At 39.3% G+C, this 144,179-nt stretch overlaps 1 protein-coding gene and 1 pseudogene across 1 annotated transcript; both read right to left on the reverse strand.

Annotated features, from left to right (window-relative positions):
- Positions 1 to 9,066: 9,066 nt before the first annotated feature.
- LOC100341884 (SERTA domain-containing protein 1-like) lies at positions 9,067 to 86,900 on the reverse strand. Its single transcript, XM_089301776.1, has 3 exons — positions 86,813 to 86,900; positions 69,364 to 69,650; positions 9,067 to 9,709 (listed from the first exon to the last, which is right to left on the reverse strand). The coding sequence occupies exons 1-3, from the start codon at positions 86,898 to 86,900 to the stop codon at positions 9,101 to 9,103; spliced, it is 984 nt and encodes a 327-aa protein (XP_089157902.1). The 3' UTR covers positions 9,067 to 9,100.
- Positions 86,901 to 100,188: 13,288 nt separating this feature from the next.
- Positions 100,189 to 144,179, reverse strand: part of LOC138843310 (programmed cell death protein 5 pseudogene) — a 68,915-nt pseudogene continuing 24,924 nt past the window's right edge.

The following is a 144,179-nucleotide window of genomic DNA, read 5'->3' on the forward strand; positions in this document are numbered from 1 at the left end:
CAGGAACAGTGATATAGTTTGCATAGGATATGGATCCCAAACTCACATGGACATTAAATCCCCCAATTATTGTGTTGAGAACGTGGTACTACAAGGAGGTTGTTGGGTCATTTGAGGTGTGCCCTCCTCAGAAAGTTCCCTCAAGAAGGTTGGTTATAAAAACCTAAGTTAGGTGCAACCTTTTGCTCTGCTTGACTTCACACACATACTCCTGCATTGCCATCCTCTGGACTCACCATTGGTAAAACCAATGGGGTTTGCCTGATAGTGGGCTGGGAACCTTCAAAATCACAGCCAAAATAATCTTTCCTTTATACATATTTCTTTCAGGTATTTTGTTACGATAATGAAAAGGTGACTAATACCAAAGTATAAAAATAAGTCCTATAAAGTGTACTAAAGGGACTGGGACTATAGTGCATAAAGTGTGGGCATGAAACAGAGTTGCTGATTCTATCAGAATAAGAGAAGAAACATGAGGGTCACAGAAAAGTATCAGAGAGCAGACAGTACGTCAATAGAATCTTAAAATTAAGTTAAATGTCAGCTAGCTGAATGAGGGGATACCTACAATGAAAAGGTACCATTTAACATCAAATCGCCCACTGAGTTAGGGGAGATGAAAGTACCAGGTAGATTTGGAACATAATGTGTACATGGTAGAAGATATGTGGCAAAAGATGAGACCAGAAACCACAAGTTTTCACATTGCTTGAATCCTAATACCTGTTATAGTATCATTTTGCTTTCTTTTTCACCGTTTTCTGAGATCTGTCTCCTTATACCTGGCAATGTTTTGAAAGTCTTTAAATTTTAGTTGTAAAAATTGGTGAAATTCTTTTATAATATTGCATACATTTCAAGGATATTCCAACTCATTTGAGTTTCAAGAATATCATTCTTCATTTTTCTTTTTAATGTTGGAGTTAATTGGTAATGTATGATAAAGAATGAATCAGATTGTTAATATCCTTAAAGCATATGGCTACTTAAATGTTTTAATACATGAACTTTTAGTTGGTAAACATACGTATGTAAAGATAAATATAGTTAATATAACTATACTGTGAAAATGACCTATTCCTTTCCATTAATCTTTTTTTTAAAAGATTTATTTATTTACTTGAAAGAGTTACACAGAGAGAGAAGGAGAGGCAGAGAGAGAGAGAGAGCGAGAGGTCTTCCATCCACTGGTTCACTCCCCAGCTGGCTGCAATGGCCAGAGCTGTGCTGATCTGAAGCCAGGAGTCAGGAGCTTCCTCTGAGTCTCCCACGTGGGTGCAGGAGCCCAGGGACTTGGGCTCTCCTCTATTTCTCTCTCAGACCATAGCAGACAGCTGGATTGGAAGTGGAGCAGCCAGGACTGGAACCAATGCCCATATAGGATTCTGGTACCGCAGGTGACAGCTTTACCTCTATGCCACAGCGCTGACTCCTCCATTAAATTTTATAACATTCAACCTTTCTGTTTTCCTACTGTTATGATGAAGGATTTTGGTAGATGAATCATTTATAGTCATAGATTTTCATTCATGAAGTAAGGTTTAAATTCACTACTGCAGATGTTTTGAGTTATCAGTATAGTGTTATGAGCAATCTTTTCTTTTTTATATTCACATATTTATTTTTTATGTTTCTTTTTTTTTAAACCTAGAAACCTTTTATTTAAAGCACACAAAATTCATGCATTTCATATATATAAATTTGGGAACATAGTGATTCTTCACACCCTACTCCCATCCTGTCCACATTCCCACATTCTTTATCCTCCCTTTCCTATTCCCATTCTTATTTTTTTTTACAAATATCTATTTCAATTAACTTTATACACATAAAATTAACCCTACATTAAGTAGAGGTCAACAAATAGTATGAAAAAAAAAACTGTTCCTCAAATGTCAAGACAAGGGCTGTTCAAAATCATTCCATTTCAAAGTGTCAATTTCATTCCTACAGATTACTTTTTAGGTACACTATTAGTTACCACAAATCAGGGATAATATAGGGTATTTGTCTTTTTGGGACTGGCTTATTTCACCAAGTATGGTATTTTCCAGTTGGATCTATTTTGTTGCAAATAACAGGATTTTTTTTAACTTTTATTTAATGAATATAAATTTCCAAAGTACGACTTATGGATTACAATGGCTTCCCCCACATACCGTCCCTCCCACCCACGACCCTCCCCTTTCCCACTCCCTCTCCCCTTCCATTCACATCAAGATTCATTTTCGATTATCTTAATATACAGAAGATCAGCTTAGTATACATTAAGTAAGGATTTCAACAGTTTGCTCTCACACAAAAACATAAAGTGAAAAATAATAGATGATTTTTTTAAAATGATGATGAAATCAGATCAGACCTATTGTCATGTTTAATCCCAGTGAGAGTCAAGTTGGGAGTTGACAATTTCTTTTCTTTTTTTTCTTTTTTTTTTTTTTTTACAGAGGATCAGTTTAGTATACATTAGGTAAAGATTTCAACAGTTTGCACCCCCATAAAAACACAAAGTGAAATATATTGTTTGAGTACTCGTTATAGTATTAAATCTCAATGTACAGCACATTAAGGATAGAGATCCTACATGAGGAGTAAGTGCACAGTGACTCCTGTTGTTGACTTTACCGATTGACACTCCTGTCTATGGCATCAGTAATCTCCCTATGCTCCGGTCATGAGTTTCCAAGGCTATGGAAGCCCTCTGAGTTCTCCGACTTTTATCTTGTTTAGACAAGCTCATAGTCAAAGTGGAGGTTCTCTCCTCCCTTCAGAGAAAGGTACCTCCTTCTTTGAAGACCTGTTCTTTCCACTGGATCTCACTTACAGAGATCTTTTGCCAGAGTGTCTTGGCTTTCCATGCCTGAAATACTCTCATGGGCTTTTCAGCCAGATCCGAATGCCTTTAGGACTGATTCTGAGGCCAGAGTGCTATTTAGGACATCTGCCATTCTATGAGTCTGCTGAGTATCTCACTTCCCATGTTGGATCACTCTCCCCTTTATTTATTCCATCGGTTAGTGTTAGCAGGTACTAGACTTGTTTATGTGCTCCCTTTGACTCTTAGTCCTTTCATTATGATCAATTGTGAACTGAAATTGATCACTTGGAATAGTGAGATGGCATTGGTACATGCCACCTTGATGGGATTGAATTGGAATCCCCTGGTATGTTTCTAACTCTACCATTTGGGGCAAGTCAGCTTGAGCATGTCCCAAATTATACATCTCTTCCCTCTCTTATTCCCACTCTTATGTTTAACAGGGATCACATTTCAGTTAATTTTCAACACTTAAGAATAACTGTGTATTAATTACAGAATTAAACCAGTCATATTAAGTAGAACAGACAAAACAGACAGGCAAATTGGACAGTGAGAGAGAGAGACAGAGAGAAAGGTCTTCCTTTGCTGTTGGTTCACCCTCCAATGGCCGGCGCGGCCGGCACACCACGCTGATCCGATGGCAGGAGCCATGTGCTTCTCCTGGTCTCCCATGGGGTGCAGGGCCCAAGCACTTGGGTCACCCTCCACTGCACTCCCTGGCCACAGCAGAGGACTGGCCTGGAAGAGGGTCAACTAGGACAGAATCTGGCGCCCCGACTGGGACTAGAACCCGGTGTGCCAGTGCCACAAGGCAGAGGATTAGCCTAGTGAGCCACAGCGCCGGCCCTCTTTTTTTTTTTAAGAGCTGTGTAATATTCCATGGTGTACATAAGCTATAATTTCTTTATCCAGTTTTCAGGTGATCGATATCTGGATTGATTACATATCTTGGCTATTATTATTATGACTTAAGTGCAATAAACATTGGGGTACAGAAAACAGTTTCATATGCTGATTTCACTTCTCTTGGTTCAATTCCCAAGAATAGGATGGCTGCTTCATATGGTAGGTCTATATTCAGATTTCTGAAGTATTTCCATACTGTCATCTACAGTGGCTGCCTCAGTTTATATTCCTACCGACAGTGGATTAGGGTACCTTTTCCACCAAATCCTTGCCAGAACTTGTTGCTTTTTGACTTCTGTATGAAAGCCCTTCTAACTAGGGTGAGATGAAACCTCATTGTGGTTTTGGTTTGCATTTCCCTGATGGCTAGTGATCCTGAGCATTTTCTCAAGTGTCTGTTGGCCATTTGAATTTCTTCTCTTGAAAAATTCCTGTTGAAGTCCTTTACCCATTTCTTGAGTTCTTTATAGATTCTGGATATTTATCAGTTGTATAGTCTGTGAATATTTTCTCCCAAGCTATCTATTGCCTTTTCACTTTTCTGACTGTCAGTTTTGCAATGCAGAAGCTTCTCAGTTTGATGGAATCCCATTTATCAATTTTGGCTTTGATTGCTTCTGGGGTATTTTCCAAGAACTCTTTGCCTATGTCAGTGTTTTGCATGGTTTTCCAAATGTCTCTAATAATTTGATAGTATTGATACATAAATTTAGGTCTTTGATCAACTTTGAATGCATTTTAGTATCAGGTATAATGTAGGGGGTCTTGTTTCATACTTCTGCATGCAGAAATCCAGTTTTCCCAGCACTATTTGTTGAAGAGACTGTCCTTATTCCAGGGATTGATTTTAGCTCCTTTGTAAAAAATAAGTTGGTTGTAGATGTGTGGATTAATTTCTGAAGTTTCCATTGTGTTGCATTTGTCTATCCATTTTTTTTTTTTTGCCAGTGCCGTACTGTTTTGATTATAACTACCCTGTGGTATATTTTAAAATCTGGTATTGTGATGCCTCCAGCTTTGTTTTTGTTGTATAAGATAGTTTTAGCTATTTGGGGGTCTCTTATATTTAAATATAAATTTCAGCATCATTTTTTATAGATCTGAAAAGAATATCATTGATATTTTGATTGAAATCACATTGAATCTATAAATTGCTTTTGGTGGTATGGGCATTTGGATGATATTGATTCTTCAATCCATGAACATCATATTTTTGTGTCTTCTTCTGTTTATTTCTTTACTGTTTTGTTATTTTCATTGTAGACATCTTTGACAACCTTGGTTAAATTTATTCCAAGGTATTTAACTTTTTGTAGCTATTGTGAATGAGACTGATCTTTGATCTTCTTTCTCAGCCACATCATTGTATGTGTATAAACAGGCTATTGATTTTTGTGTATTCATTTTATATCCTGCCACTTTCTCAAACTTGTTTATGAGTTCTAATGGTTTCTTAATGGAGTCTCTTGCATCCTCTATATGTAGACTCATGTCATTTGTAAACAGGGATAGTTGAATTTCTCCTTCCAAATTTGTATTCTGTTGATTTCTTGTTCTTGCCTAATGGCTCTGGTTAAAACTTCCAGAACTATATTGAATAGTAATGATTTGCAAATGTGAGAAAATCTTTAGTAAGGTAGAATTGAATTTCTCTTTGAAAATGGACAGCTTTTCAGAGTCATTCTATGTCTACAGAGCTCTACAATTTCTCTGAATAACAAACTTAAGTTCTGTCAAAGAAAGATATTTGGTAATGGATATATTACTCTCCCACAGATCCATAGGGAATGGATACATTGACCCTATCCACCACTGGAATTAATTTGGTTGGTGTGCTTTAAGGTATTCAGCTGGAGCAGTTTTGATGCCCCTTTCATATCCACACCTCTAATGTGACTTGTGAGCAGTAGGAAAAAAGGTTAAAGGATGCCTAGAATTTATTTCATATCATGAGGAGACTATCATTTTTTTCTGCCTACTGTGACTGAACTGCCTAGGATTTTTTTTTTCTGAGACTGTTTCTTCAACTTTTGCCTCAATCCTGCATCCTTATCATAAAACCACTTATTTCTTTATGTAGTTAGAGTTGTTTTCTGTGATTTATAGCTAGGGAATTCATTTTTTTTATTGTTATGCATTATCTGGTGTATATTATACTATTTGGTATATATTATGCATTGTCTGGTGGATAGCAATTACTTTGTAAGAAATAGCTGTGATGATTCTTGAGACATAGCAACATTTATGAGGCTTCTTGTAGTTCTCTAGGACGACATATTCCATGCATTAACATCTTCTGGTGGTAACTCCAGGATGCAGAGTCTGTGTCTCACTAATGCAGGATCTGTAAGCTTCTCTCTCTCCTCATCCATGCCAGGAAAGAAAGATTTTATTTCTGGTTTGCGGGACAGGGCAATCATTATAACTACCTCTTCCACGAAATTTTTTTTCTAAATACTTAAATGACATTTCCTTTTTCATCTCTTCTGTGCTATACTAAGTTATCCAGAGTGCTTAGGTTTTGTGGAATATAAGCCAAGGATGGCTTACATGTTGCCTTTAGCCTCTGCCCTACCAAATTAGGCAATGATTCAAGGTTTTCTCAAGTGCTTAAGTAGAAAAGGACAAAATATAAATAAAAGTGGGAAGAAAATAGCAAATATAGGTTAACACCAAATATTATGAATCAGTTATTGATTAATGGGTTAATACTTGTGATGATGAGGTATAGGTAATTTGAGACGCGATTCTTGTGCAAAATAAAGGGGTCTAGTTCAAACAAAATAAAAATTCTGAAGAAACAAAGAGACAGTCAAAGGAAAACTTAATGGAACTGTGTGTAAATTACTTCGAGAAGGGAATTCTTTACAGTTTAATGGAAATGTTGTTCTTTTATTTCCTTGTTTGAAATGAGTTAATATCTGATGTTACACTTAGTTCAGTGTTCAGAATTTAAAATTAGAGTTTAGCTGTTGCTACTGTATCATTTTCTTAAAGCAGACAAGAAGCCCTAGATCAATTTTCACACTTATGAATATGTAAGGACTTCTAGGTTGCAGGATCTTAGTAAAATAATTTTTTGGTAGTTTGATATAAGAAATATCAGTAGAATTAAAAAAATAGTCTTTTAAAAATACAGAGTTTGGAAAGGGAAAAGATGAAATACACATTATAAAATTATAGAATTCATTTTATTTACTAATTTTAGTTTATGCTATGAAAATAAAGACTAACTCTTTTGAGAAGAAATAATAACATGCATAATTTTTGCCAGGTTTTATTTTACTAAACACTAAGCTGTGCCAGTTTCCTGAACATTAAAGGAACAGAGGCTTAGCATGAGCCTTAGATATCGGGCATGGCACACAGCAGATGCTCATTGTCTGTTGAACCAATGATTGAATGAGCAAACACCACTCTAGTGAGCAGGCATTGAAGTAAAAGTTTGCTTATTTAGAATGGGATCATCATTCCTAATAGCTTCCTTTATAAACTTTTGCAGGAAAGTTGTGCGTCATCATCATTCTATTTTATTGATCTGCAAAGTGATAAAAAACATCAAGGAAAGGAAATAAATAGGAGATTATTTTCCAGCCATCTCTCATAAAAGGCAAAGCAGTGAGACAAAATCTTTCTCCTCTGTAGCACCATAAAGCAATGATGACTGGCTTATGTACTCTACAAAGGAAATGTTTATTTGAGTAACCCCTTAGCTATGCCTTTAATGTTCAGAAGGGCAAATAATACAGTCCATTACTGAAGAACCTCAATATTACATCATGAGGCACATCAAGGGAACTAGGGAGTAGTGCAAGACAGTTCTTTTTCTTTCGTGCCATTGTAGGCCATCCTCCTGTTCAACTGCAGACAGTTGCTGCTCTGTCTTCCCTGCATGTACCATCAGGATAGCTGGGTGTTTTTATCCATCCTGCCCTGCCCCTGCATATACACGCTTCCATGGTGCTACCTCCTGATCTTAGGCTTTGGTTTGAGCCATCAGTTAAATTCATTTTGGCCTTTCCCTAGAAGCACTTGGAATGATGGTGCTTCAGATCTGACAGGTAGGGGAAGAGAACAACAAAAGAATAATTTTTTAGTCCAATATCTGGGTGACAGTGGAAGCAAGCTATTCCCTGGCTGAGAATGAGCACCTTTTAGAGCACAGCCCTGGTGTCTTATTATGTTGAAAGGATCTTTGTCTTCTTTTTTGATTTGCCAATGTCTACTAAAATTGCTCTATTTTTTGCATAATACATTAGTGTATTTAAAATCCTATCAGCATTAGATCCCTGAGACATTCTGTTCAAAAGAAGGTGTTGCTTTTGTCTCACACTTGTTTGTTCTAGCAAGACAGATTTTTGTGGAAGAGAGGGTGCATAGGTACTAGTGTGGTACGATTTGAGATGTAGCAAAAGTCCATCTAGTATAGTGGTTTCTATTCTTTTTATTATTTTGTTAGTCTTTTATCTTAATGTTTTAAAGAAGATATGCATTTTAGGCTATCTAGAAATGATTTACATGATTACTCCACTAACAGGATGATTTTCTAGACAGGAGACACAGGTTTCTTTGAATAGAGGAGGATAAAAAATAGGGAAGAAAAGTACAAGAACCCTAGGGCAGGGCCCAGAGAAGCCAAGTCCAGGTGGGTACCAAAGTTGTTTCTGTGGCAACCAAGGGACTACACATGAGGCACTGGCAGAGGGCAGCCCAAATGGCATGGAGGGCCATTTGGAGAGATTGACAGATTCTAGGAGACTGATAATTCCTTGTGATCAAAGTACTTTTTAAAAGTGAAAATTAACTAATATTTTTACCTTTTCATTACTGTTTATTTCTCTTAAAGTTTTTTTAATTTAATAAATATAAATTTACAAAGTACAACTTTTGCATTGTTGTGGCTTTTCCCCCCATAAGCTCCCTCCCACCCACAACCATCCCATCTCCCACTCCGTCTCCCACCCCATTCTTCATCAAGATTCATTTTCAATTATCTTTATATACAGAAGATCAACTTAGTATTTACTAAGTAAAGATTTCAAAATACTGCTGGTTTTAATGTCAAAAACCGATCAAAGTCTCTCCCCGCATCAGGCAAGGAGCAGCCCAGGCTGTGGCCCTGGAGGGTTCAGTCCAGCACGGGCCTGGCCGGGTCTCATTCCGGCCAGCAGACCCGGCCGCTCCATGGCTAGGGGCCCCTACCAGGCTCCCCCACCGGCCCTGAGACAAGCAGACCGCAGTCCACCTCTCCAAAGTGGCCCAAGCCCCCCTCTCCGGGTTCCAGGAAAGCCAGCTGTGTCTCTCCAGGGAGCGTTGGTCCAGCCACCAGGTTCAGATCAGACTCCAGCCAAGCAGCACAGCCCCGGGGGGTCAGCGCCCCAGCCCTGGCGGCAGCTCTAGGGCCTGCGTGCCCACCAGCACGTCCATGAGGTAGTCCAGCTCGGCCTCATCCAGCTCCGGAGCGGCTTCCTTGCCCGGTCCCCCCTCAAGAGCAGCTTTGAGGTCCTCCGGGGCCAGTGCCCAAAGTTCACTGTCATACATGGAGGTGTCGATGTCCTCGAACAGGCCCTTGAGCCCATCGTCCAGCAGACAGCCCGTGGCGGGGCCCAGCAGGTCCAAGGCACCCAGGCTGGGTGTGGTTCCCGCCAGAGGGCGGCCTGGTGGCCCCTCGTCCGCGTGGGGCTGCGGGGCCTGGCTCAAGCCCTCGATGTGGCTGAGGTCCTCCAGGAGGCTGGCCATGGAGGATGAGAGGGCGGTGTCCGAGCTGGCCAGCAGGCTGTCGGCCACGCTGGGGGCCACGGGTGGGCTGGGCACGGGTGGCAGGGCAGCTGCGGGTGCCATGGACGCCTGGATCCACCACAGCGTGTTCACCACCAGCACCAGGTGCCGCAGGTCCGGTTCGCTCTGCCGCAAGCTGTGGTGGAGCTTGAGCACGGAGAGGTCAAACAGCGAGCTGGAGGCCACACAAGATACAGAGTACTGTTTGAGTAGTAGTTTTACCGTTAATCCTCATAGTACAACACATTAAGGACAGAGATCCTACATGGCGAGCAAGTTCCCAGTGACTGTTGTTGATTTAACAATTGACACTCTTATTTATGATGTCAGTAATCTCCCAAGGCTTTTGTCATGAGCTGCCAAGGCTATGGAAGTCTCTTGAGTTCACAAATTCTGATCTTATTTAGAAAAGCCATATCTAAATGGAGATTCCTTCCTCCCTTCAGAGAAAGGTACCTCCTTCTTTGATGGCCTGTTCTTTCCGCTGCGGTCTCATTCACTGAGATCTTTTGTTCAGGTCGTTTTTGCCACAGTGTCTTGGCTTTCCATGCTTGCAAGACTCTCATGGGCCTTTTAGCCAGATCTGAATGCCTTAAGGATTGATTCTGAGGCTGGACTTTGCCATTCTATGAGTCTGCTGTGTATCGTGCTTCCCCTGTAGGATCATTCTCTCCCTTTTAATTCTATCCATCATTATTTACAGTCACTAGTCTTATTTGTGAAATCTCTTTGTCACTTCACCTATCTTTTTGATCAATTATGTACTTAAACTGATCCCTTTAACAAGTGAGATGGCATTGGTACATACCACCTTGATGGGATTGAATTAGAATCCCCTAGCACGTTTCTAGCTCTACCATTAGGGGTAAGTCTGAGTGAGCATGTGCCGAACTGTACATCTCCTCCCTCTCTTATTCCCACTCTTATATTTAACCGGGGTTACTTTTCAGTTAAATTTAAATGCCTAAGAATAATTGTGTGTTAATTAAAGAGTTCAACCAATGGTATTAAGTAGAACCGAAAAAATACTAAAAGGAATAAAATAGTAAGTTGTTCCTCAACAGTCAAGACAAGGGCTTATCTGGTCATTGTTTCTCATAGTGTCCATTTCACTTCAACAGGTTCCCCTTTTAGGTGCTCTGTTAGTTGTCATGATATTTGTCCCTTTGGGACTGGCTTATTTCACTCAGCATGATTTCCAGATTCCTCCATTTTGTTGCAAATGACTGGATTTCATTTTTTTTTACTACTGTATAGTATTCTATAGAGTACATATCTCATTTTCTTTATCCAGTCATCTGTTGATGGACATTTAGGTTGATTCCATGTCTTAGCTATTGTGAATTGAGCTGCAACAAATATTGAGATGCAAATGGCTCTTTTTTTCTCCCCTTTAATTCCATTTGGGTAAATTCCAAGGGGTGGGATGGCTGGGTCATTTGCTAGGGCTATATTCAGGTTTCTGAGGACTCTCCAAACTATCTTCCATAGTGGCTTTACCAGTTTGCATTCCCACCAACAGTGGATTAGTGTCCCTTTTTCCCCACATCCTCGCCAGTATCTGTTGTTAGTTGATTTCTGTACGTAAGCCATTCTAACCAGGGTGAGGTGAAACCTCATTGTGGTTTTGACCTGCATTTCCCTGATGGCTAGAGATCCTGAGCAGATTTTTATGTGTCTTTTGGCCGTTTGGATTTCCTCTCTTGAAAAATGTCTGTTAAGGTCCTTGGCACATCTTTTTTTATTGGGTTGCTTGTTTTGTTGCTTTGGCATTTCTTGATCTTTTTGTAGATTCTGGTGATTAAACCTTTAGCAGTTGTGTAGTTTGCAAATATTTTTTTCCTATTCTGTCAGTTGCCTCTTCACTTTCCTGACTGTTTCTTTTGCTTAAAGAAACTTCTGAATTTGAGGTAATCCCATTTGTTTATTTTAGCTTTGACCACCCGTGCCTCTGGGATCTTCTCCAGGAATTCTTTTCCTGTTCCAATGTCTTGAAGAGTTTCCCCTATGCTCTCAATTAATTTCATGGTGTGGTGGCATAGATTTAGATTTAGATTTAGATTTAGATTTAGATTTATATCTTTGATCCATGTTGAGTTGATTTTTGTATATGGTATAAGATAGGGGTCTTGTTTCATACCTAGACATGTGGGCATCCAGTTCTCCCAGCACCATTTGTTGAAGAGGATGTCTCTGTTCCAGGGGTAGGTCTAGCTCCTTTGTTGAATATGAGTTGGTTATAGATGTTTGGATTGATCTCCAGTGTTTCTATTCTGTTCCATTGGTCTATCCATCTGTTTTTGTACCAGTACCAGACTTTTTGATTATAACTGCCCTGTAGTATGTCTTGAGGTCTGGAATTGTGATACCTCTGCCTTTGTTTTTATTGTAAAGTATTGCTTTAGCTATTCACGGTCTCCTGTTTCTCCATATGAATTTCAGCATCATTTTTTTCTAGGTCTGTGAGGAATGTCTTTGGTATTTTTATTGGCATTGCATTGAACTTGTAAATTGCTTTTGGGAGAATGCACATTTTGGTGATATTGATTCTTCCATCCATGAACATGGCCGTTTTTTTTGTGTGTGTCTTCTTCTATTTCTTTCTTTTAATGTTTTGTAATTCTCATCGTAGAAATCTTTGACATGCTTGTTTAAGTTAATTCTAAGGTATTTGATTGTTTTTTGTAGCTATTGTGAGTGGGATTGATCTTAGCAGTTCTTTCTCAGCCATGGCATTGCCTGTGTATACAAAGGCTGTTGATTTCTGAGCATTGACTTTCTATCCTGCTACTTTTCCAAACTCTTCTATGAGTTCCAATAGTCTCTTAGAGGAGTTTTTTGGATCTCCTATATATAGGATCATGTCATCTGCAAATAGGGATAGTTTGACTTCCTCCTTTACCATTTGTATCCCTTTAATTTCTTTTTCTTGCCTTATGGCTCTGGCTAAAACTTCTAGGACTGTATTGAATAGCAATGGTGAGAGTGGGCATCCTTGTCTGGTGCCCGTTTTCAATGAAAATGCCTCCAACTTTTCCCCATTCACTATGATGCTGGCCATAGGTTTATCAAAAATTGCTTTGATTGTGTTGAGGAATGTTCCTTCTAACCTCAATTTGCTTAGAGTTTTCATCATGAAGGGGTGTTGTATTTTGTCAAATGCTTTCTCTGCATCTACTGAGATAATCATATGACTTTTGTTTCTTAATTTGTTGATGTGATATATCACATTGATTGATTTTTGAATATTGAACCATCCCTGCATACCAGGGAAAAATCCCACTTGGTCTTGGTGAATGATCTTTGATTTGTATTTGGATTCAGTTTGCCAGGATTTTGTTGAGTATTTTTGCATCTATGTTCATCAGAGAGATAGGTCTGTAATTTTCTTTCTCTGTTGTGTCTTTTCTTGGCTTAGGACTTAAGGTGATATTGGCTACATAGAAAGAATTTGGGAGGATTCCCTCCCTTTAAATTGTTTTGAATAATTTGAGAAGAACTAGGGTTAGTTGTTCTTAAATGTCTGGTAAAATTCAGTGGTGAAGCCATCTGGTCTTGTGCTCTTCTTTTTCGGTAGTGCATTTATTACTGATTCAATTTCTTTCATGGTTATGGGTCTGTTTAGATTTTCTATATCTTCACAGCTCAGTTTAGGAAGGTTGTATGTGTCCAGGAATCTATCTATTTCTTCCAGATTCCCCAGTTTCTTAGCATACATCTCTTTATAGTGGTTTCTGATGATTCTTTTTATTTCTGTTGTTGCATTTTCATTACCATCTTTAATTTTACAGATTTGGGTCTTCTCTCTCCTTTTTTTGATTAGTTGGGCCAATGGTGTGTCTATTTTGTTTATTTTTTCAAAGAACCAGCTCTTGGTTTTGTTGATCTTTTTTATTGTTTATTTTTTTTTGGTTTCAATTCTATTTATTCTCTAATCTTTAGTATTTCTTTTCTTCTGCTGGGTTTGGGTTTGGTTTGTTGCTGTTTTTCTAAATCTCCCTCCCTGTCACTGTGGCCCCTGTGCGACGAGTGGGGAGTCACTCCAAACCGCTATGGTCCCCACCACTGAAGTTACTGCATTCGGAAAGCAAAAGCAGAGCCCGCCCTCTTTCATGCCCAAATGTAAACAAGCTTGTTGCTCTCTGCCTGCTGAAACTCTGATTGGGGGTGGAGACACCGAGGGATCCTGGCATGTTCAGTCTCTCAGTTCGTCCCCCTGGATCATGCCCTCTTCCCGTGGGTGCTATTTACTTTGTTTTGATTTCCTTCCCCACTCAACCGCGTGTGTCTCACCTGTCCTTCCCAGGGTGGGTTGGAGGCAGCGCCAGCGGTGGTAGTGGTGGTGGTGGTAGAAGCCACAGCAGTCATCCTCCCACTGGTTCTTTTTTTCCATGCAGCATTGTCTTTCTGGGCACCTCTACCTGCCCTGGGGTGGACCCCTACACTCTGGCATGCTCCTGTGTCACTCTAGCCAACCTTTTGTGGTTCCATCGCCTGACTGTCCCCTCTATTCATCAGTTTCTCTTTGTATAACTCGGCGCACCTTGCTGCTATACCGCCATCTTTCAGGTGGTTTAAAGTTTTCATTTATTTATTTATTTGAAGGGAATAAGGGGATTCCAACAGAGGGACACATAGACACACACACACACACATACACACACAGAGAAAGAAAGAAAGAAAGAGAGAGAAGGATTACCATTTACTGGTTACTCTGTAAATGGCTGGAACAGCCTGGGTTGGGCCAGGCTAAAGCCAGAAGCTAGGAACTCCATCATTCCATATAGGTCTGCCTTGTGAATAGCAGTGGCCCAAGTACTTGGGTCATCATCCACTGTTTTCCCAGGTGCATTAGTAGGGAGCTGGATGGGAAGCAGAGCAGCCAGGGCTCAAACCAGCATTCTGTTAAAGGATCTTGGCATCACAGGTGCTGCCTTAACTCCTTGTGCCACAATACCAGCCCTTTTACCTTTTTATTTGGAAACAATTTCAAGCTTACAAAAGTTGGTGTCATTTTAAGAAATAATTTATTTTGGAAAAATAAGTGAAAATCTCAGAGAGGAGGAGATTGTGGATACATAAATAGGAATTTCTGTTTCTTACATGGTAGTCAGGGGCTCCAACACTGATAAGACTGGGATGAGGCCCTGGTGATTATGGGGAATGAGCTGCTTACCCTCAAGCATCTCCCTCTCTCCCTCTTTATCTGTCTCTCTCACCCTCCCTCGATCACCCTCCTCTCTCCCCAGTATTTCTTTTTACTTCCTGTAATCATCTCCCTTTCATTTCTGCCCTCCTTCATCTTCTCTCCATCTTTCCCTTCTGTCTTCACATTCTTTTTTCTACACCTCGCTTCCATTTTCATATCCTAGTTGAATTTTGCTTAACTATGTGAGCCTCAGTTTTCTAAACTATACTATGAGACAAAAAAATCTTCCCTTTGTGGCACATTAAAAGTAGCATACACAAGGACCAAGTGGGATTTATCCACTGGATGTGAAGATATTTCAATATATGTTAATAAAGTAGCATGATGCATCACATTAACAGAATGAAAGATAAAAACTACATAATCATTTCAGTAAATGTGCAAAAATTTTGATAATTCAACATCTTCTCAAGTTGAAAACTCTCAACAAATTACTTGCAGAAAGAATGTATCTCAACACAATTTAGGCCATATATGAAAAATTTCCACTCAATATCATTCTAAACAATGAAAAATTGAAAGCTTTTCCTGTAAGCCCGTGAACAAGACAAGGTTGCTTAGCCTTCCTACTTCTATTTCTCACAGTACTTCAAGTCCTAGCCTGTGCAATTAGGGAATAAAAAAATAGAAAGCCTCCAACTTGGTAAGAAGAAATAAAGTTATCTATTGAGATAATGCAGAGACAACTGCATTGTATCATATTTTTCAAAAATTTGTTAAGAGTGTAGAAGTGATATTAAGTTTTCCTAGCCAGAGATAGTGGTCTTGCATAACTGAAATTATATACCATTGAAGATAACTTACCTGTTACCCCTTACCCATGCCTCTAGCAATCACCTTTCTCCTTTGCTTACCACTTGTTTGATTATTCAATATTACTTTTATAATTAGTATCATTCAGCATTTGCTTGTGAATGACTATCTCATTTCACTTAACATAATGTCCTATGGTTTATCTGAGTTATCACATATTTCAGGATTTCTTTCTTTTTAAAGGCTGACTTACATCTCCCTCCCCCCCCCCGTTTGTGTGTGTGTGTGTGTGTGTGTGTGTGAGACCATTAACTAGAAGTCTGCTGAACAACATTGTGTGTGAAGTTAACAATGCAGGAGGCCCTTGTATCTAAGTGTTCTGAATCCAAAGACTCAACCAGTCGCAAACTGAAAGTATTTGAAAAACAACTGCTTCTGTACTGAACATAGACAGACCTTTCCCCCTATCATTTTCTTATAAATAACACAGTGTAACAACTGCTTACAAATATTTACATTGTATGAAGTTTTTTGTAAAGATTCATTGTATTTATTTGAAACTCAGAGAGAGGGAGAGGTATTGAGATTGATCTTCCATCTTCTAGTTCACTCCCCAAATGGCCACAACAACTGGGGCTAGATCAGGCTGAAGTCAGGAGGCTGGGTCTCCATCTAGGTCTGCACATGGTTGTCAGGGACCCAAGCACTTGGGCCATCTTTCATTGCCTTCCCAGGTGCATTAGCAGGGAGCTAATTTGAAATTGGAGCAACTGGGACTCAAACCTGCTCTCATGTGGGATGTCAGCATATCAGGTGGCAGCTTGTTGCACCACAATACTGGCCCCTATATGAGGTATTAAGAGTAATCTAGAAATTATTTAAGATATTCAGGAGAATGTATAGATTATATGCCAATATAAGATTTTATGTAAGGGACTTAAACTTTCAAATTTTGGATTGGTGTTTCTGGGTGTTCTGAAACATAATCCCTATGGATATTGAGAGACAATTGCATTGTATTATGTACTTCAAAATCTGTTAGGAGGGTCAATTTCATGTTAATTGTTCTTAGAGCATGCACACACACACATACACAATTTCCTTTCACATTGTTTAAGGAAGGTTTATTTATGTGAAGTGAGACAGTGTCTAGAGTTTCTAGTTGAACATGTAACACAGAATATATATATATATAGTTGATTAATAATTATTTCTTTGTATTGTAATGATATGCCTAATTGAAAAATATAATAAAAATAAAAATATAGCATGATAACAGCAATGAGCAGTTAGACATGCAAAGGAAGATGGATATCATTTATAATATGAACAAAAGTAAATAAGAGACCTATGAATAAATTTTATAGAAAATATGCTAGACTTCTATTGAAAAATTGTTTTTATTACTGATCTTCTGTATATAAAGAGAATTGAAAATGAATCCTGATTGAGTGGAAGGGGAGAGGGAGTGGGAAAGGGGAGGGTTGCGGGTGGGAGGGACGTTATGGGGGGGGAAGCCATTGTAATCCTTAAGCTGTACTTTGGAAATTCATATTCATTAAATAAAAGTTAAAAAAAGAAAAATTGTTTTTATTGAAAGATAGAAGAAGACTCAAACAAATAGATATATCACATGTATAATTAAGATTCTTTTATGATTTCAAGATTTTAAATAATATTTTAAGTATTATATAATTGAATATTATATATTGTTTTAAATTACATTTTAAAAACTTTTTTTCCAAAGAAACCTTCTATTTAATGAGTACAAATTTCATAAATACAACTTTAGGAAGATAGTGATTCTTCCCACCATACCTGCCCTCCCACCCACACTCCCACCCAAGTTCCTCCTCCCTTTTTTATTCCCAGTTCCATTTCCCATTGAGATTGATTTTCAATTAACTTTATATACAGAAGACTGACTCACTACTAAGTAAAGATTTCAACAATTTGCATGTGCACACACCCACACCCCCACAGAAAACTGGGAACAAGTTTTACAGCTAATTCTCATAATAAAACTCACTGAGGAAAGAAGTCCTACAGGGGGAGTGCACAGTAACTTATAATGTTAATTTAACAATTAACACTCTTATATATGTCTTCAGTGATCACCCGAGGCTCTTGACATGCCAAGGCTATGGAAACCTTTTAAATACACAGTCTCTATCGGTATTTAGACAAGGTCATAAGCAAAGTGGAAGTTCTCTCCCTTCAGAGAAAAAAAGTACATTTTTCTTTGATGGCCACTTCTTTCCACTGGGGTCTCTCTTACAGAGATTTTTCATGTAGGACATTTTTTTTTTTTTGCCACAGTGTCTTGGGTTTCTATGCCTGAAATGCTCTCATGGGCTTCTTAGCCAGACTAGAATTCCTTAAGGGCTGATTCTCAGGTTAGAGTGCTATTTAAAGTGATTGCCATTCTATAGGTCTACTGTGTGCATTGCTTCCACACTTGATCTTAGCCAAAAGGCCAAGAAGCGATGTGTATTGCTTCCTATGTTGGAACATTCTCTCCTTTTTAATTCTATTATTATTACCAGACTCTTGATCTTATTTATATGATCCCTTTAACACTTAATCCTATCTATATGATCACTTTAACACTTGATATGGTCACTTTAACACTTAAGTTGGCATTTTTACCACCTAGCTTAATGGGGTTTGATAACCCATGGTAAGTTTTTATTGAAAGGCATAATAAACAAAGACAGTTTGTGCAATGGGAAATATATTTGCAACAGATAAAACCACCCAAAGGTACTTGGAATACTATATTGAAAAAGAAAGCTTTGCAAGAAGCATGTGTTGACATATCATAGAGGAAGAAACATAAGTGAACAGTAGTCATATGAAAAGGTGTTTTGTTTCACTAATATAAGGGGCTATGCAAAATAACAAAACTTGCTATATTGTTTCATTCTTATCAAATTGGCCAAAGAGCATAAAAATTTCAAGTGTTGATAGTGGTTAGAAGCTACAGAAACATATGCTGTGGTGACACTGTAAACTTTGACTTAAAAAATTAGCATTACCTAATAGAGTAGAGCATATTTATGTTCTGTTACCCAGTTATGCTACTTCTAGGCACATACTCTATATGAGTAAAATGTACCAGAAGACATAAGCAAGAGAGTGCTTAGAAGCATCATACATAACAGTGAAAAACTGGAAAGAACCTATAACCCACACACACATCAACAGAATGGGAAAATAAATTATGCCTTATCAGAATGCAATAGCACAGAGTAGTAAAAATGAGTGAATTACAGATATGACAATGTGACCAAAGCTCACAGATGATGTTGAGTGTGGAAGACAAAATATTATATGATATTTTATTGATTATCATATATACATATGGTATTTACAGAAAAATAAGCATACCCAACAATATTTCTTAGGTTTCTAATTTCCTCTTCTTTTCTTTGGTTTGACTGTATACTTTCCTGTGCTCTGTCTTCTAAGTCCAATATTCTCTCTTCTGCCTCACTGATTCTGTTTTTAAGCCTCTCAAATGTATTTATTATTTGTTCTATTGAATTCTTCATTTCATTTTGGTTTCTCTTTAATATCTCAATTTTATGTTCTACTAAATTCCTCATTTCATTTTGATTCCTCCTTAAGATTTCATTTTCATGAGAGAGACTTTCTGTCCTGTCCAGTATAGATTTCTGTAGTTCATGCATTTGTTTTTGACAACTTCTAAATATTCTTATCATAAATTTTTTGAAATCCGTATCTTGCATTTCTTCTATTTCATCATCTTCATAATCTTGTATTGGGGTGTCATGTTCATTTGGGAGCATCATGATGTCTTCCTTGTTCTTGTTTCCTTGGTTTCTGCATTTGTTTGGCATTGTGAAGATATTCTTTGGTTTCTTCTCCTTCATTTTGTTTCTTTTTTTTTTTTTTTTGCTGTGGTGGCCATCAATACGAAAGAAGGTAAAGGAAGAAAATCTCTCAGTAAAATATCACAGGGAGTTGAAAGCATATATTAGAAATATCTTTGGAAAAATGGCAGGATATAGACACTACTTATCAATAGTCACATTGAATGTAAATGGCCTCAACATTCCAGTTAAAAGACACAGTCTGGCTGAATGGATTAAAAACCAAAACCCATCTATTTGCTGCTTACAAGAAAAACATCTTTCCAACAAAGATACATGCCGACTGAAAGTGAAAGGTTGGAAAACGATATTCCATGCCAACAGAAACAAAAAAGAGCTGGCATAGCCATATTAATATCAGACAAAATAAACTTTAACACAAAAACTGTTAGGAGAGACAAAGAGAAGCACTATATAATGATTAAGGGATCAATTCAACAGGAAGATATAATGATTATCAATGTATATGCACCTAATAACACCAGTTTATTTAAAAGATTTGTTATGGGACTTAAAGGGAGACTTAGACCCCAATACAATAGTACTGGGGTACTTCAGTACTCCACTCTCAGAAATAGACAGATCAACCAGACAGATGATCAACAAGGATACAGTAGATTTAAATGACACTATAGCCCAAATGGATATAACAGATATGTACAGAATTTTTCATCCTGCATCTAAAGCATTTACATTCTTCTCAGCAGTCCATGGTACCTACTCTAGGACCGACCACATACTAGGCCATAAAGCAAGTCTCAGCAAATTCAAAAGCATCTTCTCAGACCACCATGGAATGAAGCTGGAAATTAGCAATTCAGGAATCCCTAGAGCATATGCAAACAAATGGAGACTGAATAACATGCTCCTGAATGAACACTGGGTCATATAAGAAATCAAAAGAGAAATCCAAAATTTTTTGGAAGTAAATGAGGATAACAGCACAACATATCAAAACTTATGGGATACAGCAAAAGCAGTGTTAAGAGGAAAGTTTATAGGAATAGGTTACTACATCAAGAAATTGGAAAGCACCACACAAATGAGCTATCAATGCATCTCAAGGATCTAGAAAAACTGCAGCAAACCAGACCCAATAGTAGCAGGAGAAGAGAAATAATTAAAATCAGAGAAGAAATCAATAAAATTGAATCCAAAAAAAACATTACAGAAATCAGCCAAACGAAAAGCTGGTTTTTTGAAAAAATAAACAAAATTGAGACTCCATTGGCCCAACTAACTAAAAAAAGAAGAGACAAGACCCAAATCATAAAAACAGAGATTAAAAGGAGAATGTAACAACAGACACCACAGAAATAAAAAGAGTCATCAGAATTACTACAAAGAGTTGTTTGCCAGCAAACAGGGAAACCTATCAGAAATGGATAGATTCCTGGACACATGCAATATACCTAAATTGAATCATGAAGAAATAGAAAACCTAAACAGACCCATAACTGAGACAGAAATTGATACAGTAATAAAGGCCCTCCCAACAAAGAAAAGCCCAGGACTGGATGGATTCACTGCTGAATTCTACCAGACGTTTAAAGAAGAACTAACTCCAATTTTTCTCAAACTATTCAGAACAATCGAAAAGAGGGAATCCTCCCAAATTCTTTCTATGAAGCCAGCATCACCTTAATTCCTAAGCCGGAAAAAGATGCAGCATTGAAAGAGAATTACAGACCAATTTCCCTGATGAACATAGATGCAACAATCCTCAATAAAATCCTGGCCAATAGAATGCAACAACACATCAGAAAGATCATCCACCCAGACCAAGTGGGATTTATCCCTGGTATACAGGGATGGTTCAACATTCGCAAATCAATTAATGTGATATACCACATTAACAAACTGCAGAAGAAAAACCATATGATTATCCCAATAGATGCAGAGAAAGCATTTGATAAAATACAACACCCTTTCATGGTGAAATCTCTAAAAAAATTGGGTATATAAGGAACATTCCTCAATACAATCAAAGCAATTTATGAAAAACCCACGGCCAACATCCTATTGAATGGGGAAAAGTTAGAAGCATTTCCATTGAGATCTGGTACTAGACAGGGATGCCCACTCTCACTCTGGAAGTTTTAGCCAGAGCTATTAGATGAGAAAAAGAAATTAAAGGGATACAAATTGGGAAGGAGGAAGTCAAACTATTCCTCTTTGAAGATGATGATTCTATATTTAGGGGGTCCAAAGAACTCTACTAAGAGACTATTGGAACTCATAGAAGAGTTTGGAAAAGTAGCAGGATAGAAAGTCAATGCTCAGAAATCAACAGCCTTTGTATACACAGGCAATGCCATGGCTGAGAAAGAACTGCTAAGATCAATCCCATTCACAATAGCTACAAAACCATCAAATACCTTGGAATTAACTGAACCAAGGATGTCAAACATCTCTACGATGAGAATTACAAAATCTTAAAAAATAAATAGAAGAGGATACCAAAAAAAGGAAAGATCTTCCATGTTCATGGATGGAAGAATCAATATCACCAAAATGTGCATTCTCCCAAAAGCAATTTATAGATTCAAGGCGACACTAATCAAAATACCAAAGACATTCTTCTCAGACCTGGAAAAAGTGATGCTGAAATTCATATGGAGGCACAGGGACCTCGAATAGCTAAAGCAATCTCGTAGAGCAAAAACAAAGCCAGAGGCATCACAATACCAGATTTCAGGACATACTACAGGGCAGTTATAATCAAAACAACGTGGTACTGGTACAGAAACAGATGGATAGACCAATGGAACAGAATAGAAACACCAGAAATCAATCCAAACATCTACAGCCAACTTATATTTGATCAAGGATCTAAAACCAACTCCTAGAGCAAGGACAGTCTATTCAACAATGGTGCTCAGAAAACTGGATTTCCACATGCAGAAGCATGAAGCAAGACCCCTACCTTACACCACCTTACACAAAAATCCACTCAACATGGATTAAAGATCTAAATCTATGACCTGACACCGTCATATTATTAGTGAACATTGGAGAAACCCTGAAAGATATAGGCACCAGCAAAAACTTCTTGGAAAAGACCCCAGAGGCACAAGCAGTCAAAGCCAAAATTAACAATTGGGATTACATCAACTTGAGAAATTTCTGTACTTCAAAAGAAAGAATCAGGAAAGTGAGGAGGCAACCGACATAATGGGAAAAATATTTGCAAACTATGCTACAGATAAAGGATTAATAACCACAGTCTACAAAGAGATCAAGAAACTCCACAAGATCAAAACAAACAACCCACTTAAGAGATGGGCCAAGGACCTCAATAGACATTTTTCAAAAGAGGAAATCCAAATGGCCAGCAGACACATGAAACTATGTTCAGGATCACTAGCCATCAGGGAAATGCATATCACAACCACAATGAGGTTTTACCTCACCTTGGTTAGAATGGCTTACGTATAGAAATCAGCTAACAAAAGATGCTGGCGAGGATGTGGGGAAAAAGGGACACTAATCCACTGTTGGTGGGAATGCAAACTGGTAAAGCCATTATGGAAGACAGTTTGGATATTCTTCAGAAACCTGAATATAGCCCTAGCACATGACCCAGCCATCCCACTCCTTGGAATTTACTCAAGCGAAATTAAATTGGAGAGTAAAAGGACTTTCTGCACCTTCATGTTTATTGCAGTTCACTTCACAATAGCTAAGACATGGAATCAACCTAAATGCCCATCAACAGAAGACTGGATAAAGAAATTATGGGATTTGTACTCTGTAGAATACTACACAGCAGTAAAAAATAATGAAATCCGGTCATTTGCAACAAAATGGAGGAACCTGGAAAACATCATGCTGAGTGAAATAAGCCAGTCCCATAGGGATAGGTATCATATGTTCTCCCTGATTTGTGACAACTAACTGAGCACTTAAAAGGAAACCTGTTGAAGTGAAATGGACACTCTGAGAAACAATGACTTGATGAGCCCTTGGTCTGACTGTTGAGGAACAGCTTACTATTTTATTCCCTTTAGTGTTTTTTTTTTCTTAATACCATTGGTTGAACTCTTTAGTTAACACACAGTTATTCTTAGGCATTTAAATTTAACTGAAAAGTCATCCCTGTTAAATATAGGAGTGGGAATAAGAGAGGGAGTAGATGTGCAGTTCTGTACATGCTCTTTCAGACTTACCCCTAATGGTAGAGCTAGGGGATTCCAATTCAGTCCCATCAAGGTGGTTATGTACCAATGCCATTTACTAATCAAAGTGATCAGTTTCAGTTCATAATTGTTCATAATGATAGGATTAAGTGTCAAAGGGATCACAAAAGCAAGACTAGTGTCTGCTAATAATAAGTGATCACTTTTCAGTTAAATTTAAACACCTAAGAATAATTGTGTGGTAATTAAATAGTTTAACCAATGGTATTAAATATAACAAAAAATATTAAAAAGTATAAAAGGAAACCTATAGAAGTGAAATGGATGCTATGAGAAACAATGACTTGATCAGCCCTTGTCCTGACTGTTGAGGAACAACATACTATTTTATTCCATCTAAACAGTTTAAAAGTTTTATTTTTATAAACAATTATATCTAGAATTGATCACTATATTTTTCAAGTAGGGAATATAGCTTTATCATTTTCCATATGGATGACCAGTCATCTCAGCAGCATGTATTGAAAAAGCCATAGTCTTACAACCGTCTGTAATACCAACTCTATCAGAGTGTGAGTTTCCATATATGTGTTGAGCTGTTTATGGATTTTCTTTCTTTCTTTTGTTCTAAGAAACCTTTTATTTGAGGAATACAAACTTCGTACATTTTGTAAGTACAACTTTAGGAATTTAGTGGTTCTTCCCACTGTACCTATCCTCCTACCCACACCCCATACCTCTTCCTCATCTCTCTCCCATTCTCAGTCCTATTTTCCACTAAAATCTACTTTCAATGAAGTTTATACACAGAAGACCAACTCTATACTGAGTAAAGAGTTCAACAATTTGTATGGGGGAAAATGTTCTTCAACAGTCGAGACAAAGGCTATTCAAAGTCATTGCATCTTGAAGTTAATTTCCCACTTTTTTTTGAGAAACTTAATTAACTTTAAAGGAGCACCCAAGAATGATAAATCTTTTGCAAGCACTTAGACATAACTATAACTTAGGAGACCTAAGAATATCCTGCACTTAATACATTAAAAGAAAGTAAGTCCTTGAAAACAAGTTTTATCATTAATTAAGGAAGCACTTATGAAAATAAGCAATGAGTTGGACAACTAGGCATAACTAAAACTTATGAGACATAAGAATATCCTCCACTTGGGGTCAGTGCTGTGGTGTAGTGTGTAAAGCCACTGCCTGCAGTGCCGGCATCCCATATGGGTGCCGGTTCAAGTCTCATCTGCTCCACTTTCAATCCAGCTCTCTGCTATGGCCTTGAAAAGCAGTAGAGGAGCTTTTTCCAGGTCTCCCACATGGGTGCAGGGGCCCAAGGACTTGGGCCACCTTCTACTGCTTTCCCAGGCCATAGCAGAGAGCTGGATTGGAAGTGGAGCAGCCAAGACTTGAACCGGTGCCCATATGGGATGCCAGCACTGCAGGTGGCGGTTTTACCCGCTATGCCACAGTGCTGGCTCCACTTAATGATCTTATAGTTAACTCTACACTAAGTAAAAGGTTTCAACAAACAGTATGAAAAGAAATTGTTCTTCAGTGGAAGAGACAAGGGCTGTTAACAATTATTGAATCTCAAAATGTCTATTTTATTCTAATACATTACATTTGACGTACTCTATTATTTACCACAGATCAGGGAAAAATGCAATATCTGTTTTTTGGGGATTGGCTTATTTCACTAAGTATAATGGTTTCCAGTTGTGTACACATTGTTGCAAGACAGGATTTCATTTTATTTACAGCTCAGTAGTAATCCATTATGTTTATATACACCATAATTTCTTTATGTAGTCAACATTTGATGGACATCTGGGTTGATTCTAAATCTTAGCTATTGTGAGTTGTGCTGCATGAACATGGGAGTACAGGTAACTCTTTCACATGCTGATTTATTTTGTTTGGGTAAATTCCCAGTAGTGGCATTGCTGGATCATGGGGTAGGCCTGTATTCAGATTTCTGAGGTATCTCCATACTGTCTTCCACAGTGCTGCATGAGTTTACATTCTCAGCAACAATAGACTAGGGTACCTTTTCCCCCACATCCTTACCAGCACTTGTTTTTTTCTGATTTCTGTATGAAAGCCAATTTGGGGAAATTTTCTGTAATTATTTTACTAAATAGACCTTTTAGTGAATTCTCTGTTTCTACATCTTCATGAACTCCTAAGACCCACATGTTGATAGTATCCTATAAATCTCCAATACTGTTTTTAAGTTTTTTAATTTTCTTCTTGTAGGTTTTTTTTGGTCTGACTGTAAGATTTCCAAAGATTTGTCTTCTAGTTTGAATATTTTTCTTCTGCATTGCCAAGTTTCCATTAAGGCTTTCCATCTCATTTTTAATTTGAGCTATTGAATTCTTCATTTCTGCTATTTCATTTTGATTTATCATTAAAATCTAAATTTCATGGGAAAAATTTTCATTTATATCAAGTATGGTTTCCTTTCGTTTGTATACTTTTGGTTGTTTTAAGTTATCTTTGATTAATCTTTTGAATACCATTTTCGACAGTTGATTTCCTTAGTCTCTTCATCTTCACATTCTAATATTGAAATTTTATTGTGTTCCTTTGGTAGGGTGTCAGTGTGTCTTTCTTTTTCTTGTTTCTTGAATTTCTGCATTTGCTTTTAGGCATTTGTGGAGCTGATTTTTTTTTTCCTCTGATGGCTTATGTCTTTTAGGTATGCCTCTGTGCCTTAGAAGAATGTTTGCACTTTCAGTGAATTTCAAGTGGTGTGTGGTGGTTGTGGCCAGTGCTCCAGTGTCAGGCTAGTAACCAAGATAACACCCAAGTTGGGTGTGGTAAATCTCAGTGCCCCAGGTGTTAGCCCCCAGTGTGTTTCATGCCACTGTATGAACCACACAAATGATCTGTACTGTCCTCACTGTGAGCATAATCCCCTCTGCAATGACCTGCTGTAGGCAACCAAGGAGCTCTGAGCATGTGGAGCTGCACCCACTGACTGCCCAGAGACCCAGCTACACTTTCCACCTTCTCATACAACCATCGAGTCCCAACAGTCTCAGCACATAACACTCCTACAGGTGCAGAGGTTTCTCTTTGCCCTGCCAATCTGTCCAGTTAACAGAGAGGCAGATGTTCCCCAAGACAGCTCTGTTGAAGCATCTTGATCCTGGAAAACTGTGGGCACATCACCATCATATATGGTTGCCCAGCCACCTCCTAGCCAGGCTCATAGTCGGTGGAGACTATAGACTTTCCCTTCTCTAGAATCTCTGAATGACATGCGTACACAAGAGCCACTGGCCAAATTTTGCTCTCTCGCCACCACTGCTGCTAGTACTGCCATGAAGATGGCATCCTGTCTCAGCCTGTTGCTTGTGTGCTCATGCAAAGTCTTCTGCAACTCCCAATCAAACCCAAAATGGCACCTGTCCTTTCTCAGCTGGGCAGTGGGTGCTGTTGGGGGGTAGTTGTGGAAGATAAATGTGCTCCCTCTACTACTACTGGGTCCATGGGCAACTGCTAGCCTCAGGGCTCCAGTCTGGACTCGCACCACACTCTGTCTCCGGCTATATCACTGCAGTCTGGTCTCACCTCCATCTCCAAGCTCTCATCTCCAGCTGTTCATGCTGCATGTCTACACCCTCCGCACAGATTCATGGTATTCCTCTTCCTTTTGTAGGATTCACAGTGTGGTTTTCTCTACAATTCTCTCCTTAATGCACACTGTCCATACCCTTTTCTCCACTGTTTATCCCTAGCCTAGTACAATATGTTGTTCCCTAATCCTCTATCTTGGAATCTGCCACGTAAAATCTAAGGACACATTTTAATGTGTCATCATGAAGTGTGAAGTTCCTAATAAGTTTTTGTTAAATATATTTTTAAATTGAGAAAATTTTCTTTGGCCAGGAGCTGTTTTGTGAGGAATATAATGTTGGATTTTATTTAATGTTTTTTGTGTCTGTAAAAATGATTTTATGATTTGTCTCCTTAAGTTTGCTAATTGATGATTTTCCAGTGTTAAGCTTTTAATGCAATCCTAGGATATTATGACATTATTGTATTTTATTTATTGGATTTTCTTTTTTTTTAAGATTTATTTATTTATTTTGAGAGGCAAAGTTACAGAAAGAGAGAGCGAGAGAGTGATTTTCCATCCACTGGTTTGCTCCCCGATTAGCCGGGCCAAAGCTGTAAACTTGGAACTTCATGTGGGCAGCCCATATGGGTGCAGGGTCCCAAACACCTGGGCCATTTTTGACTCCTTTCCAGTCAAATTATCTGGGAGCTGGATCAAAACGGAGTACCTGGGACTCAAGCCAGCAGACATATTGAATGCAACCATCACATGGAGTGGCTTCAGCCACTATGACATATCTCCAGCCCCTGATTTTCTATTATTTTTATCAGGATTTTTATATCTATGCTCATTAATTTGATATTTTAATTCTTCTATTGTTTTTGACTTGTTTTCAGTAAGAAATTTGTACCAACCTGATAGGAAACCTGTGGGAGTAAAATGGACACTTTGAGAAACAGTGACTTGATCAGCCCTTGCCCTGACTGTTGATGAACAACTTAATATGTTATCCCTTTTAGTATTTTTTTGTTCTACTTAATACTATTGGTTGAACTCTGTAATTAATACACAATTTATTCTTAAGTGTTGAAATTTAACTGAAAAGTGATCCCTGTTAAATATTAGAGTGGGAATAAGAGAGGGAGGAGATGTACAATTTGGGACATGCTCAATCGGACGTGCCCCAAATGGTGGAGTTAGAAACGTGCCAGGGGAGTGCAATACAATCCCATCAAGGTGGCATGTACCAATGCCATCTCACTAGTCCCAGTGATCAATTTCTGTTCACAGTTGATCATAATGATAGGACTAAGAGTCAAAGGGATCACATAAACAAGACTAGTGTCTGGGCCGGCGCCGCGGCTCACTAGGCTAATCCTCCGCCTAGCGGCGCCGGCACACCGGGTTCTAGTCCTGGTCGGGGCGCCGGATTCTGTCCCGGTTGCCCCTCTTCCAGGCCAGCCCTCTGCTGTGGCCAGGGAGTGCAGTGGAGGATGGCCCAGGTGCTTGGGCCCTGCACCCCATGGGAGACCAGGAAAAGCACCTGGCTCCTGGCTCCTGCCATCGGATCAGCGTGGTGCACCGGCTGCAGCGCGCCGGCCGCGGCGGCCATTGGAGGGTGAACCAACGGCAAAGGAGGACCTTTCTCTCTGTCTCTCTCTCTCACTGTCCACTCTGCCTGTCAAAAATAAATAAAAAAAAAGACTAGTGTCTGCTAATACTAACTGATAGAATAAAAAAGGGAGAGAATGATCCAACATGGGAAGCAGGATACGCAGCAGACCCATAGAATGGCAGATGTCCTAAACAGCGCTCTGGCCTCAGAATCAGCCCTTAAGGCATTTGGATCTGGCTGAAGAGCCCATGAGAGTCTCACAGGCATGGAAAGCCAAGACACTGTGGCAAACAAAACAAAACAAAACACCTATATGAAAGATCTCGGTGAGTGAGATCCCAGTGGAAAAAACAGGTCATCAAAGAAGGAGGTACCTTTCTCTGAAGGGAGGAGAGAACTTCCACTTTGACTATCACCTTGTCCAAATAATATCAGAGTCGGCGAACTCAAAAGACCTCCATAGCCTTGGCAACTCAAGACAAGAGCCTGGGAGATTACTGACACTGTAAACAAGAGTGTCAATTTGTTAAGTCAACAACAGGAGTCACTGTGCACTTACTCCTCATGTAGGATCTCTGTCCTAAATGTGCTGTACATTGTGATTTAATGTTATAACTAGTAATCAAACAGTATTTTTCACTTTGTGTTTCTGTGTGGGTGCAAACTGTTGAAATCTTTACTTAGTATATACTAAATTGATCTTCTGTATATAAAGAGAATTGAAAATGAATCTTGATATGAATGGATTCGGAGAGGGAGCGGGAGATGGGAGGGTTGTGGGTGGGAGGGAAGTTATGGGGGGGAAGTCATTGTAATGCAAAAGCTGTATTTTGGAAATTAATATTCATTAAATAAAAGTTAAAAATCAATCAATATATAAAATTAGAATGATCTGTTAATTAACTGTGTATAAATTTCAGGACCTATTATTTTCACTGAGGAAAGATTTTACTGATTCAATTTCTTTGTGGCTCCAGGTTTATTCATATGTTTTATTTTACAAGTCAGTTATGATAGCTTATAATTTTCTAGGAATTTCGAGTTTTGGGTCTGGTGTTATGGCCTAGCAGGTAAAGCAACTGCCTGGCATGCCAGCATTTTATCCTGGTGTTGTCTTGAGTTCTGGTTGCTTCACTTCCAATCACTGCTAATGTGCTTGGTGACGCAGTGGAGGATGGCCCGAGCCCTTGGGCCTCTGTACCCATCCCATGTGAGAGACCCGAAAGAAGCTCCTTGCTTTGTCCAGGCCTGGCCTTGGTAATGCAGCCATCTGGAGAGTGAACTAGTGGATGGAAGACTCTCTCTTTCTTTGCCTTTCAAATAAATAAAATATATCTTTTAAAAAAGAATTTCATTTTATCTGAGTTTCCAAATTTATTTATGACATTTCACTAGGTTTCTTATTAAGAAGGAAAACACTGAGTTGGATAGGTGGTGTTTATATTAAAGAGATTATAAATTTCTGTAAGACCACACTTTAAAGTGTAATACCTTACTAAAATGAAGTTAAGTAAAATATATATCCATATATATATATATAATGTTTTAAAATTTTTTGTTTACATTTGGATGCTTGTCAAATTGTTTCTCAAGCAAAGTAATGTTGAGTCATAGATTTTACCAGAGTTGAAAATTTTTCTCATTTATTTTCTTTTATGCTGTAATTTATTAAGCCTCATGAAATATGTTACCAATTTAGCTCATTTAAAATTACTTAAACAGTTTCTAGCTAGTGGCAGATATTGTGTTATACTAAGAAGTATATTTAATCATGATAATGTGTTTTTTCTTTTTCATGCATTATGTCATTTGATTCTTTAAAACTTTATTTTGTTCTGTTTAAAATTCACAGAGGTTAGTTGTGAAACCTAAAGGCACTTGTGAAAGGACTTTGGAGAACCCTGTAGCAATAGTTTACTTGAAGTACATGAGTTCATCAAGCTTTTATGTCCCTGTCTGACCTTTAATGTGTAATTCTTTAGACTTTGGAATGGCCTATGCCAAGGCCTCTGGTTCTGCACTCTATCAGAAGTCCAGAGTCATTCAAGGAGGGAGGCAGAAGAAAAAACATTTGTGTTCCTTGCTCAAATTATATCTTTGTGATCTTGAGAAAATAGCTCTACGTTTCTTTTTTTCTTCTTCTATATAATGAAGGGATTAAACATTACTGGTTATAAAACTTTCTTCCATGTGGTTTTCAGAATGTATGGTGCTCTCTCTCTTTTTGTTTTTAAAGACATTGTTACAGAGAGAGGTAGAGACACAGAGAGAGGTCTTCTATCCACTGGTTCACTCCCCAGATGGCTGCAACAGCTGGAGCTGAGCCGACCCAAAGCCAGGAGCCAGGAGCTTCTTCCTGGTCTTCCATGTGGGAGCAGGGGCCCAAGGACTTGGGCCATCTTCTATTGCTTTCCCAGGCCATAGCAGAGAGCTGGATCGGAAGAGGAGCAGCTGGGACTAGAACCAGTGCCCATACAGGATGCTAATGCTTCAGGCCAGGGCTTTAACCCACTGTGCCACAGTGCTGGCCCCTGTGTGGTAGTCTCTAATTCTATATTCCTAGGTGGACATGTGGAAACACCTTTTGTTAACCTTATGCCCACAATGGAATTATTATCCAATCATACTGACTTTTCCATTTATTTTTTCCTAAATAGACTTTACTTTTCACAGAAGTTCATAGTCACAAAAAGTGTGAGTTTCTGTATACTCTCTGTCTCTACACATCAGATTGGTAGGTTTGTAATAACCAAGGCATTGACGCAATGCTACCTAAAGTCTATATTTTTTTATTAGGGTTCATACTTGGTATTGTACATTCTATGAGTTTGGATAAATTTATAATGACATTTATTCGACATTATAGTATCAAATAAGGTAGTCTCACTGTCCTAACATTCACCTGTGCCCCATCTGTTCATTCTCTTTGCCCTAATCCATTTGTTTAAGAAAATATTACGTGTTAGGCATTGTGAAAAGTGTTGGAAAAATAGTGGTAGATAGATAATCATTGCCTCAGTTATGGTCTTATATGGAAGACTGAAAAATAAATCAAGATAAGGATGATTCCAGATGATTAGTTCTCTAAATCCATATTCATTGGTTAGTATGGTAGGTCAGCTGGATAGATATACAGTCATACTACAGGGAATGGGCATCTTTGTGAACGTGTGATAATACCAAAGTTAACTGAAGGAATAGTGGAAATTTACTACAAAAACAGTGGTTGAAGACACTCAAGGCAAATAAAATAGAGGTAAATAAAATTAAAAAAAAAGATTGGGAAGTTTAAGATCATAAGATTGTACTTTTGATGAAAATAAGCTTCATATGTTGAGGAAGGAGATGAAGATGGAGACCTAAATGTTATATCATGAAAGTCCTATATGATTACTGATGCCATAAACAAGAGTGTCAATTGTTAAGTCAACAACAGGAGTCACTGTGCACTTACTCCCCATGTAGGATCTCTGTCCTTAATGTGTTATACAACGTGAATTAATGCTGTAACTAGTACTCAAACAGTATTTTATACTTTGTTTCTGTGTAGGTGTGAACTGTTGAAATCTTTACTTAATATATACTAAATTGCTCTTCTGTATATAAAGATAATTGAAAATGAATCTTGATGTGAATGGAATGGGAGAGGGAGCGGGAGATGGGAGGGTTGTGGGTGGGAGGGAAGTTATGGGGGGGAACCACTGTAATCCAAAAGCTGTACTTTGGAAATGTATATTTATTAAAATAAAAAAGGAAGAAAGTCCTAGAAACCATGTTAAAAATTTCCTATGTTGAGTAATTTAGAATTCCCATAAGATTTTATGTAGGGGGAATGACTATATCAGGGTTTAATTGTAAAGATCATTCTGGCTTAGTAGAAGCATGAGAAAGTTGTTATGAAGCATATATGCATTGGGCTTGATCAGGTGACATTTCAACTCCTTTCCATTGTGTCCTTTTGTATGGCAGAGACTTGAAAAATAAAAACATCTAGATTTCCTAAATTCCATTTCATTGAGGGTGTTGTCTTGATTTAAGACCCATTTCAAGTATAGCTGTACTCACACAAAACTTATATATAACCATGAGGTCCAATTTTGTTACAATAGAAGAGATACAATGATGATGTAATTTTGGAACAGGACCCATTATCCTAGGGACAACCCTCATACCAACCTACTGATTCAGCCACACATCTGAGGGTTAAAGGAAGAGTGGAGGTAGAAATTCCTTGAGTGGCCCAGTTTTATGTCATGTTATTGAAATAATTATTCTGTCTTCTCAGCTCTTCTAACCATTCTGTGAACTATTCATATCACTTGGTAATTTCTTTCTGCTTTAGTCAGATAAAGAAGATCTTTAGTCTATAACTACGAATCCAGACCAAACTGATGAGAAGGTTAATTTAAATTATAGGATTAGCAGTGCAATTTGATAGGTAGATAATGATATTTTACCATGAAGTGATTTCTGATTCACATGGAAAAATTTTAGATAATTACATGCCAGTTATGTGTCTATTTATGCTAAATCAAATTGTCAAAGGAAGATGACTACTACTGAGTCTTTGCCTTGGCCTAGAAATACAGATACATACAGAGAGAGTGAGCTTTCTTTAGATTCTATTTCCTCAACACAAAATCATAATGAATTTCAGAGTCTACATAAATGTAACCATTTGTATAGCTCAAAGATGCCAACAAACCGAAAAGAAAAACAATAAAGTGACTATTAGCCATTTGACAGTATAAAAAGACAGGATGATAAATAGTAAATAAGCTTTACAACAAAATTCACACAAATAAACAAAACCATGATGCTGTTATAAAACGCTATCACCTGTAAGACTGATGCAGTATAAAGACATTGAATAAGATTTATTGGACTATTGTTGCTGGCACATACCACAAAGAACATGTAATATTGTTTGTGTGATTCAATTAAGACTCAACAATACTAATGATCTCCTAATCTGAAGATGAATGTAAATAACGTTCAGTGAAATTTAGTTTATTAAAAACTCCCTAACACCTGAGAGATGGTTATTTATCACTATAATAAATAATGCTTATAATACTTGTTCTTCTGAGATATGTAGGAAGAAGTATATAATAATGAGTATACCCTATACACTAAAATTTGAAAGGAAATTTCCTTTTTTTTCTTCCCAAAGAAACATTTTGTCTAATGAGTACAAAATTCATAAGTACAATTTTAGTAATATAGTGATTCTTTCCACCATATCTGCCCTTCACCCATACTCCCATCTCTTCTCTTCTCTCTCCCCTTCCCCGTCCCATTCTCCATTAAGATTCAATTAACTTTGAATACAGAAGATGAACTTTATACTAACTAAAAATTTCAGCAATTTGCATGCACACACACTCACTGAGAACAAGTTTTACAGTTAACTCTCATAAAACAACTCATTGAGGACAGAGGTCATGCATGGGCAGTTAGTACACAGTGACTCCTGTTGTTAATTTAACAATTAAAACTCCTATGTATGATGTCCGTGATCACCTGAGGCCAAGGTTATGGAAAATTTTGGAATCCAAATCTCTGTCAGTATTTAGACAAGGCCATAAGGAAAGTGGAAGTTCTCTCCTTTCAGAGAAAAGTACATCCTTCATTGATGGCCACTTCTTTCCACTGGGGTCTCTCTCACAGAGAGAATTCATGTAGGACATTTATTTTGCCACAGTGTCTTGGGTTTCTATGCCTGAAATGCTCTCATGGGCTTTTCAGCCAGACCAGAATTCCTTAAGGGCTGATTCTGAGGTTAGAGTGCTATTTAAAGTGATTGCCATTCTATAGGTCTACTGTGTGCATTGCTTCCCATGTTGGAACATTCTCTCCCTTTTAATTCTATTATTATTACCAGATACTTGATCTTATTTATGTCATCTGTTTACACTTGATATGGTCTCTTTAACACTTAATATGCCAGTTTTTACCCCCCAGCTTAATGGGATTTCGGATCCCATGGCAAGTTTTTTTTTTTTTAACTTTTATTTATTGAATATAAATTTCCAAAGTACAGCTTATGGATTACAATGGCTTCTCCCCCATAACGTCCCTCCCACCCGCAACCCTCCCCTTTCCCACTCCCTCTCCCCTTCCATTCACATCAAGATTCATTTTCAATTCTCTTTATATACAGAAGATCAGTTTAGCATACATTAAGTAAAGATTTCAACAGTTTGCTCCCACACAGAAACACAAAGTGAAAAATACTGTTTGAGTACTAGTTATAGCATTAAATCTCAATGTACAACACACTAAGGACAAAGATCCTACATGAGGAGTAAGTGCACAGTGACTCCTGTTGTTGACTTAACAAATTGACACTCTTGTTTATGGCATCAGTAATTACCCTAGGCTCTTGTCATGAGCTGCCAAGGCTATGGAAGCCCCCTGAGTTCACCGACTCTGATCATATTTAGACAAGGCCATGGTCAAAGTGGAAGTTCTCTCCTCCCTTCAGAGAAAGGTACCTCCTTCTTTGATGACCTGTTCTTTCCACTGGGATCTCACTCGTGGAGATCTTTCATTTAGTTTTTTTTTTTTCCAGAGTGTCTTGGCTTTCCATGCCTGAAATACTCTCATGGGCTTTTAAGCCGGATCCGAATGCCTTAAGGGCTGATTCTGAGGCCAGAGTGCTGTTTAGGACATCTGCCATTCTATGCAAGTTTTTAAACTGTATCCTTACAAGTAAGTCCATAGGAATGTATACAGAACTATACAGCTTCACAGTTGCAACCTTACTCCTCCCTCTTCTTCCCACTCTTACTTTTTACTGAGATCTATTTTCAATTGACTTTATACACATATGATTAACTATGTTAAGTAAAGAGTTCCCAAACTAGTATTTTTTATTTATTTATTTATTTTTTATTTTAAGGTCTTCCTTCCATTGGTTCACCCCCCAAATGGCCACTACGGCCAGTGCTACACTGATCCAAAGCCAGGAGCCAGGTGTTTCTTCCTGGCCTCCCGTGCAGGTACAGGGGCCCAAGCACTTGGGCCATCCTGCACTGCCTTCCCGGGCCACAGCAGAGAGCTGGACTGGAGGAAGAGCAACCGGGACTAGAACCTGGTGCCCATATGGGACGTGGGCACTGCAGGCGGAGGATTAACCAAGCGAGCCACGACGCTGGCCCCAAAACTAGTATTAAGAGGAGAAAAAATAATTATTCCTCAATAGTCAAGACAAGGGCTCTACAAGTCATTGCTTCTCAGAGTGTCAATTTCACTTATTCAGATTTCCTTTTAGGTTCTTTATTAATTATCACAGGTCAGGGAGAATATATGGTATTTGTCCCTTTGGAACTGGCTTATTTCACAAACTATGATGTTTTCAATTCATTTATCCATTTTGATGCAAATGAATGGATTTAATTTTTTTGACCAGTGTGTGGTATTCCATGGAGTACATATCCCATAATTTCTTTATCCAGTCTTCAGTTGATGGGCATTTAGTTTGATTAAATATCTTAGCTATTGTGAATTGAGTGGCAATAAACATAGGGGTGCAGATAACTCTTTTATTTACTGTTTTCATTTCCCTTGGGTAAATTTCTAGGAGTTAGATGTCTGGGTTATATGTTAGGTCTATGTTCAGATTTCAGAGGTATCTCCAAATATCTTCCATAGTGGTTTTATGAGTTTACATTCCCACCAACAGTGGATTAGTGTAATGTTTCCCCCACATCCTTGCCAGCAATTGTTGTTTGTTGATTTCTGTTTAAAAGCCATTCTTGAGACCTTGTTTGGAGGTTCTAGCAGGGGAGTGCAGCTACTTGTATACCCTTGACCGAAGACCGGTCCTCCTCTAGTGGGGAAGGTCATCCTTTTCAACCAAGCATGCAGCTTCGGGAGGGACACACATGGAGCAGTGAGGGAGGAAGGGGACACCCGCCTAGCCAGCCAAATCAGCCGAATCAATGGGGTGACAGATGTCGCAGCCAGATCGCCCTCACATCCTGTATGAAAGCCATTCTAACTGGGTGAATTGAAACCTCATGTGGTTTTGATTTGCATTTCCCTGATGCCTAGTGATCCTGAGTTTTTTTGATGTGCCTGTTATCCATTTGGATTTCCTCTTTTTAAAAATGTCTGTTGTAGTCTTTTGCCCATTACTTCACTGGGTTTTTTTGTTTTGCTGTTGTTGAGTTTCTTGTTCTCTTTATATATTCTGGTTATTAATCCTTTATGAGTTGCATAGTTTGCAAATAATTTTTCCTATTTTGTCCGTTGCCTCTTCACTTTACTGAGTGCTTCTTTTTCAGTACAGAAGCTTCTCAGTTTAATGTAATCCCATTTGTTGGTTTTGGTTTTGATTTCTTGTGCATCTGGGGTCTTTTCCAAGAACTCTTGGCTTGTGCTAATATATTGCAGTGTTTCCCCAATATTATCTAATCATTTGATGGTATCAGGTCATAGATTTAGGTCTTTAATGCATTTATAATGGATTTCTGTGTAATATAGGGTCCTGTTTCAAACTTCTGCATGTGGAAATCCAGTTTTTCCAGCATCATTTGTTGAAGAGACTGTCCTTGCTTCATGAATTGATTTTATCTCCTTTGTCAAATATAAGTTGGTTGTAGATTCTTGGATTGATTTCTGGCATTTCTATTCTATTCCGTTCATCTATCCAACTGTTTTAGTATAGTATCAGGCTGTTTTGATTGTAACTGCCTTGTAGTATGGCTTGAAGTCTGGTATTGTGATGCCTCCAGCTTTGTTTTTGTTGTATAAGATTGCTTTAGCTATTCAAGGCCTCGTGTGTTTCCATATGAACTTCAGCATCATTTTTATCTAGTTCTGAGAAGAATGTCTTTGGTATTTTGATTGGTATCCCATTGAATCTGTAAATTACCTTTCGAAGAATGGACATTTTGAAGATATTGATTCTTCCAATCCATGAACATGGAAGATTTTTCCATTTTTTGTATCTTCTTCTATTTCGTTCTTTAATGTTTTGTAATGGCCCTTGCTCAAACTTCTAGGACTATATTAAATAGCAGTGGTGAGAGTGGGCATCCTTGTCTGGTCCCAGATCTCAGTGGAAAGACTTCCGACTTTTTTCTATTCAAAAGGATGCTGACTGTGTACTTGTCATAAATTACCTTGATTATGTTGAGGAATATTCCTTCTAAACATAATTTGCTTAAAGTTTTCATCATGACAGGGTGTTGTATTTTATCAAATGCTTTCTCTGTATCTATTGAGATAATCATGTTTTTTTTTCTTCAGTTTGTAATGTGATGTATCTCATTGATTGATTTGCACGTGTTGAGCCATTCCTGCATACCAGGGATGCAGGACTGATGTATTGGATTCGATTTGCTACAATTTTTTTGAGGATTTTTGCATCTGTGTTCATCAGGGAAATTGGTCTGTAGTTTTCTTTCAACTGTTGTGTATTTTACAGATTCAGGAATTAAGGTGATGTTGGCTTCATAGAAGGAATTTGGGAGGATTTCCTCCTTTTCAATTGTTTTGTCAAACTTGAGAAGTATTGGAGTTATATCTTCTTTAAATGTCTGGTAGAACTCAGCAGTGAAGCCATCTGGTTCTGGGCTTTTCTTTGCTGGGACTGTCATTATTACTGATTCAATTTGTGTCTTGGTAAAGGGTCTGTTTAAGTTCTGTCTCTTCGTGGCTCAATTTAGCTAGGTTGTATGTGTCTAGGACTCTATCCATTTCTTCAAGTTTCCTAGTTTGTTGGCATACAGCTTCTTGTAGTAAATTCTGATGATCTTTTTTATTTCTGTGTTGTCTATTGTTACATTTCCTTTTTCACTTCTAAATTTTGTTTATTAGGGTCTTCTCTCTCCTTTGTTGGTTTGTTGGGGCAAACAATGGTTTGTCAATTTTGTTTATTTTTTCAAAAAACCAGCTCTTCGTTTTGCTGATCTTTTCTATATTTTTGCTTTCAATTTTGTTGATTTCTTCTCTAATTTTAATTTTTTCTTTTCTCCTACTAATTTTGGGTTTGGTTTGATGTTGTTTTCCTAGATCCTTGAGATGCATTGATAGCTCATTTATTTGGTGCCTTTCCAATTTCTTGATGTAGGCACCAATTGCTATAAACTTTTCTCTTAACACTACTTTTGTTGTATCCCATAAGTTTTGATATCTGTGTTGTCATTTTCATTTGATTCCAGAAACTTTTTGATTTCTCTTTTTCTTCTATGACCCGCTGTGCATTCAGGGGCATTTTTTTAGTCTCCATGTGTTTGCATATGTTCTAGAGATTCCTGAGTTGCTAATTTCCAGCTTCTTCCCATTGTGGTCTGAGAAGATGCATGGTATGGTTTCAATTTTTTTGAATTTGCTGAGACTTACTTTATGGCCTAGCATCCTAGGCAGAGTTCCATGGACTGCTGAGAAGAATGTGCATTCCATAACTGAAGAATGAAAAGTTCTGTAGATATCTGTAGATCCATTTGGTCTATAGTGTCGATTAACTCTGCTGTTTCCTTCCTTATTTTCTGTCTGATTGGTCTGTCCATTGCTGAAAGTGGGATATTGAAATCCCCCATTACTGTCTATGTCTACCTTCAGATCCCTTAACATTTCTTTTAAATAGCCAGGTGTCCTGTAATTAGGTGCATATACATTTATTATTGTTACGTCTTCCTAATGAAGTGATCCCTTAATCATTACATAGTGCCCTCCTTGTCTATTTTAACAGTTTTTGTTTTAAAATTTATTTTGTTTAATATTAGCAATGCTGTACCAGCTTTTGTTAGATTTCTATTAGCATGGAATATTTTTCCCCATCCTTGCACTTTCAATCTGCATACATCTTTGTTGGTGAGTTATATTTCTTCTGGCAGGAAATAGATGGGTTCTGTTTTCTAATCTATTCAGCCAATCTTTGTCTTTTAACTGAAGAGTTGGGGCCATTTACATTCAATGTGACTATTGTTAAGTAACGGTTTTGCTCTGCCATTTTACCACAAATATTCTCATTTTTTACTTTGGATTTCCTTTGTATTTTTACGGGGAGATTTCCTTCCTTTACCTTCTTTCGTATTGATGACCAATCTCTTCTTAACAGTCTAGTATTGAAGTGTTGTTTTTTGAGTGTGTCACATTGTGTTCCTTTTTCTTGTTTCTTGCATTTGTTATTTGGCTTTTGTGGAGATACTCATTGGTCTCTTTTTCACTTTGTGGCTTTTATCTCTGGATTATGTCTGAGTGGATTAGTGGAGTGTCTGATTTCAGGGAATACCTAGAGGCCTGTAGTGGATGTTGCCAAGGAGCTCTCTTCAGTGCTCCAGGGTAAATGGCATGTCTGAGGTGACACACCCAGGTTTGGCATGGAAAATCTCCTTTTGTTATCAGAGGGGAGGTTTATTCTTGTCTGTTGGCTCCTCTCCTCTCAAAGGAGAGCAGTTCCTGGCCACTAGCCCCAGTGGGTACATTACTAGCCTGCTCTGCCATAAGTTCCACACAAAGGATTTGTGCCATGCTCAGTATAAGCTCAGATTCTCCACCAGTGTCCCTCATGAGGTAACTAGGGAGCCCTGAGCATGTGGAGCCTCCCACAATGACTGCCCAAAGAGCCAGCCATACCCTGAGTCCTCTCACGCAACCTCAGTGTTTTTACAGCACTGGCACACAAGCCTCCCATGGTCACAAGCATCCAGCCCCATCTGTTCTCCCCATCAGACTCAGGAGTCTCCACTTGGCTGGTTGCTGGGCACATACATGAGGTCACACAGCTGTTAAATATGTCCAAAAAGGTGCCTACTTTCTATCAGCTTGTTAGAGAATGCTGTTGAAAGGTAATCAGGTAAGAGAATGCATGCCCTCCTATTGTTTTTCCCCCTTTAGTTTGGCAGGTACACTATCCCCCACAGTGCTCCAAGCTGGATTCCCTCTAGGCTCTTCCAGCAGCTTCGTCACTAATGGTTTGGGCTGATGCAGTCTGGCCTCACCTCACTCTCCAACACTGGTGCAGAAGCTCTCAGCTGCAGGGGTCCTGAGTTGTGCGTGTCTTCACCCTCCACATAGGTCCACTGTGTCTCTCCAATTTTTGTAGAGCTTCCTCTGTTGTTTTCTCCCTAACTCTTCCCTGAGACTGCACTAATTCCACTTTTTAAAAAAACTATCTTCTCCTAAACTAGAGCAGTAAGCTCCTTCCCTCCTCTGCCATCTTACACACAGTTTCTATTGCCAGGATATTTTATTTCTTATCATGGTAGATCTCTGTTTTACAGGAAGAAATTAAAACAATTCATTGTATGTATCTTACTCATAATTACTAATGGTCAAAGAGGACCTGCTGTCATTAGATTAAACACACTGTAAATCTATTAGCATGAGTTATGATGGACTGACTGGAGTATTGCTCAAACCATGCTCTGCTACTGGAGGATTCAGGTACAGTAGCTCACCATTACCCAAGACTGACTTGGGTACTCCTATTGGGCCCTCAGACCAGATGAAAGTCACATCACATATACCTTGAATGAATGAATTTTATACAGCTTGTCTCTCCTCCTGTGAGTCTCACCTGCCCAGCTGATGGGAAGGATCCTTAGTCACTTGCTGAGTATTCAGTGTTTAAGAAAGGTATTTGATGGCTTTTACTTTGGAAGATGAGGCTTTTATGATAGGACATTCCCATATACTGCAGGGCTGTCCATGGTTGTTATATAGCCTCAGAGTAAGAAAAATATCCACTATATTCTATTTTCTGACAGAAGCAGTCAGTTACAAGCAAGAGAATGTAATTCTCTGGATTTCCAGCCTGTTGCATTGGTCCTCTCCTATCTAAATTACTTAAAAATTCATTATTGTTTATTTATTTGAGAGGGAGAAGGAGAAGGGAAGGAGGAGGGGGAGGAGGAGAGGTAAAGGGAGAGGGAGTGGGAGTTATCAACTTTTATTTTGATCTCATCTGCTGTTTCTTTCAGCAAATGCCCACAGTTGTTGTTTGGGCTGGCAAAAGCCAGGATCTGCGAACTCAATTCAGGTCTCCCCTGAGGGTGGCAGGAGCCCAATTTCTTGAGCCATCACCATGGCTTCCCATTGTCTACAGTAGCAGGATGCTAGTGGCAAGAGTCAAAACTGGCAATCAACCCAGGCACTCAAATGTGGGATGCAGGTGATAAAACTTTCATCTTAACCACTAGCCCAAATACCATCTCTTATACACTTGCATAAGTAGACCTGGAGTTCAAACTAATGCAGTAGTGCTCATGGCCAACCCTTGGATATTATATCAATTGATTTCACTTTCAAGATTATACATTTTTTCATTTTTTTCAACTTTTATTTAATAAATATATATTTCCAAAGTACAACTTTTGGATTATAGTGGCTTTTCCCCTATAACCTCCCTCCCACCCACAACCATCCCATCTCCTACTCCCTCTCCCATCTCATTCTTCATCAAGATTCATTTTCAATTATCTTTATATACAGAAGATCAACTTAGTATTTACTAAGTAAAGATTTCAAAAGACTACACCCACACAGGCACACAAAGTATAGTTTACTGTTTGAGTAGTAGTTTTACCATTAATTCTCATAGTACAACACATTAAGGACAGAGATTCTACATGGGGAGTAGGTGCACAGTGACTCCCATTGTTGATTTAACAATTGACACTCTTATTTAGGTTGACTTCTTCTGTTTAATGGATTTTGTATAGAGTACAAGGGACCTCAAAGGTTAGGGGTCAGCAAAAAGACCCAGTGCATGTGGAATTTGTTTGCAACTAATGGAAACCAATTATGCCAAAAAAGTGGTGAATGATGAGAATGATTGGATTTACTTCCTTCAGTGAAATAGTTTCAAGGAGAGGTGATGTTCGTTTTCTTCAGGTTTCATCCAGAGAGAAGAAATCAGAAGATAGTGGGAGGTGAACAGGGTTCCTTGTTGCAAACAACAGAGACAAAATTTGGATAGCTTCAGGAGAAAAGTTTTTTTGTTGGAGCTTGTTGGGTAACTTACAGATGAATCAGGCTTGGAAATCAGTCAAGAGCCAAGGAAGTCTGGTAGCTGAAAACATGACCAAATTCACATCTCATCCAGTAAAATACCTTTGGTAGTATTCTGGATGACTTTTGCTGCCATTCCATGAACACTCAAGTCTGCAATCTACTTATGAATAATTGGGTGCCCCAGGACTTTTTTTTATCCTCTCAAGTCTTTTTTTGACAGGCAGAGTTAGAAAGTGAGAGAGAGAGAGAGAGAGAGAGAAAGGTCTTCCTTCCGTTGGTTCACACCCAAATGGCCAACACAGCCGGTGCGCTGCATCGATCCAAAGTGAGGAGTCAGGTACTTCCCCCTGGTCTCCCATGTGGGTGCAGGGCTCGAGCACTTGGGGCATCCTCCATTGCCCTCCTGGGCCACAGCAGAGAGCTGGACTAGAAGAGGAGCAACCGGGACAGAACCGGCGCCCCAACCGGGACTAGAACCTGGGGTGCTGGTGCCACAGGTGGAGGATTAGCCTAGTGAGCCATAGCGCTGGCCATCCTTTCAAGTCTTATGTGGGAAGCCTCAGTGGTAGAGTTGAGGCCATATGCTCTGAAAACAGCTGCTAGGGACCTTTTTGGCTTCCATTTTGGGAAATCTTATACTAAGAATCTTTCCTTCAGATATAAAGAGTAATCAGATATAATTTGGTTAAAAACAGTGACATCAACCTTCATAATTGTGTGCCTCATAATTATTCAACTTCCCTCTGTTGTGGGAGAAATAATGGGAATTTAGGTTGCCACAGTCTTAGATTCAGCTTGGCCTGTGGTGAAGAGACATCTGTATCAGAACCTACCTACTGGTGAAATGGATTCTGTCATGAGAAATGTGGATAGCCAGAGGGCTTGGATGAGTCAATTGGAATTGCAGCTGTCAGCAAAGTGCTTGAGAGAAGTATAAGAGGTGGGTGACAATAGGGCAAGAGCAGCAAATGATGTTGTTGGCAACCATGGGCTCCCTGGTGATTAGCTATGGAGCCTCTCTGTGATGCCCTCAGCCATTAAAAGCAGTACATGTCATAAACAGAAAGGAACAGTGAGGATGCAGGGATTTCAGAATGATGCCATCTGTGGGTTTTATTACCAATGTTGAATCACATGACCTCCTCATTTATTGCAGGGCTAGTGATCAGGCATATTATCCAGAAAGCTTTATTTATCTGTCAAAAATGGCTCTATGATTTTTATATAAGTAATATATGCATTATTAAAAATTCAGACAACATTGGAAAGTTCATGACAAAAATAACCTATCATCCTAATTATATTATCCTAATTTTACCTTCTAGAAAAAATCATTATCATTTGGTGAATATTTTGTGAATCTTACCTAGACATCTCTTTATGCATATATACTGCAAAAATAACCACATAAAATAGTTATAGAAAAATAGGATTATAGGAAATATATGATTTAAAATTAAAAATATTACTTAATTGAACAAAAAAGAGTTAATAATTGTAAGAATTAATGGACTGCAGGTATTTTTTGTTATTCCTAAATTGGAGCCAGAGTTGTGGCACAGCCATATGGGTGCCTGTTTGAGTCCCAGCTGTTCCACTTCTGATCCAACTCTCTGCTAATGTGCTTGGGAAACACGGAAGGTAGCCAAATGCTTGAGAACTTGCCAACTGTGTGGGACACTTGGAAGAAATTCCTGGCTCCTGGCTTCAGCCTAACCCAGTTCTGGTCATTGTAGCTATTTTGGGAGTGAACCAGCAGGTAGAATATTTCTCTCTCTGTCTCCCCCTTTCTCTGTAAATCTGCCTTTCCAATAAATCTTTCAAAAATTTATTTTGGGTGATTTTTTTCTGTGATACAGTAAAGCTTTACAAATTTTTATAAGCAGAATTGTTGTTGATAACATATTCATTTTATACATGAATACACCCATATAGTTGTAATCCAGATTGGAATTTAGAACATCTGCAGCCTCTGTTTTCATGTTGTGACCACAGACTGAAGCATTATTCTGACTTCTGTCAACAAAGATTAGTTTTGCTTATTTTTGAACTTTATATAATAGTGAAATTAGGTGGTGCATTTTGCATACTATCAATTATGCGGTGCTTATTTTGCATACTGTCAATGTCTCAGATTCATTCAAGTTATTGAATGTAGTCATAATAAAATCTTTTATATTACTGAACAAGTTCCATAGAATACCATACCATGATAGATTTATTCATTGTACTGTTGATGAACATTGAAGTTGTCAAATAACTAGGTTCCTGCCAAACTTGTGGGAGATCTGGTTGGGTTTCCCAACTTCTGGCCTCACCTCATCCTCAACTATGGCTCACATTTGGTGTTTGAACCAATGCTTGGGAGATACATTTTTCTCTGATTCTCTGCCTTTCAAATAAATGAAATGTGTGTAAAATATCTTCAAAACAACTTCCATAAACATTATTTTATATCATTTTGTGCATATATTCATTTTCTTTGTTGAGTATATACCAAAAAAGTGGAATTTCTGGCTTGTAGGCATTGCATATTTATGACTATTTTTTGGTACATATGTATACTTCCTCTGGGAAGATACCTGAAAGTGGAATTGCCAAGTTTTAGGGCATGCATATGTTCAGTTATAGCAGACTGCCAGCTGTATGAAGTGTACAGACACTGTACCTTTCTAGTAGAAGTTTATGGGAATCCAATTGTTCCATACCTTTGCAGACACTTGGTAATTTAGAAAATGTCATACTGGTGTGTTATGATGTTATAATATTTTGGTTTCAATTTGCATTTCCTATGACCAAAGTTGTTGAATATCTTTTCTATGCTTATTGCTATTTAGATATCATTTTTTTTAAAAAAAGGTAGCTTTTGCGGGCAGGTAAAATGGTAGAATAATGACAGGTAGCTCTGCTCTAGGCTATGCAAACTTAGCAGAAAAAAAAGTGGAAGAGTTACACTCTCAGGGAAAAGTTGCAGGGAAAACTGCAGTGGGAGATCTTGTGAAATCAATGGAAATGGCCTGAACCTATGGGGAAGACACAGACGTACAACAATGAGCATGGAACACAAACACTACAACGGAACCAGCAGCCTGCCTTGGATGACAAGGTGAGGTCAAATTGTACTGGACCATGCTGTACCATTGTTGATATAGCCAGAGGGAGAGTCTAGTAGACTGCACCATATATGAGTCCGGCCTGGAATATCCCAGGGGAACTGGGCGATTGCTCATTGGGGTTGGGGGGTGGGAGCACATGCCTCCCTCTCCATTTTTTCCCCTGCCACACCAGCACCCAGCAGCTAATTAGCTTGGAGAAGGCTGGTACCATTTCAAACATAAATAGGAACAGTGGCTCCAGCTTCTTCATGTGTGCTCTGCAGCTATTGGGGACTGTTGGGACAACCACAGCAGTTTGAATCAACTCATGGGGTCTGTCCCCAACTTGTCATCAGGGCAACAGCAGTGGCTCCTCTGTGCCTACCTGGAAAGGGGTGGGGAAGGGGAGTCATCCCCACCAAAGGGAAGTGCTGCCTTCAGGACTCTCATAAGTGCCCAGCACAACTGTGAAGTGAATAGGGCTGTGGCTGGTGGGTACTGAGTGCTCCTGTGACCCAGAGATCTTACCAGCGAAAAAAATATGCATACTCCACTGACATTGAATCTGATTGGGAGAATAGGATTCAATTCAGCGGGCTGGAACATACACAGACAGTGGCCCTGGGATCATCTTGGTCCCCTGCAGTCAGGACAGGCTAGTAGGGTGGAGTGGCCCCACTTGCACTCTTCAACCATGAGAGCCCTGGGAGCTGAGACTGAGAAAACACTGACTTTGTGAGAGAAGGCAGGGTGTACCTGGTTTCTGGGCAGTCACAGAGTGTTACAGCACACTCTCAGAGCTCTTGGTTGCTTAGAGCTGCTCACAGCAGAGGGAACAGAGCCCACAGAACCAGCTTCACAGATCATATATGTGGTTCATATCGCAGTGTGGATGTGGATGAATGTTGAACACACCAGGGGCTAACACCTGGGCACTCCTCAGTTTGGAGGAGGAGTGGTCACACCAACAGAAGTGATCACTCCTCTCCATCCAGTTAAACAGAGGAAAGCTACCACACCCAACTTGGGTGTTACACCAATACTTGCCCCATCCTGGAGCACTGACCAGAACTCCCTAGCAACACCTGCCACACAACTCTTGGTATTCACTGAAAGTGTAGACACTCCACTAAACTACAGAGGAAAAACTCAAGGATAAAAAGCCGTCAACATAAAAGAAAAATATTCTACAAATGCCTAAAAATAAATGCAAAAATTCAACAAACAAGAATAAGGAAGACACTATGAAATTCACAAAGGAGGCCAGCGCCACGGCTCACTAGGCTAATCCTCCGCCTAGCAGCGCCGGCACACCGGGTTCTAGTCCCAGTCGGGGCGCCGGATTCTGTCCCGGTTGCCCCTCTTCCAGGCCAGCCCTCTGCTGTGGCCAGGGAGTGCAGTGGAGGATGGCCCAGGTGCTTGGGCCCTGCACCCCATGGGAGACCAGGAAAAGCACCTGGCTCCTGGCTCCTGCCATCGGATCAGTGCAGTGCGCCGGCCGCAGCGCGCTGGCCGTGGCGGCCATTGGAGGGTGAACCAACGGCAAAGGAAGACCTTTCTCTCTGTCTCTCTCTCTCACTGTCCACTCTGCCTGTCAAAAAAAAAAAAAAAGAAATTCACAAAGGAGTACAACAACCTTTTAATACTAGAATGTGATGATGAAGAGATTGAAGAAACCAGAAATGGAATTAATTAATCGTAGGATTACTCAAAAGAAATCAGAAACAAATCCATGAGCTAAAAAAGCTATATATGACATAAATGAAGAATTTTCCCATGAAATTGAGATTTTAAAGAGAAATAAAATAAAATACTAGAAAGGAAGAATTCAGTAGATCAAATAAAAATGCAGTGAAATCCTTAACAACAGAGTTGGTGAGACAGAAGAAAGAATATCTGAGCTAGAAAACAATCCAAGTACAGGAAGCACACAGATCTCCTACCAGATATGACCAGAAAATATCTCCACCCATGACATAATGTATTCAAACTTTCCACAGTAAAGCATAAAGAAAAAATTCTAAAGTGTGCATGGGATGAGAGTATTTCAGGCATGGAAAGCCAGGACACTCTGGAAAAAAAAAATGACCTAAATGGAAGATCTCCATGAGTGAGATCCCAGTGGAAAGAACAGGTCATCAAAGAAGGAGGTACCTTTCTCTGAAGGGAGGAGAGAACTTCCACTTTGACTATGACCTTGTCCAAATATGATCAGAGTCAGTGAACTCAAAAGGCTTCCATAGCCTTGGCAACTCATGACAAGAGCCTAGGGTGATTACTGAGGCCATAAACAAGAGTGTCAATTGGTAAAGTCAACAACAGGAGTCACTGTGCACTTACTCCTCATGTAGGATCTCTATCCTTAATGTGCTGTACATTATGATTTAATGCTATAACTAGTACTGAAACAGTATTGTTCACTTTGTGTTTCTATGTGGCTGCAAACTGTTGAAATCTTTACTTAATGTATGCTAAACTGATCTTCTGTATATAAAGAGAATTGAAAATGAATCTTGATGTGAATGGAAGGAGAGAGGGAGTGGGAAAGGGGAGGGTGGCGGGTGGGAGGGAAGTTATGGGGGGGTGAATGTGCATGGGAAAAACACTAGATTACCTTCAGAGGATCTTCAATTAGACTAACAGCTGACTTCTCATCAGAAACCCTAGGCTAAAAGACAATGGCAAGATATATTCCAATTTTTTTTTAGGGGAAAAGGTTTATTGAGGGAAACCTGACAGACCAGATGGAAGGGGCAAAGAAGGAAAAAGAGGGAGAAAGCAAGTGTAAGGGAGAGATGAAGAAAGAGAGAGCGAGTGAGAGATCAAGAGACAGAGAGGGAAAGAAATCAAGAGAGCCACGTGTTCAGGAACAGGTTCTGTTAAACCTTTGCTGAGGGATGGGAAGGGAAGTAGGAGCAGCGAATCCCACTAGAATGGAGGTGGAGCTGACACTGGTGGTTGGGCCTTGGGGTCACCTGGCTTCCAGCCATGGTGACAGGCGCTAAAGCCTAGGTTGGTGTCTGGGTTGTAGATCATGTCATAGATAAGACTGAGCCAATTTATTAATGTTACCCCTTTTTGTTTTTTATAAAATAAGAGTTTTATGGGATTACATTAGTCCCAAAAGTCCAGGAGGGGTAGAGGGATGATGATCTGTCTTTAGAGCTTCTTCCTGCTGACATGGGGCAATGAGTTTCTCTCTGCTGTTATTCCAAATCTTAAGAGAAAAAATTGTGAACACAGAATACTACCCTGCAAAGCTCTCATTTATGTATTAAGGTGAAATAAAGACCCTCCATAAAAACAGAAATGGAAAGAATTTGTCACCATGCATTCAGCCTTACAAAAGTTTTTAAAGGATATGCTACATACAGAAACATACAGAGAAACCCACCATCATGAAAGAATGTGAAGACAGGAAATCTTCCAGTAAAAATACAGAAGAAATCCAAAATAGTCAATAGGAATATTTATGGAAAAATGGCAGGGCCAAGTTGTTATTTATCAATAGTTACCTTGAATGTAAATGGCCTCAACTCTCCAATTAAAAGATAGACTGAGTAGATTAAAAAACAAGACCCATCTATTTGCTGCCTACAAGAAACACACCTCACCAACAAAGATACACGTAGACTGAAAGTGAAAGGATGGAAAAGGATGTGCTATGCAGAAGGAAAAAAAAGGGGGGCAAATGTGGCCATCCTAATATCAGACAAAATAGACTTTAACACAAAAAGTATTAAAAGAGACAAAGAAAAACACTATGTAGTGATTAAGGGATTAATATAACAGAAAGATGTGACAATAATAAATGTATATGCACCCAAATACAGAGTGCCTGGCTATTTAAAAGATTTGTTAATCTATCTAATGGGAGACATAGACTTCAATACAATAGTAGCAGGGGACTTCAACACCACAGTTATATCAATGAATAGATCAACTGTACAGATATTAAACCAAGAAACAACAGGGCTAATTGATACTATGGACCAAATACCTGATATCTACAGAACTTTTCACCCCACAGTTTCAGAATACACATTCTTCTCAGTGGTGCATGAAACTTTCTCCAAGATAGGCCATATACTTTCCATAAAGCAAGTCTAACAAATTAAAAAAATCAAAATTATGCCATGCACCTTCTCTGATAACAATGGATTGAAGCTCAAAATCAACAACACAAGAATCTTAAGAACATATGCAAGCACATGGAGACTGAACAACATGCTCCTAAATGAACTATGGGTTATAAAATAAATCAAAAGAGAAATAAAAAATTCTGGAAATGAATGAAGATGACAGTACATCATATCAAAACTTATGGGACACAGCAAAAGCAGCGTTAAGAGAGACGTTTACAGCAATTAGTGACTACATCAGGAAACTGAAAAGCCATCAAATAATTGGGCTGTCAGTGCATCTCAAGGATCTAGAAAAACAACAACAAACCAAACAATAAGTTAGTAGGAGGAAAGAAATAATTAAAATTAAGAAAGAAATAAACAAATTTGAAAACAAAAATATACAAAAGATCAATGAATGAAGAGCTGGTTTTTTGAAAAAAAAAAAAAAGCCAAATTGAAACACTATTGGCCCAACTAACCAAAAAAGAGAGAGAGAGAGAGAGAGAGAGAGAAGGAGAAGACCTAAATCAACAAAATCAGAGATGAAAAAGGAATGTAATAACAGATACTACAGAAATGAAAAGAAGCATCAGGAATTACTATAAAGAGATTTGTGCCAACAAATCAGGACACCCAGAAGAAATGGATAGATTCCTGGACACATATAACCTACCTAAACTGAGTCATGAAGACATAGAACTCCTAAAGAGACCAATAGCCAAAATGGAGAATAAACAGTAATAAAGAACCTTCCAACAACAACAACAACAACAACAACAACAAAACCCAGGTACTGAAAGTTTCACTGCTGAATTATACCAGACATTCAAAGAAGAACTATCTTCAGTTCTTCTCCAGCTATTCAAAACAATTGAAAGGGAGGAAATCCTTCCAAAGTCCTTTTATGAAGCCTACATCACTTTAATTTCTAAGCCAGAAAAAGACACAACAGAGAAGGAGAACAAAGACCAATATCCCTGATGAACACAGATGCAAAAATCTTTAACAAAATTCTAGCCAACTGAATCCAAAAGTACATCAGAAAGATCATTCACCCAAACCAAGTGGAATTTATCCTGTTATGCAGAGATGGTTCAATATTCACAAATCAATCAATGTGATCCATCATATTAACAAACTGAAGAACAAAAACCATATGATAATCTCAATAGGTGCAGAGAAAGCATTTGACAAAATTCAACACCCTTTCATGATGAAAACCTTAAGCAATTGTGTAAAGAAGGAACATTCCTCTCCATAATCAAAGCAATTTATAACAAACCCCCAGCCAGCATCCTACTGAATGGGAGAAATTAGAGGCATTCCCATTAAGCTCTGGAACCAGACAAGGATACCTACTCTCACTATTGCTATTTAATAGAATCCTGGCAGTTTTAGACAGAGCCAACAGGCAAGAAAAAGAAACCAAAGGGATACAATTAGGGAAGGAGGAAGTCAAACTATCCCTTTTATGCTGATGACATGATTCTATATTTAGGAAACCAAAAAGACTCTGTGAAGAGGCTATTGAAACTCATAAAAGAGTTTGGTAAAGTAGAAGGATATAAAATCAACACACAAAAGTCAATAGCCTTCGTATACACAGACAATGCCATAGCTGAGAAAGAACTTCTAAGGTCAATCCCATTCACAATAGCTACAAATAAATTTAAATACCTTGGAATAAATTTAACCAAGGATGTTAAAGATCTCTATGATGAAAATTACAAAAGATTAAAGAAAGAAATAGAAGACATAAAAAGTGGAAAAGTGTTGCATGTTCATGGATTAGAAGAATCAATATCTTCAAAATGTCCATACTACTGAAAGTAATTTATACATTCAATGAGGTATCAGTCAAAATGAAAACAATATTCTTCTCAGATCTAGAAAAAATGATGCTAAAATTCATGTAGAAACACAAGAGACCCCAAATAGCTAGAGCAAACTTAAACAATGAAAACAAAGCTAGAGGTATCACAATACCAGACCTGAAGACATACTTAGGGCAGTCAAAATCAAAACAGCCTATTAGTGGCACAAAAACAGACATGTAGACCAATGGAACAGTTAGAAACCCCAGAAATAAATTCACGTATCTACAACCAACTTATATTTGACAAAGGAGCAAAAATCAAGTCATGTAGTCAAGACTGTCTCTTCAGCAAATGGTGCTGGGAAAACTCTATTTCCATATGCAGAAGTATCAAACAAGACCTCTACATCACATCTTATACAAAAATCCACTCAAAATGGATTAGAGCCTTAAATCTATGACATGAGACTATCAAATTACTAGAGACTATTGAGGAAACCCTACAATACATCGGTATAGAGAAAGACTTCATGGAAAAGACCCCATAAGCACAAGCAATCAAAGTCCAAATTAACAAGTGGGATTACATCTCTTGAGAAGCAAAGTGAAGAGGCAACTTACAGAATGGAGAAAATATTTGCAAACACTGTAACTAACAAAGGACTAACTTCTAAAATCTCTAAAAAAACCAAGAAACTCAATAACAACAAAACAATCCAATTAAGAGATGCGCAAGGGAACTGAACAGACATTTCTCAAGAGAGGAAATTCAAATGGCCAACAGACACATGGAAAAAATGCCAATAGGTCACTAGCCATCAGGGAAATGCAAATACAAACCACAATGAAGTTTCACCTCACCCCTTTTAAAATGGCTCTCATACTGAAATCAACAAACAACAAATGCTGACAAAGATGTGGGGAGAAGGGCACCTTAATCCACTGTTGTTGGGAATGTACACTGGTATAGCCACTGTGGAAGACAGTATGGAGATATCTCAGATGACTGAATATAGACCTACCATATGACCCAGCCATCCCATTCATGGGAATTTATCCAAAGGAAATGAAATTAGCATATTAAAGAGTTATCTGTACCCCCAAGTTCATTTTAGCTGAATTTACAATAACTAAGATATGGAATCAATGCAGGTATTTATCAACTGATGAGTGGATAAAGAAATTATGATATATATACACCATGGAATACTACACAGTGGTAAAAAAAGAAATCTTGTCATTTGCAACAAAATGGATACAACTGGAAACCATTATACTTAGTGAAATAATCTAGTCACAGAAGGACAAATACCATATGGTCTCTCTGATCTGTGGTAACTAATAGAGTATTTAAAATATAACCTATAGGAATGAAACAGACATTTTGAGATGCAACAATTTTGAATAGCCCTTGCCGTGATTTTCGGGGAACAATATTTTCCTTGTTTCTTTTTGTTCTTTACTTCTTTTTTTTTCTTCATACTAATTGGTGAACTCTCTACTTGGTGTAGGGTTTACCTTATGAGTATAAAAATTAACTGAAAATTGATTTCAGAATGGTGAAGGAAGAGGAAGGAGGAAGAAAGGTGGAGAGTATGGCTGGGAGGGAGGTAGGTTAGGAAGAAGCAAGTGTTCCCAAATCTGTATATATTAAAGGCATGAAATTGTATTCCTTAAACAAAATAAAAAGAAAGACCTTTTAATAACAAAAGGTGGTTTTTCATGTTCTTGGTGTTTATAAACAAACTGGATCATCTCTCCTTTTATTGCTTTTTTATGCTTCATATATTCTGAATATAAAGCTTTTGGCACATATTTGAATTCAAATATTTTTTTCACATAATTTTCTCAAATATTATCTTCATAGCATTTTATAGGAACCTGGGACTTAAAAATTACATTTACAGTTAAGGGAATAGATCTAAAATGTTTAAATGATTTGCCCAAGGTGCTATCCTGGATTAGAGACAGAGTCAGGATTATCATGTCTCATGCTTTTTAAACTCTAATTCTTTGCCTATTTCACACAGTTTAAGTAATTTAACTAAAGGTCATATTTTTACAACAAAAAACTACCTGAAGTTTATAGATTTTGAGGTCTAATTTTTAAAAAATTAGTTAGCTCAGATCTTGATGATATCATCAAATTTTTTTTAAACTTTATTTAATGAATATAAATTTCCAAAGTATAGAATATGGATTACAATGGCTTCCCCCCCATAACGTCCCTCCCACCCGCAACCCTCCCCTTTCCCACTCCCTCTCCCCTTCCATTCACATCAAGATTCATTTTCAATTCTCTTTATATACAGAAGATCAGTTTAGCATACATTAAGTAAAGATTTCAACAGTTTGTTCCCACACAGAAACATAAAGTGAAAAATACTGTTTGAGTACTAGTTATAGCATTAAATCTCAATGTACAGCACACTAAGGACAAAGATCCTACATGAGGAGTAAGTGCACAGTGACTCCTGTTGTTGACTTAACAAGTTGACACTCTTGTTTATGGCATCAGTCATCACCCTAGGCTCTTGTCATGAGCTGCCAAGGCTATGGAAGCCCCCTGAGTTCACCGACTCTGATAATTTTTAGGCAAGGCCATGGTCAAAGTGGAAGTTCTCTCCTCCCTTCAGAGAAAGGTGCCTCCTTCTTTGATGACCCGTTCTTTCCACTGGGATCTCACTCGCGGAGATCTTTCATTTAGGTTTTTTTTTCCAGAGTGTCTTGGCTTTCCATGCCTGAAATACTCTCATGGGCTTTTCAGCCAGATCCGCATGTCCTAAGGGCTGATTCTGAGGCCAGAGTGCTGTTTAGGACATCTGCCATTCTGTGGGTCTGCTGTGTATCTCACTTCCCATGTTGGATCGTTCTCTCCCTTTTTTATTCTATCAGCTAGTATTTGCAGACACTGTTCTTGTTTATGTGATCCCTTTGGTTCTTAGTCCTATCATTATGATCAATTGTGAACAGAAATTGATCACTGGGACTCATGAGATGGCATTGGTATATGCCACCTTGATGGGATTGAATTGGAATCCCCTGGTATGTTTCTAACTCTACCATTTGAGGTAAGTCAGCTTGAGCATGTCCCGAATTGTACATCTCTTCCCTCTCTTATTCCCACTCTTATATTTAACAGTGATCACTTTTCAGTTAAGTTTCAGCACTTAAGAAGAATTGTGTATTGATTACAGTATTCAACCAAAAGTATTAAGTAGAACAAACAAAAAAAATACTAAGAGGGATAACATATCAAGTTGCTCATCAACAGTCAGGGTGAGGGCTGATCAAGTCACCGTTTCTCATAGTGTTCATTTCACTTTAACAGGTTTCCTTTTTGCTGCTCAGTTAGTTGTCACCTATCAAGGAGAACAAGTGAGTGGTATTTGTGCTTTTGGGATTGGCTTATTACACTCAGTATAATGCTTTCCAAATACCTAACAGGGATCACTTTTCAGTTAAAATTTAAACACCTAAGAATAATTGTGTGTTAATTACAGAGTTCAACCAATGGTACTAGAACAAAAAAATACTAAAATGGATAAAGTATTACATTGTACATCAACCATCAGGACAAGAGCTGATCAATTCACTGTTTCTCATAGTGTCCGTTTCATTTCAACAAGTTTCCCCCTTGGTGCTCAGTTAGTAGTCGCCGATCAGGGAGAACATATGATATTTGTCCCTTTGGGACTGGCTCAATTCACTCTGCATGATGTTTTCCAAGTTCCTCCATCTTGTTGCAAATGACTGGGTTTCATTGTTTTTGACTACTGTATAGTATTCTACAGAGTACATGTCCCATAATTTCTTTATGCAGTCTACTGTTGATGGGCATTTGGGTGGTTCCAGGTCTTAGCTATTGTGAACTGAGCTGCAATAAACATGAAGGTGCAGACAGCTTTTTTGTTTGCCAATTTCATTTCCTTTGGGTAGATTCCAAGGAGTGGGATGGCTGGGTTGAATGGTAGGGTTATATTCAGGTTTCTGAGGAATCTCCAGACTGACTTCCATAGTGGCTTAACCAGTTTACATACCCACCAACAGTGGGTTAGTGTCCCTTTTTCCCCACATCCTCTCCAGCATCTGTTGTTGGTAGATTTCTGAATGTGAACCATTCTAACTGGGGTGAGGTGAAACCTTATTGTGGTTTTGATTTGCATTTCCCTGATTGCTAGTGATCTTGAAAATTTTTTCATGTGTCTGTTGGCCATTTGGATTTCCTCTTTTGAAAAATGTCTATTGAGGTCCTTGGCCCATCTCTTAAGTGGGTTGTTGGTTTTGATGTTGTGGAGTTTCTTGATTTCTTTGTAGATTCTGGTTATCAACCCTTTATCTGTTGCATAGTTTGCAAATATATTTTCCCATTCTGTCGGTTGTCTCTTTACTCTCCTGACTGTTTCTTTTGCAGTACAGAAACTTCTCAATTTGATGCAATCCCAATAGTTGATTTTGGCTTTGACTGCCTGTGCTGTTGGGGTGTTTTCCAAGAAGTCATTGCCGGTACCTATATCTTGCAGGGTTTTTCCAATGCTCTCTAATAATTTGATGGTGTCAGGTCGTAGATTTAAGTCTTTAATCCATGTTGAGTGAATTTTTGTGTAAGGTGAAAGGTAGGGGTCTTGCTTCATGATTCTTCACGTGGAAATCCAATTTTCCCAGCACCATTTATTGAATAGACTGTCCTTCCTCCAGGGATTGGTTTTGGATCCTTCATCAAATATGAGTTGGCTTTAGATGTTTGGATTGATTCCTGGTGTTTCAATTCTGTTCCATTGGTCTATCCATCTGTTTCTGTACCAGTACCATGCTGTTTTGATAACAACTGCCCTGTAGTATGTCCTGAAATCTGGTATTGTGATGCCTCCAGCTTTGTTTTTGTTGTACAAGATTGCTTTAGCTATTTGATGTCTCCTGTGTCTCCATATGAATTTCAGCATCATTTTTTCCAGTTCTGAGAAGAAGGTCTTTGGTATCTTGATTGGAATTGCATTGAATGTATAAATTGCTTTTGGGAGAACGGACATTTTGATGATATTGATTCTTCCAATCCATGAGCATGGAAGATTTTTCCATTTCTTGGTATCCTCTTCTATTTCTTCCTTTAAGGTTTTGTAATTTTCATCATAGAGATCTTTAACGTCCTTGGTTAAGTTTATTCCAAGGTATTTGATTGATTTTGTAGCTATTGTGAATGGGATTGATCTTAGAAGTTCTACCTCAGCCATGGCATTGCCTGTGTATACAAAGGCTATTGATTTTTGTGTGTTGATTTTATAGTCTGTTACTTTGCCAAAATCTTCTATGAGTTCCAATAGTCTCTTAGTAGATTTCTTTGGGTGCCCTAAATAAAGAATCATATCATCTGCAAAGAGGGATAGTTTGAGTTCTTCCTTCCCAATTTGTATCCCTTTAATTTCTTTTTCTTGCCTAATAGCTCTGGCTAGAACTTCCAGAACTATATTGAATAGCAGTGTTGAGAGTGGGCATCCCTAGCGAGATACTCAGCAGACTAATAGAATGGCAGATGTCCTAAATAACACTCTGGCCTCAGAATCAGCCCTAAAGGCATTCGGATCTGGCTGAAAAGCCCATGGGAGTATTTCAGGCATGGAAAGCCAAGACACTCTGGCAAAAAGATCTCTGTCAGTGAGATCCCAGTGGAAAGAACAGGTCTTCAAAGAAGGAGGTACCTTTCTCTGAAGGGAGGAGAGAACCTCCACTTTGACTATGACCTTGTCTAAACAAGATAAGAGTCGGAGAACTCAGAGGGCTTCCATAGCCTTGGAAACTAATGACTGAAGCATAGGGAGATTACTGATACCATAGACTGGAGTGTCAATTTGTAAAGTCAACAACAGGAGTCACTGTGCACTTACTCCTCATGTAGGATCTCTGTCCTTAATATGCTGTACATTGAGATTTAATGCTATAACGAGTACTCAAACAATATATTTCACTTTGTGTTTCTATGGGGGTGCAAACTGTTGAAATCTTTACTTAATGCATACTAAACTGATGTTCTGTAAAAAAAAAAAAGGAAAGAAATTATCAATTCCCAACTTGACTCTCACTGGGATTAAACAGGACAATAGGTCTGATCTGATTTCATCATCATTTAAAAAAATCATCTATTATTTTTCACTTTATGTTTCTGTGTGGGAGCAAACTGTTGAAATCCTTACTTAATGTATACTAAGCTGATCTTCTGTATATTAAGATAATCGAAAATGAATCTTGAGTTGAATGGAAGGGGAGAGGGAGTGGGAAAGGGGAGGGTAGTGGGTGGGAGGGACGGTATGGGGGGAAGCCATTGTAATCCATAAATCGTACTTTGGAAATTTATATTCATTAAATAAAAGTTTTAAAAAAAAAGAGAGCGGGCATCCCTGACTGGTACCAGATCTCACTGGAAATGCTTCCAACTTTTCCCCATTCAATAGGATGTTGGCTGTGGGTTTTTCATAGATTGCTTTGATTGTATTGAGGAATGTTCCTTCCAAACCCAGTTTGCTTAGAGTTTTCATCATGAAAGGGTGTTGTATTTTATCAAATGCTTTCTCGGCGTCTATTGAGATAGTCATATGGTTTTTCTTCTGCAGTTTGTTAATGTGGTGTATCACATTGATTTTTTTGCGCACATTAAACCATCCCTGCATACCAGGGATAAATCCCACTTGGTCTGGGTGGATGATCTTTCTGATGTGTTGTTGCATTCTGTTGGCGAGAATTTTATTGAGGATTTTTGCATCTATGTTCATCAGGGATATTGGTCTGTAATTCTCTTTCAATGCTGCATCTTTTTCCGGCTTAGGAATTAAGGTGATGCTGGCTTCATAGAAAGAATTTGGGAAGACTCCCCCTTTTTCGAATGTTCTGAATAGTTTGAGAAGAATTGGAGTCAGTTCTTCTTTAAATGTCTGGTAGAATTCAGCAGTGAATCCATGTGGTCCTGGGCTTTTCTTTGTTGGGAGGGCCTTTATTACTGATTCAATTTCTGTCTCAGTTATGGTTCTGTTTAGGTTTTCTATATCTTCCTCGTTCAATTTAGGTAGGTTGCATGTGTCTAGGAATCTATCCATTTCTGATAGGTTTCCCTGTTTGCTGGCATACAAGTCCTTGTAGTAATTGCTAATGATTCTTTTTATTTCTGTGGTGTCTGTTGTTATGTTTACTTTTCATCTCTGATTTTATTGATTGGGTCTTTTCTCTTCTTTTTTTTAGTTAGTTGGGCCAATGGGGTGTCAATTTTGTTTATTTTTTCAAAAAACCAGCTCCTCGTTTGGCTGATTTTTTTAATGTTTTTCTTGATTCAATCCTGTTTATTTCTTCTCTGATTTTAATTATTTCTCTTCTCCTACTAGATTTGGGTCTGGTTTGCTGTTGGTTTTCTAAATCCTTGAGGTGAATTGAAAGGTCATCTATTTGGTGCCTTTCCAATTTCTTGATGTAGGCACCTATTGATATAAACTTTCCTCTTAACACTGCTTTTGCTGCGTCCCATAAGTTTTGGTATGTTGTGCTGTTATCCTCATTTACTTCCAGAAAATTTTTGATTTCTCGTTTAATTTCTTCTATGACCCATTGTTCATTCAGGGGCATGTTGTTCAATCTCCATGTGTTTGCATATGTTCTAGGGATTCCTGAGTTGCTAATTTCCAACTTCATTCCTTTATGGTCTGAGAAGCTGCATTGTATGATTCTAATTCTTTTGAATTTTCTGAGACTTGCTTTATGGCCTAGTATGTGGTCAATCCTAGAGAAGGTTCCATGTACTGCTGAGAAGAATGTAAAATCTTTAGCTGTAGGATTCAAAGTTCTGCATATATCTGTTAGATCCATTTGGGCTATAGTGTCGTTTAAATCTACTGTACCCTTGTTGATCTTCTGTCCTATTGATCTGTCTATTTCTGAGAGTGGAGTATTGAAGTCCCCCAGTACTATTGTATTGGGATCTAAGTTTCCCTTTAAGTCCCTTAACAAATCTTTTAGATAAACCGGTGCCCTGTAGTTAGGTGCATATACATTGATAATTGTTATATGTTCCTGTTGAATTGATCCCTTAATCATTATATAGTGTCCCTCTTTGTTTCTCTTAACAGTTTTTGTGGTAAAGTTTGTGTTGTCCGATATTAAGATGGCTACGCCCACTCTTTTTCCTTTCTGTTGGCATGGTATATCTTTTTCCAGCCTTTCACTTTCAGTCTGTATGGATCTTTGTTGGAAAGATGTGTTTCTTGTAAGCAGCAAATAGATGGGTTTTGTTCCTTAACCCAATCAGCCAATCTGTTTCTTTTAACTGGACAGTTCAGGCCATTAACGTTCAATGTGACTAATGTTAAGTGTTAACTTTGCCCTGCCATTTGCCAAAGATAAGTTCTAACATATGCTTTGAATTCCCTGTGATCTTTTGCTGTGAGGGTTCCTTTCTTTACCTTCTTTCATACTGATGGCCGTGTTTCTGTGTTTCTGTGTGCAACCCATCTTTAAACATCTTTTGCAGGGCTGGACGAGTGGCGACAAATTCTTTCAATTTCTGTTTGCTATGAAAAGTCTTTATTTCGCCTTCATTCACAAATGATAGCTTTGCAGGATATAATATTCTGGGCTGGCAGTTGTTCTCTCTTAGTACCTGGGCTATATCTCGCCATTCCCTCCTAGCTTGTAGTGTTTCTGATGAGAAGTCAGCTGTGAGTCTGATTGGAGATCCTCTGAGAGTAATTTGACATTTCTCTCTTGCACATTTGAGGATCTTTTCTTTATGTTTCACTGTGGAGAGTTTAATTACAACGTGTCGTGGTGAGGATCTCTTTTGGTGGTGTTTATTAGGGGTTCTGTGAGCTTCCTGTACTAGGATTTCTCTGTCCTTCTCCAAACCTGGGAAATTTTCTGCTAATATCACAGTAAAAAGGCCTTCTAATCCTTTCTCCCTCTCCATGCCTTCAGGAACTCCTAGAACCCGAATGTTGGGTTTTTTAATAGTATCCTGAAGATTCCCGACAATATGTTTTAGATTTCTAATTTCCTCTTCTTTTCTTTGGTCTGACTGTATCCTTTCCTGTTCTCTAAGTCCGATATTCTCTCTTCTGCTTCACCCATTATGTTTGTAAGGCTCTCTAATGTGTTTTTCATTTGATCTACTGAATTCTTCACTTCATTATGATTTCTCGTCACTATCAGAGTTTCCTGTTGTACTAGTTGTTTGGTTTCATTTTGATTCCTCCTTAATATTTCATTTTCACGAGAGAGATTTTCTATCTGGTCCATTAATGATTTCTGTAGTTCAAGAATTTGTTTTTGAGAACTTCTTAATGTTCTTATCAATTTTTTGAGATCTGCTTCTTGCATTTCTTCTATGTCATCATCTTCATAATCTTGAATTGGGGTGTCTTTTTCATTTGAGGGCGTCATGGTGACTTCCTTGTTTTTATTACCTCGGTTTTTGCATTTATTATTTGGCATATTGGAGATATTTGGTTTTTTCACTGTGGTGCTTTTTCTTGTTATACTATAACTCTAGATTAAGTGGACTGTTTTTGATGGAGCCTTAGAGGCATGAGATGGGTGTGGCCTGAGAGCTCTGTTTGGTGTGCCAAAGGTGACACTCCCAGGTTAGGCGTGGTAGATCTCTCTCTCTCTCTTTCTTTCTTTTTTTGATTCAAACGGGAAGTAATTCCACACAGCTGAATGAAGTTGGAGGTAGTTAGCAGGCAAATGATATACCCACAGGAGCCAGAGATCGGAAGCTCTTTCCCAAGGACCACACACGGAATCTGTTCTGCCCTCAGAGTGGGCTCAAATTCTCCTTCAGTCTCCCACAGGGTTGCCAAAGTTATGGAATTGTAGCGTCTCTGGAGAGTACTCACGTGAATTCCGTGAGCTCCCTCCCCCACCGTCTCTTTTTTCACAGTATCAGTTCAGTAGCACCACAAATTTACTAGGCCCTAATCTCCTGTTAATTCGCTCCTCCCAGGAGGAGAGAGACAACATGCACCAGGGAACATCTGAAGGAACACCTGAGCAGCCCCCGAGAGAGCCGGCCGGCAGTGTGCTGCTCCTCCACGGAAGTGGGGAAAGTGGCAGGGGGAGCCGCCCCTCCATGGAGGTGGAGGGGTTGGCAGCCAACCCGAGAAGGACCAGCAGCAAACCCGGGAAGGGCCGAGCAGACAAAAGAATAGCGCAGGGTCCTGTGTCGTTCCTCTGCGAATGGGGGAACGACACCATTCCTAGGAATTTACCCAAAGGAAATTAAATTGGAGAATAAAAGTGCTGTCTGTACCTTCATGTTCATTGCAGTTCACTTCACAATAACTAAGACATGGAATCAACCTAAATGCCCATCAACAGAAGACTGGATAAAGAAATTATGGGATATGCCTCAGAATCAGCCCTTAAGACATTCGGATCTGGCTAAAAATCCCCTGAGAGTTTCTCAGGCATGAAAATTCAGGACACTGTGGCCAAAAAAAAAAAAATGACCCAAATGAAAGATCTCTGTGAGTGAGATCCCAGCGCAAAGAACAGGCTATCAAAGAAGGAGGTACCTTTCTCTGAAGGGAGGAGAGAACTTCTACTTTGACTATGGCCTTGTCTAAATAAGATCAGAGTTGGTGAACTAAAGAGGCTTTCATAGCCTGGGTAACTCATGACAAGAGCCTCGGGTGATTACTGACATCCTAAATAAGAGTGTCAATTGTTGAATCAACAATGGGAGTCACTGTGCACCTACTCCCCAGGTAGAATCTCTGTCCTTAATGTGTTGTACTATTTGAATTATTGGTATAACTACTACTCAAACAGTACTGCATACTTTGTGTGGGTGTAGTCTGTTGAAATCTTTCCTTAGTATATACTGTATATATATAAGTATATAAGTTGATCTTCTGTATATAAAGATAATTGAAAATGAATCTTGATGAAGAATGGGATGGGCGAGGGAGTGGGAGATGGGTTGGTTGTGGGTGAGAGGGCGGTTATGGGGGGAAAGCCACTATAATCCATAAGTTGTTCTTTGGACATTTATATTCATTAAATAAAAGCTGGAAAAAATAAAGGAACAGTAAACATTCAAAGTATTCTTTGACCACTTACCTCCCAGACTATTCCCTTCACCCATCCTTATCACACAAATAAATACGTTTTCTCCAAAATACAAAAAGATTGCCTGTGAATAACTAGAATTAATAGCACATGTCGGGTATGTCTTTGGTCTAGAAGTTAAGAGAGATATCCTGGGTCTGAGTATTTTGATTTGAGTCCTGGCTCTGTTTCCTGATTCCAACTGCTTGATAATGCAGACACTGGAAAGCAGTGGTAATGTCTCAAATAGTTGGGTCTCTGTCAGTAAAATGGGAGACCTGGATTAAGTTCCAGCTCCTTGCTATGGCATGGCCAGTCCCAGCCTTTGCAGGCATTTGTAGAATAAAGCAGCAGAGTGTAAGCTCTGTCTGTCTCTCCTTGTCTCTTAAATTAGATTAAAAAGAAATGTAATTTAAGGATAGAAAAAAAAGCAATGATTCAAAATTGCTGTGTTAATTTTCATTTTATATGAGATTTAGATTAATATGTGATATAAAATAAGTATCAAATGAGCAAGTTCAATACTTACAGATTTGTATAACTACTTCATTTAAGTTTCTAAAAGATTGTTGAATCAAGTTATCCCAGGCCTTTTTATATGAAGGATCTTCTCATTGGGGAAATGCAGATCATTTTATATTTGGTACCATCATCTACTCAGGCGTATTTTCTCATTTTTAGTAAAAAGCACTTTTGTGCTTTTTTAGAGCCCAGATAGGGAAAAGTATTCTACCAGTGATAGTGTTTAGAACTACAGGTCCAAGGCAAAGAAGGGAGTGTTTTGTCTTTGAAGTGAAAAAACAACTAACCAACCAACCAGCCAACCAACCAACCATCCAGAATTTGGTCCTGCTAGTGTTATTGCCACATGCTGATAATTCTAAATGATACAGTGTTAAATACTTCTCCACCAGGACCTGGCTGTCAGGTCAGTTCCCCCTCCCTACCTCATGTCACTATTTCCTACCCCCCCATTTTTCCCTAAGAAATGGCACAAGACATTTCAGAGACTAAAAAGATAATAAACATAGTATTTTGTATAATTAATTTTTACTAAACTGGTATCTAGATTAGGTTAATAATCAACTGCAGAAAAAAACCACTAACAGAGGAATCCCATTTCTGTTACTAATCAGTAATGAGGATCTGAGCAAGCTATTTCACTATGTTGTCTCTTTATGATTTCTAAGTGAAAAAAAAAAAGACACAGAGAAGTTTTGGGCATGGTTGTTTCTAAATTACTTCTGGTTTTCTGCTCTTACAGACAACAATACAGGATTTGCGTTAGACAAAAGCCTGTTCTTAACCCAAGAATATTTAACTGTAGTCCTGCTCTGTCCCAAACTAAAGTCATAGAAAAGTAACTTATCTAGCCTCAGTTATGTAAAGTGGAGTCCAAGCTGCCTTATATACCTCAGCAACTACATTTTCTGCTTTATCACATATACCTCATATTTTGTGCTTGACATTCCAGGAAAACTTAATTTTAAATATAGTACCTGAAACTCTATTCATTTATGTTAACTCTGACCACCTTTATTCTTCTGGATATGAAGAGAAAACTCACCTGATCTTACAGAGAATTTTTTGGTAAAACCATTTGATGGTGCCACTGAAACTGGTTCATTTAGATGAATGCTTATATAAGTTTGAAAAATTGTTCTGTCTACATTTCATCATTTTGCAGTCAAAGTTAAGCCTCATTTTTGTCACCATAACAACCAGCAATCTATTGCAAATATCAGATCATTATCAGGAAAGGATCATTATCAGATTATTAGGAGGAGCAAGCCTGCCAATTTTGGCATACATGTGGCAGTTTTTAAAAATTTAGATTATCTATATTTTGATCACTGGGCATATATGACCTCTTCAAATTTCTAATTAAAGCCCACAAGTTTTTGTTATCTTGACACAAAAGTTATCTCTTGGATTTTTTTTTATATTCACAGCATCTTACGAACAAATACCAAGTTATATCAATCCTACAAGTTTAAAGCTGAAGACAAAATATTTTAAGCCCAAAGGAAGAGAGCAGTGCATGATGATTAGAATAGATTCTTGACAGAGAGCCTGGTTCATATCTTCACTCTGATGCTTGTTAGCTGTGTCTTAGGTGAGTTATGAAGCCTCTTTGGGCCTTAATTTCTTCAGCTATAAGATGAGGATAATACTCTTTCCTACTTCACAGAATTGTATTGAGAATTAAATAAACTAAAAGATGAAAAGCACTGAGAGCTGTGCTTAGCACATTGTAAATTTTCCAAATATCTTAGCTGTCATTATTTATGGATAGCCCTTCCACACTGATATAGGCATGGGTGAAAATAATCTGGAAAATGATCAAGGATAGAACAGGGCAAGACACACTGTTATTAGACTGGACTGTCCCTTTTACCGGTTTCCCTGACAGTACAAACTCAAAAACTTCTTATTTTTCCCATTCCTTTTCTGCAAGTTGTCTCATCTTATTAACAAAATGTCTGATCATGTTTTGTTTAAATCTCTGCTTTCTTTGGAGAGTCCCTTAGAACATGACTGCACTCTGCTGTTCTTATTCTAAGTTCTCCTTCTTCTTTTTTAAAAAGATTTATTTTATTTATTTGAAAGAGTTATATAAAGAGGTAGAGACAGAGAGAGAGAGAGGTCTTCCATCCGCTGGTTCACTCCCCAGATGGCCGCAATGGGCAGAGCTGTGCCGATTTGAAGCCAGGAACCAGAAGCTTCTTCTGGGTCTCCCATGTGGGTGCAGGGCCCCAAGGACTTGGGCCATCTTCTACTGCTTTCTCATGCCATAGCACACAGCTGGATCAGAAGAGGAGCAGCCGGGACTAGAACCAGTGCCCATATGGGATGCCAGCGCTTCAGGCCAGGGCTTTAACTTGCTGTGCCACAGTGACAGCCCCCCTAAGTCCTTCTGATAAGAGCTCACCTCCCCAACATTTTTTTTTCATACTAGCTCCCTCCTATCTACTCCATAAAACTTTCCCCACATTCCCAACTGGGGAGTCAGATTTGAGCAGGATGCCTCTGTGCTTAGCCACCTTGTTATCACAAAGATCGTGGCTATGGTATCTGGTTCTGATGTATGTGGGCAACAGACTCAAACTTGGTTCAGTAACAACATTAGGTATGGTAGATTTGATTTCATATTCTGGTTCTTAGGCCAGAATCCTCTCTATCTATCCTATTTATCTCCCATATTTTGAATGAGGTCCTCTTCTCATACCATGCAATTTTATCCCCTCCGCATATCAACCAATTGGCCACTGAATCAGTCCCCTCTTCAAGACTCAGATCTGGGACCAAGACCACTCCTTCATTTCCACTGTCACTATCACTATACCAGGTGATGTACTTCTATTATATGTCTGAAGAGCCTGAATTGGATACATGTATCACTGCTATTTTCATCTTACATTGAAATCATGTGCTTAGGTTTTGGTCTACTTGAATAGACTGTAAAATTCTTGGAAGGCAAGCAAGCACCATGTCATCCTCATATTTATATCTCCAGTGCCTGTAGAAGAGAGAAATACTTTCTCTCTGCACTCTGAATGTTCCATAATTGAGTCATTGAAGTAAATTAACAATAGACAAATTAAAAGTAGAAAAAATCTTATGTATATGCCCAGGATTTCAACAAATAGAACAAAGAAGGACCAGATGATTGAAGTTTACATTGCATCCTGAGCTTAAGAAAGGAATAAGGTCTTGGAACTACTGAGGATGAGACAGTGAGAACCATGGAGGGCAAGAGGAGTAAATGCATGCTGAACAACTGCTGTTCCACTACATAGATAAAACATCTTTCAGGTTAGGGTGGACATTTGTCATAATGACTAGGATATCACATACTGGCATCCCATACCAGAGTGCCAGGGTTTGATTACAGCTTCCTATCAATGCAGACCATAGGAGGTAGTAGGTGATGGTTCAAGTAATTGAGTTCCTGCCACCTATGTGAGAGACCTACATTAAATTCTTGGCTTCTGGTTTCAGCCTCCTTGCAGACATTTGGTAAAGCATAATAGTGGATGAGAGCTCTGCCTATATGGCTCTCTCTCTATATACCTTTCAAATAAATTTTATAAAAAGTCTTTCATGTAGTAAGTTATCTTAATATAGCCCCCTCCCTGAAACAGATATTGCACTAATGTCTATTTCCTTTAGAAATCTAAGTTTATTTTGGAACAGAACTCTTTTCAGAGCTATTCTTAAGTCTGAAGTTTCTTAAAATAATCAAATCAAAATTTGTCAGAGAAGTAGTTTGAATCCCAAAGTGTCAATTACAGCATGAGGGTTATAGATGGTACAGATGTTAGATATAGGAAAAAAAGAACCCAGTACCCAGGTAAATGACGATGCAAAGAGTGGACATAAAGAGCATTAGGGGACCAGGAAACCTGGATCAGAGGCAAAAAGGACTTAGGTGAGGGCAAATTTATCTGAAGACTTCTGCAACATTCACTGTAGGAGAAAATTGTCGTCACTAAGGAAAAGTTAGGTTTGAAGAGACTACATTTGAGAATCATCCAATTATAGGTGAGATTTAAAAACTTGGGAATGATAACTTGGTAGTTAAAAAGTATGGATTAACAACAACAAAAAAAGAAACCAGGAAAAGAATCTTATCCACTGTGTATCTTCAATAGGTAGAAATCAGATAAGGATACTGAGAAACACCAGAAACAGAAAAAACGGTGATAAATGATGTACTAGAATCAAGAGAGTGGTGAGGTTGAAGCAGTGATCAATAGTACCAAATATTAATGGAGTATCAAATTCATTCTAGGTATTTACCAAGTACTGAGATAAAATGGTCACAAGATCATAATGAGAGGTTTAGTAGAATGAAGAATGGAACGAGAGGTAGAATTGAAACATGGAGGCAGAAGAAACAGTTGAGTCATGGAGGGATGATAGTTCCTGTTATCTGAAGACATATAGGTGTTGGTTTGGTTCCCCTTGCCCTGAGAAGAATCAGACCTCCTGCCAGGATCAGACTCATAGCAGTTTAGGGGATTAAGCTGACCTAATTTGACCTACAGCTCATTTTATGCTCATTGTCATATGTTAGCATGCTAAATGAGACACCTACCAGTCACCATGACAGTAAGCATTGAACCATGTAAGTAATGAAAAGGAGGGATGACTATATTCCAGAAAATCTCCAAGTACTTCCCAGAAAATCCATGACTATTTTTCTCCTATATTGTTCTACTCAGTTCAGAGATGGGGCCACTGCCCTCCTAGTAGAACCCCTGTGTCTGTGAAGTGGGTAGCTTTGATTTCTCAATGACATTGTGCTTGCTGCTCACTATTGACTATTCTCCTATTTGTTACTTAAATTACTTCTTGAAGTGAAGTCAAAGACCTGGATATGAGGCAGTCGGCAGCCCTGACTGTCTGGCTCCAGAATTAAGAGATAACAGACTTGTGGAAATCAGCTTGTTATAATGAGAAGGAAATGGGAGATATGAATGGATGAGATCAAAGGAAGGCTATTGTAGTAAATATCTTACAATTATAGAAATAGGAGAAAAGAGGTTGTTAAAGAAAAATTGATATCTGTGAAAAGAATTGCTTGTACTCATTCAGTTGTTTACTTTTAATGATACAGAGAATTTAACATATTTCTAGCACAATGCTCATGGAAATAGGGAGAGTCAGACAGAGATGAGTGAGGGAATGAGAAAGATGAGTTGAGGAATATACAAGGAATTGTTAGTCTTGACACAAAGACATTTTGAGGAAGAAAGGGGTGACGAAACCAAGAAAATGCTAACTTCTGAGAAAAAAGAACAATAAATTGAGAGAAATCACACTGGATGATGGCATCTAGCCACTATGAAAGGAGTATGGATGTCTCCAGATGGTGAGAGGGCCACGTATGGCTTTGAATACAGAATACCAACTTGGAAATGACAGTCTTTGATTGGCATCCTCCTCTATGAAGGGTAACAGAGCAGCACCAGGACACGAGGGGGCAGATTGGAAAGTGGACCCAGAGGACATGGTTAGTCATAGAAAGGAGAGTATAAAATTTAAAACCACCCAACCAACAAAACAAATGAACAAAAAGGAATAAGAAGCAGAACGTAGAATATGACAGAATAGGGAAGGAGCTTAACTGCTCCTGTCCAGGGGAAGACGGTTAAAAAAAAAAGTGAAGAGTACAATCTCAGGGAAGAGTTAGGGAGAAAATGGCAGAGGAAACTCCATGCAAATCAGAGGGTCACTGTGGATCTACGTGGAGAGTGAGGACAAACACAATTCAGGACTCCAGAAACCGAAAGCCTCCACACCTGCTTCAGAGACTGAGGGGAGACCAGTCTGCAGCAGCCCAAGCCACTGGTGATAGGCTGTAGATAAAGCCTGAAGGGAATCTGGCTTGGAGCCCTGTGGGATATAGTGTACCCACCAAACTGAAGGAGAAAAAAAAAGATAGGGCAAATTTTTCTCTCCCCCATTACCCTGCAAGGGCATCCTGTAACAAGCTGATATAGAGCAGGCACCATTTTGGACATATGTAAAAGGTGCGCTAGCTTGTGTCTGAGCCCAGCAGCCAGCCAAGCAGACACCTGAGTCTGGTGGGGAGCACTGACAGTGGGCTGGGTGCTCATGACTGTAAGGGGGTTGTGTGCTGGCACAGTGAAAACAGGCTGCATGGGAGGGCTCAGGGTGTGGCTTGCACTTTGAGAAGTCACTGTGGGAGGCTCCACATGCTCAGGGCTCCCTGGTTCCCTAATGAGGGACATTGGTGGGGAATCTGTGCTTACACTGAGGACTTCACAGATCATTGTGTGGTCTTTGTGGCAGCACAGATGAATATTATACCCACTGAGGCTAGTGCCAAGGCACTGGTCTCCTGTGAAGAGAGCAGTTGAGTTGAACAGAACATACCTATGCTCTGATAAAAAGAGATTTATCACACAACCTGGTGACAACCTGGTGACAACCTGGTGTCACCTTAGACACTTCGTTCACCATGGAGCACTGAACAGAGCTCCCTGTCCACATTTATGACACACCTATAGGTATTCACTGAAAAAATAAATACTCCACTTTTCCATGGAGGAATAGTCCAAATATAAAAGCTACCACAGCAAAAAACAAAGAAGAAACCAACGAGTATCTCCACAAATGCCAAATAATAAATGTACCAATTCAAGAAACAAGAATAAAGAACACAACATGATGCCTCCAAAAGAATACAACACTTCAACACTAGAATGTGAAGATGAATACATTAAATAAATGTGCAAAAAACAAAGAAGAAACCGAGTATCTCCACAAATGCCAAATAATAAATGTACCAATTCAAGAAACAAGAATAAAGAACACAACATGATGCCTCCAAAAGAATACAACACTTCAACACTAGAATGTGAAGATGAATACATTAAATAAATGTGAGAAATGGAATGCAAAAAATTGATCATAGGATTACTTAGAAGTAATCAAACGAAAATGCATGAACTAAATGCATGAAAGAAAATTTCTCCCACAAAATTGAGATCTTAAAGTGAAATCAAAATGAAATTTTGGAAATTAAGAATTCAATAGAAGAAATAAAAAGTACATTGGAAAGCCTTAACACTAGAATTGGTGAAGCAGAAGAATATTGGGGATGAACCATCAGATGGAAGAGCGCTCTCGCTCTCTCTCTCTCTCTCCTGCCCTCAACCCATGTAACTCTGATTTTCAAATAAATAAACAAATCTTTAAAAAAAATTATGGGATACAGCAAAAGCAGTGTTAAGAGGAAAGTTTATAGCAATTAGTGCCTACATCAAGAAATTGGAAAGCCACAAATAAATGAGCTGTCAATGAATCACAGAATCTAGAGGATTTAGAAAAACAACAGCAATCCAATCCCAAACTAGTAGGAGAAAGGAAGTAATCAAAGTTAGAGAAGAAATAACAGAATTGAAACCAAAAAATAATACAAAATATCAGTGAAATGAGGAGGTGGCTTTTTGAAAAACTAAACTAAATTAAAAAGCCATTGGTCCAACTAACCAAAAAAGTGGGAGAAAACTGAAATCAATAAAATTACAGATTAAAAACCAATGTCACATCTGTTCTACTTAATATGACTGGTTTAGATCTGTAATTGATGCACAGTTATTCTTAAGTGTTGAAAATTAACTGAAATGTGATCCCTGTTGAACATGGTGGTGGGAATGGGAGAGGGAAGAGAAGTATAATTTGGGACATGCTCAGGCTGACTTGCCCCAAGTGGTGGAGTTGGAAGCATACCAGGGGAATCCAATTCAATGCCATCGAGGTGGCATGTACCAATGCCATCTCACTGTTCCAGGTGATCAGTTTCAGATCACAGTTGGTCATGGTGAAGGGACTGGGAGTCAAAGGGAGCACATAGACATGTCTAGTACCTGCTAACGCTAACTGATGGAGTAAATAAAGGGGAGAGTGATCCAACATGGGAAGTGAGATACTCAGCAGACTCATAGAATGGCAGATGTCCTAAATAGCACTCTGGCCTCAGAATCAGCCCTAAAGGCATTCGGAGCTGGCTGAAAAGCTCATGAGAGTATTTCAGGCATGGAAAGCCAAGACACTCTGGCAAAAGATCTCTGCGAGTGAGATCCCAGTGGAAAGAACAGGTCATCAAAGAAGGAGGTACCTTTCTCTGAAGGGAGGAGAGAACCTCCACTTTGACTATGACCTTGTCTAAACAAGATAAGAGTCGGAGAACTCAGAGGGCTTCCATAGCCTTGGAAACTCATGACTGGAGCATAGGGAGATTACTGATGCCATAGACAGGAGTGTCAATTGGTAAAGTCAACAACAGGAGTCACTGTGCACTTACTCCTCATGTAGGATCTCTATCCTTAATGTGCTGTACATTGAGATTTAATGCTATAACGAGTACTCAAACAATATATTTCACTTTGTGTTTCTATGGGGGTGCAAACTGTTGAAATCCTTACTTAATGCATACTAAACTGATCCTCTGTAAAAAAAAAAAAAAGAAAGAAAAAAAAAAAAAAAGAAATTATCAATTCCCAACTTGACTCTCACTGGGATTAAACATGACAATAGGTCTGCTCTGATTTCATCATCATTTAAAAAAATCATCTATTATTTTTCACTTTATGTTTCTGTGTGGGAGCAAACTGTTGAAATCCATACTTAATGTATACTAAACTGATCTTCTGTATATTAAGATAATCGAAAATGAATCTTGATGTGAATGGAAGGGGAGAGGGAGTGGGAAAGGGGAGGGTTGTGGGTGGGAGGGACGGTATGGGGGGAAGCCATTGTAATCCATAAGTCGTACTTTGGAAATTTATATGCATTAAATAAAAGTTTAAAAAAAAAAAAAACTTTAAAAAAAAAAAAAAAACCAATGTCACAGTACATATTACAGAAATTACTACAAATAGCTATATGCCAAAAAATCAAGAAACTTTGAAGAAATGGATAGATTCCTGTACACATACAACCTACCTAAATTGAGCCATGAAGATAGAAAATATAAACATATCATTAACCAAGACAGTAATTGAATCTTTAATAGACTTTCAACAAAGAAGAGTTCAGGGCCAGATGGCTTCACTGCTGAATTCTTCTGGGCAGTTGAAGAAAAACTAACTTCAATCCTTCTCAAACATTTCAAAACAATTGAACAGGAGGGAATCCTCCCATACTCCTTCTATGAAATCAGCATCATTCTAATTCCTAAACCTGAAATAGATACAAACCAGTTTCTCTGATGAATGTAGATGCAAAAATTTCTCAACAAAATACTAGTCAGTTGAATCCCACAGCACATCAGGTATATCATTCATCTAGACCAAGTGGGATTTATCCCTGGTAACAAGGATGGTTCAACATCTGAAAATCAATAAATGTGATAAACCATATTAACAAACTGAGGACCAAAACCATATGATTATCTCAATAGATGCAGAGAAAGCATTTGATAAGACACGGCCTCCTTTATTTTTTAATAGAAAGCTTTTATTTTAATAGATATAAATTTCAACACTTGGATTATAGCAGTTCTTGCCCTCATACCTGCCCTTCCACCCCAAACCACCCCACCTTCTACTCCCTCACCTATCCTTTCTTCATTAAGATTCATTTTTAATTATCTTTAAATACAGAAGATCAACTCTATTCTAAGTAAAGATTTCAACAGTTTGCACTCACACAGACATTCAAAGTATTAAGTACTGAGAAGAAGGTCTTTGGTATCTTGATTGGTATTGCATTGAATCTATAAATTGCTTTTGGGAGAATGGACATTTTGATGATATTGATTCTTCCAATCCATGAGCATGGAAGATTTTTCCATTTCTTGGTATCCTCTTCTATTTCTTTCTTTAAGGTTTTGTAATTTTCATCATAGAGATCTTTAATGTCCTTGGTTAAGTTTATTCCAAGGTATTTGATTGTTTTTGTAGCTATTGTGAATGGGACTGATCTTAGAAGTTCTTCCTCGGCCATGGCATTGCCTGTGTATACAAAGGCTGTTGATTTTTGTGCGTTGATTTTATACCCTGCTATTTGCCAAAATCTTCTATGAGTTCCAATAATCTCTTAGTAGAGTTCTTTGGGTCCCCTAAATAAAGAATCATATCATCTGCAAAGAGGGATAGTTTGAGTTCTTCCTTCCCAATTTGTATCCCTTTAATTTCTTTTTCTTGCCTAATAGCTCTGGCTAGAACTTCCAGAACTATATTGAATAGCAGTGGTGAGAGTGGGCATCCCTGTCTGGTACCAGATCTCAGTGGAAATGCATCCAACTTTTCCCCATTCAATAGGATGTTGGCTGTGGGTTTTTCATAGATTGCTTTGATTGTATTGAGGAATGTTCCTTCCAAACCCAGTTTGCTTAGAGTTTTCATCATGAAAGGGTGTTGTTTTTTATCAAATGCTTTCTCTGCATCTATTGAGATAACCATATGGTTTTTCTTCTGCAGTCTGTTAATGTGGTGTATCACATTGATTGTTTTGTGCACATTAAACCATCCCTGCATACCAGGGATAAATCCCACTTGGTCTGGGTGGATTATCTTTCTGATGTGTTGTTGCATTCTATTGGCAAGAATTTTATTGAGGATTTTTGCATCTATGTTCATCAGGGATATTGGTCTGTAATTCTCTTTCAATGCTGCATCTTTTTCCGGCTTAGGAATTAAGGTGATGCTGGCTTCATAGAAAGAATTTGGGAGGACTCCCTCTTTTTTGATTGCTCTGAATAGTTTGAGAAGAATTGGAGTCAGTTCTTCTTTAAATGTCTGGTAGAATTCAGCAGTGAATCCATGTGGTCCTGGGCTTTTCTTTGTTGGGAGGGCCTTTATTACTGATTCAATTTCTGTCTCAGTTATGGTTCTGTTTAGGTTTTCTATATCTTCCTGGTTCAATTTAGGTAGGTTGCATTTGTCCAGGAAACTATCCATTTCTGATAGGTTCCCTGTTTGCTGGAATACAAGTCCTTGTAGTAGTTTCTGATGATTCTTTTTATTTCTGTGGTGTTTCTTCTCAGATCTTGAAAAAATGATGCTGAAATTCATATGGAGACACAGGAGACCTCAAATAGCTAAAGCAATCTTGTACAACAAAAACAAAGCTGGAGGCATCACAATACCAGATTTCAGGACATACTACAGGGCAGTTGTAATCAAAACAGCATGGTACTGGTACAGAAACAGATGGATAGACCAATGGAACAGAATAGAAACACCAGAAATCAATCCAAACATCTAAAGCCAACTCATATTTGATGAAGGATCCAAAACCAATCCCTGGAGGAAGGACAGTCTATTCAATAAATGGTGCTGGGAAAATTAGATTTCCATGTGCAGAATCATGAAGCAAGACCCCTACCTTTCACCTTACACAAAAATTCACTCAACATGGATTAAAGACTTAAATCTACGACCTGACACCATCAAATTATTAGAGAGCATTGGAAAAACCCTGCAAGATATAGGTACCGGCAATGACTTCTTGGAAAACACCCCAGAAGCACAGGCAGTCAAAGCCAAAATCAACTATTGGGATTGCATCAAATTGAGAAGTTTCTGTACTGCAAAAGAAACAGTCAGGAGAGTGAAGAGAAACCGACAGAATGGGAAAATATATTTGCAAACTATGCAACAAAGGGTTGATAACCAGAATCTACAAAGAGATCAAGAAACTCCACAAAAAAAAAAACCAACAACCCACTTAAGAGATGGGCCAAGGACCTCAATAGACATTTTTCAAAAGAGGAAATCCAAATGGCCAACAGGCACATGAAAAAATGTTCAAGATCACTAGCAATCAGGGAAATGCAAATCAAAACCACAATGAGGTCTCACCTCACCCCGGTTAGAATGGCTCACATGCAGAAATCTACCAACAATAGATGCTGAGGAGGATGTGGGGAAAAAGGGACACTAACCCACTGTTGGTGGGAATGCAAACTGGTTAAGCCACTATAGAAGTCAGTCTGGAGATTCCTCAGAAACCTGAATATAACCCTACCATTCAACCCAGCCATCCCACTCCTTGGAATTTACCCAAAGGAAATGAAATTGGCAAACAAAAAAGCTGTCTGCACCTTCATGTTTATTGCAGCTCAATTCACAATAGCTAAGACCTGGAACCAACCCAAATGCCCATCAACAGTAGACTGCATAAAGAAATTATGGGACATGTACTCTATAGAATACTATACAGCAGTCAAAAACAACGAAACCCGGTCATTTGCAACAAGATGGAGGAATTTGGAAAACATCATGCTGAGTGAATTGAGCCAGTCCCAAAGGGACAAATATCATATGTTCTCCCTGATTGGCGACTACTAACTGAGCACCAAAGGGGAAACTTGTTGAAATGAAATGGACACTATGAGAAACAGTGACTTGATCAGCTCTTGTCCAGACGGTTGATGTACAGTGTAATACTTTATCCATTTTAGTATTTTTTTGTTCTAGTACCATTGGTCGAACTCTGTAATTAACACACAATTATTCTTAGGTGTTTAAATTTTAACTGAAAAGTGATCCCTGTTAGGAATTTGGAAAGCATTATGCTGAGTGTAATAAGCTAATCCCAAAGGGACAAATACCACTTGTGCTCCTTGATAGGTGACAACTAACTGAGCACCAAAAAGGAAACCTTTTAAAGTGAAATGAACACTAGGAGAAACGGTGACTTGATCAGCCCTCACCCTGACTGTTGATGAGCAGCTTAATATGTTATCCCTCTTAGTATTTTTTTTGTTTGTTCTACTTAATACTTTTGCTTGAATACTGTAATCAATACACAGTTATTCTCAAGTGTTGAAACTTAACTGAAAAATGATTGCTGTTAAATGTAAGAGGGGAGTATAGAGGGAAGAAATGTGCAATTTGGGACATGCTCAAGCTGACTTATCTCAAACGGTAGAGTTAGAAACATACCAGGGGATTCGAATTCAATCCCATCCCATCAAGGTGGCATGTACCAATGCCATCTCACTAGTCCCAGTGATCAATTTCTGTTCACAATTGATCATAATGATAGGACTAAGAACCAAAGGGATCACATAAACAAGAATAGTGTCTGCAAATATTAGCTGATAGAATCAAAAAAGGAGAGAACGATCCAACATGGGAAGTGAGATACACAGCAGACCCATAGAATGGCAGATTTCCTAAACAGCACTCTGGCCTCAGAATCAGCCCTTAAGGCATGCGGATCCAGCTGAAAAGCCCATGAGACCATTTCAGGCATGGAAAGCCAAGACACTCTGGAAAAAAAAAAACCTAAATGAAACATCTCCGTGAGTGAGATCCCAGTGGAAAGAATGGGTCATCAAAGAAGGAGGCACCTTTCTCTGAAGGGAGGAGAGAACTTCCACTTTGACCATGGCCTTGTCTAAAAATTATCAGAGTCAGTGAACTCAGGGGGCTTCCATAGCCTTGGCAGCTCATGACAAGAGCCTAGGGTGATCACTGAGGCCATAAACAAGAGTGTCAATTTGTTAAGTCAACAACAGGAGTCACTGTGCACTTACTCCTCTTGTAGGATCTTTGTCCTTAGTGTGCTGTACATTGAGATTTAATGCTATAGCTAGTACCCAAACAGTATTTTTCACTTTATGTTTCTGTGTGGGAGCAAACTGTTGAAATCTTTACTTAATGTATGCTAAACCGATCTTCAGTATATAAAGAGAATTGAAAATGAATCTTGATGTGAATGGAAGGGGAGAGGGAGTGGGAAAGGGGAGGGTTGCGGGTGGGAGGGACGTTATGTGGGGGAAGCCATTGTAATCCATAAGCTGTACTTTGGAAATTTATGTTCACTAAATAAAAGTTTGAAAGCAAAAAAAAAAAAAACATGATAAAAAAAGTATAAAGTACTGTTTGAAGACTAGTTTTACCGTTAATTCTCATAGTACAACACATTAAGGACAGAGGTCCTACATGGGGAGATAGTGCACAGTGACTCCCGTTGTTGATTTAACAATTGACACTCTTACTTATGATATCAGTTATCACCTGAGGCTCTTGTTATGAGCTGTCAAGTCTATTGAAGCCTCCTGAGTCCACAAACTCTGACATTATTTAGACAGGGCCGTAACCAAAGTGGAAGTTCTCTCCTCCCTTCAGAGAAAGATATGTCCTATTTCTTGATGGCTCCTTCTTTCCACTGGGATCTCACTCACAGAGATCTTTCATTTAGGTAACTTTTTTTGCCACAGTGTCTTGGCTTTCCATGCCTGAAATGCTCTCATGGGATTTTTAGCCAGATCCAAATACCTTAAGGGCTGATTCTGAGGCCAGAGTGCTGTGACATCCTTCATGATGAAAACGACAAGCAATTTTAGTATATAAGGATTATTCCTCAACACAATCAAGACAATTTATTACAAACCCACACACAGCATCCTATAAATGGGGAAAAGTTGGAAACATTTTCACTAGATCTTGAAACAGACAAGTTATTTCTACTCTCACCATTGCTATTCAGTATAGTCCTGGGAGTTTAGCCAGACATATTAGGCAAGGAAAATATATAGAAGGGTTACAAATTGGAAAGATGAGAATCAGACTACCTATTTGCAGATGACATGATTGTATATATAAGGGATCCAAAAGACACCACTAAGAGACTACTGGAACTTATAAATGAGTTTGGTAAAGGGGCAGGATATAAAATCAACATGGAAAAATTAGTAGCCTTTGTGTACACAATGTCATAGCTGGAAAGAACTTCTAAGATCTATCCCATTCTCAATAGCTACAAAAAAGAAATACCTTGGAATAAATTTAACCAAGGATCTCAAAGATCTCTACAATGAGGATCACAAAACTTTAAAGAAAGAAATAGAAGACTCAGCAAAAAATGGAAAAATCCTCCATTTTCATGGATTGGAACAATCAATGTTATCAAAATGTCCATACTACCAAAAGCAATTTAGAGATTCAATCAAAATACCAAGGACATTATTCTCAGATATATAAAAAAATGACACTGAAATTTATATAGAAACATAGGTTACCTTAAATTGCTCAAATAATCTTATACAACATAGACAAATTTGAGGGGCATCACAATACTTGATTTGAAGATATACTACAGAGTAGTTATAACTGAAACATTCTGGTTCTGGTACAAAAACAGGTAAATAGACCAATAGAAAGTAATTGAAACTCCATGCATCTACAACCAACTTATCTTTGACAGAGGAACTAAAATCAATCCTTGGAACAAGGACAGTCTCTTAAACAAATGGTGCTGGAAAACCTGGATTTCCACATGAAGATGTATGAAGCAAGACCCCTACCTTACATAAAATTACTAGAGAACATTGGGGATACTCTTCAAGACATTGGCATAGGCAAGCATTCTTGGAAAAGATGCCAGAGGCACAGGCAATCAAAGCCAAAATTGACAAATGGGATTACATCTGCACTGCAAAAGAAACACTCAGCAAAGTAAAGAGGTAACTGACAGAATGGGATAAATTATTTGCAAACTATACAACTGATAAAGATTGGTATCTAGAATATATAAAGAGATCAAGAAACTCAACAACAACAAAACAATACAGTTAAGAAATAGGCAAAGGACTTACAGGCATTTTTCAAGAGAGGAAATCCAAATGGCCAACAGACACATGAAAAAGTGCTCAGGATCACTAGCCATAAGGAAATGAAAACCAAAGCCACAATGAGGTTTAACTTCATTCCAGTTAGAATGGCTTTCATATGGAAATCAACGAACAACAAATGTTGGTGAGGATGTAAGGAAAAAGTTAACCCAATCAACTGTTGGTGGGAATGTAAATTGGTATATCCACTGTGGAAGACAGTAAGGAGATATTTCAGAAATCTGAATATAGACCTACCATATCACCCTGGTACCCTGGCAATTTACCCAAGGGGAAATGAAATCAAGAGATGAAAGTTATCTGTACCTCCATGTTTACTGAAGCTTGATTCACAAAAAGATATTGAAGCAACCCAAATAACAATCAACTAAGACTGAAAGCAATTATGGGAAGTGTACACAATAGGATAATACACAGTGGTATAAATCAGGTGAAATTATGTCCTTTGCCACAAAATGGTTGAAACTAGAAAACATACTTAGTGAAATAAGCCAGTCCCAAAGGGACAAAAATTGTATGTTCTCCCTCATCTAGGGTAAATCATAGAGCACCTGAAACACATTCTATACAAGTGAAATTGACACTTTGATATGGGATGACTTTGAACCTCCCTTGTTTTGAATGTTGAGGAACTTTTTCCTTAGTATAGAGTTAAACTTATGTGTATAAAGTTAATTGAAAATAAATCTAGTAAAAAATATGAATGGGAATAGGAGAGGAAGGAGGGAGAAGTGTGGAAAAAATCACTCCGTTCCTAAAGTTATATTTTGAAATGCAAGACGTTTGTATACCTTAAATAAAAGGTTTCTTGGGGGAAAAAAGAAGTAGAAAGTATATTATGAAATTTGCATTTTATAGACACTTGAAGTAGATTCAATTTATTTTTTATTTTCCTTTTTTAACTTTTATTTAATAAATATAAATTTTCAAAGTACAGCTTTTGGATTACAGTGGCTTTTTTACCCCATAACTTCCCTCCCACCCACAACCCTCCCATAACCCGCTCCCTCTCCCATTCCATTCACATCAAGATTCATTTTCAATTCTCTTTATATACAGAAGATCAATTTAGTATATATTAAATAAAGATTTCAACTGTTTGCACCCACACAGAAACACAAAGTGTAAAGTACTGTTTGAGTACTGATTATAGCATTAAATCACAATGTACAGCACATTAAAGACAGAGATCCTACCTGAGGAGTAAGTGCACAGTGACTCCTTTTGTTGACTTAACAAATTGACAGTCTTTTTTATGGCGTCAGTAATGACCTAAGGCTCTTGTCATGTATTTACTTGAGCCATCACCTACTTCATTACAGGGTGCCCATTAGCAGCAAACTGGAATCAGGAGCCAAAGCCAGTACTTGAACTCAGGCGCTCTGAAGTGGGACCCAGGCATTCTAACATAAGGAAAATTCCAGCCTTCAGATCTTAAAAGCATTATTTTGTCAGGGTGGGCATTTGGTGCAGCAGTTAAGATGTCATTAGGGATGCCCAAATCCTATATTCCATGGGGAGCCTGTTTCGAGTACTGGCTCCTTTGCTTCCAATTCAGCTTCTGCTAATGTGCACTTTTTTTTTTCTTTTTAAACTTTTATTTAATGAATATAAATTTCCAAAGTACAGCTTATGGATTACAATGGCTTCCCCCCACCCATAAATTCCTGCCACCTGCAACCCTCCCCTTTCCCTCTCCCTTCCCCCTTCCATTCACATCAAGATTCATTTTCAGTTCTCTTTATATACAGAAGATCAGTTTAGCATATATTAAGTAAAGATTTCAACAGTTTGCACCCACATAGAAACACAAAGTGAAAAAACTGTTTGAGTACTAGTTACAGCATTAAATCACAATGTACACCACATTAAGGACAGAGATCCTACAGGAGGAGTAACTGCACAGTGACTCCTGTTGTTGACTTAACAAATTGACACTCTTCTTTATGGCATCAGTAATCACCCGAGGCTCTTGTCATGAGCTGCCAAGGCTATGGAAGCCCCCTGAGTTCACCAACTCTAATCATATTTAGACAAGGCCATGGTCAAAGTGTAAGTTCTCTCCTCCCTTCAGAGAAAGGTACCTCCTTCTTTGATGACCTGTTCTTTACACTGGGATCTCACTTGAAGAGACCTTTCATTTAGGTTTTTTTTTTTTTTTTTGCCACAGTGTTTTGGCATTCCATGCCTGTAATACTCTCATGGACTTTTCACCCAGATCTGCGTGCCTTTAGGGCTGATTCTGAGACCAGAGTGCTGTTTAGGAAATCTGCCATTCTATGGGTCTGCTGTGTATCTCACTTCCCATGTTGGATCGTTCTCTCCCTTTTTGATTCTATCAGCTAGTATTTGCAGACACTAGTCTTGTTTGTGTGCTCCCTTTGGCTCTTAGTCCTATCATTATGATCAATTGTGAACAGAAATTGATCACTGGGACTAGTGAGATGGCATTGGTACATGCCACCTTGATGGGATGGGATTGAATTGGAATCCCCTGGTATGTTTCTAACTCTACCGTTTGAGGTAAGTCAGCTTGAACATGTCCCGAATTGCACATCTCTTCCCTCTCTTATTCCCACTCTTACATTAAACAGTCATCACTTTTCAGTTAAGTTTCAACACTTGAGAATAACTGTGTATTGATTACAGTATTCAAGCAAAAGTATTAAGTAGAACAAACAAAAAAAATACTAAGAGGCATAATGTATTAAGTTGTTCATCAACAGGCAGGGCAAGGGCTGGTCAAGTCACCGTTTCTCATAGTGTTCATTTCACTTTAACAGGTTTCCTTTTTGGTGCTCAGTTAGTTGTCACCAATCAGGGAGAACATATGGTATTTGTCCCTTTGGGACTGGCTTATTTCACTCAGCATAATGCTTTCCAAATTCCTAACAGGGATCACTTTTCAGTTAAAATTTAAACACCTAAGAATCATTGTGTGTTAATTACAGAGTTCGACCAAAGTACTAGAACAAAAAAATACTAAAATGGATAAAGTATTACACTGTACATCAACAATCAGGAAAAGGGCTGATCAAGTCACTGTTTCTCATAGTGTCCATTTCACTTCAACAGGTTTCCCCTTTGGTGCTCAGTTAGTTGTGCTGATCAGGGAGAGCATATGATATTTGTCCCTTTGGGACTGACTTAATACACTCAGCATGATGTTTTCCAAATTCCTCCATCTTGTTGCAAATGACCGGGTTTCGTTGTTTTTGACTGCTGTATAGTATTCTATGGAGTACATGTCCCATAATTTCTTTATGCAGTCTACTGTTGATGGGCATTTGGGTTGGTTTGAGGTCTTAGCTATTGTGAACTGAGCTGCAATAAACATGAAGGTGCAGACAGCTTTTTTGTTTGCCAATTTCATTTCCTTTGGGTAGATTCCAAGGAGTGGGATGGCTGGGTTGAATGGTAGGGTTATCTTCAGGTTTCTGAAGAATCTCCAGACTGACTTCCATAGTGGCTTAACCAGTTTGCATTCCCACCAACAGTGGGTTAGTGTCCCCTTTCCCCCACATCCTCCTCAGCATCTATTGTTGGTAGATTTGTGAATGTGAGCATTTTCTAACCGGGGTGAGGTGAGACCTCATTGTGGTTTTGATTTGCATTTCCCTGATTGCTAGTGATCTTGAACATTTTTTCATGTGTCTGTTGGCCATTTGGATTTCCTCTTTTGAAAAATGTCTATTGAGGTCCTTGGCCCATCTCTTAAGTGGGTTGTTGGTTTTTTTTTTTTTTTTGTGGAGTTTCTTGATTTCTTTGTAGATTCTGGTTAACAACCTTTTATCAGTTGCATAGTTTGCAAATATGTTTTCCCATTCTATCGGTTGCCTCTTCACTTTCCTGACTGTTTCTTTTGAAGTACAGAAACTTCTCAATTTGATGCAATCCCCAATGTTAAATTTGGATTTGACTGCCTGTGCTTCTGGGGTATTTTCCAAGAAGTCTTTGCCGGTACCTATATCTTGCAGAGTTTTTCCAATGCTCTCTAGTAATTTGATGGTGTCGGGTCATAGATTTAAGTCTTTAATCCATGTTGAGTGAATTTTTGTGTAAGGTGAAAGGTAGGGGTCTTGCTTCATGATTCTGCACATGGAAATCTAATTTTCCCAGCATCATTTATTGAATAGACTGTCCTTCCTCCAGGGATTGGTTTTGGATCCTTCATCAAATATGAGTTGGCTTTAGATGTTTGGATTGATTTCTGGTGTTTCTATTCTGTTCCATTGGTCTATCCATCTGTTTCTGTACCAGTACCATGCTGTTTTGATTACAACTGCCCTGTAGTATGTCCTGAAATCTGGTATTGTGATGCCTCCAGCTTTGTTTTTGTTGTACAAGATTGCTTTAGCTATTTGAGGTCTCCTGTGTCTCCATATGAATTTCACCATCATTTTTTCCAGATCTGAGAAGAAGGTCTTCGGTATCTTGATTGGTATCACATTGAATCTGTAACTTGCTTTTGGGAGAACGGACATTTTGATGATATTGATTCTTCCAATCCATGAGCATGGAAGATTTTTCCATTTCTTGGTATCCTCTTCTATTTCTTCCTTTAAGGTTTTGTAATTTTCATCGTAGAGATCTTTAATGTCCTTGGTTAAGTTTATTCCAAGGTATTTGATTGTTTTTGTAGCTATTGTGAATGGGACTGATCTTAGAAGTTCTACCTCAGCCATGGCATTGCCTGTGTATACAAAGGCTGTTGATTTTTGTGCATTGATTTTATATCCTGCTCCTTTGCCAAAGTCTTCTATGTGTTCCAATAGTTTCTTAGTAGAGTTCTTTGGGTCCCCTAAATAAAGAATCATATCATCTGCAAAGAGGGATAGTTTGAGTTCTTCCTTCCCAATTTGTATCCCTTTAATTTCTTTTTCTTGCCTAATAGCTCTGGCTGGAACTTCCAGAACTATATTGAATAGCAGTGGTGAGAGTGGGCATCTCTGGTACCAAATCTCAGTGGAAATGCTTCCAGCTTTTGCCCCGCAATATGATGCTGGCCCTGGGTTTTTCATAGATTGCTTTGATTGTATTGAGGAATGTTCCTTCCAAACCCAGTTTGCTTAGAGTTTTCATCATGAACGGGTGTTGTATTTTATCAAATGCTTTCTCTGCGTCTATTGAGATAACCATATGGTTTTTCTTCTGCAGTCTGTTAATGTGGTGTATCACATTGATTGTTTTGCCCACATTAAACCATCCCTGCATACCAGGGATAAATCCCACTTGGTCTGGGTGGATGATCTTTCTGATGTGTTGTTGCATTCTATTGGCAAGAATTTTATTGAGAATTTTTGCATCTATGTTCATCAGGGATATTGGTCTGTAATTCTCTTTCAATGCTGCATCTTTTTCCGGCTTAGGAATTAAGGTGATGCTGGCTTCATAGAAAGAATTTGGGAGGACTCCCTCTTTTTTGATTGCTCTGAATAGTTTGAGAAGAATTGGAGTCAGTTCTTCTTTAAATGTCTGGTAGAATTCAGCAGTGAATCCATGTGGTCCTGGGCTTTTCTTTGTTGGGAGGGCCTTTATTACTGATTCAATTTCTGTCTCAGTTATGGTTCTGTTTAGGTTTTCTATGTCTTCCTCGTTCAATTTAGGTAGGTTGCATGTGTCCAGGAATCTATCCATTTCTGATAGGTTTCCCTGTTTGCTGGCATACAAGTCCTTGTAGTAATTTCTGATGATTCTTTTTATTTCTGTGGTGTCTGTTGTTACGTTTCCTTTTTCATCTCTGATTTTATTGATTTGGGTCTTTTCTTTTTTTAGTTAGTTGGGCCAATGGGGTGTCAAATTTTTTTTTTTTTTTAGAAAACCAGCTCCTCGTTTGGCTGATTTTTTGTAATTTTTTTTTTTTATTCAAATCCTGTTGATTTCTTCTCTGATTTAAGTTTTTGTGGTAAAGTTTATGTTGTCCGATATTAAGATGGCTACGCCCGCTCTTTTTTCATTTCTGTTGGCATGGTATATCTTTTTCCAGCCTTCACTTTCAGTTTGTATGCATCGTTGTTGGAAAGATGTGTTTCTTGTAAGCAGCAAATAGATGGGTTTTGTTCCTTAAGCCAATCAGCCAATCGGTGCCTTTTAACTGGACAGTTCAGGGCATTAACATTCAATGTGACTACTGATAAGTAGTAGATTTGCCCTGCTATTTTCCCGAAATTTTTTCTAATATAAGTTTTGAACTTCCTGTGTTCTTTTGGTGTGAGGTTTCCTTCCTTTACCTTCTTTCATATTGATGACTGTGTTTCTGTGTTTCTGTGTGTAACACATCTTTAAGCATCTTTTGCAGGGCTGAACGAGTGGTGACAAATTCTTTCAATTTCTGTTTGCTTTGAAAAGTCTTTATTTCACCTTCATTCACAAATGATAGCTTTGCAGGATATAATATTCTGGGCTGGCAGTTTTTCTCTCTTAGTACCTGGGCTATATCTCGCCATTCCCTCCTAGCTTGTAGGGTTTCTGATGAGAAGTCAGCTGTGAGTCTAATTGGAGATCCTCGGAGAGTAATCTGACGTTTCTCTCTTGCACATTTGAGGATCTTTTCTTTATGTTTCACTGTGGAGAGTTTAATTACAACGTGTCGTGGTGAGGATCTCTTTTGGTCATGTTTATTAGGGGTCTAAATGCTTCCTGTACTAGGATTTCTCTGTCCTTCTCCAATCCTGGGAAATTTTCTGCTAATATCACAGTAAAAAGGCCTTCTAATCCTTTCTCCCTCTCCATGCCTTCAGGAACTCCTAGAACCCGAATGTTGGGTTTTTTAATAGCATCCTGAAGATTCCCGACAATATGTTTTAGATTTCTAATTTCCTCTTCTTTTCTTTGGTTTGACTGTATTTTTTTTCTGTGCTCTGTCTTCTAAGTCTGATGTTGTCTCTTCTGCTTCACCCATTCTGTTTGTAAGGCTCTCTAATGTGTTTGTGATTTGATCTATTGAATTCTTCATTTCATTATGATTTCTCATCACTATCACAGTTTCATGTTCTACTAGTTGTTTCGTTTCATTTTGATTCCTCCTTAATATTTCATTTTCGCGAGAGAGATATTCTATCTTGTCCATTAAGGATTTCTTTAGTTCGAGAATTTGTTTTTGAGAACTTCTTAATGTCCTTATCAATTTTTTGAGATATGCTTCTTGCATTTCTTCTATGTCATCATCTTCATAATCTTGAATTGGGGTGTCTATTTTATTTAGGGGCGTCATAGTGTCTTCCTTGTTCTTGTTACCTCGGCTTTTGCGTTTGTTTGGCATATTGGAGATATTCTTTGTTTTTTTTTTTTTTCTTTTTTTTTTTCTTTTTCTCATTATACTGTGACTCTAGATTAAGAGGACTGTCTGCTTTTGATGGATCCTTAGAGGCTGTGTGGGTGTGGCCAGAGAGCTCTGGTTCTTCAGGGTTAAGGGTGTGCCAAAGGTGCTTCACCCTGATTGTTCTCTTGCTTGCTCTCACTCTCACTCTCACTCTCTGTTTTTTTGTTTTTGTTTTTTTTTTTTGTTTTTTTTTTTTTTTTTGACTCAGTTGGGAAGTAATTCCACACAGCTCAGTGGAATTGAGAGTAGTTGATGTATGAAATCTGGCCCTGTGGGTATTCGGTTGCCTACCAGAGTCAGGTTTTTCTGCTTGGCTAATGAGGGGCACCTGCTTTACATATGCACAATGGTGCGCACCGCTTTACTTACGTAAAATAGCGCCTGCCCTTTGTCTTGCTCGGCTTTGTAAGGTGAGTGGAGAGAGAGGCTAAATGTCCATGCTGGTTCCACTTATTTATTCAATTTTTTTCTCTCCTCCAGTCAGCCTGGTGAACTTTCCCCAATGGGGTTTCAGGCCTCATTCTCTGTAGGCTCTTTCTGCCTTTGCCCGCCAATGTCCTGGGTTACCGAGAGGTTGTTTTTGTCTCACTTCCCCTTCCAACACTGGCGCGCAGACTCTGCAGCTCCGGCGGGTCAGCGGCTCCAGCGGCTCTGCCCCGGCAGCTCAGTTTCCACATGATGGGCGACCTTGCTCTCCCTGTAGGTCTTCTGAGTCACAGCCACTAGATCCGGATGAGTTTCCTCTGCAATTTTTCCCTGATCCTTTTCCTGAGGCTACTGTAACTCCACTTTTATTGAACTGTCTTTTCCTGGACTATCGGTGTGCGCCCTCACTATTCCGCCATCTTGGCTCTGCCCCGCTAATGTGCACTTTGGGCACCAGCAGATGATGGCTTACTTAAGAGACTGGGGCCCTGCCACCCATGTGAGAGACTTGAATTGTTTCCAGCTGTTGGCTTTATCCTGGCCTACAGGTATTTGGAGAGTAAACCAGAGGATGGAATATCTCACCCTCCCTCTCTGTTTCAAATATAATGAAAATAAATTAAAAACTGTTAAGTATTATTTTGAATATCTGCTTGTATTGTACCTAAATGTACACCAACTTCTTAGCTTTCCATTTCATAAGCCAACATGTTACTATTTTTTTTGCAGTAATTTGAGTTTGCTTTCTGTTACTTGCCTTGAAAACATCACAAATGAAAAAAAGAAGTGATTGATAAAGCTGAATCTGGGCATATTTAGATCTCCTCCTGTCATATCATTTCCAAAATCATTAAAATCTCACATCTCACTCCTTTAAACAACATGAGTCCTTTGCTTAATATAAATATATAGGTTAACTTAAAAAAATAACACTTTCTGAAAAGGAAGACTGTGGGACCTGGGAAAGGGTGCCTGATAAAGCTGGTAGATTCTTTCCCCTGCTAAGTTCTAATAATAAACAGAGACTTTGAATGTGGTTTAAATGATATCCTGTCTAGAAGCACGTGAAAGAAAGGAGCAGGTCATCATATTCCAGCAGTGCCAGAGGTTTCATGCTACTTCTTTAGAATCATGTAGAGCTACTTGGACCACATTGAGGGAAATTTGCTACTGACCTGCCTCCTATGTGTTCATTTTTTTTCTTGGCTTTTGATCAGAAATTTAGACAATCCACCTCTGAAAATATATTTCACATTACTGTCACTTACCTTCAGATGAAATAAATACTTATAGAATACTCATTTCAAGTCAGATGTTTTATGTGTGGTTTTGCTCAATGCTCTCATTGTGTTCATTTGAAACAGGAAGAAACAGAGACTTCCAGAGATTATGAAGCTCATTCAATATCACTTGGAAGGGTTGGCATTCCAACTTAAATCTGTCTCCACACCCCCTGTTCTTGTGATAAGCTTGCTTCTATTTTAAGTATACATTATGTGCCATTGCATAGCAACACTGAGGGTCTGAGCATTACTAACTGTCCCCTCATATTTTGAAGATTACCTATTCCTTAAATGTGCAATGTAAGAACTCACATCTCATGCTTCTGCAGTAAGCCAAGTATTTCTTACAACTCTCAGCCACTCTTGACATTTGCTTGATTGTCATTTGTCACATCTTACCTTATGCAGCACCTTGTTTTCCTCTTGCCATCTCTTCACAGTCACTATGCTCTTGGGGACAATTTGGGACACATTTCCTTCCCAGAAGCACAACTGACACAGATTTTTAAAATTCTGTAAAATATCAGAAGAGAAATAGAAACCAGTGCAGGAAATTTAATTTAATTTAATTTTTTTGTGATGTAAGTTTTTTATTTAAGGAATTTATTAATACATTAGATTGTCAGGGCCACAGCAAATGCATGATAATTCTGTGTCAGCCATTGCTGTACTTAGGATTAACAGCCTGTGCCATCCCTGGGACCCACACTGACACTTTGTCCATGAGATTTCACCACTCTTTGAACTTCCTTCTTTCAGTTTACCCACATTAGTGTCTGCCATAAACCACACCTCCAAGTTTTCTAGAGAAAACCAGAAATCCATTAAATTATTGGAAGTGCTGCCACATTCTCCTCACAGGGCAATCTTTTACGTTGCAAATATTTTAGTCTAAAATATATACTTATGGATTACTTCACCAGAATCCAAAGTTATATCATCAACATGCAAGACAGGCTATAAACAGTAGCTATAAATGGCCAGCATTCACCAAATCAATTTTGCCCCCCTCAGAAGAGTTTTACCCTTGAGATAAATCATTAATATGAAGTCTGATCCCCAGGAAACATACTTTATTTATTTTTTATTTTTTTAAATTTTTTGACAGGCAGAGTGGACAGTGAGAGAGAGAGACAGAGAGAAAGGTCTTCCTTTGCCATTGGTTCACCCTCCAATGGCCGCCGCGGCCGGCGTGCTGCGGCCGGCACACCGTGCTGAACCGATGGCAGGAGCCAGGTACTTCTCCTGGTCTCCAATGGGGTGCAGGGCCCAAGCACTTGGGCCACCCTCCACTGCACTCCCTGGCCACGGCAGAGAGCTGGCCTGGAAGAGGGGCAACCGGGACAGGAAACATACTTTAAAAAAGAAAGTTTTGGCAGGCACCGTGGCTCAATAGGCTAATCCTCCACCTAGCGGCGCCGGCACATCGGGTTCTAGTCCCGATCGCGGCACCGGATTCTGTCCCGGTTGCCCCTCTTCCAGTCCAGCTCTCTGCTGTGGCCAGGGAGTGCAGTGGAGGGTGGCCCAAGTGCTTGGACCCTGCACCTGCATGGGAGACCAGGAGAAGCACCTGGCTCCTGGCTTCGGATCAGCGCCGTGTGCCGGCCGCTGCGCGCTGGCCACGGCGGCCATTGGAGGGTGAAACAACAGTAAAGGAAGACCTTTCTCTCTGTCTCTCTCACTGTCCACTGTGCCTGTCAAAAAAAAAAAAGTTTTGAATCACTATTCTGTTCTTGATTCTGATTAGCAAGTGTTCAGAAGTACTATGGTCCTGCTCTTAGGGAGTCTACAATCTCGGTAGGTGGCCAATATTTTTTGTTTGTTTGTTTGTTTGTTTACAGGCAGAGTGGACAGTGAGAGAGAGAGAGACAGAGAGAAAGGTCTTCCTTTACCGTTGGTTCTCCCTCCAGTGGCCGCTGCAGTCCGCGCGCTGCGGCCGGTGCACCACGCTGATCTGAAGGCAAGAGCCAGGTGCTTCTCCTTGTCTCCCATGCGGGTACAGGGTCCAAGGACTTGGGCCATCCTCCACTGCACTCCTGTGCTACAGCAGAGAGCTGGACTGGAAGAGGGGCAACCGGGGCAGAATCCGGTGAGGTGGCCAATATTTGAAGATTGTGAAATTTTTCAGCCAACCAAATTGCTTTTTCATTTTTGATTCCATCTCTATTGAAGCTCTGGCTCTGCCCTTTCGCTTACTCTTAAACTTCCCTCAGCCTCAAGAGCTGCATCTTTCAAGGCGTTTTCTCATGGTGGCTTCTTCTCAATTTTGAACCTCCACTTGGTGATGCTTTACAACTCTTTTCTGGGCTTGCTTTTCTGGTGCAGCCAATCCTAGTCAAGGGAGTCCAGCAGAAACACCTGTTGAATATATGAAAGATCCAGATGCACTGGTCATATCCTAGGAGGATTCTGACTCAGGAGGATTCTGACTCAGAAGGACTGCATGCAAGAAAAGAGCCCCAAGTGAATATCGGGTTGGCCCTTGGATACTAGAAAAAAGCTCTCTGAACCTCTAAAAATGACTGCATCTTTATAATTAGAGGCACTTGAAAAGCTTGTCTTCTTGAATGTCTTTTCTTTAGAGATGGAAGACTGAAGTTCAGAAGAACTAGTAGACTGCCCAAGTTGGTATAGTTAGTAAATGACTGAGCTTGAATTCAAATAGAGGATATTTGACCCCAAATTCATAGTTTTTTTTTTTTTTTTAAACACAATGACATGAGGCTGGCGCTGTGGCACCACAAGTTAAAGCCCTGGCTTGCAGTGCCAACATCCCATATGGTTCGAGCCCCAGCTGCTCCACTTCTGATCCAGCTCTCTTCTATGGCCTGGGAAAATAGTAGAAGATGGCCCAAGTCCTTGGGCCCCTGCACCCACGTAGGAGACCTTGAAGAAGCTCTTGGCACCTGGCTTTGGATCCGCACAGCTCTGCCTATTGCAGCCATCTGGGGCATGAACCAGTGGGTGGAAGACCTCTCTCTTTCTCTGACTCTACCTTTCTCTATAACTATGTCTTTCAAATAAATAAAATAAATTAATAAAAACACACAATGGCATGTTCTCTCTTAAAGGACTGTTGAAAGAAGTTCCATCCTTTCAGCTTCATTAGGTTATTCGTGCTGGTATGTAAAATACACTTCTCCAACACCAGTTCTAAATTCCCTTGTTACTGTAACTCTGTGACTAAGTCTAATACTCAAAACTTAGAAACTCAAAAACTTAGAAAAAGCTTTCTGAAATTTTGATTAGAATAGGACATGGTTTTAAAATTACAGCACGTTTTTGATTTGCTGGAAGTGAAAGACTTAGGGATATATTCCCTTTTAAATATTACCTTATAATAAAAAGCTTAGATTTTTTCTTTGTTCTTGTCCAATTTGCTTTTTTTCTACATAACAATTTATTAAAGCATGGAGAAGAATACTCAGAAATCTCAAGAGGCAGCCAAATAACTTAGAAATCTAAGTAAGGCAGAACAAAGAGCTCTTTATCATCAAGTAGAACACCTTAGATTCTTTTGAATGCTGTTAATATGTGCATATGTTTCAGATTTTCCTGACCTTTAAAGGATAAGAATTGCTAATCTATGCTGTGGTGATTTACCAGGGAGCTGTGTATATCTGCATAGGAGGAGAGTTCTTAGGTACAAAGCACAGTGACATATTGTTCACATATTATTCATTATTCCCAAATAGTCTCTTGTAAATATCTCTGCTGAGATGTTCATTAGCCTTGAATGTGAACAAAGCAGGATTAATAGGGACCATGAGATTCAGAGCTAATGCATCATCCAATAAACCCTACTGGTGTATATCTAATGTTGTGATTGTAACTAAGAACAGCATTTAAATGAATTTTCTTCCAACAAAACCAGATAAAAGAATTTGAAATTCTTATTATCATCATTTTTTTCAGTTTGATACAAGGAGAGTGATTAGAAAATACATCATAAGATAAACAAGAAATGTGGACTGTGGACACTTTTTAGACTGGAAGCAGCAGTAGTCCATCCAAAACCAATAGTGATTTTTCTCTCTGGCACCATCATCTTTGTCTTCAAGCACTCATAAAAGCCATTTCTGAGCTGGAATGTCGTAGGATATGGGGTTCCATCAGAATATGAGATTATAGTTTTTCATCTAGCTGGAAAGTAGGGAATATACGAGTATGTAAGAATACTAATAAAATTAGAAATAGTATATGAGAAAAGCTAATCCAGAATTTCAGTGTGACATAGGGGGTTGATAGGATTTATCAGAGAAGTTCAAGACTTATCAGAAGTTGGGAGGAAGGCTGACTGTTACAGAACTATTGCAGTATTCTAACTGTGAGATACCAAAGATGTGACTCAGAGGAAAGGATAGCAACAGCAGCCACTGTGCAGGCATAAAGCAGTGCAGGAAACTTGATGCTGTGAAGCAAGGTCTTATGCACATAGTCCCTCATCAAGATTGTCACACAATGGAAGATGCATTAATTCTTAGAGAATGTCTAATGGAAATAAAATGGAGATATAACTTAAAAGGTACTATGGACATTCATTATGGCATTCTTTTTTATTTACATAAGGTGAACAATTTTCATGTATTTAACATATATAGATTTAAGAGCATAGGGATACTTCCCACCCTACCCTCCCTTGCACCCACACTCCCACCCTACTTCCTCCTTCCTTTCTTATTCTTTCTTTTAATTTTTATAATAACAACCTTTCAGTTTATTTTATAATTATAAGATTAACCCTTCACTAAGTAAAGAATTCAATGAATAGTAAGAATGAAAAAGCACTGTTTCTTAACAATAGAAACAAGGGCTATAAGCAATAATCAATTCTCAAAATTTCACTCAAATGCATTACATTTTTGTACTCTATTAGTTTCCATAGATCAGGGAAAACATATGGTATTTGTCTTTTGGAGAGTGGCTTATATCACTAAGTATAATGGTTTCCAGTTGCATCCATTTTGTTGCAAAAGATGGCATTTCATTCTCTTTTACAACTGCATAGTATTCCATAGTGAATATATACCTCATTTTCTTTATCCTTTCATTGGTTGGTAGACATTTGGGTTGATTCCATTACCTAGCTATTGTGAATTGAGCTGCAATGAGTATAAGGGTATATGCAGCTCTTTCATATGCTGATTTCATTTCTTTGGATTCTTGATCTCTGTATGAGAGCCATTCTAAAATGGGGTGAGGTTGAAACCTCATTGTGTTTTTGATTTGCATTTACCTGATGTCTAATGATTCAGAGATTTTTTTTTCATGTGTCTGTTGGCCGTTAGACTTTCCTCTTTTGAAAAAATGCCTATTCAGCTGTTGAGGAACAGTTTTTTTTTTTTTAAAAACATATATTTGTTGAACTCTTTACTTAGCATAGGGTTAATCTTATCTATATAAAGTTAAATGAAAATAGATCTTAGTAAAAAATAAGGGGAATAGGAGAGGGAAGAAAAAGAAGGGTGGGAATGTGGGTGGGAGGGAGAGTAGGGTAGGAAGTATGACTATGTTCTTAAATTTGTATTTATGAATTGCGTGAAGTGAAGGTTGTATACCTTAAAAAGAAACAGGGAAAAAAATGAAGCAATAGAGAAAAATGCCTGTTCAAGTCCTTTGCACATTTCTTAACTGGATTGTTTTGTTGTTGAATTTCTTGAGCTCTTTATAAATTTTCGATATCAATCCTTTATCAGTTACATTCTTTGCAGATCTTTTCTCCCATTCTTTTTTTTTTTAAGATTTATTTATTTCTTTGAAATACAGAGTAGCAGAAACAGGAAAAGCAGATAAGGGGAGATGTTCCAGCTACTGATTCACTCCCCAAATGGCCAGGTGCTAGGAGTTTCATCTGGGTCACCCAGAAGGGTGGCGGGGCCCAAGTACTTGGCCTATTTTTTACTTCTTTCTCAGACCAATAGCAAGGAGCTGGGTCAGAACTGGAGCAGCCAGGACACAAACAAACTGCCATTATGGGATGTCAGCAACATAGGCAGCAGCTTTATCCTTAATGCCATGCCGACCCCCACACAGAAATCATTTTATTTCTTGCCTTCTGATTTCTTTTTCTTCTCTAATTCCTCTTGTAGGATAGCTAGTAAGTAGTACTAAGTTGAAAAAGTAACAAAACTGGACAAACTTGCCTTGTAGCTATTACAGGGAAAGCTTAATAGTTATTTCTCTTTGCTTATGGAGATAGCTGTGTTGGTTTTCATATACAGCTCTTATTGCGCTAGGCTGGGTTTCTCCAGTATCAGGTTGTTTTTGAATTTTTAATCATGAATGGATGTTAACGGATGTCAAATGCTCTTTTTACATGTGTTGAGATGATTCTTTTTCTTTTATTTTGTCAGTGTGTTCTATCACATTATTTGTTTGCAAATCCTGAACAGTTCCAAAGATTTTTCCCACTTGGTCATGATCCTTTTAGTAAATATACTGTTAACTTCAATTTAATGATATTTTACTAAGGATGTTTGCATCTTTGATCACCAGGAATATCAGACTGTAGTTTCTTTCTTTTTTTTGTTACTTGTAGTTGTTTTCCTGTTTTTCTTTTAAAGGCATTTACATTTTTTACCCTTATTTGAAAGGCAGAGAGACATAGATAGAGACAGAAATACACAGAGAGATCTTCCAGAGGAACCACAAGCTAAAGAAGAGATACTGGGGTCTCCTGCTTGACAGTGGAGAATTCATTAATAACCCTGCCTTTATGATGCTTATAATCCAGTTGGGGTACAATTGCTAAACAAATATTTGATTAAAAGTATTGGACAATTCTATGAAAAAAATACAAGATATTTTGAGAGAAAGAATAGAGAGATCTAAATTAGTTTGAAGGGTGAAGTGGAAAGGTCTTTAAGAAATTATTTAGTGTGAGATTTGAAAGTGATGTGAAAAAAGTGACACAAGATGGTGGAGTACGGAGGGAGCTTGCTGCTCGAGTCTAGGAGAAAATAATTTAAAAAAAGTAGAACAAGTGCAGTCTCACAGAAGAGTTAGGGAGAAAACAGCAGAAGAAACTCTATACAAATTGGAGGGACACAGTGGACCTAAGTAGAGGGCGAGGATGCACACAACCTAGGACCCCAGACCTCTGCACCAGCATTGGAGAGTGAGGTGAAACCAGACCACAGCGGCACAAGCCACTGGTGAAAAAGCTGCAGGAAGAACCTAAAGAGAATTTAGCTTGGAGCCCCATGGGGGACAGTGATCCCATCAAACCAGAGGAGAAAAAACAAAGGGGGGCACATTTTCTCTCTCCCCAATCACCCTGTAAATGTATCCTGTAACAAGCTGACAGAGAGCAAGCACCATTTTGGACATACATAATTGTGCCAGCTCGTGTCCAGGCCCAGCAACCAGCCAAGCAGAGACTCCTGAGTCTGGTGGGGTGAATAGACAGGGGGCTGGGTGCTCATGACTGTGGGTGGCTTGTGTGCCAGGACTGTGGAAACAATGAGGCTGCATGGGAGGACTTAGGGGGTGGTTGGGACATTGAGCAATCACTGTGGAAGGCTCCATAGGATCAGGGCTACCTGGTTACCTGGCAAGTGATGCCACTGGGGAATCTGAGCTTATACTGAAGATTGCACAGATCCTTTGTGTGCTCCTTTTGGCAGAGAGGACAAATAATTACTCAGTGGAGCAAGTGCCCAGGCACTGGTCTCCTTCAATGAGAGGAGCTCAGCTGAGTCTATGCCAACAGACAAGAAGAAATCTCCCCTCTGTTAAAAAAAGGAGATTTACCACACCAAATGTGGGTTTGTCACCTCAGAAATGCCTTCACCCTGGAGCATTGAACAGAGCTCCCTGGCCACACCCACAACATACCTCTAGGTATTCACTGAACACAGACACTCCACAAATCCACTCAGACATAATCCAAAGATAAAAGCCACCACAGTGAAAAAAAAAAAAAAGAAACCAATGAGAATCTCCATAATCCAGAATAATGAAACAATGATGAAATAATGATGAAAAATGATGAAATAATGATGAACAATGATGAAAACTCTAAGCAAATTGGGTATAGAAGGAACATTCCTCATTATAATCAAAGCAATTTATGAAAAACCCACGGCAAGCATCCTATATAATGGGGAAAAGTTGGAAGAATTTCCACTGAGATCTGGTACCAGACAGGGATGCCCACTCTCACCACTGCTATTCAACATAGTTCTGGAAGTTTTAGCCAGAACTATTAGGCAAGAAAAAGAAATTAAAGGGATACAAATTGGGAAGGAAGAACTCAAACTATCCCTCTTTGCAGATGATATGATTCTTTATTTAGAGGATCCAAAGAACTCTACTAAGAGACTATTGGAACACATAGAAGAGTTTCGCAAAGTAGCAGGATATAAAATCAATGCACAAAAATCAACACCCTTTGTATACACAGGCAATGCTATGGCTGAGAAAGAACTGCTAAGATCAATCACATTCACAATAGCTACAAAAACAATCAAATACCTTGGAATAAACTTAACCAAGGACGTTAAAGATCTCTACGATGAGAATTACAAAATCTTAAAGAAAGAAATAGAAGAGGATACCAAAAAATGGAAAAATCTTCCATGCTCATGGATTGGAAGAATCAATATCATCAAAATGTCCATTCTCCCAAAAGCAATTTACACATTCAATGTGATACCAATCAGGATACCAAAGACATTCTTGTCATATCTGGAAAAAATGATGGTGAAATTCATATGGAGACACAGGAGACCTCAAATAGCTAAAGCAATCTTGTACAACAAAATCAAAGCTGGGGGCATCACCATACCAGATTTCAGGACATACTACAGGGCAGTTGTAATCAAAACAGCATGGTACTGGTACAGAAACAGATGGATAGACCAATGGAACAGAATTGAAACACCAGAAATCAACCCAAACATCTACAGCCAACTTATATTTGATCAAGGGTCTAAAACCAATTCCTGGAGCAATGACAGTCTTTTCAATAAACGGTGCTGGGAAAACTGGATTTCCACGTGCAGAATCATGAAGCAAGACCCCTACCTTACACTTACACAAAAATTCACTCAATGTGGATTAAAGACCTAAATCTACGCCATGACACCATCAAATTATTAGAGAACATTGGAGAAACCCTGCAAGATAGAGACACTGGCAAAGAATTCCTGGAAAAGACCCTGGAGGCCATACATAAAGCAGGTCTCAGCAAATTCAAAAAAATTAAAATTGTACCATGCATCTTCTCAGACCACAATGCAATGAAGCTGGAAATCAGCAACTCAGGGATCTCTAGAACATATGCAAACACATGGAGACTGAACAACATGCTCCTAATGAACAGTGGATCATATAATAAATCAAAAGAGAAATAAAAAATTTCCTTAAACAAATGAAGATAAGAAGAAAGCATATCAAAACTTATGGGATACAGCAAAAGCAGTATTAACAGGAAAGTTTATAGCAATTGGTGCCTACCTCAAGAAAATGGAAAAGCACCAAATAAATGTGCTATCAATGCATCTCAAAGATCTAGAAAAACAACAGCAAACCAAACCCAAAACTAGTATGAAAAAATAAATAATTATAATTAGAGAAAGAATCAACAAAATTGAAACAAAAAATAGAAAAGATAAGCAAAACGAAGAGCTGTTTTTTTGAAAAAATAAATAAAATTGGCACACCATTGTTTGGCCCAAGGAACCAACAAAGGAGACAGAAGATCCAAATCATTAAAGTTAAGGGTGAAAAATGAAATGTAACCGCAGATACCACATAAATAAAAAAAGAACCATCTGAAATTACTACAAGGGGTTTTTGCTAACAAACTGGGAAACCCAGATGAAATGGATGGATTCTTGGACACAAACAACCTACTTAAATTGAGCAATGAAGATAGAAAACCTAAACAGATCCATTACCAAGACATAATCGAATCAGTAATACAACCCTCCCAACAAAGAAATGCCCAGGACCAGATAGCTTCACTGCTGAATTCTACCAGACATTTAACAAAGAACTAACACCACTTCTTCTCAAGCTACTCAAAAACAATTGAAAGAGAGGGAATCCTCCCATATTCTTTATATGGAGCCAGCATCACCTTAATTCCTAAATCCAGAAAAGTGCAACAGAGAAAGAGAACTACAAACCAATTTCCCTGATGAACATAGACAGAAAAATCCTCCACAAAATTCTGGCCAGTTGAATCCAACAATACGTCAGAAAGATCATTCACCCGAGGCAAGTGGGATTTATCCCTAGTATGCAAGGATCATTTAACATTTGCAAACCAATCAATGTGATACATCACATTAGCAAACTGAAGAAAGCATTTGACAAAATGCAACGTGCTATCATGATGAAACCTCTAAGCAAACTGAATGTAGAAGGAATGTTCCTTAACATGATCAAGGCAATTTATGACAAACCCACAAACATACCCCTTGTCATATTGAATGGGGAAAAGTTGGAAGCATTTTCACTGAGTTCCGGAACCAGACAAGGATGCCAACTCTAGCCATTGCTGTTAAATATAGTCCTGGAAGTTTTAGCCAGACCCATTAGGCAAGAACACAAAATCAAAGGGATTCAAATTGTGAAATAGGGTGTCAAAAACAAACAAACAAAAAAGAAATAGGATGTCAAACAAAATTCCAGTGAATTGAATCCAAGACATCAGTCACCCAAGCACCTGGGATTTATCCCTGGTATGCAGGAATGGTTCAATATATGCAAATCAATCAATTTGATACATCACATTAACAAACTGAAGAACAAAAACGATCTTGTTATCTCAATAGATACAGAGAAAGCAGTTGATAAAATATAATACCCTGTCATGATGAAAACTCTAAGCAAATTGTGTATAGAAGGAACATTCCTCAACACAATCAAGGCAATTTATGACAAGTTCACAGCCAGCATCCTTTTGCTTAGGGAAAAGTTGGAAGCATTTCCACTGAGATCTGGAACCCGAAAGGGATGCCCACTCTTATCACTGCTATTTAATAATTCCTGGAAGTTTTATCCAGGGCCATTACGCAAGAAAAAGAAACCAAAGGGACACAAATTGGGAAAGAGGAAGTCAAACTATCCCTATTTGCAGATGACTTGATTCTATATATAGGGGATCCCCAAATCCTCCACCAAGAGACTACTGGAACTCATAGAAGCACTTGATAAAGCAACAGGATATAAAATCAGTACACAAAAATCAACAGTGTTTTTATATGCAGACAATGTCACAGCTCAGAAAGAACTTCTAAGATCAATCCCATTCACAATAGCTACAAAAAGTGAAATACCTTGGAAAAAATTTAACCAAGATTGTCAAAGATCTCTAAAATGAAAATTATAAAATATTAAAGAAATAGAAAACACACAAAAAAAGAAAAAAATCTTTCATGTTCATGGATTGGAAGAATCTATATCATCAAAATGTACATTCTTCGAAAAGTAATTTACAGATTCAATGTGATACCAATCAAAATACCAAACACATTCTTCTCAGATCTAGAAAAAATGCTGAAATTCATATGGAAACACCCAACTTATATTAGACCAAGGAGCTAAAACCAATCCCTGGAGCAAGGACGTTGTGTTAAAAAATGGTACTGGGAAAGCTGGATTTCCACATGCTGAAGTATGAAGCAGGACCCCTACCTTACACCTTACACAAAAATCTGCTCAAAATGAATTAAAGACCTAATGCACAACCTGATAACATCAAATTTTTAGAGAACATTGGGGAAACTCTGCAAGACAATGGCACAGGCAGAGTTCTTGGAAAAAAACCCTGAGGCAAAGGAAATCAAAGCCCAAATTCACAAATGATATTACATCAAATTGAGAAACTTTTGTACTGCAAAAGAAACAGCCAGGAAAGTGAAGAGGGATCCAACAGCATGGGAGAAATTATTTGCAAACTATGCAACTCAGAAAGGATTAATAGCCAGAATATAGAGAGATCAAGAAACTCCACAATAAAACAACCCAATGAAGAAATGGGCAAAGGACTTAAGCACATTTTTCAAAAGAGGAAATCCAAAAGGCAAACAGACACATGAAAAAAAAAAAAAACGCTCAGGATCGCTAGCCATCAGAGAAATGTGAATCAAAACCACAATATTTCACCTCAACCCAGTTAGAATGCCTTTTTTTTGCTTTATTTTGCATAACAAGTTTATTTTTTAAAAAGGCATATAGAAAGTAAGCAAGGTAAACATGTTATCAGATATGTTGCATTAAGTTCTAGTTTCTGAACAGTTTTTAGTTAATAATCATCATCTTCATCAGAGTCCGTTACTTTTCTGTTGAATTTAACTGTTGTTTTCTTTTCTGTTTGTTGGCTTACTTTTTCAAGGATTTCTATTAAACCTTGTTCTGATACCTTCCCACTCAGTTGTCCATATCTTGCCATCTGTATAAGGGAATTTTCTACTGCTTGGTCCATTCTGACTGATCCAGAACTTGGGCTAAGATACTGTTTTTCATTTCTGCTTCCCTGTGCGTTGCTTCCTGTTGCACTGCATCATGGGGATCCCCGTGTTTCACCTGCAGCTCCACCCGCCTCTGCTTCCTCACACCTCCAGCTCCTAGTCCTACATGGTGTGTCACTATGAGGCACGAGGACCCTCGGCTAGTCTCCAGCTTACCCTGAGGCAGCTCCTGCCTAGAATGTCTTTCATACAGAAATCAACAGAGAACAAATGCTGGCGAGGCTGTGGTTAAAAAGGTACCCTAATCCACTGTTGGTGGAAATGTAAACTGTTAAAAACACTATGGAAATCAGTTTTGAGATACCTCAGAAATGGGAATATAGACCTAATATATGACCAGCCATCCCACTCCTGGGAATTTACTCAAGGGAAAAGAAATCAGCAAATAAAAGTGTTATTTGCACCCTCGTGTTTATTACAGCTCAATTCATAATAGCTAAGACATGCAATCAACCTAAATGCCTATCAGCTGAAGACTGGATAAAGAAATTATGGGATATGTACTCTGTGTAATACTAAACAGTGGTAAAAAATGAAATGTAGTCAATTGCAACAAAATGGATGAATCTGGAAAACATCATACTTAGAGAATAAGCCTGTCTGAAAGAGACAAATACCATATGTTCTCTCTTATTTGTGGTAACCAATAGAGCATCTAAAAGGAAAGCTGTAGAAGTGAAATTGACACTTTTAGAAGGAATGACTTGAACAGCACTTGAACAACAATGACTTGAACAACACAATTTTTTTTTCTTAATGAAGAATGAGACAGGGAATGGGAGAGGGAGGAGGAGGTGGGGTGGGAATGTGGGTGGGAGGGCGGGTATGCTGGGAAGAATCACTATATTCCTAAAGTTGTACTTATGAAATTTGTACTAACTAAATAAAAGTTTCTTTAGGAAAAAAAGTCAGCTAAAAGAACAAATGGAGTTCAGTGATTTAATCAGAAGGAGCAGCATGTGTGTGGAAGCTCCTGAGATAGAGAGAAGCTTGGAGTGTTGGAAGAAGTGGTAGGGAGGCCATGTCTGAGGTCTCCACTTGGTGAAGTGGGATAAAGGAAATGGATGGAATTCAAAATTATGGTTTTTTTGTTTTGTTTGTTTTATAGAGATGAACCATTTGACAACTCAACTTCTTTGATAAATTGTATTCTTTTATTTAAACTTTGCCTTATTCTCAGTAAGATATGATAGCTTATTTGTTAATACACCAAAGACTTCATAGCAGTTTTTTATGGTTACATGAAGCAGAGAAAATGTTGCTTTATTGACTTTGGATCATGTAGTCCATGCCTTGGCTTAACCTGTGTTCTGAATTTTCTTCTACTTGATTTCTTGTACCTCATTTTGCCTTCAACCCAAATTCTGCTTAACTGTGGTGAAAGTCCAGATCTTTATCAAAACCATGGTATGGAAAATAAAGTAGTAAAGCCACAGAAATTTAGGTGAAAGAAAAAAGAAATTACTGTTTGATTTGTATGGCAGCTTGCTCAAAATTCTTAAGAAATATCTGTTTCAATTCAGTCTGATAGTAGGTAGCTGGAGCAGGGCAAAATGATGAATTTTTTTTTTGCTTATTATTATAACTTTATTTTCTTGAGTTCTTCCATCCCGTGGAATATTATTTGCTAAATGTGGACAAAAGAGAGCTGCCCCTCAAGAGAACACTGTCCTGAGAGCCAGGGTGCAGGTGCCCATTTGTCTATCTGAGAGCAGAATCTCCAGTGATTGCACTGTTGGAGGGGAATGGTTTCCTGGCAGACAGGCACCAGTAAATAGACTTATTTGCTTAATTTTATAAGATTCAGACACAATGACAATGGCTGCACAAAAACCTACAACCAAGCTGATAGGTCTTTCTCTAATCACTAATCTCAAGTGGCTCTAGAAGGACTCAGAATTTCTATTACATTATGTACATATTCATTCTTCTGCTCTCTATATATTTCATGCTGCTCCTTATTTCCTCAAGTCTTTATTATTTTCCATCTTTTTTTTTTTCACATTATAGACCTGGCTATTTATTTTGCTGAGAAATAATAGCAACTGAGAAAATTGGATTTTTCACCAACAACCTACCAATCCCTAGACCCATGTATTCTTTTTTTTTTTTTTTTTTTTGACAGGCAGAGTGGACAGTGAGAGAGAGAGACAGAGAGAAAGGTCTTCCTTTGCCGTTGGTTCACACTCCAATGGCCACCATGGCCATTGCGCTGAGGCCAGCGCACCGCGCTGATCCGATGGCAGGAGCCAGGTGCTTCTCCTGGTCTCCCATGGGGTGCAGGGCCCAAGTACTTGAGCCATCCTCCACTGTACTCCCTGGCCACAGCAGAGAGCTGTACTGGAAGAGGGGCAACCGGGACAGAATCCGGCGGCCCGACCGGGACTAGAACCTGGTGTGCCGGCGCCGCAAGGCAGAGGATTAGCCTAGTGAGCCGCGGTGATGGCTGACCCATGTATTCTTTTATTAATTAAAGATTTATTTAGTTATTTGGAAGACAGAGTTACATAGACAGGTAGATACAAAGAGAAGGAGAGACTGAGAGCAAAGTGTGTGTATGTGAAGGGTGATCTTCCATCTGCCAATTCACTCCCCAAATGCCTCCCCAGCCAGAGTTAGACTAGGCCAAAACCAGGAGCTGGGAACTCCATCCAGGTTTCTCATGTTGGGCCATTACCTGTTGCCTCCAATGTACTTTACCAAGAAGCTGAATTGGAAGTGCAGAATAGACAAGACTAAAATCAGGCATTCTGATAAATGATATTGGTGTCCTACATGGCAGCTTAACCTGTATGTCACAGCACTCATCCCCAGATCATGTATTCTACATTGCAGTTACAATGAGTGACCTATCAGTGCCTCTGTCTTACATCTACCTTCTACTTATGTGCTGGATTCCATCCCTTCTTGCCTATACAAGGGCATTTTTCTTAGAGCTGTCTCCTTGTCTATTACCTCTATTCTTTTTTTTTTAAAGAGTTTATTTTATTTATTTGAAAGGCAGAGTTACAGAGAGAGGTAGAGACAGAGAGAGAGGTCTTCCATCTGCTGGTTCACTTCCAAGATGGCCACAGCGGCTGGAGCTGCACCGATCTGAAGCCAGGAGCCAGGAGCTTCCTCCAGGTCTCCTACATGGGTGCAGGGGCCCAAGGACTTGGGCCATCTTCTACTGCTATTTCAGGCCATAGCAGAGAGCTGGATGGGAAGAGGAGCAGCCAGGACTCCAACCGGCACCCATATGGAATGCCAGTGCTTCAGGCCAGGGCATTAACCCGCTGCACCACAGCGCTGGCCTCTATTACCTCTATTCTTTAAGGGCCGTTCCCATCTTGAGGCAATCAGGTTATAATTTTCCTCACGCTAAAAACATTCCTTACTTGATATTAAATATCTCATTTATCACCTATAGTATATGCAGTTCAGTGTAGCAGTGAGGCAGTCCTTGCTCTTGCATCTCCAATATGTACCAATTAAAGTTATCACAGTTTAGTTAAATAACACAACCTTCCCATGGCACAGCTTAACTCTCAGAAATCACAATCTATTAACTGAGTGGTTGCGAACTTGACTACTAGCCCTTCAGTTCACAAATCATTACATAAATAAAAGATACACATCATGATCAGTGACTGATCATGTCTCTTTTTTCATTGTCTGCTAGTGATTGGTTACTGATCATCTAATATTCACTTCACTCACAAACAGCAAAGTGCATACTTGTGTTGCCTTCTTGCCTTGTAGTGATAAACTCATGTGGCATTTTACAAAAATGGGTAATTCAAGATGGACATTTGTTAATGCGAATGAAATTTCATCAGAGAAACAAAAAGTCATCATGCCATAAGTTCAATTCACATTGAATAGAAATAGAGTTAGAGATGAAATGGTTGACCATGGAAATGTTGACATATCTGTTGTTTGTGAAACTTGAGATATGTAGATAGAGCAGCTCAGTCAAGGTAAAGTTACAGTGGAGAATGGCATTTGAATGAAGATGTTCTAAAGGAAGTGATGGTGGCAACAACTTCACATTGAAAGAATTCTTGTAATGTAAATATTTCATGCTATTGAGAGCACAAAAGATAAAATAATGGAGAATAATAGAAAGGAGGAGTGTGACAATTAGCTAAGACATAGTAAAGATAGTAGATTATACAACAAGGTAGCAAGCACTGTTCAGTCCATTCTTGCTACAAGTTTTACAAAGAAATACAATACTGTTATTTATTTATTTATTTATTTATTTTAAATTTTTTTTTTTGCCAGGCAGAGTTTGACAGTGAGAGAGAGAGACAGAGAGAAAGGTCTTCCTTGTATTGGTTCACTCCCCTAACGGCCGCTACGGCTGGTGCTGTGCTGATCCAAAGCCAGGAGCTGGGTACTTTCTCCCGGTCTCCCATGCGGGTGCAAGGACCCAAGCACTAGGGCCATCCTCTTCTGCCTTCCCGGGCCACAGCAGAGAGCTGGACTGGAAGAGGAGCAACCAGGACTAGTACCTGGCATCCCAACTAGAACCCAGGATGCCGGCGCCGCAGGCAGAGGATTAGCCAAGTGATCCACGGCGCCTGCCAGAAATAAAATACTTTAATTATCAGTGTGTCTAATGCTTTAAAATACAGCTTACTAAGTAAATATTAGTTTTATTGTCTTTATTTCACTGTGTATCTAACTTAATGAAAGAATTTTTAAGGTTTTTTCAAGTTAAAATGCCTTCCTTTTAGCAACAGTATTGGAGATGCTTGGTAAACAATACAGAAAATGTAGATATATACATCAAAACAGATAAGGCTTTACAGAAGTTTTCCACTGAATAGAATGATAGTGCAGATATTTCAATATTTTTTTACTTTGTGCTGTTTACTAGATTCAGCTTCAGTAATGAAATGCACCAAGGGGTCATTTTTAAAAATGAGCTGCTAAACTATTATATTCTCAATAGTAAATAAATTTTTAAAAGTTTTTGGAATAAACAAATCACTGGCTGAATGTTTTTTTTCTGAGAAGGAATCATGTTAAAATTGACAAGACTACTTCATCATTCTTAGAAAGTGGTGCAGGGCCGGTGCTGTGATGCAGCAGGTTAACACCCTGGCCTGAAGTGCCCATATGGGCACTGGTTGCAGACCTAGCTATTCCACTTCCAATCCATCTCTCTGCTATGGCCTGGGAAAGCAGTAGAAGATGGCCCAAATCCTTGGGCCCCTGCACCCGCATGGGAGACCTGGATGAAACTCCTGGCTCCTGGCTTCGGATCAGTGCAGCCCTGGCTGTTGCAGCCAATTGGAGAGTGAGCCATTGGATGGAAGACTTCTCTCTCTCTGCCTCTCCTCTCTCTGGTGTAATTCTGCCTTTCAAATAAATAAATAAATCTTAAAAAAAAGGAAAGCACCATCCTAAAAAAAAAAAAAAAAAGAAAAAAGAAAGCAATGCAGTGAGATGTTGAAGGGGGAAAATTAGTGTAACCAGATGTCATTTATGACATTAAAATCTAGAAAAAATCAACAAGATTTGTGAAGTATGATTCAGTCTTTATCATATTTCATAATGAGTGTGGGAATGGTCAGAAAAATCCTTAGTATCTCACAGAGTGATAGCAAAACTGAAAGAATAGGGAAACTATAAAGGTTCCAGGCTTCTGGACTTTTTGTAATAATAAATAGCTGTCACTCATATGTGACCTCAAACAAATTTTTTAAATAAATATATAAACATGGCTGGCACTGTGGCTCAATAGGCTAATCCTCTGCCTGTGGCACTGGCACACCAGGTTCTAGTCCCAGTTGGGGCGCCGGATTCTGTTCTGTTCACTCCTCTTCCTGTCCAGCTCTGCTGTGGCCCGGGAGTACAGTGGAGGATGGTCCAGGTCATTGGGCCCTGCACTCGCATGGGAGACTAAGAGAAGCACCTGTCTCCTGGCTTCGGATCAGCACGATGGGCTGGCTGCAGCGCGCCGGCTGCAGCGGCCATTAGGGGGTGAACCAATGCAAGGAAGACCTTTCTCTCTGTCTCTCTCTCTCTCACTGTCCACTCTGCCTGTCAAATATATATATATATATATATACATATAATCTTTTTTTAAATTTATTTGACAGGTAGAGTTACAGACAGTGAGAGAGAAGGACAGAGAGAAAGGTCTTCCTTCATTTGGTTCACCTCCCCAAATGACCGCTATGGCCGGAGCTACGCTGATCCACAAAGCCAGGAGCCAGGTGCCTCTTCCTGGTCTCCCAAGCGGATGTAGGGGCCCAAGCACTTGGGCCATCCTCCACTACTTTCCTGGGCCACAGCAGAGAGCTGGACTGAAAGAGGAGCAACTGGGACTAGAACCCAGTGCCCATATGGGATGCTAGCGTGGCAGACGGAGGATTAGCCAAATGCGCCACAGCGCCGGCCCTAACATATAATCTTACACCATAGAGTGCAAAACAGACGAGCTCCTTTCAGTTACCAAGGAGTTAAAGGGTAGCTGCACTTAATTGAAATTGATCTGAGCCCTCCCTAAACAGTGATTTGAATACAGAGGTTAGATACCCTCAGATCCAAGTCTTCTAAGACCGCTTTCCCTTGGCTTAACTCACTGCATTGAGGGAGTGGTATAGTCGGTTCTACACAGTTCTAATCACTGGCCTCATGAAGTGTTTTGGTTCTCTAATAGGTAATACTTTGGGGACCTGTACTGTCTCAAGGGTTTTCATTTGGGGAAATTTCAGGTCTGTGCAGGAAAATTCCAGGTCTGGGGCAGAAAGTAACTACAACTTGCATGTAATCCCCAGGTTGGCTGATGCCCACTTCGCCATCATACCAGCACAGAATGTTATATTGATGCTTCAGGGCTGGACTGCTGGTTTCTCACTTGCCCGTGTCCTAAGGCACACACTGCTTTGTTTCTCATCTCAGCTTGTTTTGCAGACAACCAGAGCATGAATTAGAGAAGCAATGTATAAGCAGCAATGCCTGGCCCTACAAAAGAGGCTTGGGCTCTAAGTCTCCAACTCCCTCTTTCCTTATAGTCCTTTAAACACCCAAAACACCCTTATTCAGGAGGGCAATAGTTCTTGAGATGGAGGAATTAGGAAAACATCATGCTGAGTGAATTAAGCCAGTCCCAAAGGGACAAATACCATATGTTCTCCCTGAGAGGTGACAACTAACTGAGCAGCAAAAAGGAAACCTGTTAAAGTGAAATGAACACTATGAGAAACGGTGACTTGATCAGCCCTCACCCTGACTGTTGATGAGCAACTTAATATGTTATCCCTCTTAGTATGTTTTTTGTTTGTTCTACTTAATACTTTTGGTAGAATACTGTAATCAATACACAATTCTTCTTAAGTGCTGAAACTTAACTGAAAAGTGATCACTGTTAAATATAAGAGTGGGAATAAGAGAGGGAAGAGATGTGCAATTTGGGACATGCTCAAGCTGACTTACCTCAAATGGTAGAGTTAGAAACATACCAGGGGATTCTAATTCAATCCCATCAAGGTGGCATGTACCAATGCCATCTCACTAGTCCCAGTGATCAATTTCTGTTCACAATTGATCATAATGATAGGGCTAAGAACCAAAGGGATCACACAAACAAGAATAGTGTCTGCAAATACTTGCTGATAGAATCAAAAAGGGAGAGAACGATCCAACATGGGAAGTGAGATACACAGCAGACCCATAGAACGGCAGATGTCCTAAACAGCACTCTGGCCTCAGAATCAGCCCTTAGGGCATGCGGATCTGGCTGAAAAGCCCATGAGAGTATTTCAGGAATGGAAAGCCAAGACACTCTGGGGGAAAAAAAAACCTAAATGAAAGATCTCCGCGAGTGAGATGCCAGTGGAAAGAACGGGTCATCAAAGAAGCAGGTACCTTTCTCTGAAAGGAGGAAAGAACTTCCACTTTGACCATGGCCTTGTCTAAATATCAGAGTCAGTGAACTCAGGGGGCTTCCATAGCCTTGGCAGCTCATGACAAGAGCCTAGGGTGATCACTGAGGCCATAAACAAGAGTGTCAATTTGTTAAGTCAACAACAGGAGTCACTGTGCACTTACTCCTCATATAGGATCTTTGTCCTCAGTGTGCTGTACATTGAGATTTAATGCTGTAACGAGTACTCAAACAGTATTTTTCACTTTATGTTTCTGTGTGGGAGCAAACTGTTGAAATCAGCAAACTGATCTTCTGTATATAAAGAGAATTGAAAATGAATCTTGATGTGAATGGAAGGGGAGAGGGAGTGGGAAAGGGGAGGGTTGCGGGTGGGAGGGACGTTATGGGGGGGAAGCCATTGTAATCCATAAGCTGTACTTTGGAAATTTATATTCATTAAATAAAAGTTAAAAAATAGATCTTGTAAAAATAAAAATAGAAATAGGAGAAAGAGGAGGAAGAAGAATGGGAGTGGGAGTGGGGGGGTAGGGTGGTAAGAATCACTATGTCCTTAAATTTGTATATATGAAATGCATGATGTTTGTATACCTTAAATTAAAAAGTCTCTGGGTAAAAAACCAAAAGGCACTTTGCAATTTAGCCCAAACATAGATATACTGATTCCATTTGGATGTATAAAACTTGTGATGTATATTTTTTTCTTTTTGTAGGTATTAAAAGCAAGAATCAAGGTAAATTGAACTTGGAATATGACCTTCAAATTTACCATATCATTCATAAAAATAAGTTGTTCTTCATATAATGAAATTACTACTTGGTGCTCAAATTTCCAGTTATTTAATAAATGTTTGATTTTTAAATTTGCTTCCTTTAAATACATTTTTAAGTTTAAAAAGATTTATTTATGATTACAGAGAGCCAGAGGGAGGGAGAGAAAGGGAGAAAGAGGGAGAGCCAGAGCCAGAGAGCGAGAGATTGAACAATTGAGAGATTGAGATTTTTTTTTAAGGGAAAGAGTTTATGGGGGGAAAACTGACAGAACAGAGGGAAGGGGCAAAGAAGGGTTAAAAGAGAGAGGAGGGTGTGAGAGCGAGATCCAGAGAGAAAGATCAAGAGACAGAGAGATCAGGAGACAGAAAGAAAGGGCGAGATTGAGATCTTTAATCTGCTGGTTCACTCTCTAAATGGCTGCAATAGCCGGGCCTGGTCTAGGCCAGATCCAGGATCTGGAATTCCATCCAGTTTTTCCATGTGGTGGCAGGGGCCCAAGTATATGGGCCACTTGCTGCTGCTTTCCCAGGCATATTAGTATGGGACTGCAACAAAATGGAACAGCAGGGACTCAAACTGGGACTCCAGTATGGTAGTCTAGCATGGCTAGCAGCAACTTAACTTACTATGCCACAGCTTTGGCCCTTACTTTTATTTTTGACAAACAAAAATGTGTGTATTTATGGGTACAATATTACATTTGAATACGTGTCTACCATGTATAATAAACAGCTCAAGGAAATTGGTATATCCGTACCCTTAAACATTTATCATTTCCTTATGTTGGGGACCTTCAAAATTCTGTCTACTCTTTATTTTGAGATATAAAATTAATTCTTATCAACTGTACTTACCGTACAGTGAAGTTGTTTTCCTATCTAACATTTAACGATTGTCTCTCCATCTCTCCCTGACATGTATCTGGTAGCCATTTTATTCTTCCATGAGATCCATGTTTTAGCTTCTGCATGTACTTAAGAATATTTGATATTTTTCTTTATGTGCTTGCTTGACCTATTTCAGTTTGCAATGTCCTCCAGTTCCATTTATACTGCCATAAATAACAGGATTTCATTTTTTGCATGTGTAGATAATATTGTATTGTGTATGTTGATAGTACTTTAAAAATCCATTTATCCATTCATGGACATCTCAATTGATTTCACATCCTGGCTACTCTGAATGGTGCTGCAAAATAAATGGCATATAGGTGTCTCTGATATAATGATTTCATTTTTTTCAAATATGTACTCAGTAGTGTAATTACTTAATCAGTTGGTAGTGTTATTTCTCATTTACTGAGGAAACTACATACCATTTTCTGTAATGGGTGTCCAAATGTATATTCCCACCAATATTGTTTGAGAGTTCCCTTTCTCCACATTCTTAGCAGTATTTGCTATTTTTTTGGAGGGTAATATTCATTCTTGTTTAATTTTATTTTTAAAGGAATTTATTAAAACATTAGATTCTCAGGGTCACAGCAAGTGAATGCTAATTAGTGCAACACAATTATCACAATTCTCATGTTAATGTGATATTAATACAAAGAGAACACATTCAATGTAGTTCGTAGGTTCAATTCTGGCACTATAATGCTTTTTTCCTTCTTCTCTCCTACTCTCCCTTTTTATGTCTCTCTCACTCTCTTTTAGTTTTTGAGATAATATATTTTTAATTTACATTCTAGTGAAAGGACAAAGGCTTTTTCGTAATATTTATTCTAATTGAGGTGAGATTATATCTCATTGTGATTTTGGCTTAACATTTCCCTGATGATCAGTGATGTTGAGCATTTTTTTATATGCTTCTTAACCATTTCTACATGTTCTTTTCCAGGTCATTTGCCCAATTATTTTTTAAAGGCAGTTTGGCTGTTGGTGTGCAGGAGCTGTAGGCCAGGTGGCTGTGATGCATGTTTACGTGTAGGGTGGGGATGCTACATGACCAGATATTAGACTGGATTTGAGTATCCACAGATGCATAGTCTTCATGGTTGTGCCATAGGGCCATCATTTGGCTGGCTGTCATGCTAGGCCAGGCTTTGTGATGGTGCTGTGGGCAAAGATTTTTTTGAATGCAAAGATTTTTAAAGGTCATATAACAATTATGCTTCTCCCATGATTATTAGAAACATGCATAGTTTTGCATTATTTCAGCATGTACAATAATTTTTATGGTTCTGTGATACTATGTAAAGTAAAAGCCACCTGTGTTCTCCCTTTGACCTGTGCAGCTGGAGCCCCTATAGTTTAGAGGATCCTTGCTTGATCTTTCTCAAGCCATGCTGTACTTTTGAGCCTCCTCTCCTAGTCAGTGCTCCAAGTTCTTAGGACCTTAGAATTCCCTGTTCATAGTGGCCCTGATTTAGCTCTGTGAGCTTCTTCTTTAGCCAATCCTCTTGCCACCTGAGTGTCTATACCTTTATCCTCAGGAATGCTGAAAAGCTAACTGTATGCAGGAGGGAAATGAGTGGATCTTGGGAGGTGCCTGGGGTGTCCGCATGTACATGTGTGGTGTGGGGAGAACAGAGGAGTAGAAAGAAGACAGAGATTGACCATAAGCCTGGGACCTCCCTTTGAATTCTTGCCTTCATTCTAGCAAAGATTTCATAGTAAAATTCTTCAGATTCGGACTCCAAGTTCTCTTCTCTACCTTCAATACTCTCATACCTGTAAAGCTTTAATCCTCCCCATTGAAATTGTTTTTTAAAAACCCAGTGCCCTCCCTATTGTCACAAGGTCTGTTCTCAGTCTTTAACTCTCTTTGTGTCCAAGCAAAAGTTGCTGTTGATTTTCATTCCTGCTCTTTGCGATGCTTTCTTCACTTGCCTTCAGAGGCCTCTACCTCACTCCCTTCCCCCTTTGATATCTTCTTCCCCAATTTCCTCTTTGCTCCTCCTCAGGCTTCCTTGTGCTTCCTTTTGGTGGCTCTTTTGGTCCACAGTGGTGTTCCCCAAAGCTCAGTAATAGGGCTGGCTTTCTCTCTTATTCTTAATTCCTTACTGGTTGGATTGAATCTCACAGCTTTCAGAATTATCTGTATGTTGACAAATCTACAATTCATAGGTCTATCCAGAGTCTCTCATTAGACATTTTGGATAAAAATAACATTGTTCCACTAAAAAATTTGGTTCTATCTTCAAAATATATTCAAAATATGACTTTCAAAAAATCACTATCACTGTTACACCATAGTGAAACCAACAATCCTTCATGTTCATAGTAGCAATGGAACTGCCGGACATTCCATTAAGTGAAATAAGCTGAACATGGCAAGAAAAATACCCTATGTTCTCCTACATATATAGAAGCCAAAAGACTTATAATTACCTTGACTTGATCATTATACATTATATGCAATTATCACACTCTACCCATAATATGTATAATTATTAATTGTCAGTTTTTAAAAACCTAATATTTTTCACTGGGTTATTACAATGTCCTCTTAATTTCTTAATTATTTTTGCCTTTATGTAATCTATTTTCTTTTTTTTTTTTTTTGACAGGCAGAGTTAGAGAGTGAGAGAGAGAGAGAGAGGGAAAAGTCTTGCTTCCGTTGGTTCACCCGTCAAATAACCACTACGGCCGGCGCGCTGCACTGATCCGAAGCCAGGAGCCAGGTGCTTCCTCATGGTCTTCCAGGTGGGTGCAGGGCCCAAGCACTTGGGCCATCCTCTACTGCCTTCTGGGGCCTCAGCAGAGAGCTGGACTGGAAGAGGAGCAACTGGGACAGAACTGGTGCGCCAACCGGGACTAGAACCTGGAGTGTCAGCACCGCAGGTGGAGGATTAGCCTAGTGAGCCATGACACTGGCCTCTGTGATCTGTTTTCAATATGACACAAAAAGTGACACTTTGAAATTTGTTTTGCAATTTTTATTTAAGGTGTATACATTTCATGTATTTCATATATACAGATTCAGAAACACAGGGATACCACACCCTAGCTTCCCTACCACTCATGTTCCTACCCTTTTTCATCACTCTCCTATTCCCATTCTTAATTTTTTCAAAGATCTATTTTCAGTTAACTTTATACTCCTAAGATCAGCCCTACACTTAATAAAGAGTTCAACAACCTATGAAGAAAGAAACAACACTGTTTCTTAACAGTTAAGACAAGAGTTGTTAAAAATAATACATATCAGCCGGTTCCAAGGCTCACTAGGCTAATCCTCCGCCTTGCAGCACCGGCACACCGGGTTCTAGTCCCAGTCGGGGCACCAGATTCTGTCCTGGTTGCCCCTCTTCCAGGTCAGCTCTCTGCTGTGGCCAGGGAGTGCAGTGGAGGAGGGCCAAGTGCTTGGGCCCTGCACCCCATGGGAGACCAGGATAAGTACTTGGCTCCTGCCATCGGATCAGCGTGGTGCGCTGGCCACAGCGCGCCAGCCATGGTGGCCATTGGAGGGTGAACCAATGGCAAAGGAAGACCTTTCTCTCTGTCTCTCTCTCTCAGTGTCCACTCTGCCTGTCAAAAAAAATAATAACATATCAAAGTGTCTATTTCATGCCTATCAAATACCTTTTAGGTATTCTATTAGTAATCACAAATCTAGTATCTTTTTTGGGGGGATTGGCTTATTTCACTAAGTATAATGTTTTCCAGTTGCATCCATTTTCTTGCAAATAACAGGATTTCATTTTTACTGCTATTTAGTATTCTATAGTGTATATTACCATAATTTCTTTTTTAAAAAGATTTGTTTATTTATTTGAAAGTCAGAGTTACACAGAGAGAAGGAGAGACAGAGAGAGAGAAAGAGAGAGAGAGAGAGAGTTCTTTTATCTGCTGGTTCACTCCCCAGTTGACCACAATGGCCAGAGCTGTGTTGATCTGAAGCCAATAGTCAGGATCTTCCTCTGGGTCTTCCCAGGTGCAGGGGTCCAAATACTTTCGCCATTTTCTTCTGCTTTCCAAGGCCATAGCAGAGGGCTGGATTGGAAGTGGAGCAGCTGGGACTTGAAATGGCACCCATATGGGATGCTGGCACTGCAGGCGGCAGCTTTACCTGCTATACCACAGTGTTGCCCCCCTCCCCCCACTTTAAAATGCATCCAACAAATGTGTGTCTTAGGCCATTTACATTTAAGGTTACTATAGATAATTAGGACTTGGTCCTGCCATTTTGCCATAAATATTCCTGTTGTTTACTTTGGATTTCCTTTGTACTTTTACTCGGGGTTTTTCTACTCTAACATTCTTTCATAGTAATGACTTTGTAAAGACTTTGTACATTCTTCCAGAGTAAAGACTTTCTGGTCTTTCTGCATTTCTGTATGTAGCACATCCTTAAGCATCTTTTGCTAGGCTTGATGAGTGTTGACAAATTATTTCAATTTCTGTTTGTTATAGAAGGTCTTTAATTCACCTTCATTCATAAATGAGAGCTCTTCAGGGTACAGTATTCTGGGTTGACAGTTTTTTTTTTCTCTTAAGACTTGGAATATATCTTGCCATTCTCTCCTAGCCTTTAGAGGTTCTGATGAGAAGTCAGCTGTGAGTCTAATTGGAGTTCCTCTGAAAGTAATTTGGCATTTCTCTCGTGCACATTTTAGAATCATTTCTTTATGTTTTACTGTTGAAAGTTTGACTGCTATGTGTTGTAATGAAGACCTTTTCTGTTCATGTCTAAAGAATTGTATATGCTTTCTTTAGTTGGATGTCCCTTTCTTTCTCCAAATTGGGAAAATTTTCTGTAATTATTTCGCTGAACAAGCCTTCTAATCCATTCTCTTGTTCCTCTCCTTCAGGAACTCTTAAGACCTGTATGTTGGGTTCTTTTATAGTATCCCATAAATCTCCTTCACTGTTTTTAACTTTTCTAATGTATTCTTCTTTTTTTTCTTTTTGGTCTGATTGATAAATTTCCAATGATTTGTCTTCTAGCTCAGATATTCTTTCTTCTGTTTCAGTAAGTCTATTATTAAGGCTTTTCACTGCATTTTTTATTAGATCTATTGCATTATTCGTTTTAATATTTCATTTTTATTTCTCCTTAAAATCTCAATTTCATTGGAAAATATTTTCTCTGTCTGTTTAATTAGTGGATTTGCTTGTGATTGCTTTTGAATAGTCCTAGGATTAATTATTTGAATTCCATTTCAGGCATTTCATTGTTCTCTTTACCTTTACACTCTAATATTGAAATGTTGTGTTCTTTTGAGGGGGTTATGTTGTCTTCCTTATTCTTGTTTCTTGAATTTCTGCGTTTATTTTTAAGCATTTGTGGAGATACTTATTTTTTTCCTTTGAGGCGTTCATCTTTGAACTATGCCTCTGTAGCTTAGTGGAATGTGTGCTCTTTCAGGGAATATATGGAAGTGTGTGCCAGGTGTGGCCAAGGAGCTCTGGTCAGTGCTCCAGAGTGGGGTAATTATCTAGAGTGATACCCAAGTTGAACGTGGTATATCTACTCTTAACTGAAAGGGAGTATGGTTACCTCTGTTGGTTTAATCACACCCTCACCTCCTCTCTTTCAAAGTGATTAATGCCCAGGTGTTAGCCCTCAGTAGGTGTAACACTCATCCTTGCTTCCACATGAACTGCACAAAGGATCTGTGCAGTCCCAGTGTGAGCATGGATTCTGCTACAATGACCCTCCCCCCGCCAGGCAATCTGGTAACCCTCAGCATATGGAGCCACTCACAGTGCTTGCCCAGAGACCCAGCTACACACTTTGGCCTCTCATGCAGTCACAGTATACCCACAGTCTCAGCACTCAGGACTCTCACAGTCATGGGGTGAAGAGGATACACTCCAGGCAGACACTTCTAACTGACCTGAGGATTTTTTTCTTGTCAGGTAGGACTCTGCTCCAGTGTCTAATTAATACTCTGGTGCTCTGCTACAAGCAGCAACACCAACAGGTTGGCATTGGTGTGTGGGGTACAACCTGCCTGGCATTTCTGTTGCCTGTGTCAGGGACCTACCCAGGAGGTAGCATGGTCCTGTGTGGGATCCAGAGGGTACTCGGGGCTTCTGTAAGCTACAGATCACAACTTGCTAGTAGGAACTCAGACTATTTTAAATTTCTTACTCAGGTCATGTCACTGTCTTCACAACCTGCAGTGCTTTCCTCAGTTCAGTTAGAATAAAATCCAAAACCTTAACACAGCTTATATTAGGCTTGCATACAATGGTACTGCATTTGTAGAAAAATGTTGCAAATTCTTTTTGAAATCCATGTATAGCTTTTTTATAATATGCATTTCCATGAACTTTTTAAAGACCTGTTACATCTGACTCTCAGAATCCTCTGACATTATTTTCTGCTGCTTCTCTTTGGATGAGTGAACTACAGTCACATTGACCTGTCTTTTCTGTGAATATGCAAATGACTTGTGTTCTCAGTTCTGTATAGGTGGAGTACCTTAACAAGTAACTCTAAAATGTGAATGTCAATGGCGTTTAAATTCAAGGAAAATTTATGTTCACGCAGTTCATAGTCAGCTGTGGTTTGGTGATGGTGCAAAACAAGTCACATTGACTTCTTGCCTCACTGTTAATCTGGAACAGAGGCTCCTGCCATACGTTTTGCACTGCTCCATCCTTGGAGTCCTTTCTATTCAGCTTACTCATAGGAAAAGACAAAGATGGGAGATTGTATAGACAGTTCAGGTAGGACATTCCATATGTCAGAAAGTGATTCTGTTATCCCACCAATCACAGGGAAATCTGAAGATATAAATCAATTTTTTTTGTCAGGAGGAAATGCTTATTTCAGTTACTGCTATATCCTCAATTCTTAGAATACTGCTCAGAATACAGTAGACACCAAATAGGTATTTATTGGATGAATGAGAAATGAATGATGATTATTATGGGAATCATGACAAGGGTGAACCCATAGTTAGAGACTGAAATAAGACCTGAAACTTCACAAGCTTCAATTGAGTTGAGTTATTGGGAATATCTTGATTTTTCTTAATTTTGTTCCATCTTTATATGTTTATACAAGGGATAACTTCTATATCAACTAGATTCACTTGAAAATTTAGAAGTTGAGCAAGAAGAAAAGCAAGGGACCTGTATTTCTTCTTCACTCTAATCATATAGACACACATCATGACATACGAAAGCAGACATATCATCTCAGGTGTCTAATTCAGAACTACTGTAATTCATTCATAGCAGTTATCTCTGTTAATAGAGAAAATTTGGTGCAAGTAAACAGAATATACTCAGGTAATTTCAAGGTATCTGAATCAATTATAAGATGTTTTTGCAAATTCTTTTGCCAACTCATTCTGGAATAATCCAATTTACTGATTGGCTTCCTTCCCATGTCATAGTACTTTTGTTGTTAGGGCTATTTCTAGTAGATATCATATTCTTTCTGAAGTCTGATTTTAAAAATTAGGTTCTTAATAGTTTTGTAAACCTTATTTTCTCTTATACTTTTCACATATTCTATTCTTTATTCTTATAATCACTGTCTTAGTGCAGGGCTTTATCTTTTCTCCCTTGGGTTTCTGCAGTGGCCTTGTAACTTATTGTTCTCTCTGTTTCCAAGATCTGTTCCATTTCCAATTCATTCTCTTTTCACTACCAGAGTGATTTTTTTTCTAGAGTTAAAATAAAGACTGGAGTCTGGGAACTGAAATTTTGGTGTCAAACAAAAGAGATATGCCATGTAAGAAATCTAGAGACATAAGAATATCCATTTTATCCCTTGTCCTTTGTAACAGAATCACAAGTTTTGGTGGAACCCTAAGTTTTAGTTGGTAATTTTATTTGTGTCCAGAGTGAAGACATACATCATTCTCTTTTATGGCTAGATATGCCACTGACTAAGGGGCCGGCACTGTGGCGCAGTGGGTTATTGCCCTGGCCTTAAGTTCTGGCATCCCATATGGGCGTCAGTTTGATACCTGGCTGCTCTACTTCCTGTCCAGCTCTCTGCTGTAGCCCGGGAGGGCAGTAGAAGATGGCCCAACTCCTTGGGCCCCTGCACCCATGTGGGAGACTGGGAAGAGGCTCCAGGCTCCTGGCTCCTGGCTCCTGGCTTCGGATTGGCACAGCTCCAGCCATTCAGCCATCTGGGGAGTGAACCATAGGTTGGAAGACCTCTCTCCCTCTCTCTCTCTCTGCGTCTCCTCTCTCTGTGTAACTCTGACTTTCAGATAAATCTTTAAAAAGAAAAGAAATGCCACTGACTAAGTTTGACCAAAAAGATTGTAAGTAGAAAAGTTCTATGGTACTTCAGGAAAGACCATTTGAAATAGTACTTTCACCTATCTAGTTGTTTAATCCAGAAACAGAATTCTTGTGGAATCTCCTTTCTTTTTCATTCTTCACATCTAAAACTATCCAAAATTCTATCAATTATATTCCAGAATTATACTTTTAAAGCCTTTCTTTATTTTCATTTTATTTAAAAAGAAGAGACACACACAGGGGGAAAATGAGAGAGGAGAGAGAGAGAGAAAGAGAGTTAGAGACATAGAAAGATAGAGATGGAGAGATTTTCATCCGCTGTTTCACTCCCCAAATGGCCACAATGGCTGGGGATGACCCAGGCTGAAGTCTGGAGCCAGGAGCTTCTTGTGGGTCTTCCACATTGGTGCAGGGGCCCAAAGACTTAGGCCATCTTCTGATGCTTTTCCAGATGCATTAGGGATGAGCTGGATTGGAAATTGAGCAACCGAGACTTGAACTGGTGCCCATAAGGGATGCTGGCACTATTGGTAGCAACTTAAACCCCTATGCCACAGTGCTGGTCCCTATGTCAAGGTTTTCCACATGGGTAGGAGAGGACCAGTTACTTAAGCCATAATCTGCTGCCTCCTAGGATGCACAATAGCAGGAAGATGGGGTCAGAAATGGAGCCAGGACAAGGACCAGAAACTCTGCTACTGGGTGCAGGCTCTCAAGAGATGTTTTACTGGTTGCACCAAATGCCTAGCCCTCTAAAATTATACTGAATGCCATCTACTTTTCTCCAGTGATAGCACTACCATCCTGGTTCAAACCACCAAAGGTTCACTGATTCTGTACTGGTTCTTTCTATATTCTGTTGCTGATAGTTCCATGTGTCTTGGTGTCTTCTTACATACCTCTGACCCCACTCCCTTCTTCTGCTTCCTATTTACAGAGTTTCAATATATTTGCCAAGGTAAAACAAATGAAGCCACTGTAACTGGTAGTGAGTGTCTCATCCCTATAGGATGGAAGGGCAATTATTTGCTCAATATTAGTAAATGGGAGAAAACATTTTTATTACCTTAATATTATTTAATTTAAAAAGTTTAAGATTTATTTACTTGAAAAGCTGAGTTACATGCATACACACAGACACACACACACACACACACAAAGATTGTGTAAGAAAGATAGAGAAAATGTTCTGTCTGTTGGTTTCACTCCCCAAATGGCCAAAACAGGCAGGGCTGGGCCAGGAAGAGGGAAAGAGCCTGGAATTCCATCTCGGTCTCCCATGTGGCAGGTACCCAAGCACTTGGGCCAAGTTCTGCTGCTTTCTCAGACTCATCATCAGGAAGCTAGATTGGAAGTAGAGCAGCTGGAACTCTGAACTTGCACTCATATGGGATGCTGGTATTACAGGAAATTGCTTAACCCACTGAGCCACAACACCAGTTCAGCATTTAATTTTAGAGAGGAATTTGCCTTTGCTTGGGAAGTTATCTTGATAAGCTGCTTGGGGTTAAAAGTTAGGCCTAGGAAGCTAAAGATGGGTAGACCACTCTGCCTAAATCTTGGAGGAGAATTGGCTTTTCTCATGAGACAGGGAGTGAAGAAGAGGAGAGGCAGAGAAAATAGGTGAGGGAGGGTGAGCCAAGAGAATAAGAAGCTGTTTTTAAATTAATTTTTAATTAATTTATTTATTTTGAAAGGGGAGAGAGAGAAGGAGAGAGAGAGAGAGAGAAAGAGAGAGAGAGAGAGACATCGATTTCCCATCTGTTGATTCACTCTTCAAGTGCTTGCAAAAGCTGGGGCTAGATCAAGCCAAAGTTGGAAGCAAGGAATTCAGTCAGGGACTTCCATGTCAGAGGAAGAAAACCAAGTACTTGAGCCACCATCTGCTGCCTTCCTGGGTGCACACTGGCTAAAAGTCAGAATCAGGAATGGAGCTGAGACTTGAATGCAGGTATTTTGATATTGGATATGAATATCCCAACAGCATTTTAACCATTATGCCAAATGTCTGCTTCAGCAGCCAGGACTTTTGTGTGAAACATTTGAAGGTTCTTATAAGAAATCTTGTATAAGTAAATGTACATGATAGTGATGAAAAACTCAGGATATAGATATGTATGAACAACCAGAGAAAGAAAGAGGGGCCATCCTCCATCTCTGCTTATGTTCCACGGGATGAAGTCTAAATGCTGGTGCCAAGACACTGTGACCTGAGAGCCTTGGCTGAGCTAGGCTGGGACTGGGAGTTTTGTGATCTCCTTTGATGTGCTTGCCAAGATGTGCCCTTGGGGGCCTTCCCCAGAGAAATAACTATGAAGTTCCAGTGACAGAAATTCAAATGAGTCAGAGGCAACTCATTTGATCATAGTCACTGTTTTTGTATCAAAGGGACTCTCAAGCCAGAATAGATAGCTACATCTCTGGAAAGTTCTGACACCAGAGGTCCAGTGTAAAGTGAGAGGGAAAAGAGAAGCTAAACTATGTAGCTTTTTGAATGTTGCTCTGATAAATGAAGTGTGAGTATGAAGGGAGCTTGATTTTGTCAGCCATTAACAGATTGGAAGGATATTCAAATACTGATGAGTGTCGAAAGCTGGAATTTTCTATCAGGCCATTGAACTGAGCTTTCAATTACATGGTGAATTTGGTTAATTTTTAAGCATAATAGCTTTATAAGAACTCAGTATTTGCTTTATGAAAGAAGATCTCTTTCCGAAAGGACAGTTTTCCTGTTACCGCATAAACTACTAAAAGCTTTCATTCACCATATTCTTTGAGGAGGTGAAGAAATGTAGGAGTGGATGCCAGCAGAGGTCCCAGGTACACACAGATATTCTTTTTGTCTCTAGGCTTTTGCATGCAGATTCTTCAAGTGACTCCTGAGGTAGAGATCATGTTTACTTTATAAACTCATAGAACACTCAAAGTAGAATGCCTCTGTGGTCACTATAAGCCTCCCTGGAGGTTGCCCTCTCAATATCTGAAGTCATGACTGCATTTACTTTAATGGCTCTGAACACCAATGGAACACTGGTTTATAATAACTAGTAGGCTGTAATCTGACTTCCTACATATCCTCACATTTTGGCTACTCTTGAGTTATTCAGTTGTCTATTGAGTCCAAGATGAGTGTACCCTCCTGAAGTAGATAACTGCAAGTATATTTTGCTCTGGGTCACCCATAAATCTTACTTAGAGCTGGAGGGAGGCCAGTGTGTATCCTTTTAGTCATCCTTAGCAGGGGTAGGGGAACCTTTTCCCTGCCAAGGGCCATTTGGATATTTATAACATCATATGTGGACCATACAAAATTATCAACTTTAAAAATGAGCCTGCTACAGATTTATTGAATTCTCAGGTCCCACCTGTAGTTGCTGTGTCAGGGTCAGATCAAACGATCTCACAGGTCTTATACAGCCAATGGACTGGATGTTCCCCACCCCTGTTTACAGCAATGACCCAGGGCAAATGAACTGACAGCAGCTCCATTTGAAATTAAGCCAAATGGCATCCCTGCTCTGGCCCAGGTCCATTCCTTGAGGTCTCTCAATGGCTAGGTAGGATGCCAGCAGGGAAATTAGAAACAGGGAGATTGAAGGAAATAGGTTCTAATACAAGTTGGGTTAGATACTAAAGAAACAGAACACGGGAGGTTGCTATTTTTCTCTTAGCTGCTAATCATCATGGTGACTAGCAGTCATCCTCTGGGAAATGCCACTGCCCTGGGCACCAGCCTTCCTGCCTGGGCTACTCATGCTGCAGACACAGCTGGGATGCTCTGCCAGAGAGCAGCTCTGTACTTTGGCTGTAACACTGGGAACCAGGCTGCTTCAGGCTCCAGAGAAGCATGCTACTGTCTACTTGATATGTGGGATGCCCTTCTGTAACTTGAAGGGTGGTCATGGATATAGAATGGCTACAATAGAGCCAGACATGATTGAGTTGTCCTAGGCATTCATTAATACTTTTCAGGATGACTTTTTAGCAGTGGTTCACAAGCCTGACCAATATTCAGAATCATAAGAGTAGCTTAAATGCCCATTCAGAAATTCAGATTCAATGCTTCTTGACAAGGAAATGGAATCTTTGTCCAGCCCTTATGGGGAGTACCTGTGTCATGGGGATGGACACAGCAGAGTGTAGATAAAATGATCTGAGCCAGAAGGAACATGTTGTTGAACATGGTAGGTATCTCTTGGAGGCAATATCCGAAGTATTTATTTTATTATAGATCTTAAAAATATTGATGTTTGTTTGCAAAACCATAGAATGGATATAACACTATCTCCTCATGTTTCACAGTTTCCATAGCAGGTTTTGTTTACATTTATCTGTTGCATGTAGCTCTAACATTTCAAATGTGTTTCTCTTTGGGACTTCAACAAAGTATTTTGAAACACTGTGGGTTGGAGGACAGGCAGATACATTTTTCCCTGAGATTCTTTCATCACTGAGCTTGACAGGGAATGGATGAAGGAATGAAAAAAAGACTAAAGTACAAAGCTAAGCTTGAGGCTGGATAAATGGTAAGACACTGTGAGGAGAAGTCAAAGAAGACTAGGCAGAGGGCTGCATAGTGGAGGATCAATGAGCAGAACATGACTCAAAGAAAAAGAACAATCAGAGGAGAACTAGGGTTCCTCGCTCAACAGTTTCTATCTTGCGGTGTCCATTTCTTATCACACACTTACTGTAAAGAAACTTGTGGGAACACAAATGGAATGCCATGCTGCCGTGGTTGGAGGGGATGTGCCTGTGTCCCAGAGGGACCTCATGGAAAAGCTGATGAGCTGGCAGTGGTAGCTGCTGCTGTGGCCTAGGCTCTGGTCTTCTGTGGAAGATTCCATATCTTGCCTACTGCCTCTGAGGAGGCTGTGGAATGAAAGTGACTATTTCAGGTGCAGATGGTTCCTGAAGAAGGCCTTCTCCATTTCCAGCCTGGCGGGGTTCATCGATTTCATGCTTTCCGGGCTGCACTGTACTTCTTTGTCACAGTTATTATTATTTCAGTAATTTTATGAATAATGGACTAATATAAGGGTCCTTCCAAAAGTTCATGGAAAGTGTACAGTATTCTTCAATTATACTTTTCATGAGCTTTTGGAAGCCCCATTCATATATTAAGGCAGAATCACTTTCCCCCATGAACCTATCTTGGTATTCCTCATGTTCAAATTCCAGTCAGCTCTGTGCTCAGTACCAGGGGAAAGCTGTGTCCGAGAGGAAAGAAGACATGAAGACTACACTTCTAAGACTGTTTTCTGCCCTGAATCTTAACTCTGTCATGGGAGAAAAAGCTTCAAGTGCAGACAAAAGTGTCTTGGCCAAAAACATGAAAGGAAATTTTTCCAGATTTCAGAAAAATACCTCCTCCTACTTAGAAGGTAGGAGCTGCTAGGAGCAGTGGGCCTTGGGTCTGGAGGAAGTCCCCTACTTCTCTAGCAGAGCCCAGGAGGGACAACACTTTGAGGAGGCAAGGCCACATTGTGAGTCCAGAAGCTGATGGGAAGGGGGGAGCTTTTGAATAAATCAAATCTGGCACCCACCTTCTCACACAGTACAGGGGCCCTCTACATTTGGTGGTCAGGCCCCTATGTTGGAATCTAAGCCCCAACAGGCTTTAAGGACTCTTTGACTGGGCCAGGGTAACTGGAATCAGGCTGCACCAGCCCTACAAAAGATGAATGCTGTCCCTCGCAAGTATATTGGCTTGTGAGGGTTGCTGTGACAAAGGACTACCAGCCAGGTGGCTAGAACAACAGTGATTTATTGTCTCATAGTTCTGGAGGCCAAAAGACTGAGGTCAAGGCATTTCCAGGGTTGGTGCCTCCCAGCCCTGTTGTGTGGCCCTGTTTTAGCTTCTGGCATTTCCCAGCAACCTCTGGTATTCTCTGGCTTCTGCTGTGTCACCCTGATGTCTTAGCCCATCTGCGTAATTTGTTTCTGTGAACAAGACTTGGCTTAAATTTCTTTTTGTACAAGGATACCGGTCATATTGGATTAGGGCCTTCCTGACGACCTCATCTCAGCTCTTTTACCTCTGTAAAGACTATATCCAAACTCATTGGTCCAAATAGTACTCCCACTTCTCCAAATAATTAAACCCAAAATAGCAAGTGAGCTTCCTTGCCAAGAAATCAGCTGCAGTTCTCCTTTCCATTGAAGACTGACTTTGATTTTCAGCTAAAGTAAAAGGTTCCGCATGAATAGAGGAGAATCTGCATTATTAGCATCTGACCAGAGCAAGTAATGTTTTCAAAGCTCAGGAGGAAATGAGGAAACATTTGAAGGCAGGTTTTTTTTTTTTTTTTTTCTCTCTGTGGCAAGATTAGGGTTTCCCCAGAAAAGGAAGAGAGAACTGGTCAAAGGACTTGAAAGAGCCGACGCCGTGGCTCACTAGGCTAATCCTCCGCCTAGCGGCGCCGGCACACCGGGTTCTAGTCCCGGTTGGGGCGCCGGATTCTGTCCCGGATGCCCCTTTTCCAGGCCAGCTCTCTGCTGTGGCCAGGGAGTGCAGTGGAGGATGGCCCAGGTGCTTGGGCCCTGCACCCCATGGGAGACCAGGAGAAGCACCTGGCTCCTGGCTCCTGCCATCGGATCAGTGCGGTGCGCCGGCCGCAGTGTGCCGGCCGCGGCGGCCATTGGAGGGTGAACCAATGGCAAAGGAAGACCTTTCTCTCTGTCTCTCTCTCTCACTGTCCACTCTGCCTGTCAAAAAAAAAAAAAAAAAAAAAAAAAAAAACAAAAAAACAAAAAAACAACAACAAAGGACTTGAAAGAGTGAGTTATGTGAAAAGGAAAGGAAATTAAAAGGGGAGGGGAGAGACATTTGGCATGGGAGAGATGCAACAGTGACACAGGATACCTTCTCAGAATCTGGCAGGTTGTCAATAAAGGACTACAGTGGGTGAAATTGTGAGCTCCTTTGTCGTAAGTCAGAGGTGTGTTGATGCATTGCTTATTTGGTGAAGTGCTTTGTGTTCCTCCTTCATAGTCCTGTGTGTGGATCCGGGGAAGACCAAAGACAGGAGGGATGTGGGAGCTTCACAGGATAGAGGCTCCCTCCTCATCTTCCTCATTGTAAGCTATGGGCACAATGGAGAGTGCCACAGGCCACCAGCACAAATAGAGACAGTAAGATTGAGCCCTGATGGGGATTACGGATCTCCTTACAGGCAGGAAGGTGTCTTGTCCTGTGTGAGAAGTCTTGAAAATCCACAGGTGAATATTCTAACATTCAGTTGAATCAACTAAGAAATGAATAACAACCTTTCTCCAAGGTGAGATAGTTTCTGAACTTTAATGTTTGGACTTCAAATACAATATGGACCCGTTGAAGTTTATCATTCTTTCTTTAGGGGTAGGGAATGAGACAAGGCAGTTTTTAAAACATTTATGACAAAAACTGTCTAGATATCAAAAAACTTTTATCAAACAATATTTTGATGATTTGAATGTTGTTATGTTGGAAGCTTTTAGTTAAAAAAAAATGTTCAGTTTTGACTCTGGTGCTGTGGCACAGTGGGTTAAAGACACGGCCTGCAGAGCCAGCATCCCATATGGGTGCCTATTAGAGTCCCGGCTGCTCCACTTCCTGTTAGTTTCCTCCTAACATGCCTAGAAAACAGCAGGGGAAAGCTGTTTCTGGGCCACTAAACCCACGTGGGACACTCAGATGAAGCTCCTGGACCCTGGCTTTGGCCTGGACCCTGGCATTTGTGGCCATTTGGGGAGTGAACCAGCGGATGGAAGATCTCTCTCTGTAACTCTGCCTTTCAAATAAATAAAATCTGAAAAAAAATTCAGTTTCAATAACTGAATAAAGAAAGAATATTTGGAAAGTGGGAGGAAGAAAATAAGGTTAATGCTAATGGAAATGACCAAGATATACTTTGCATTCGTGTATCATATTGTTTCATGTATTATCACTGTGTTTTCTAGGACTTAACATTTGCTTTATTCTTTCTTCCTTAAAAATAAAAATATTCTATGCTTGACACATGTAAAGAATTCATGTATGTATTCAGATGTGATTTTTAAGTTGGAACTCATTAATAACTTTAAGGATATTTAGTCATAGGGCAGACATTTGGTCTAACAAGATACTGGTTGAGATTCCCACATCCCATATCAGAGCGCCTGGACCCAAAACCTGCCTCCACTCCTGATTCCAGCTTCCTGCTAATGAACACCCTGGGAAGAATTGGTGATAGCTCAATTGATTGGGCTTTTGTCCTACCTGTGGGAGAAGACTAAATTCTGGGCCCTTGGCTTCAGTGTCACCCAGGCTCAACTGTTGCAGGATTTTGGAGAATGAGCCTGTAGATGGAAGCTCTCTGCCTCTGTGTTTCTCTCAGCCTCCCCCACCTAAAATGCAAATAAATAATTTTTTAAAAAAATATTTACCTGTTTCATGTCTACATTTGTTGACTCTATGAACACCTCAGAGTAAGTTCACTATCGGCACTGTTACTTTCAAGAATGAGGGGTAGGCATTGTTCAGGTGGTTAAACTGCTGCTTGGAATGCCTGCATCCCTTATCAGAGTGCTTGGGTTTGCATCCTGCCTCTGCTTCCAATTTAGCTTCTTTTTAATGTATCTGGGAGGCAGCAGATGAAGGCTAAAGTGCTTGGATTCCTGTTTTCCATATGAGAGACTCAGATTGAGCTCTGGACTCCTGGCTTCAGCCTGACCGAGCCCTGGCTATAGTGGGCATTTTGGAGAGTGATCTGGCAGAGGGAGCTCTCTCCTTATCCTTCTCTCCTCTCCTGTCTCCTCTCTAGTCTCTCCTCCCTCCCTTTATTTTCTCTCCTCGTCCTGTCCCTTCCCAAGTCTCCCCTCCTCAGGGAATACTTTTGCTTTGTACAGTGCAGGAGAATTGAGCACATGTCTACTAAGGGCACTAAATGCAACCCCTAGGCAAAGTTCCATTTGTGAATTCGTGCACTGAAAGAGCTTATGCATGTTCAAACATATTAGATTCATGGAATATAGTAATTGATCAGTAAATGACAATGTTTATTATATGAAAAAAAGATGAGCTGTGAAAAAGTTAAAAAGCTTGGCTTAAAAATTTAAACTGTTGGATATAAGAATTGATAATTGAGAGAGCCTATCCTTGTTTCTTGTAGTGTCAGGTGATATGAAGGATAAAAGAATGCAAAAGAAGAATAAGAAATGATCTGAAGCAAGAGCTCTAGTGATGGTGGTCTGGTTTATTGACAACACTCTATACATGAAATGACCAAGAAAATAAAATGAGTGCATATGAACTAATTAGAGAAAATAATATTTTCATTCTTTAGCTTAATGAGAGTTAAAATAAATGGAAATTCATGAAGACTAGAGTAATTGGGGATTGGATTGGAAGTGGAGCTGCTGGGACTTGAACCAGAGCCCAAGTGGGATGATATGAAAGGTGGTGGTTTAACTTGCTATACCACAACGCTGGTCCAGAAATTTTTGTTTTCTAAAAAAAAATTAGAATTTATTTTATTTGGGAGACAGGGAGACATAGAAAGAGAGAAAAAGTCAGAGCTCTCATCTACTGGTTCACTATCCAAATGCCTATAACAGTTGGGGTTGGGTTGAAGCCAAGAGCCAGGAACTCAATCCGGATCTCCCATGTGGATGGCAATAAGAAAATTACTTGAGAAACTATCTGCCGACTTCCAGTTTGTGCATAACACACTGACAAATCTGAACCTCCTACAGATTCTTGTCCTCCCTCCCAGGTTGCTGTCCAGTTCTGTTGAAGCCAATTACAAAGGCGACATGTTTTACATGCTCTTTGACAATGGGAAATTAATCTGTCTCCCACTATCTCTGCTAAACTAAGCCATCTGCCTCACAAAAATTGTCAAATAGACAGTGGGACATACCTTGTTGTTTGTGGAAATTGAAGAGAAACCAGAAACATGTGTTTCTACACACACATCACTTGTAACCCGTTTTCTGAATAGGGTCTATTCAATAATTCTTTTCCTACAATAACTTTTAAATAATGTAGGTTGAAGCTTTTTATATTTTTTCTGTTAGTTTCAATTTTCATTGTATAATTGAAAAAGCAATTCTTGACTTGACCTTTATTAAATATTTTAGTTTGAAGACTTGATCAATACTAAGTGTTTCTAATGCAGTGGTACTTCTCATGAGAGGATACTTGGGACAGACTAGAATCAGGTAAGTTAGGAAGGGCTTAGGTCAAGAATGATACATATAAGTTAGCATTTGTCCAAGCATCTACAAAGCAAACTTTGAAAATCTGTGTTTACTCCTTCTTTTTTTTTTCTTTTTTTTTTAAACTTTTATTTAATGAATATAAATTTCCAAAGTACAATTTATGGATTACAATGGCTTCCCCCCCATAACGTCCCTCCCACCCACAACCCTCCCCTTTCCCTCTCCCTCTCCCCTTCCATTCACATCAAGATTCATTTTTGATTATCTTAATATACAGAAGATCAGCTTAGTATACATTAAGTATGGATTTCAACAGTTTGCTCCCACACAGAAACATAAAGTGAAAAATAATAGATGATTTTTTTTAAATGATGATGAAATCAGAGCAGACCTATTGTCATGTTTAATCCCAGTGAGAGTCAAGTTGGGAATTGATAATTTCTTTTTTCTTTTTTTTTTTTTTTACAGAGGATCAGTTTAGTATGCATTAAGTAAGGATTTCAACAGTTTGCACCCCCATAGAAACACAAAGTGAAATATATTGTTTGAGTACTCGTTATAGCATTAAATCTCAATGCACAGCACATTAAGGACAGAGATCCTACATGAGGAGTAAGTGCACAGTGACTCCTGTTGTTGACTTTACCAATTGACACTCCTGTCTATGGCATCAGTAATCTCCCTCTGCTCCAGTCATGAGTTTCCAAGGCTATGGAAGCCCTCTGAGTTCTCCGACTCTTATCTTGTTTAGACAAGGTCATAGTCAAAGTGGAGGTTCTCTCCTCCCTTCAGAGAAAGGTACCTCCTTCTTTGATGACCTGTTTTTCCACTGGGATCTCACTCACAGAGATCTTTTGCCAGAGTGTCTTGGCTTTCCATGCCTGAAATACTCTCATGGGCTTTTCAGCCAGATCCGAATGCCTTTAAGTCTGATTCTGAGGCCAGAGTGCTACTTAGGACATCTGCCATTCTATGAGTCTGCTGAGTATCTCACTTCCCATGTTGGATCACTCTCCCCTTTATTTACTCCATCGGTTAGCGTTAGCAGGTACTAGACTTGTCTATGTGCTCCCTTTGACTCCCAGTCCCTCCACCATGACCAACTGTGAACTGAAATTGATCACCTGGAACAGTGAGATGGCATTGGTACATGCCACCTCGATGGGATTGAATTGGAATCCCCTGGTATGCTTCCAACTCCACCACGTGGGGCAAGTCAGCCTGAGCATGTCCCAAATTATACATCTCTTCCCTCTCCCATTCCCACTCCCATGTTCAACAGGGATCACATTTCAGTTAATTTTCAACACTTAAGAATAACTGTGCATCAATTACAGAACTAAATCAGTCATATTAAGTAGAACAGATAAAAAAAACTACTAAGAGGGATAATGTATTAAGTTGTTCATTAACAGTCAGGGCTATGCTGATCAAGCCACCGTTTCCCATAGTGTCCACCTCACTCCAACAGGTTTCCCTCTTGGTGTTCAGTCAGTTGTCACCGATCAGGGAGAACATATGGTATTTGTCCCTTTGGGACTGGCTTATTTCACTCAGCATGATGTGTTCCAGATTCCTCCATTTTGTTGCAAATGACTGGATTTCGTTGTTTCTTACTGCGGTATAGTATTCTAAAGAGTACATATCCCATAATTTCTTTATCCAGTCTATCGTTGATGGGCATTTAGGTTGGTTCCAGGTCTTAGCTATTGTGAATTGAGCTGCAATAAACATTAGGGTGCAGACCTCTTTTTTGTTTGCCAATTTAAATTCCTTTGGGTAAATTCCAAGGAGTGGGATGGCTGGGTCGAACAGTAGGGTTATCTTCAGGTTTCTGAGGAATCTCCAGACTGACTTCCATAGTGGCTTGACCAGTTTGCATTCCCACCAACAGTGGGTTAGTGTCCCTTTTTCCCCACATCCTCACCAGCACCTGTTGTTGGTAGATTTCTGAATGTGAGCCATTCTAACCGGGGTGAGGTGAAACCTCATTGTGGTTTTGATTTGCATTTCCCTGATTGCTAATGACCTTGAACATTTTTTCATGTGCCTGTTGGCCATTTGGATTTCCTCTTTTGAAAAATGTCTATTGAGGTCCTTGGCCCATCTCTTAAGTGGGTTGTTGGTTTTGTTTTTGTGGAGTTTCTTGATCTCTTTGTAGATTCTGGTTATTAACCCTTTATCTGTTGCATAGTTTGCAAATATTTTTTCCCATTCTGTCGGCTGTCTCTTCACTCTCCTGACTGTTTCTTTTGCAGTACAGAAACTTCTCAATTTGATGCAATCCCAATAGTTGATTTTGGCTTTGACTGCCTGTGCCTCCCGGGTCTTTTCCAGAAAGTCTTTGCCTGTGCCAATATCTTGAAGGGTTTCTCCAATGTTCTCTAGTAACTTGATGGTGTCAGGTCATAGATTTAGGTCTTTAATCCATGTTGAGTGGATTTTTGTGTAAGGTGTAAGGTAGGGGTCTTGCTTCATGATTCTGCACGTGGAAATCCAATTTTCCCAGCACCATTTATTGAATAGACTGTCCTTGCTCCAGGAATTAGTTTTAGATCCTTGATCAAATATAAGTTGGCTGTAGATATTTGGGTTGATTTCTGGTGTTTCTATTCTGTTCCATTGGTCTATCCATCTGTTTCTGTACCAGTACCATGCTGTTTTGATTACAACTGCCCTGTAGTATGTCCTGAAATCTGGTATTGTGATGCCTCCGGCTTTGTTTTTGTTGTACAAGATTGCTTTAGCTATTCGAGGTCTCTTGTGCCTACATATAAATTTCAGCACCATTTTTTCCAGATCTGAGAAGAAGGTCTTCGGTATCTTGATTGGTATTGCATTGAATCTGTAACTTGCTTTTGGGAGAATGGACATTTTGATGATGTTGATTCTTCCAATCCATGAGCATGGAAGATTTTTTCCATTTCTTGGTATCCTCTTCTATTTCTTTCTTTAAGGTTTTGTAATTTTCATCGTAGAGATCTTTAACGTCCTTGGTTAAGTTTATTCCAAGGTATTTGATTGTTTTTGTAGATTTAGCTCTTTATCACTGTTTTCTTTTGAAGAAATGAAAAGCTCAGAGCTGCCCACAATAAACGCTAACAATTCCTTGCAAAAAAAGAGTCTTGGCTAACATTCTGGTGAAAGGCACTTCCAATGAACTTAAGAAATAACCTCCTTAGCAGTCATGCTGCTATGATGACTAAGGAGCTCAGGATCCTTCAGATCTTGGTTCTCAAGATTATTTCCTTAGGAGCAGATTAGTCACATGATGATTTTTCAGGAGACTTTTTGTCTCACAAAATCTTACTGACAAAAGATAAAGAAAAAAGAACCCACATTTGGCAATGGTCCATACTTGTGGAAACCAATATCTCAGTGTAGACAAACTTAAGCTGGCTAAACCAATGCTGTTCCATTGATGAAAGAATCTTATTCCCTCTGGTATAAGCAGAAGCATTATTTTTTTGGATCTAAGACTGTCTCTTTTCCTTAATTTTTGTTCCATGCTTTCAGTTTTTCCAGGGGAAAATGAAATGACAAAGAGAGTCAATCAAGTAAAGTGCAGGTCGATTGTAACTGAAACTTTTTTCTCATGGGTACCTGTTGTGTTATAAAGTGTGTTTTAGCAACTCGTTTTTTGTATTAAACTTATTTTTAAAGTGATAAATATCACAGGGGCATTTATTGTGAATCCAAGGGTGAAGATATTTGGGTTATCAAAATAGTAAAAGTAGCATCTGTTCCCTTCTCTTTTTTTAAAAGATTTTATTTATTTATTTGAGAGGTAGAGTTACAGACAGTGAGAGGGAGCGACAGAGAGAAAGGTCTTCCTTCTGTTGGTTCACTTCCCAAATGGCCACAAGGGCCGGAACTGTGCCGATCCAAAGCCAGGAGCCAGGAGTTTCTTCCCTGTCTCCCATGCGGGTGCAGGAACCTAAGGATTTGGGCCATCTTCTACTGCTTTCCCAGGCCACAGCAGAGAGTTGGATTGGAAGAGAAGCAGTCGGGACTAGAACCAGTGACCGCATGGGATGCTGGCACCACAGGTGGAGGATTAACCCACTGAGCCATGGCGCTGGCCCCTGTTCCCTTCCCTTTGCCTCAAAGTGTTGGGTCACTATTACCAAGAATGAAGGAAGGAAAAGGCCAAGGGTCACATCCAGATACAGGGTGATTTGACGCTTCATTAATGAACTTCTCAAAGTCTGAATGTCATAGACAATGTCACTAGGATCTTTCTTCTCTTACATTTTATAATTGTTATTTGAAAATATGAATAACATTTTAGAATAAGAACTTCTTTGAAAATATTTGGCGATACAGTTACTATCCTTGTCCTGCTGAGAGTTTGTGTGCTATAGATTCCAGGTAGATAATAATAAATGAAATAATCTAGAAAAAGAGGTGACAGCATGCCAGAGCCTGTGGTGAATAGGAGAGGGTCGAGTCACCAACAAGGCTGCACAGCTCAGAAACTGGAAGCTGTTGCTTATGCAATGCAGCTCTGTTGTTTGAGAGTGATTTTTTGTTAGGAAAACCCCAATTTTGAATTTTATGCAAAATCTAGTTGATTGCTTTTTTCTTTTTTAAAAAATTATTTAAGGAATACAAGGTTCATGCATTTAATATAAATAAATTTGGGACCATGATGATTCTCCCCCTGCCAACCTTCCTCTCACCCCTACTCCCACCCTGCTTCCTCTTCCTTCTCTATTTCCCATTCTTATTTTTTACAAAGATCTATTTTAAGTTATTTTTATATTCATAAGATTAATCCTACAATAAGTAGAGAGTTCACCAAATAGCATGAAGGAAAAATTATACAAAAACAAACAAATAAGAACAGTCAAGACAAGGGCTATTCAAAATCATAGCAACTCAAGATATCAATTTCACTCCTATATATTACCTTGTAGGTACTCTATTAGTTACCACAGATCAGAGAGACCACATGGTATTTGTCTTTTTGTGACTGGCTTATCTCATTAAGTATAATGGGTTCCAGGTGCATCCATTTTATTGCAATGACAGGACTTAATTTCTTTTTTTTTTTTGCCACTGTGTAGTATTCCATTGTATGTGCACGCACACACACACACACACACATGTATATTTATATGATAATTTCCTTATCCAGTCTTCAGTTGATGGACATCTGGGTTGATTCCATATGTTAGCTATTATATACTGAGCTGAAATGAACATGGGGGTACAGGTCACTCTTTGATATGCTGAATTCCTTTTGTTTGGATAAATTCCAAGGAATGTGATGGATGGCACATATGCTAGTTCTATATTCAGCTTTTTGAAGTATCTCCATACTGTCTTCCATAGTGGCTGTACCAGTTTACATTCCCACCAACAGTGGATTAGGTTACCCTTTTCCCTGCATCATCACCAGCATTTATTTCTTTGTTGGTTTCTGAATGAGAGCCATTTTAGCTGAGGTCAGGGGAAACCTCACTGTGTTTTTGATTGGCATTCCCTGATGGATAGTGATCCTGAGCAATTTTTCAGGTGTCTTTGGCCATTGAGTTTCCTTTTCTTAAAAAATGTCTGGGGACTGGCGTCTTGGCGCAGTGTGTTAATCCTCCACCTGCAGTGCCAGCAACTGGGCGCTGGTTCAAGTCCTGACTGCTCCTCTTCCAATCTGGCTCTCTGCTGCGGCCTGGGAAAGCAGTAGAAGATGGTTCATCTTTGGGCCCCTGCACCTGCATGGGAGACAAGGAAGAAGTACCTGTCTCCTGGCTTCGGATCAGCACAGCTCCAGTTGTTGCAGCCATTTGGGGAGTGAACCAACGGATGGAGGACCTTTCTCTCTGTCACTCCCTCTCACTGTCTGTAACTTTACCTCTCAAATAAATAAATAAAATTTTTTTAAAAAAGAAAAATGTCTGTTCAGGTTCTTTGCACATTTCTTAACTGAGTTGTCTGTTTCCTAGTTATTGAGTATCTTGAGCTCTTTATAGATTCTGGAAATTAATCCTTTTTTCAGTTGTATAATTTGCAAATATTTTCTCCCATTCTGTCAGTAGCCTCTTCACTTTGCTGAGTATTTGTTTTATAGTGCAGAAGCTTCTAAATTTGATGTAATCCCCTTTGTTAATTTTGACTATGATTGTCTATGTTTCTGGCATATTTTCCATGTAGTCGTTCCCTATGCCAAAATCTTGTAGGGTTTCCCCAGGGTTGTCTATAATTTGGAGGTATCACATCGTAGGAATAGGTCTCTGATGATCCATTTTGAGTGGATTTTTTTGCTAGGTGTAAGGTAGGGGCCTTGTTTCATACTTCTGCTTGCAGAGATCCAGTTATCTAAGCACTATTTGTTGAAGAGACTATCTTGGCTGCAGGGATTGATTTTTGCTCCTTTGTCAAAGTAATTTGGTTGTATATGCATAGATTGATTAATGGAGTTTCTATTCTGTTTCATTGATCTACATGTCTATTTTTGTGCTAGTACCAGGCTGCTTTGATTATAATTGTCCTGTAATATGTCTTGATCTGGTATTGTGATGCCTTCAGCTTTGTTTTTTTTTTTTTTTTTTTTTTTAAGATTGCTTTAGCTATTCGAGGTTTCCTTTATTTCCATATGAATTTCAGCACCATTTTTGCTATATCTGAGAAGAATGTCCTTGGAATTTTGCTTTGTATCACATTGAATCTGTAGACTGCTTTTTGTAGTATGGACATTTTGATGATATTGATTCTTCTAAACTATGAATATGAAAGATTTTTTTCATTTTGTGTGTCTTCTTCTGATTTTTTTCTTTAATGTTTTGTAATTCTCATCATAGAATTCTTTGACAACCTTGGTTAAATGTATTCCAAGGTATTTGATTTTTTTGGTAGCTATTGTGAATGGAATGATTTTAGAAGTTCTTTCTCAGCTGTGGCTTTGTCTGTGTATACAAAGGCTGTTGATATTTTGTGTGTTGATTGTATATTCTGCAACTTTACCAAATTCTTCCATGAGTTCCAATAGTCTCTTGGTGTAGTCTTTTGGATCCCTTATATAGAGAATCATGTAATCTGCAAATAGGGATAGTTTGAGTTCCTCCTCTCCAATTTGTATCCCTTTGATTTCTTTTTCTTGCCTAATGGCTCTGGCTAAAACTTCCAGGACTATATTGAATAGCAATGGTGAGAGTGGGCATCCTTGTCTGGTTCCAGATCTCAGTGGAATGCTTCTAACTTTTCCCCATTCAGTAGGATGCTGGATTGCCTGGATTGTCTTGAAAAGACTTTTCATCATGAAAGGATGTTGTATTTTGTCAAATGCTTTCTCTGCATCTATTGAGATAATCATTTGTTTTTTGTTCTTCCATTTGTTAATGTGATCTAGCACATTGATTTATTTTCAAACATTGAACCATCCCTGTATAACAGGGATAAGTCCTACTTGGTACAGATGAATGATCTTTCTGATGTGTTACTGATTTTGATTGGCTACTATTTTGTTGAGGATTTTTGTATCTATGTTCATCAGAAAAATTGGTTTATAATTTTATTTTTCTGTTTTTTTTTTTTTTTCTGGTTTAGGAATTTAGTTAATGCTGGTTTCATTGAAGGAGTTTTGGTGGATACCCTCACTTTTAATTATTTTGACTAGCTTGAGAAGAATTGGAATTAGTTATTTAAATGTGTGGTAGAATTCAGCCAATTAGCCAACAGTACCTAGGCATTTCTTTGTTGGGAGGGTGTTTATTACTGATTCAATATCCATCTTGATTATTAGTCTGTTTAGGTATTCTGTGTCTTCATGATTCTATTTTGGTAGATTGTATGTGTCCAGGAATCTATCCATTTCTAGGCTTCCTGATTAGCTGCCATACATCTCTTTATAGTAATTTCTGATGATTCTTTTTATTTCTGTGTTATCTGTTGTTACATTGCTTTTTCATCTCTGATTTATTGATTTAGATCTTCTCTTTTTTTGATTAGTTGGTTAAAGGTGTATCAATTTTTTATTTTTTTCAAAAAATCAACTCTTCATTTCACTAATATCTTGTATTTCTTCTTTCAATTTTTTCTAATATTTTGATTATTTCTTCCTACTGATTTGGGATTTGGTTTGCTGTTTTTTTCTAGGTGCTTGAGATACAGTGCCAGTTCATATGTTTGGTGACTTTACAGATTCTTGATGTAGTTACCAATTGCTATAAACTTTCCTTTTAACTCTGTTTTTGCTGTATCCCACAAGTTTTGATATAACATATTGACATTTTCATTCATTTCCAGGAATTTTTTATTTCTATTTTAATTTCTTGTATTACCCACTGTTCATTCATGAGCATGTTATTCAGTCTCCACATGCTTGCATGTGTTATAGATTCTTGAATTGTTTGTTTCAAACTTCAACCCATTGTAATCATAGAAAATCCATGGCATGATTTTAATTTTTTTTTGAATTTTCTGAGACTTACTTTATGGAGTAGTATATGGTCTATCATAGAGAAATTTCCATAAGCTGCTGTGAAGAATGTGTGTTCAGCAAGTGTGGGATGCAAAGTTCTGTAGACACCAGCTAGTTCCATTTGGTCTATAGTGTCGATTAGCTCTGTTTGTTGATTTTCTATGTGGTTGATTTATACATTGATGAAAGTAGGGTGTTGAAGTCCTTTGTTACTATTGTTTTGGAGTCTTTGTCTCCCTTTAGATCCATTAACATTCATTTTACATATCCACACTCCTTGTATTTGGGTACATATACATTTATTATAGTCACATCTTCATGTTGAATTGATCCTTTAATCATTACTCTCTTTTGTTTAAAGAGTTTATTTATTTATTTGAGAAGTAGATTTACAGACAGAGGAGAGAGAGATTGATTTTCCATATGCTGGTTCATTCCTCTGATGGTTGCAACTGCGCCAATCCTATGCCAGGAGCCAGGAGCTCCCTCTGGATCTCTATGTGGAAGCAAGGTCCCAAGGACTTGCGCCATCCTCTACTGCTTCCCAGGCCATAGCAGAGAGCTGGATCAGAAGTGGAGCAGCGGGGTCTTGAACTGGCTCCCAAATGAGATGCCAGCACTGCAGGAGGTGGCCTTACCCTCTACACCATAGCACTGGCCTACCAAGTTTGTTATTAAGGCTTTCCACTGCATTTTTTATTTGCTCTATTGAATTCTTCATTTCTAGTATTTCATTTGATTTTGTGTTAAAATCTCAATTTCACGGGAAAAATTTTCATTCATATTATGTGTGGCTTTCTTTAATTCATGGACTTGCTTCTGATTGCTTTTGAGTAACCCGATGATTAATTTTTTAATTTTTTTTCTGGCATTTTCACAATCTCTTCATCTTCACATTCTTATATTTAAGTATTGTGTGTCTTTTGTGGGTCATAGTGTCTTCCTTATTCTTGTTTCTTGAATTTCTGCATTTATTTTTAGACATTTGTGGAACTGTTTTTTTTTTTTCTCTCTCTGATGCCTTTTATCTGAGCTGTGCATCTGTGGCTTAGTGCAATGTCTGCACTTTCAGTGAATACCAAGAGTGTTTGGTGGGTATGGCTAGGGAGCTGTGGTCAGTGCTCCAGGATGGGGTGAGAACCCAGATAACACCCAAGTTGGACATTTTACCTCTCCTCTGGTTAAGGGGATGGAGAGGAATGGTCACCTCTGTTTGTTCAACTACCCCTTACTTCCTCTCCTACAAGCTGAGGAATGCCCAATTGTTAGTCCACAGTGGTGTTCAACTCTCATCCACATGGCTGTATGAACCTCACATGTGAACCATACAGTGCTCCCTGTGAGCTTGGTTCCCTCTGCTATGAGCTTCTCTACACAACCAAGGAGCTCTTGGAGTGTGCAGTAGCACTCAGTGATTGCTGAGAAACCCAGCTACACCATGCCTTCTATCATGCAGTCACAGTGTTTTCTCAGTCTCAGCACCTAGGGCTCTCATGGTCAAGGTGTAGAAGAGGGACCACTTCACCCTGCTAGCCTGTCCCATCCATAAGGTGATTGACCTGTTCCCACAGCCACTGCTGCTGTGTGTTCCACCCTACTAGATCAAGCCTGATCCTCCCAGCCAAACTCAAAGTCAGTGGGAAATGCAGGTTCTTCTCTTTGGTAAAATCTCTGGATCACGGGCATGCATAAACCCACTGGCTGTAGCCCAGCTCACTTCACAATTGTGCTGTGCACTTACAGGAGTCCCCACAGGTGACACTTGCCTTCCTTAGGGATGGCTCCCCCTCTCTACATGTTGCAGGGTGGGTACAGCCAACTGGAGACTTTCCCTCCTGTTGCTCTTGAACTGCTGTTGTTGCCCCTGCTGAGTGGGTGGAGAGTGTCCCTGATAGTTGCTGGGCACATGCACAGTGGCTGGAGTAGCTTCTACCTGCATAAAATCTACAAACGGTGCCAGCTCTCCCACAGCTGACCGCAGGTTGCTATTGTAGCAGGGAGAGATACACATTGCTTTTTTTATTTCCCCCCCATGAGTGAGCAGTCACTCTGCTGCCCTTAGGAATCTGGGTCATACTTAAAAATGGTGCAGTCCTTTAGGCTCTTTCACCAGCTATATCAACAGGGGAGCAGGCCTGTGAAGTCTGACTTCACCTTGTTTTTTGGGGTGGGCACTTTATCTGGATCCAAGCTATTGGGTCCTTTGTTTTCTCGCTCATTGCTGAGTGTCTGCACTTTGCACACAGGTCTAGGCCATTTCTACTGCTTTCTCTGGACCTCCCTCTGCAATTTCCCCTGCAGCTTTACCCTGAGAATATACTTTCTCCACTTTTTTTTTTCATTAATTTTGCTTAGCCTAGATCATACTGCTGTGTCAGTATTCTACCATTTTGGAACCCCCTATTTATGGCTTTTTATTGATGTGAAAGGCATATGGGCAAAGATGGAGATGGAGATCTTCCATCTGATGGGTTCACTCCTCAAATACCTACATCATCTTTAGTTGGGCCAGGTCAAAGATAGGAGCAAGAACTCAATCTGCGTTGCCCACATAGGTGGTCAGGATCCACATACTTGAGTGACTATCTGCTGCCCTCAGGGTACACATTAACAAGAAGCTGGTATCCAGAGCAGAGCTAGGATTCTAACCCAGACACTCTACTATGGGATACAGGTATCCCACTTTATATCCTGACCAGTAGACCAAATATCTGCTCCTAATATATTGATTAAAACGTTAGCAACTAAAGATTTTTTTTATTTGCTGGACCAAATATTCTGGAGGCTAAAAATAATCTGCAATCAGGATCTTAGCCATGAATAATTAATTTTCATCATACATAGAGATATTTTTTTACACTTGCCCTCTGTAAGGGAGATCCCTCACAATTGGAACATTTCCTAGAGAAAAACATTTAATGATAATATCAGAGAGCATATACTGTAGAAAATGAGCCTTCTTTAGATTCTGGTCTAAGTAAACCACCTGAAAAGAAAAAAACTTAATGGAAGAATTTGAATTTAAAAAGGCTATTTGTAGGCCGGTGCCCTGGCTCAATAGGCTAATCCTCCACCTGCAGCGCCAGCACACCGGGTTATAGTCCCGGTTGGGGCACCAGATTCTGTCCTGGCTGCTCCTCTTCCAGGCCAGCTCTCTGCTGTGGCCCAGGAAGGCAGTGGAGGATGGCCCAAGTGCTTGGGCCCTTCACCCGCATGGGAGACCAGGAGAAGCACCTGGCTCCTGGCTTCGGATCAGCACGGTGTGCCGGCCGCAGTGCGCTGGCCGCAGCGGCCACTGCGGGGTGAACCAATGGAAAAAGGAAGACCTTTCTCTCTCTCTCACTGTCCACTCTGCCTGTCCAAAAAAAAAAAAAAAGCCTATTTGATGATTTCAAGAAATTATTAATTTGCTGATTCTGAATAAGACAGATGTTAGATAAGAACACTTCTATATTTTTAGAGATACATACTGTGATTTGTTGGGGTGAAATGAAATGATGACTCATATTTACTTCAAAATGTATCAACAAGAAATAAAAAGAGAATCCATGGGAAAATGAAAGCCTTTGATGGAATGCTATGACAAGGTGCTTCTTCAGTGCATCTGTAATGAGAACCATGCCTCTTCTCAGCCTTGTGTCTAACACCTTGTCGCTCCCCCACTCGCGGAGGAACGACACCCTGCCGCCCCCCCACCCCGCCCCGCCTCCACGGAGGAGCGGCACACCACCGGCCGGCTTTCTCAGGGGTTTCTCAGGGGTTGCTCAGATGTTCCTCAGATGTTCCTGGTGCATGTTGTCTCTCTCCTCCTTTATAGTCCTCTTCCACCAATCCGTGCTCTGCTGCCCACCCGCCGAGCACGTTGCTCTCCTCCAATCAGGAACAGGATCAGCTCCTGCAGCTTGTTAGTTGAATTGGTGAGGCAGCTGTGTGGAAGTTGTTTTCTCTCTCTCAGCGCCATATTGTGGGAGATTAGATGCATAGAATTAGTCTTAGCAGTTCCAGTAATTTAGTCTAGTCTCGGTTGCTCCCCACACACCTCTCTCATATGTTTTCTTGTTCTTGGTACCTTGAACACATACATCATCTTACAGGGACTGTGAGAGCTCAGCTAAGGCTAGTGGCCTGTCAAAGTCTCTGGGTCTATAAGTTGTCATGGAAGTTGCCAGGAGCTCTGCTCTGTGGTTCTGAAGGAGAAAGATTGGAAGCAGGTGAGGGGTACAAAGACAAATAAGGTGCGAGCCTTGTTGTACAGGACATTATTATCCAGTGGGAGGACAAATGTCAAGCAGTGCACTGTGATTTTTTTCAAGAGAGCTGCACTAGTTTACTGTTTTAGTATGGTCTCTGTATTAGTTTGTCAGGGCTGCTATGACAAAGGACCACAAACCAGTAGCTTGAAATAACAAAAATGTATTCTCTTATAGTTTGGGAGGCCAGACATCCAAAATCAAGGTATCACTCTGTTAGTTCCTTCTGAAGCCTTTGAGGGAGGCTTGTCTTTTAGCTTCTTGTTGTTGCCTACAATTTCTGGTCTTTGGGTTGGAATGAATCACCTCATTCACTTCTGTGTGTCTATCCAAATTTCCTTCTCACAGACTTACCAATTGTAGTATTAGAGCCTACCCTAACCTAATTTCAACTTCATTACATCTACAAAGATTTTGTTTCTAAATAAGGTCACATTTGCAAGAACTGAGGGTTATAATTTCAACATATATCCCGGGAGACACAATTTAACCTCCAAAAGGCAGGCAAAGCGTGTGGTGATGGTTCAGAGAAAGGAGCACTTAGTAGCCTGGGAGTGTGGGAGGGAACATTTCTTTCTTTCTTTCTTTTTTTTTGTTGGACAGGCAGAGTGGACAGTCAGTGAGAGAGAGAGAGAGAGAGAGAGAGAGAGATACAGAGAGAGAAAGGTCTTCCTTTTCCATTGGTTCACCCCTCAATGGCCACTGTGGCCGGCACACTGCAGCCATTGCACCGTGCTGATCTGAAGCCAGGAGCCAGGTGCCTCTCCTGGTCTCCCATGTGGGTGCAGGGCCCAAGCACTTGGGCCATCCACCACTGCACTCCTGGGACACAGCAGAGAGCTGGACTGGAAGAGGAGCAACTGGGACAGAATCCGGCGCCCTGACTGGGTCCAGAACCCGGTGTGCTGGCGCCGCAGGCGGAGGATTAGCCTATTGAGTAGTGGTGTCAGCTGGGAGGGAAGATTTCTAAAGAAATTGACTGACAAGCCAGGTCTTGAAAGATAAGTAGCTATATGTCACATAAAGAACAAGAGAAATAATTTTAGAAGGATTTGATACCTGGCGAGTGAGATGCCATGGTTGTTTTAGAAAGATATTGTAATTATGCAGAAACATAGATGTGTTAAGGGAATAACGGTTGTTGTGTAGTGAAGCATAGAACATGAAGTGTTGCTGTTCTATGGGAAGAGCTTAGAAATGCAGGTTGGCACCAACTTGTGAAGAGCTCTAAACACATACGCAGGAACTGATCTTCATCCTGAAGAGAGTAGGGACCTTCCAAGGTTACAATGCAGGAGAGACATTCAATCAGCATTTTTAAAAATAGATTTTAAAGATAGATTTTATGGGCAGAGAACAGTTTTGAGAGCTCATTTTTTTCATAGCTGTTGTAGTAGTTGACACAGGAGAAAAATGAGAGGTAAGGACTTTGGAGACAGGGTTGATTGTACTTTAAAAGGAAGAAGTGAATATTTGCTAAATTTTCTACACTGGGTAAATGATGAGATTACTGTTTATAACATTGACAGAGGAAGTATGGTTTTTGGTGAGAAAGTAATGGATCAGATTTGACCACATTGAATTTTTGGTGCTCTCAATATTGCCCCCACTTATAGGAAATATTTCTTATTAGGAGTTCCATATTTGTTTCCTTATCCTATGGGTGTTTTTCACTTTCTCCTTTCCCTTTTTTAGTTGAGAAGTAGAGAGATAGAGTCAGATTTCCCATTTTATGGTTCACTCCCCAGATGCCTGCAATGGCTAGGATTCAGCCAGCCCAAAGCCAGGAGCTGGGAACCTAATACAGGTCTCTTACATGGCTGGCAGAATCCCAATTAGTTCAGTCAATGCCTGCTGCCTCCTAGAGTCCAAATTAGCAGGAAGCTGGAATCAGGAGCTTTTTGGAGCCAGGCATTGGATCTAAATACTCTATTATGGGATGCAGGTGTCCCAACTAGCATCATAATTGCTAGACTCAACACTCACCTCACTCTGACCTTCATTATGCCTCTAGGTGACTGCTGCTGCAATTTCCTGCAATTTGCTCTTGGCCTACCCTAAGGCATAATGTTCTCAATAAAAAATATAATTAAATTTTACAGATAGCTATTAAAGGCAATTAATAGATGCCTGAAACTTTCCCAGTAATGCAATGAGAAGAATTTAAGAAAAATTTGATAAATGTGGAGCTTTGATTTGACAGTAGAAAGCTAAGTTCTTCCAAGTCTGCTATTACTACCCTGGCTGCTAAGACATTCAACACATATGTGAGTACACTGAGTGAATTATGATTCTCAGAAGTCTTGACACATTTGTCTATTTCTTTTTTTTTTTTTTTTGACAGGCAGAGTGGACAGTGAGAGAGAGAGACAGAGAGAAAGGTCTTCCTTTGCCGTTGGTTCACCCTCCAATGGCCGCCACGGCCGGCGCACTGCGGCCGGCGCACCACGCTCATCCGATGGCAGGAGCCAGGAGCCAGGTGCTTTTCCTGGTCTCCCATGGGGTGCAGGGCCCAAGCACCTGGGCCATCCTCCACTGCACTCCCTGGCCACAGCAGAGAGCTGGCCTGGAAGAGGGGCAACCGGGACAGAATCCGGCGCCCCGACAGGGACTAGAACCCGGTGTGCCGGCGCCGCTAGGTGGAGGATTAGCCTAGTAAGCCGCGGTGCCGGCCCACATTTGTCTATTTCTAAGAATTTTTAGGCCTTGCAGGTTATAGAATATGAAACATGTACATATAATACAAAGTTTGAGTTTTGACAGGAACAGCTGTCTGGAAAACACAGTGCTGAGTGTGACTAGATGAGAAACAGGTGCCTCAAATGAAAGACCATCCACCCATGGTTTTGTGTTAAACCTCTCTTTTCAAATTAGATATGTTATCCTCCACTGACTGATATTGTTTTTTCTGAATTACTTTTCCTCTCTGGTATATATGTGTCAAATAATTTACTTCCAGGTGAATACATTTGGCAATTGAATTTCCATGGCTCCTGCTGTGCTTTTTTGCAGGTGGAGATAGCTGGGCATGATAGAGTATCATTCTGATTGGATTCTGCCAGTGGTTATTTGTTTATTTTGATACTTTCCTTTAAAT

Source organism: Oryctolagus cuniculus, chromosome 8, assembly GCF_051225735.1.
Source record: "Oryctolagus cuniculus isolate XC-2025 breed Fujian yellow rabbit chromosome 8, ASM5122573v1, whole genome shotgun sequence".
Taxonomy (NCBI): domain Eukaryota; kingdom Metazoa; phylum Chordata; class Mammalia; order Lagomorpha; family Leporidae; genus Oryctolagus; species Oryctolagus cuniculus.

What these genes read in the sequence shown, in the direction of transcription:
- LOC100341884 (XM_089301776.1), bottom strand. Translation starts at nt 86,900, where the DNA reads ATGTGGAAACTGAGCTGCCGGGGCAGAGCCGCTGGAGCCGCTGACCCG. An exon ending in CGCCAGTGTTGGAAGGGGAA is followed by an intron (nt 69,651 to 86,812) that starts GTGAGACAAAAA and finishes CTCTCTTCACAG; the next exon opens with GAGACCAGTGCCTTGGCACT. An exon ending in GTGCTCCCCACCAGACTCAG is followed by an intron (nt 9,710 to 69,363) that starts GTGTCTGCTTGG and finishes CTACTCAAACAG; the next exon opens with TACTCTGTATCTTGTGTGGC.